Source organism: Ammospiza nelsoni, chromosome Z (genome assembly GCF_027579445.1).
Source record: "Ammospiza nelsoni isolate bAmmNel1 chromosome Z, bAmmNel1.pri, whole genome shotgun sequence".
NCBI lineage: Eukaryota > Metazoa > Chordata > Aves > Passeriformes > Passerellidae > Ammospiza > Ammospiza nelsoni.
Genome location: NC_080669.1, coordinates 66,987,593 through 67,131,771, shown reverse-complemented (window position 1 = coordinate 67,131,771; position 144,179 = coordinate 66,987,593). Strand labels below are relative to the sequence as shown.

The window sequence follows — 144,179 nt, the reverse complement described above, 5'->3', positions numbered from 1 at the left end:
GCCCAGCAGCAACAGTGATAACCTTTTTCTCACAGAAAAAATTGGCAGAATTTTTTTTGTTCATAGCAGTTGCTGTGATGCTACTGTGAAATTAGTTTTTGTTTTTGCAGGTCATATTAATCTCTGTTATAATACCAGGTCTCAACAAAAGAGTCTTTGGTTGTCTTTGACCCAAAGTGAATGGTCAATTTGATCAAAGTGGATGGTAGCTTGCAGAATACTTTCTCTGTTCTTTTATGTTATTTTGATTTAAATGGATTTTGAGTTTTTAAAAAAATTGAAGCAAAGTCTATAAAACTGTTGGCAGTATGTTTAAAAATATAAAAAATACAGCATTTTTATTTCTATTCTAGTAAAAGCTACCCTCATAGTCTGGATTTATTAAACTTCTTTTACTGTAGAGGGAATAGAGAGATACTTATTTTTTGTGGAATTGCATCATCAAGAGAAGTCTGGCTATTACTATAACTGATACACAGTGCAGTAGCTTTGGTATATGAATTTGGCAGTTACAGAGTTAATTTGCAGCAGTAATTCTGCAAAATAAGCTAACCAAATTCCAATCACAATGCCAAAAGAAAAACCAAAACAAAGAGTAGAAAAACCCACCACCAAAAACCAAAAAACCAAGACCACTGTGGAGTCATGTGTTTTAAAAGTATTTATATGATTTCAGATGTAAAGTTAGTTATCCCTTTTATAAGTTTAAGATATGGTTTGGTCCTCTGTTCCCCCCATGTACTCCCCTCACAATGGTTTCTCCCACAATGGTTTACCCCATTTTCCCACCAATGGCTTGTCCCTCAAGATGACTGATCCCTTGAGCCTCCCCTTTATGCCCTTATAACTTTCTTTCCTCCCTTCTGGTGCTACCCACTTCCCCTGTCTATCATTGTAACCACACCCTCCTTTATTTTGAGAACTTTCTGTGTCAATCATCCCGAACTCAATGTATGATTTGCTCCAGAGCCTCTTCCCTCCCCTTTATGATCCTCATTGGTCCAGCTGTGTCTCGCACTCCTCCCCTGCTCTTTGTTTATTGGTTACCTTATGTCTCCTCCTACCACGCTCACTCCCTTTATCAGTGCCTCTCCAAGCCCGCCCACCCTGACGCCCATCCCTGGCCCTGTCTGGGAAGTAAAGCTTCTTGGCGTCTACACGAGCGTCCGCTCTCTCCTTCCTTCGTCTTGGAAATTCGTAGCAGACGGCCCCACTACCCAGGGGTTTCCGAGGACAACCCAGGAGTAGCAGATCTTGTGGCCCCCTCCAGCCACACACCAGAGTCACTAGCCGGCATTTGTCCAGCTCCCGTGGCCGCAGAGCAGGCTACAGTCGGCACCCAGTGTGGGGTGTCAAATGCTGCGGTGCTCAGTTTCTTCAGCCCAACCAAGCTCCTGACACCGACAGCAAGACTGGGCTGCCCCCTGAAAGCTGTCCAATCCAACAGGAAAAACCCCTGTGACAGGATATTTCATAAGAGAGGTATTTCAAACATAAAAGTAGATTTTTATAAGAACTAAAACACAAAGTAAAACATCAGTGTATGCAATCAAAAGTCCTAAAAGTCCTTGTAGATCTCATACCATTTGTGCATAGGCAAAACAGGAAGATTCTTTTATTTCCTTTTCATAGTGATGCCTTTATCATCAATTTAACTAGAGTGTGCTCTTTGTACTTTTCCTTGACTATTTCCACAGCAGTGGGATTAAATGAGAAAGACAGGTCCAATGTAGCTTTGCTAAGGAACATCAGTGTTGGTCAAAATCTTAACATCAAAGATGTGAGACATCCCAACTTTGGCTTTTGCAATGGTTTTAAAGTTACTTCAATGCACAAATTTAAAGTTTACCATTTTTAAAACTGCATTTCTTAGCAACTCTGCTGCATGCTGACACCAACAGAGATTTAGATAGCCTCTAGAAGTTGTTCATCTGACCCAAATTCTCTGCAGGGAGCAGCTGCATTGGTGGCAATAATGTACTTCTCTAAAAAGGCTGCTGCCTCTGAAGTACCTCTAAGAGAAGCCTTTTTGGATAGAAAGTTACTTAGGAGGAATGGGTCTGCCATAATTCTTGCCACTTTTTTTTTTGTAGCTGGGTTATTTTAGGTGGTTTTCATGGCAGATAAGCATTACCGGTCTTCCAGGGACACTTCACTAAACTGCTGCTTAGAAATGGTATTGACTGGTGGGACTGAAAAGTTAGAGATCATGTTTGTGCAGCTGTCTTACATAATTCAAGAACACCTTAATGAGCTGTCATCACAGGGGTTTTTTAAATCTTCTTTTGATTTTGCTTTTTTTCAGAAGGAGATGCTTCATCTGACAAAATTTAGCTTCAAATTCTTTCCTTCACAAAATTGCATGCAAGAATTCACATGTTGTCTTAGGTTGGAAATGGGTATATTCTGTTTCTATCTGTTAAAGGTGGGGCAGTTACCCTCTGTTAATTGTGCAGTTTTCTTTATCTCTTCTGCAACCCATCCTCCCTCCAGGGAGATATCTTCTATTAATGGGCCATTGAGTCTTACTGCATGACTGATAAAATTACATCATCCCATTGTGAGAAGCTCAGCCTAGAGGGAGGAGCCAAGCATTCCTATCTGGATATAATATGAGATTTTAAGACCACAGGCAGCCTTTTCCCCCTGTATTCCCAAAGGAGCAGCTGTCTTCTCCTCTGGATTCTCAGAGGAAGACCAAGCCCATCTACACCACCACTGGACCTTCAGTGGAAATCTACACCCTCTACAGGATCACTGCTTCAATAGAACCACTTCTGTCACTCCAGAAGGACTGCAGCCACCATTTAATGGAAATGCTACCTACACCCTGACCAACAGGATGTCAGGTCATATTCTGACTCTGCCACTAGGGGTTTTTGTAGTTTGTACTATTACTTTTGTATTTTTACTTTTCATAGTAAAGAACTGTTATTCCTATTCCCGTATATTTGCCTGAGAGCCTTTTAACTTTAAAATTATAATAACTCAGAGGGAGGCAGTTTACATTTTGGAGTTCAAGGGAGGCTCCTGCCTTCCTTAGCAGATGCCTGTCTTTTCAAACCAAGACACATGTGCAATAAAATTTTTTACACTGGGGCCAAATTTCTAAGAAGCTGGAAAGGAGCTGCACTCACACTTACTGTAGTTTGTAACTTTCTGCCTTATATCACACATTTGTGGTACAAACTACGTCATCATGCAGACCTTCTGGTCTGAGTCCAACTCAGATCTGCAGGACTTTTTATAAGATTTATTGTGTTACTTGTAGTAATAAGGAATTCTAAATTGCAAGATATTAAAATGAAATCATACAAAGTCTGTTAGTTCAATAAAAAGATTAAGCACAGAGTGGCTTAGACAAAAAAGAAAAAAGTTTAGAAGACATTTTCAGGATCTGGATTACAGGGCAGCGGGAATACTCTCCAGGTTTCTGAGACTGTGCTGTTTGGCCTGTGACTTATGTATAAGTTCTGTTTCTGTTACAAAATTTCACACTTTTGTTTAAAACATGTTTGACAGAAAAATAATCTTCATAACCCTATATGGAGGGTTATGGAGATATCAAGCATCCATATTATCATTAAAGTCATGCAGAAACATTCCAAGTTTCAGAATTTGCTGCACCAGGCACAACGGAATTGTTACATAGGCCATAAAAATCTGAGTTTCGTGTCTGGGCAGGCTAGAGGTCTCTGGGTTTCAAATTCTTCTTTTTATTGGAACTAATATTTTAATAATTTCAAACATTTCTACTTTGAGAAAGAATATGAAAATATTGTGAACACAGGGCAAAAAACCTGTGTGGTTCAAAGCACTTTAAAAAACAAACATAAGATTAAAAATCTCTGGAGGTTATGGACTTGTAGAAAGAAAATCAGAAACTAGAAAATCTATTACAGCTGTATAATCATACCTATATCAAGAGCACATAAAATTAATAATTGTGTTCAGTTCCCATGTATGCCATACATTTTTCAGGAATAAATTCTTTTTCCAGAGGATGCATAACAAAAGTATTTCAAATACACTTTAAATTACAGACCTGTTATTCATGCATTGCTAGGCATTGAGGCTTAATTTCACTTTGCTTTTGTTTTTACTTGGGCTTTCTCTCCTGTTATTTTAAATCAAGACCAAAAGATCAAAAAATTTTTAAGTGGATATTCCACCCTGGAGTAAATGATGGTGTGTGGTGGAATAAGGCAATTTTTCATACATTTAAGGTGCCGATAGTGTTTAAAACCTTTATAGGTGTGCTGCAAAAGTACAGAGACAGCGGGTATAATTTTTTCCCTAATTCAACCTTGCTTAAATCAACAAATCTACACAGGGGAAAATTGGATGGTTGAAAGTTCTCTGAACAGAAGGAAAATTAGTGAACCTGCTTCTTATTGCCAGGGAAAAAGAAAACCCAGTGCATTTGAAGATTTTTATTGGTGCTAAGGAGAAACCAAACCCAAGCACGGTCCAGGCCGGTCCCCTCGGGGCTCTCCTGCCATCTAGTGATTCCCACCACTCAAGTGCTCAAAAAGTAGCTGACTCTATCAGTAACTGACAATCTTAGCATAGTTTTGCATCATATCCAGTTCCAACTACATACTTGGTATAGAAAGAACATGTAACATGGTGTATTCAAAGTACTTTTTTTTTTTTTTTTTCTTAAGAATAGGGATAATTATGAGTCAAATACTTGCTTCTTGTCAAATGAGAGGATTCAGGACCAGCTGGCATCAATACTTTTCTACCATGGTTTTGTTCTCTATGGTTTTTTTTTCCCTTCAGTGTGTTAACACAGAAAATTATCAGCTGGACCAAAATACTAATCTTCATGTCAGCTGTGTAATTCAACCTTTAATCAGTAACAAAGGAAGCCGCCCCTTGTTGCATAATGGAGAAGAATTTGTTAACTTCACAGACTAATATGGAATAATTAGCTTTAAAGTCTATTTTGAGATCTGAGGTATTGGTTCTGGATGCCCAGAGGTTTGGGGGTTTCTTTCTTCTTATAGCTCCACTGCTTTTCTCTTTAATCTCATCTTGTTGGAAGCTCTCACCCTGGCTCAACCTGGGACCTATGTCTTTTGACATAGGTCTCTGATCTGGTTAATGACCTTTCCTTTACCTTTGCTTATATCTACACCATTTCCAGATTTCCTGATTTTGCCTTTCTTCTCTAAGATTTGCAAAATTTTTCTGTCCTACACCATTAATGCAAGTTTTTGCAGGTGATAATGAGGTCTTCACACACACAAATTATTATTATCAAACAAATGTATGGATCAACATTCTGATCCCTCAAAAAAAAAACATTATAAGACAATCCAGACAGTGCTAACTATCTGCTAAGTAAGCAACATAATAAAGGCTGTATACAAGTTCTACTATAAAACATCATCAGTTCAGATCTCCATCTTCAAGGATCTCAAGCAGCATCTCAGTCTGAACACGGAGGCAAAGAGTATAGACTTGTTTCTACTAGGCACATTCAAAACAACAAGAAGGAGATATTGTAGAAACATTTACATTCATAATGTTTTAATCTGTAAATCTCTGTACTGCCTTCCTTCATCAACTTAAGTAATGCCCATTTTGTTTTCATCTTGGCTTCCTATGACTTTCTTTTGCTCCCCATTGGATCTCTACAGATTTTCAGAAGATTATGGGGATTCAGTCTTAAGAACAAATGTAAAATATGGAGACCTAGATATAGGTGAATAAGATTTTTTTTCATTAAGTTGAAACTGATAGAAACATCTGTACATTTTAATCAAAATAATGTATTGCATTTTGAATGACAACAGTCCTACCATTACTGTGCAAATTTCCTCATGTAAAACAGAAAAACTCTTAATTGTTCCATATAATCCAGGTATCCACATAATTCCTTATTTAAAACTAGGAAACCTTCTCTGTGCTCTTATTCTGCTACTAGTTTGAGCAGACTTTTGTTCCTTGATGAAATGGGAAAAAAAATTGTTGAAGGTCTATGCTGCTCTCATTAAATAAAAATCCTCCTTTGAAGCTGAGTTTTCTACATTTTAGATACTTGACCTTCAGTATTTATCTTATGACTGTAGCTATTCTAAGATTATTCATCTTTTGAAGACTAAACCTGAAAAGGTTTGTCCCATGAACGTTATCATTCTTAGGTAAGGATGTACTTTATACAGTAAGGATCCCATTGTGTTGATTAGTTCTGCTGTCATTCCTAACATCTTATCTGATTTTCACATACAATCTCTGTATCTTCTAGTGCCCAAGAGCACCTTTTGCTTCACTTTCCACTTATTATTTCTTGGTTTCTTCTTAAAAGAATCAGAAACCCAATTTCATTCCAATATAAATAATTGTTCTCCCACTGCAGGTTCCTCACTTTGTGGCTGGGCTGCCTTACTCCACAGCACACACTGCCAGACAGCTCTTCATTTACTCAGTAGCTCAAAGCAGCATTGCGCAAATCAAAACAAGTTAAATTACAGAATGATTGTGGTATTTTAATGAAATGTCTAGACACCAAGCAGCCTCACTCTTGTAAACTCCGACAATGAATTGGCTCTTTTATGAGCTACAGTATTGGAGCAGGCACAGGCAGAGATGCTGAAGCTGTGTTTTGCAAGATCTGTACCAAAGAGTCCTTCCTAAAGCAGAGGTACCTCCTCCAGCTCCTGCACCACAGGGTTGAGCTTCTGAGATGACGGCCACCCCACATGACCCAGTCACAGGCAGTCCTTGCTGTTTTTCACCTTTGTTATCACTATAAATTTATTGCTTTCTTAATTGCTTCACATTACACATATTTTCCCCTGGTGTTTATGGTACCTCCATAAACCCTTCATAAACCCTTCATTCAGAAAATGAACGTAAGAGACCTTATTAGGACATGTATCACACAAGAACTCTAGAAAGGGATGTCATCATCATCATAGTAAAAGACAGATGGTATCCTCCTATAATATTCTGCAGGTAAAAAAAGTTCTAACAAGGTTCAATTGTTCATTTCCATTAGTGGTCGGTACAGCATGGCTATGCATCCCTGCATTTTCTACGCTTGTTATGGATTCAAATATTGCAGATGCAAGCTATGAAATTGATAGAACCATGAGTCTATCCTCAAGTACCATGGTGATAAGCAATTAGAGCAAATAAAACTCCCACTGGAGATGATAGAACTGGCCCCAGTGACTTCAGCAGAGGAAGGAGCCTTGCTATTCCATTTACAAAGCAACTTAGAGGCACCATTCAGTGCCACAGTTTCACATTAAAGTAAAATAAAATAAAATTTCTAAAAAAAGTTTTAGTTTTGAGACATTTTAATGTCTCAAGGCTATAGTCAGAAATGCTTAATGCCATTAAGCCTGAGAATAAAGCAATGTAATTAGTTTTTGCTGTTAACCCAGTGATAAGCAGGATCCAGTCAAAAGACTCTACCGGAAGAACCTTCTCTCTTCACACCTCTCTGAAAAGACTTTGTGTCTCTGAGGAATATGTTGTACAACAAGTCTCAAAATCTCAGACAGCAATTTTTTGATACAATCATCTTACAATATTTCAGTGACATGGTACTCAACTCTCTGATACTAGAGAATAAAATGGTTGGCTACAGACTTTACCTGGTATTTTCTGCATATTATATATAGAAACATCAAATTGATCTACATCAGATGTGTGATATTGGGTAATATACTGTGTAATATAACATAGAAGATTAACATATACACCTGTCTGATAATATTGTGACTATGAAAGGACCTATTAAGTAAGGAGATCAAATTATATTATGCATTTTTTGGAAGAAACATGGATTTTTAATCCCCTGCTGGGCCCTAAGAAAAAGAATCAGAGTAAAAGTTTTGTTTTGACTAGAGTGTGCAAAGTTTCTTTGAGAAAAATTGTCAGTGTAACCCTTAAGAGGTATAAAATCCATACAGATGTCCTAAAATTTTTCAGCTGTTGTTCCTCTTACTTCTTGCAGAGCAGGCTGACTTGTACAGAACATCAGTCCGGTTATAAATAAGAAACCCAGCCCAGTTCCATAAACCACCCTCTAGGCTGACTGACAGAGTTTTCAACTAATAACAACTCTCCTAAAATGCAAGCATTTGAATGGTTCAAAATCTGGGAGGCATGGGGATTAGAACAATGACTGTTTAGAGCTGGGAGCTTTGAATTGCCTAAAAAGCAAGCCTCGAACAATAAAACAGGCTATTTGGCCAATGAAAAAACGGAGGTCTGTCGTGTGTTCTATCTCAGACACTCGAACATCATGTGTCACGTGATGCCCCTGGTGTCAGGATGAACAGTCCAAGGTAGCCCATCGGTAGAACAGAAAGAGACACAGGGCAGAGCTTGCAAAGCCTGTCCCTACAGTGAAAAGCTGAAAGAAAGAGGCAGGGAGAACCCGAATTTGCAGCAAAGGCTGCAAGAATCAAAGCTGCAGCAAAGGCTGTGTTATAGGTAATAAATGATAAAGCCAAATTAATAATAATAATAATGAAAGATTTTATTTTCACAACTGAAAATAGCCACAGTTAAAGAAACAACATCGAGCCCGGGATTGGTGCTGGGTGAACCACTGTCTGACCTCTATCTCATCAGACCTCCTCTGTTCACAAATGCCATCCCCATCGGGGCTGGTTTTATACAGTTTTTTCTGCCCAAGGCAGAGATGCCTCTATTCTTTTTGTTATTCTGCATATGCATGAAGTCTCTTTTTTCTCTACAGGGCTGGACAATGCTGTTTCTGGGATGTGGCAAGTGTTGACCGAGTTATGGGAACCCGGTATTCAGATGTATGTTCCTGATGATTCTGGTTATCTTCATAGAAGATACTTATCAAGTGTTCAATGCTCTTGGGTGTTCCCAGATGGTCGTGGGAAAGGCTCATCTCCACACCGGCAACATCCTTTCACTTGCTAATTAGGCTTTCTTTCCTTGCTGCCATCTGGAATTTTGCAACTTCTATGTAGCAATCTGTCTCTGGATTTTCCATGGTCTTAGGCTTTCGGATTTTTGCTACATGTACAATTTTATTTACAACTTTATTTTATATATATTTTATATAAGCACGTATTATCTCACGCTACATATTACAACCCCTCCCCTTCCATATAAACACATTAATTCATGCTTTCTACTACAATTTTTAATATTTTTCTACTATCCATAATTTTGCTAAAGCTACCTCTAATTTCTAAAACTTGTCTGTTCGTTGTTTCCTACAAGGAGAAAGGGACCCACTTACACCTCCTCAGATTCCTTATTTCTATCCCATTCCCCTTGCAGCACCCCTTGATATATTCTGTAAACAACCCCATAATGTTTTATTTGCTTTTCAAATTTAGGGAGGACTTCTGCTGCTCTGCTCTCTTGTTCTCCTCTCAAATTCATTATTTTGGATACTTTATTATTCTCTGAATCACGTTCAGGGTCTATAGGCATGGCTGCTATCTGCATGCCCTGCACCACATAGTATATCAGTCTGATGAAACATGGTATTAGGCAAGGTAGGAATATAACCCCAGCTACTGAACACATTATAAAGAACACCATCTTTTTCCACCAAGCTCCTTCAAATAATTGATCCCACCAGGATGTCTGTAGGGTAGAATTCCACTTCTGGACTGGGACATGAGCCACCTTCTTGATCTCTGCCACAAGACCCCTGATAGTTTCCCTGTAGTCGTCAATTTCTTTACAACATTCAGACTCATTAAACTTCCCACACACTCCCCCTTCCTTGGCTAACAGTCTAAAGCTATTCTGTTTTGGTACACAAAAGCACTCATTTGAGAATGTTGCCTGCTCAATAGTTCAAGAGCCTCTGAGGTGTCGCGGTGCAGGGAAACTCGGAACGCTCAATGTGAGAATCAGCAAGCTTCGTTTATTGAAGAGAGCATCAGACATTTATGCACAACAAGTAATAAGCTCATACATATTCTGTAAGCTAAGCAATCTATTGGTTATACTATAATTATCAGCTCTTCTCTTACTTCTTCATTCTGTCTAAAAGACATTTACTTTTTCTCATGTCTTTTTCTCAACTACAGCACTTTGTTATTGTAATACAGCTATGCTCAAGGCTACAGTGTCCTTGCAGGTGCAGGGACCCAGATTAGCTGGGTCCGGCACCCTCCCATTTCTTGGTCAGCTATCTAAAATTCCTCCACGCTGAGGCGTGATTTGATACTATTTCAAGTACTGCTTACAATCTTAGCAATCTGTTCAATAGATAAATTGGGTTCCTATATCCCCAGCTTCCATCCTGGGCCCATGTAGCAGGGCCATAATATTCTATTATTCTTTTGACAGGCCTCTCCTCTTCTCCCCATGTGTCTCTTTTTCCTATTTAGAGTTTCATACAGAGGAGCCCCCAATAAGCTACTCTTGGTTCTAGGGAGAGTGAAGAACACAGGTCAAATCATCCCTAATGTACAGGACCCTTTCAAATTTTGGGGTAGTTCGCTATATGCCTTCTTTCCACAAATCCATCATATCCCATTAGGGGCTTTCCACTTAATTCTTGTATTTTCTGGTTCCTTCCAGTAACTCCTTAGTTCTTCCAAGGATTGGTAAGGATTAGCTCTGGAGCTTTTAATCCAACAAAGTCCAGTTTTATAATTCCATTCACAATTGTTCCCCCCCTCCTGTCTCCAATATCCAGCAGTCTTCCGGGACTGGGTATACTGAGATTTCCGCCTCTCCTTGTACCTCCAGGATAACTTGCATGCATTGCCTGCACTCGTCAACAGGGCTTTGCCTTCCTGTGGAGAACACGATCTCAGGGTGCAGACTAGTTGTCCTGCACATGGCTAGGCTCAGGCCCATCAGGATTCCCCATAGGTGTACTCCTCCGCCTTTGCCTGCGCCCCCTGGGTTGCCACCAGCAGTGAGGAAGACCATCTTCTCAGCAGCAAGAGTATTCTTCTGGGATCCCATTCCTGGACCAAGCCACATACCACCTCTTAAAGGTGCCCCACCTCGATAGTTTGACTACATCCACACTGCAGGGTACCTTATTCAACTTTCAGCACTCAATTTCTATGATTTCAGCCTTAGAGTCCAATTTTCCCCTTATTCAGTTTTTAAACATGTAATACCATCTGGGGAGTCCAATTCTAGTATACCCAAATTAGAAGCAAGGACTAAGATACAGTTAGTCAGATTTAGTTTGTCCTCAAGACGCTTACTTGCTACACAAACCCTTAGGTCTATATTCCCTTCTACAATGCATAACCCAAACCTTGAGACAGTATTTGCATTTAAAATAAATGGATAGCATTCGCAACCAGGCACTATACAACTTACAGATCTCCGTCGATCATTTACTTGGTTGGCGCAATTTTATCCTTAGGTCCCCAGCGGAAGAGATGATCTTCCACTCAGGAGTCTCTTCCTGATATTCGACCTTTTTACTTGAGACCTGTGCATCCAGCCTTTCTCCACTGTTTGAATGACTGTGTCTGTAGTTAGGACAAGAAAAAGGCCTTCCCAATGAGGGGAAAGGGGGGACTTCCCTCCAAGCTTTTATAAGCACTTTATTTCCCAGTTGTATTTTGTGTATAGCAAAGCCTAGAGGAGTGCTCTGCATCACTATCCCCTGCTTTCACAGTTCTTGCAGATTTTTATTTATTGCTATTAAGTAGGGTTGTATCTGACTATCCTCTAACCTAGGGTGTCCCACTGGCATACCATGTTTGTAAGGTATTCCATATAGCATTTTGAAGGGTGACAGCCCTGTCTCAGAGTGCAGCATGGTCCTGATGTTTAGTAAGACTAGAGGGGGGCACGTTAGCCAGGACATCCTAGTTTCTAATATTAGTTTTGATAATTGGGCTTTTAATGTCTGGTTCATCCTTTCAACCGGTCCCAAGCTCTGGGGATGCCACAGGGTGTGGTATTCCCCTTGGATGCCTAAAGCATCTGCTAATTGCTTAATGATTTTTGAAGTAAAGTGCGTTCCCTGATCTGAATCTATGTAATTTACTACTCCATATCGGGGTACAATTTCTTCTAAAAGGACTTTTGACACCATCTGAGCTGTTGCCCTAGAGCTCGGGAAAGCCTCCACCCAATGGGTTAGTTTATCAACTATTACCAGTAGGAATTTATACCTCCCAGTTTTTGGTAATTCATTGAAATCCACTTGGATCCTCTCAGAAGGCTGATATGCTATAGGGTGGCTTCCCAATATTGCCTGTAGTGCCCTGGCCTGGTTACCTTTCTGGCAGATCATGCATCTTTGTACCTCCAGTTTAGCCAATTCATAATCCCCTTACACTCGACAAATCTCAAAAATTGCTCCACAAGAGCCTGGGCCTGCTGATGTAACCTCCTCAAGATTTCCTGGTATACTCTTTAGATAGTAGTTCCCTCCCATCAGGTAATTTCCACTTACCTTCTTCTAATTTTCCCCCAGTTTTCTCATATCCTTTGATTTCTTTCTGGGAAGGATATGGGGGATATTCTGGGACCTCACTTTCCTCGACCTCTGGGATACTTACTTTCAGAAGAGGTGCATTCTTAGCCTCCTTATCTGCTAAGTTGTTTCCTCGAATTCAAAACTGTATCCCTGCCTGATGTCCTTTCACATGTACAAATGAAATTTCTTCTGGCTCCCTGACATCTTCTAAGATCTGTTTTATTATTTCCCCATGTACCAGTCCCCGTCCTCGAGTATTGATAAGTCCTCTTTCTCCCAAAGTTTTCCAGATGTGTGAACAACCCCAAATGCATAGTTCGAATCCATAAAGATTGTCCCTTTTCTCCCTTTTAATCTCTTTAAGGCTTGTAATACTGCATATAGTTCACATGCTTGAGCTGACCACCCAGCATTCAGAGGTCCTGATTTTATCACTTCTCCTGACTTACATCCACAATCGCATATCCTGATTTTCTTTTTACCTCTATCACTCTTGCTTACCCATCCACAAACCTTTTTTCTCCCCCTTCTAATTCCTTCTCTTCTAAATCCAGTCTTGTTTTGGGCTGTAGTTCCACCACTTCTGCAGAATCATGAATGGGTTTTCCCGAGGCTTCCCCAAAAAGAAAATTGGGCTGTATTTTGTGTGGGAGTTGTCCATAATTGTAAATCATGTGAATGGATTAATATGGCTTCGTATTTCAATAGCCTAGCGTCTATAAGCCATTTGTCCACCTTTTGTTGTAGTATACTTCGTATGTTATGGGGAGTGTATAACTATCAACGGGGCCCCAAATGTTACTTTCTTGGCTTCTTCTAATAATGCCACTGCCACAATTGCTTGTAAACAAGTGGGCCACCCCCTGCTTACAGGGTCCAGAAGCTTCGATATGTACCCTCCTGGTTTCTTGGCCCCAGCCCAATCCTGTATTAACACTCCATGAGCAGTATGACTACTAACATCCACAAACAACTGAAAAGGCCTTTTTACATCGGGGAGGCTCAATACTGGTGCTGCCATAAGTGTTTGTTTTAAGTCCTTAAATCCTATCTCATCTTGTTCTGTCCATTTTAGCTTGTTGGTGGTGAGTTTTTCATACAGGAATTTTACCTTTTCACTTTTTCACTTGATCCTGCAATAATCTAGAAGTCCCAGGAGCTGTCTTACCTTTCTTTTTGTCCTTGGGGGAGGTAGAGCAATGATCCCTGCCACCCTTTCAGGATCCCTTTGTTAGCCAATGTCCTAGATATTTCACCTCAGGCTCCATAAACTGAAGTTTTGACTTTGAAACTTCTAGCCCTTTGTCCTCCAAGAAATTTAATAATGCTATGGTGCTCACTCTTACATCCTCCCCCCTCCGGACCAACAACGAGTAAGTCATCTACATATTGTCACAATTTTGTCCCTCCACAGGCACAAAGTGACTTAGCAGTTGCTCAAGTGCCTGGCCAAACAAGTTTGGTGAATCTACAAACCCCTGAGACAAAGATATCCATCTTGGTTGGTTGGTTGGTTTCTGGGTCTTCCCATTGGAAGGCAAAATAGTCCCTGCTGTCTTTAGATAGGGGGCAAGTACACAAAGCATCTTTCAGGACTATCACACTATACCAAGTGTCTTCAGGAGAGATGTTATTTAACAGAGTGTAAAGATTCAAGACCATAGGGAATAGCATTTTAGTCCTTCTGTTCACAGCTCTCAGATCTTGCACTAGCCTCTAACTACAATCTGTTTTCCGCACTGCCAAGATTGCAGTATTATGCCTGGACATACAAGGTTCCAGAATCCCCTTTCTTATCAGTTCTTTTATTACCCGTTTCAATCCCCTCCTCCCTTCCATAGGAATGGGGTACTGCTTAATCCTAATCAGATCCTCTGGTCTCTCGATTTTGATATGGATTGGCTCTATGTCTAGCCTTCCGGCCTCCCCTTGGGTGTAACAAACTTCTTGGGTCTGTTTTATCCTTGTCCTCTGTGGTTAGTTGGTATAGACTTACCCTGAGCTGGGATTTCTGTACAATCAGGCTTATCTCCAGTGCTACCATCAAATCTCTCCCCAGGTTATAGTCTGCTTCCTCAACTGTGACCATGGTCACAGGGATTTTCAGGATGAGAGAGAGCAAGAATGTTGACTCCATGATCAGAAGGCTTGATTTATTATTTTATTATATATATATTACATTATAACTATACTAAAAAGAATTAGAAAGAAAAGTTATCAGAAGGCTAAGCTAAGAATTGAAAAGAATGACAACAAAGATCTGTGTCTTGGCAGAGAGCAAGAGCCAGCTCCGCCATGAGTGGTCAGAGGAGACCAATCCACAGGAGACCAATCACGGATCCACCTGTTGCATTCCACAGCAGCAGATACCCATTGTTTACACTTTGTTGCTGAAACTTCTCAGCTTCAGCAAGAAAAATCCTAATGAAAGGATTTTAATGAAAAGATGTCTGCGACACTCAACTAGTAGCATATTCCCTAGGCAAAACTTAGTCTCAGATGCTATTTCTATGTTTTTAATAACTGGAACTTTAAAAGGTTCCCCTTTTGCTCTGATTACCATCACAGTGTCTTTGCTTATGTCATGGTTTGGGCCTGGCAGAGCCAGAGCCCCCATGAGTATACCTTCTCCCTGGTGTCTGCTGTGAGATGTGACCAGGAATAAGCAAAGCAGGCTCCAGCTTAAACATAAAGAAAACTTTATTACCTAAACTACAAGAAAAGAAAGAGGGAAGAAAAACTATAAGAGAAAAAAAATTGAAAACCTTACAAAAAACACTTTCCTCCCCCCCACCACCAAAATTTCCCAATCTGATACATTCCCCCCAAAATCACCAACTGCCCAGTCTGGCACCACCCTTTTGGATATTCAAACTTCAGTCCATGAAGAGGAGAGGAGTCTTTCTTGCACCATAGGCTTCCCCTGGAAACACGCTGAAACTCATGTGCTTCCCTGTCACTCAGCACCGCCTAGAAAGTCCTTTTGCCGCTTGTGACATCTTCCTTCCATGCTCAGTGCTCTCACCACTGGCATGGACCAGAGCTGCTTTTAGGGTTGTCTTTTAAGGATGCCTTGTCTCACTCCAAAAAGGCACAGTCTCTGCTTTGGGACACCTGTACCCCCCATTTTTTATCCAACCCCCTGGGGCCGAGGGGTCCCCACAATGAACCCTCCTGGTTCTGAGGCACTGCCTCCCCCTAAATGCAGTCTCTGTGTCACAGGAATAAAACTGGTTCAGTCTATGGCTACACAAGAAAAGTCCAGCCAAAAGGCCACTCCAATCATCTCTCTCTCCACTCAACAAGCCTTCTCCACGTCCTTCGGGCCAGGTCCTTGTCTCATCTCATCTCTTATCTCCCGTCTTATTCAGCTCCGAGGAGGGTCAGCATTTTTCCAAGCTCCCAATCATGAAAGAAAGGGGTTAAAAATTTCAGTCTCTGTCTGTCTCAGAACTCTGGCACTCCCACACTTGCTGCTGCTCCGGCTGGGCACCTCCTCCCTCGCTGCATTCCCCCCCTTTCTCCTTCTGGGCCGGCTGCTATCACATTCGTCTTCGCGGCTCTTCTCTCTCTCTCTCTCTCCTGGGGGGGGGATGGCTGCCCGATGGCTGTCTCTTGGGGCTCCTCCACCCTTCCATCCTCCAGGGCCTCCTCACCTCCCATCTCTGTCCAGGCCTAGGCCTACCACATGGCTGCCCCTCCCCCGCCCAGCAGCAGCGGCTGGACCGGGGAGGGAGATCCGACCTCCGTCCCTCAAAGTCCCAAGAGAGCCTCCCAGGGCCGAAGCTCTGCTTTTAACCCCTGTGTGTTCTCAGAGGTGTGTCCAAAAACCCACTGGCTACACCAGGTGCCAATATCAAAATCCAAGCACCCATTGGTTTGACCACAGCATCCCAGAATTCCCACTTCTTCCTGGTCAAACCACCACAGCTTATAGTGCATCCAGGTGGTTATAGCTGCACAATACTTCACTGAGCTCCAGAATCCACTAAGAATATTAATTCCTGTTTTGGGGTCCTACCTTCAGCTTTATCAAGGGCTCCTTGGATGTTCTGGACCCTAAATTGAAAAGTCCCAACACCTCTAATCTTCCTGAAAGATTTTTTCATCTTTCATTCTCTTCTCACATTCTCTCTTAAAGTGACCTCCTTGTTTACAGTAAAAGCACTTGGGGATATTTCTCTGGTTGTTTGAGTACTTACTTTGGAAGGGGTTCTGCTTCTTCTGAGGTGGACGGTTTTGTTCTGGCTTTACAGGGTCTCAGACCTGTTCCTGTTTTTGTAGTTCTGTCATCGCTGTTACCAGCACCTTCGCCTGTGTTTTCTGCTTTTCTTCATCGCCCCTCATGTAAAGCTTCTGCACCTCTCTGAGCAAATGCTGTAATTTCTTCTCCTGCCAACCTTCTATTTTCTCCAATTTTTTCCGTATGTCTTCCCATGATTTCACAACAAATTGTGTTTTTAGGGCTGGTTTTATACAGTTTTTCCGCCCGAGGCAGAGATCCCCTATTCTTTTTGTTATTCTGCATATGCATGAAGTCTCTTTTTTCTCTACAGGGCTGGACAATGCTGTTTCTGGGACGTGGCAAGTGTTGACCGAGTTATGGGAACCCGGTATTCAGATGTATGTTCCTGATGATTCTGGTTATCTTCATAGAAGATACTTATCAAGTGTTCAATGCTCTTGGGTGTTCCCAGATGGTCGTGGGAAAGGCTCATCTCCACACCGGCAACATCCTTTCACTTGCTAATTAGGCTTTCTTTCCTTGCTGCCATCTGGAGTTTTGCAATTTCTTTGTAGCAATCTGTCTCTGGGACTGTCCATGGTCTTAAGGCTTTCAGATTTTTCTTATATGAACAGTTTTATTTACAACTTTATTTTATATTTATTTTATATAAGCACAAATTATCTCACACCACATATTACAGCTGCAAGAATCATAACTGCAGCAATGGCTTCATGAGTCACAGCCAAAGGGCTTTGTGATAGAAGAAACTGGAGAAGCTGAAAAAAAGGGAGAAAAGCCCCATCGAAGATATGGAAAACTTTATTTCTGCACAGAACCACCCTGTACTAAAGGTATGGAAACTTGTTATTGAGGAAGGGGACATAGACAATGATGAAAAAGCATTATTAGCATTAATAATGTAGGCTAAGAGCCACAGATTAGACACAACTAAAGAACCCACTTCTGACTTTAATACCTGGACATGAACTGGTCAACTCATAATCCAAGCATCCTCAAAGAGCAAGAAAAATGCGATAAGAGTTATAAAGCCACATAGACTTATCTTGGATTTAATAAGACTGTTAAATACTGAAGCTTATGGTGAGGAATGGACACCAGATGAGTTATTGGGGTGGGGGGCACCTTTCCAAACCCACAGAACATGTGGACAGATTAAATGGCTGCCATGTGTAGCCATGCTGTTCCATATGGCTGAGCTTCCTGTGCAGCAATTCCCCTGCCCCTGCGCCAGCACTGCTCCCGAGAGAGCTGTCCCCCCCCCACCCCCCCACATGGGAGGACATGGCCATGCAGCGAGACAGGGAGAGGTGGGGTCCTAGCAACACTGGAGCATATGCTACTCCGTGCTTGCCCTTCGGGGCTCCTACAGTGACTTGAGCCACGTCTCCATTCCACAGCAGCCTGTGTTCATAACTCACCCCCATGTTGCTCACACAAGGGTTACAAATTTGCATAAAATTTACAATGTCCTAGAACTCATAGTACAATATTTATTATCATTAGTTGCATTTGCTTAAACAAAAATTGATAAGCCTCTGATAACTAATGTTATCACAGTTACTAAGAAAACATTATGTTTCTGTTTCATATTATGGGTTACTGTGTATTAAACATATCCTGGCATGTATGTTACTAAGTTTTCTCTTAGTACTTCTAGTATTTCTGCATGCATTGTTTCTAGATTGACCTGGAAAATTTGAAGAATGTACTTGTTTAACATTCTAGGTCCACTAAAGCATACACAGAACATTAATTTACTAATACCACAAGCAAATTTCAGCTGCAAAGTCTTTTAGCTGAAACTTTACCACCTGTCATAATTTTAAAAACCTAAAAGTCACCTGGAAAGTCAATAACAAATTTCTAACTTCGAACAAAGTGAAAAGAAGTACATTACTTACACTATTACCATAGTAACTAGAAAATGTAAATACCTATATTTCTTTAATTATTCGTTATTTATGTTAAAAGATTTTGACACAAGCTTTTAATGCAAGCTTGTTTTTAAAATAATAAATACAGAAAAGCTCTCCCAACCAAGTTCATGGCACTGATCAAGCCATGAACCTGGCTAGTAAAGAAAAACATATTAGTATACAACCTTTACAAAAGCAAAACCCTTTTCCTTTGAGATAAATGAGAAAGCCTTGTCCAGAAGATGTTCTTTGAAGTCCTCATAGTGAAAAAGGAATGCCTCAGCCACCCACTAGATAATAGTACCTTATTAATACTGTTCAAAGTCCATGTTTTGTTCCTATTTTTAGTTATTAATACAAAAAAAAGGGAGGGGGAGGGGAAGGTTGGGGTGAATGTACACACCCTCTCTAGGTCTTAGGTAATATTGTACTCTAATGTTTTTCAATCAATCATATAACAGTACAATAATCCTATGATAAACACATTCTATGGACTCTGGGACATGTTGGACACCTACTAAACGTATCCATCCTGCACTGCATCCTGCTTGGAACCACAGCATCAGCCAATGTCTGTTCAATAGCTGTGTAACCAGAACAATTAACAACTACCTCATAGAAATGTGAGACAATTATAATAAAAGTTCATATAAAGACTGTTTGTTTACAAATTGCTTTATCTCTTCCGCTTGTATTTCTCACAGTTCTAAAACTGAATGTTTCAAAGTTTTAATTTCAGTTTAGAGTTAAGATGTAATTTACAACTTTGTTTACAATTTCTTTTTCATGTTTACATACTGTTTGTCTGTTTACAATTTGTTTTTTCTAGTAGTTAGAATTTTATTTAATAGTTAAGAGTAAAGTGGTTTGTTGTTTTAAAAGATAAGCTTATATTTGTAACCTAAACATTAAGCTGTAACATGCTAACCTCAATTCTTGCCTAACAGACTCTGAACTTAAATGCTGCAGCTTCATTAATATATAATTCGTACAAATTAAAACCATGCTGTTTTCTGTCGTGCCGTTTGCAAGGGACCCTTGCAAATAGATGACAGAGAGAAAGTTACAATTTTAGTAAAGACAAAAGAGTGAGATGTTGCAGAACAAGCTGACTTGTACTGAACATCAGTTATAATATCAGTTACATAACATCAGTTATTCGGTTATAAATAAGAAACCCAGCCCAATTCCATAAACCAGCCTCTGAGGTGACTGACAGAGTTTTCAACTAATAATAACTCTCCTAAAATGCAAGCATTTGAATGGTTCAAAATCTGGGAGGGGTAGGGATTAGAGCAATGACTGTTTAGAGCAGGGAGCTTTGAATTGCCTATAAAAGCAAGCCCCGAACAATAAAACAGGCTGTTTGGCTGATGAAACAACGGAGGTCTGTTGTGTGTTCTGTCTCAGATGCATGACCATCATGTGTCACTTACTGAGGCATTTTAGTTCCTAATTGTGTTTCTTGTATGTTTCTGAAAATAATCTCTCAAGTAGCAACATTAGCATACTCATCACGGTTTAAAAGGGCAGCTGTCCACCTTCAAATATAACACCCTTCCTCATGACGAATGTCCTCACTGAAAAGTACAATGACCTGTCAAATTAGAAAGAGAAGTTCTATTCTTTCAGAAAGGTCTTCTTAGTATTCAGTCTATAGCTTTGGAAGACTGCAATAGTTGACTACAAAACAGAGACATTTAAATTAGTGACATTTAGTACAGAAATTTAAAAACTATTATGCAATGATCCTCTTTCAGTTTTTGGTAAGCACAGTTCCAATGAATACCCTTCAGAGGCAGTTATCTCAGAGGATGGTTATTAGCACAAAGGCAGGCTCTATGGGACTGTATGGAGCTCAACAGTTCCAATACTATTACCTCCATACTTACTAGTGAGTAATTTAATCTAGAAGTATCTGGACAGGTATTCTATGCACAATTTCACATCCTCATTTTCAAAATGCTTGTAGTGGTACTAGTCTTGGAGGTTTTATTTGGTCCACTCCAAGTTATGTTGTCAGTATAGAATAACTATGGAGTCTCCAATGCTGCTCTTTCACGTGCCCAGATGGGGTGGCAAAGCAAGACACTATAAAAATATAAATGCTAGACAATGGAACAGTACTTGGCACCTGTCACTTAAAACTCCTGATGACCCAGCCAGCTCAAGGACTGCCATCTTGTTGTGGTAACAGGAAAAAGTGTGCCACTAGGAGTGTAATCAAGCAATGTATTCTACTTCCATCTACATCATGAATTGTCATTTGCAACAGCTGCCCAGTACACACCGCACCCTTCAGACTATAACCTGGGTGTTTGATAAGGAGATCAGATCTTGAGATAATGAAGAAAAAAGAGTCAACTCTGAGAGGTAGGGTAATGACTCAGCCCTGATAGCTCACTCCAAGGAGGCAGAGTCACACCCATTTTGAGGGGGTCATCCCTGTTAATGCTCCATCAAAAACTCAGGGCTACAATGACCATCAAGGACTCAAAAAATATCCTATGACTCATAGGATTACATAATTATGTTGTGAAACTCCCTGCTCTGGGAGAGGTACCACCTGAATCTGATCACATATAATCTTGACATCTGAGGACTTGGGACGCCACCACCACTGAACATCCATAGGTGGACCCAAACTTCCACAGGAGGACCAGATCTTTCCACAAGACAACTGCTTTCAACCATTATCATCACTCCAATGGGACTGCAACCACTGCTTCAGTGGACTGTGACCATCACAGAGTGTAAGGCTGTATACTCTTTGTTGGTTTAAGCCAGTGTTCCTGTTGCATTTATTGTAAATGCATTTATTGCAATCATTCTCATAAATTGCAATTCCAACCTGAAATCTTTCTCAAGCTGATTGCATGGGAGTTAATTTCTCCTGCTGGTTTACCAGCACATACCTCTGAGATCTTCTAAACACATGTAATCCAAATTAGGGCACAAACCTTGCACTATATCTTGACCTAAAATTTTGGTCAGTAAAACTTGACGAGAAAGCAGCTGAGAGATGTACTGGAGCTCCTTATTCCAACCCTTTTCTATGACTTGGGAGAGTTAGATCCAGATAGTGTAGCTTAGTTAAAACTGGAGGATGTAGGTAAATCAAACCACATGTGCAGAGGCATTACAGCAATGTCTGCTGCACAGTCATTGACTGAATGAATACTAAATCAATGAAAAAGTATTTCTAAACACTAAGACAAAAATTTAAAAATCACGAGAGTGGTGAGAGATTATTTCTTTATGAAAATGTCTCTTAAATGCGTGCTAAGCAGTAATGTGAAACTAGAATTATTGCAAAATGCCACCAATTACTGTGCAAATTGTGCTTCTGTTGGCATGTAAGTGAGCTGACTTACATATAATATAGTTCGAAATGAAGCAATGTGATACACAAGACTTCAGAAACATCAGACAATCCTGTGATAAATTCTACTGGCACCAACAAATAAATACTGCCACTTATAGATCAAAGGCAGCACTGCAACTCTAAAACTCTAAAAATACTTGGTTTTCTTTTCAATGGGATTAGAACTGGGAACTCCAAGGTAGCAAGGCAATAACGTCTCATATAAACTAAAGGAACATATTTTTCAATCTATCATGGGAAGATGGAAATATTTTCAATTAGATTGACACGATTTTTTGGAAGAAGAAATTGTGATAGGCTAAAAGTCTTCAGGAACTAGATACTCTGAACACACAATATATACATCATCTCATAGTGTTATGTAAACAGCATTACAATAACAACAGCTTCATCTTGCACTGAAACACTGTGATGAATCACAAGGTTTTATACAGAAATATCCTGTTTGAAATATGCTGATATTTTTATACAAAGCACTGGCTATTCCAAATCATGCTTTAGGAAAGTATCCATGAATGCTGTAACATTGATGCTATGTCAAGGAGAAAAACACCTTAAATTTACCTCTTAAAATAAAAGAATAAATCCATGGTAGATGCATGTTATAAATTATCAAATCGTGAGCCAAAATTATCAAAAATTTAGCAAAGATTTATTAATTTGTTTGCAAGACCAAAATTCGGTCTTCAAAACCACCACAGCCAAAGAGACAGTGTCGAGCCCAGGATCAGCACTGGGTGAACCTGGATCTGACCTCCCAAGTGTCAGAGTCTCCCCCGTTCACACTTGCTGCCTCACGAGGCAAGGTTTTATACAGTTTATTCTGCCTGAGGCAAAGATGACCAAATTTCCTTTGTGTCTCTTCACATGCACCTCTGTTGCTTTCCATGTGCAGAAGTGGACAAAGGCCAAGTCCAGGTGTGCCATCCATGTCAATCGGCTTTGGAGGAGCTGTGTAATCAGATGTATCAGGTTGGCACCACTGACTGTCTTGATAGATGCAATCATCAAGGCGATAATCACTTTTGGGTGGCTCCTGACAATTCGGGAAACCTATGTCCTGGAAGCTTCTATTCTTATGTTAAGGCGTCAATCGTTATCTTAACTTGGGTCCGGAAACTGGTTGAATCTAAAAAAGACAGCTACTCCTGGCCAGGGTGGTCAAAAGACATGATTTGGATTTCACAATATTTTACACCATGCATTAATAGCATGAATTATCTCTACCATATATTACAATGCATAAGTTACTCTATGATTCCTAAGCTAATTTCAAAAATCATAAATGGCTTGGGTTGGAAGCAACCTTAAAATCATCTGTTTCCAAAACCCATTCCACTTGACCAAGTTGCTCAGAGCAACAAAGTGTTCCCAGGGACATAAACAAAACAGATTAAATGGGAGTGTGGTCCTGGATTCCATGGACACAGAAATTTGAGATGCAATGTGTTATTTTGGCACTGGATACTAGGTGATATTTGTTGGTTTATAATTGATAGCAAAGAAGTTTTAGTATTGGCCTACAGAAGTGAGACTACAGAGATCACTACTGCTGTTTCTAGCAGTAGTCAAGAAGGATTGAGAACTGTGAATACAAAATAAATTTAAAAGGTACTTTAAGATATTGCCAGTGTTTAATCTTCCTAAATTTCCAAAGTAAATGAGGAACTGCCTCAGCTGCTAAACATTCACAATCTCATATCAACAGGGACAAAAGCAGTAAGGATTGAGCAAGAAAAGTGCTTGTGGTCCTTTGAGAAAGTAAGACAAATTGGCAAGCATAACAACATCCTTATGACTGCCACTACTATTACTACTGGTGGTGAAAGAGCTAGTGTTTAGTCAGTGGTGTAAGGTACTGTCCAGGGGTGACTTTATGCTGAATTTCATTCATCTGTTTAGCCCAGAAATTAGTTTTGCACCTTTAAGACTGGTTCTGAGAGTGAAGGCGGGGGAGAGAAGAAGTGTGCAGTTTGTTTTCAGACACTGCACTCATTCCTCCATGTTCCTGCTCGTAGACTGTGTTGTCTGTGGACGGACAGACAGTGGGACAAAGCTCTCCTTTGCTTTTAGCTAGCTTTTAGCTAGCTGAGGCAGAGAAGTTCCCTGGACTGTGGTTTTTCTTTTTCTTGGAACTGTTTAAACCTGCTCTGGACTGAAAACCCAGAAGAGCACCGATGTTGGCGATGGAGAGAAATGGGGAAGACTGACTCGGTGATCAGAATCTGATTTTATTGTGGGATACAAACACTCATATACTATTTCAGAAAGACTAGTAATGTGTGCTACAATGATTAGGTTAAAATCACATACACAAACTTATGCATATAATAACATTTCTTGCTTGCAGAGTTTAATGGGATTTCCTTTTTCTGGTAAACCTGTTTTATTTAATCCTCTTGCAATTTAGGTCTAATTTTCAAAGGTCCGTTTGCTTTTGCCAAGGCATCCTCTTATCAAATCTCTTATGTTAACCAGGTCCAAAGTCCATTATCTGTCTTGTGTTCCCCAACATTCCAACACACCAGGAACTGCCACCAAGAGTTTCCACTCCGGACCGGGCCTGGGCCATGGCATTTCCAGCACAAGAGGGGCTGATAAGAGACTGACTGAGCTACAGCCCATGAAGGGGACTTTCTGAATTTGTCATCTCTTCAAAGCAGCCAGAGGTTTTATGGTTTAATATTGTTAATATTGTAAATTTTTGGACTGGTGAATGCTTTGCCTGCTAAATAAACATTTTTTTTCCACTTTTCTCCATGGAAATCTTTTCCTGAACCAGCTGGGGGAGGGGGCACTTGAATTTTTCTTTGTAGAGGAAACCCCTTTGGAGGTTTTCTTCCAAATTTGCCCTAAACCAAGACAGCTAGGAGTCAATCAAAAAATAAGGGAACACAGTCATTTTCAGCTGGAGGATTCTAACAGCACTTAAAGAAAATGTGCTTTTTCCTCAAGAATAAATTGAAATTAATTTTGAAGACTAAATTTTATTCCTTCTGGATTATCTGGAATACCACCTGCTTTGACAATGAGTCTCCCCAGTTCCATGTTTGGGGATAAATTTGAGTACAAAGATGACATGTACCATGGTTCTGTATTAAAGAATATTACTCCCCACAGTATCTCCTGAATTTTACTAATTTTTCATAATGCACATAACTGTACATGGAGGAAGGATGACGAGTAGCACTTCTGTCCTGTCTTCCAACACAGAAGGAGTAACCCCATGTTTTCATTTCATATAAACCCATTTTAATTTGGGTATAAAGATCAGTAGCTTCAATAAAAGCAGCCTCTAACACTATAAACACAATTTAGACAGTCTTACCATTGAAGAGGAAAATAACTTCTTTCCATTTATTGTTTTACAGATTTTGAAGGGTGTTTTGTTCATTTTCATTCAAGCAGCACCATAATAGAAATGTGACTCTATTTAAGAGTCACAGTATCAATACTCTGGACTCCAGCCATTCCAAATGACAGCAAGAGCATGGACTAGTGGGGGTGAAAGGACAGTGCAAGTTCAATTTTGAAAGAAAACAAGAAAAACAAAAAAAAAAAAAGGCAAAAATTTAAAAATTTATATGGAAGGGGAGTTGGTTGAAATCTGCTACGCTTTGTTGTCCAATGCATTTCAGATGCTGCAGGCTATCCTGACCCAGCAGGTGGAAATTGGTGGTAGGTGCTATGAAAGCTAGTTTCATTCTTTATGTCTCTGGATGGGACAGCAGGGTTTCTGAGATCTCAGAAACCCTGAGGTTTCAAGAGGGGGCACAGATAAAATCTGATCATTGAGAGCAAATCTGTAAGGAAACCTGTGTAGTTTGGGAAGTCTGGGAATAATTACTGCAGTCCGCGGTGTTGTAGAAATGCTCCTGGAAAAAGCTTCAGGCACAGCTAAACTGAGCTCATTGTATCTGAAAAATGTTTTTTGCATACCTAATTACCAGAACATTTATATCAGCAATTATAAAAAACACAGAATAATCATATGACAATACAAATTACACCTTTTTTTTTTTTAATTAGGTTTGTATCAGTTTTACAGAACTTAGATTCCACTAAATTGTGCTTTATTCATAGTATCAGTAAAACAAATTCTATAATAATTACACTGCAAAACACAGTTTTTAAAAATCCTTCATGTGATAGACACCTACATGCAAGACACTGACTAGATTTTTCACTTTTTTTCATGTGAAAATAGAATAAAAAGTGTGGAAAACATTAGAATTTGATTCAATGAGAAAACACATAGAGAAATTTTTTGAATATGTGTGAATAGGCTACAACACATTTGTTAATATAACTGTCACATAACCTGTTTCTACAGATTTTCAATAATGCACAACAATTGATATCTCCTCAGGTATTCAAAATCTGAAATTTCTGTGGCAAAACCATTTTGGAAAGTCAATTCCCTGTTTGAAAAAAATCTTATTTTACTGTTCTGTGAACTCACTAAACACTTGGCAGCAAGGGCAGAAGATAAAATACTTCAAAGGCCAGAGATTCATCCAACCATGGAGTCACATTTACATTGCAAAATCCAGATTTTCCAAAACAATAGAAGAACTTCGAAATACATGAAATTCCAGTGAAGGACAAACCCATTTGTATCCCAGTAACCTGTACCCTGCATCACAGATACCTTTCCACAGGGAAAAAAAAATCACTAAGTTTTGCTACATGTTATAACTTCTTGTCTTAGGTTGCAAATGCAGGATGTGGTCAGGGTGTGTATTCTATTACCATCTGTTAGAGGTGGGGCAGTTATTTGGGCTATCTGTTGAAACCAGGTGAGGCAGTTTTCTTCATCTCTTCCACAACCCATCCTCCCTCAGGGGAGGTATCCCCTGTTAATGGGCCATTGAGTCTCACTGCAGGACTGATAAAATTACATCATCCCCTTGGAAGGTGCTCTTACCCAGGGGGAGGAGCAAAGCATTCCTACCTGGATATAATCTGAAATTTAGAACACCACAGTCAGCCCTTTCTGCCTGAATTCCCAGAGGAGTATCTTTATTTTCCACTGCATTCCCAGAGGAAGGCCCATCTACACCACCACTGAATCTTCAAAAGAAAACTATACCCTTCTAGAGGATCACTGCTTCAACAGAACCACATCTGTCACTTCAGGAGGACTGCAGCCAACATTTAATCAGATTGATACCTACACCCTGACCAACAGAGTGTCAGGTTGCATTCTGACTCTGTCAATGTTTTTGGGGGTTTTTTTGTACTATTGCATTTGTATTTTAACATTCTTAGTAAAGAACTGTTACTCCTATTCCCATATCTTTACCTGAAAGCCACTTAATTTCAAAATTATAATAATTCAGAGGGAGGGGATTCACATTTTCCATTTCAAGGGACGCTCTTACCTTCCTTAGCAGACAGGTCTTTTCAAACCAAGACACTTATGCATCACTGAATGGTGGAAGGTGGTGTCACAGAGGGACAGATTGTGACACACCAAAGCCTGGCCTTTCAACAATACTGACTTTCCTGGTGTTCTCTTCTGCTGGCCCACCTCAAAAATTATGTCTGTGAGGGCAAAGCCTCTTGTGCTTTCCCCAGCCTCCAGCAGATAGGAATTCTATGAACTTCTCATTCTTCAGATTCTCAAATTCAAGAGAATAAGAGCTTCTCTAAAGGTCCAGACCAAATAACACATAAAGAGTTACTCCTATTACTTGGCAAAAAAGTACAGTTTTGAAAATATGGTCAATGAGTTTTTATAATCTTTACTCATTTTTTTTTGACACAAAAGCACCACACAGCACCTTATGTATTGGACACCCCTAGTCTGAGACTAAGAGGAATAATCAACAAACACACACAAATGAACTCTCATTCATCAGCAAACAAGACACATAGCTGCAAAAATGAGGATGCAAATGACTTTTCCTTCCTCTGAGCCTCATGCAGCCATTGTGTACCCTGGTCTGTATTAAACAAAGGATGCTCAGCAAGACAAGCAATGTGATTCTCCCCACCTACCTCAGCAAATTGTACATTTCTCCCTAAGGCACAGAGCAGAAATGGTGCAAGGCATTTCCATGGCTTTCCATTGCTTGCTTGAGGAATGCCTGATCAGTCTTTCCCTTTTCTCTCTAAGCATCCACCCCAGTGTTTTCTCACGAGCTCTTCCATCATTGTGGCTGCAGCAGCATTTCCTGGGGTAGGTGGCTCTGCCAATATGGCCCTAGGGATCCAGAAGTCTTTGGTGGACACTTGGGTGTAAGGGTAAAGGAAAATGTTTTCAGGAGAAGAGGAAGGAAAAAGCAACCTGAGGGTGCATTAAGGAAATAGCCATTTATTTTTTTTTCTTGAGTAAAGGCTTGCTGTGGCCTTTCTAGAGCTGATCATGGCGCTGCCTCTTGTTGGAATGGGAGGCATCTGGGGACCCAGGGGTCCTTCTCTTTCGGCAGCACTGGGATGTCACAGGTGGGGGGTCACTGCCCTGGCTGGGAGCAGAGGAACCTGCAGCCACTCTTGTTTCCCCCAGCTCTTCCTGGAGCTGCTCCTGCTCTGCAGGGATGGACACAGATGGGGAATGGCTGGGACGTCCATGAAGAGCAGTCTCCAATGTGCTGCCTTCCTCCTCCATGTTGAAATTTGCAATGCCACTGGGTGGGGCCTGGCTGAGGGCAGGAGCACCCTCCTGTGAGGCAGGGGGATCAGAGCTGGCAGCAGGGATCTCATCCTCCTCCCTGGTAGTGTGAGAGCGCCGCAGCCTCTGAACCTCCTCACTGCACTGGGTCTCAATGATATTGAGGATGCCATGGACCAATGATGCAGTGTATTGCTGGAGACGGGGCTGCAATCTCTGGACCAAGACTTCTCTGTCTGGACCATAGACACAGAGTGCAAGCACGATGCCACTTTCTGCACTCTTCACCTGATACCACTCACCCCCATATATCATCTCCAGCCCCTGGCGCAGCCATGGCCTCACAGGGTCCAGGAGGTTCCGTCGTCTTCGGAAAAGTTCTGCCCAAAGCTCAGGCAGGATGCCACCTACAGCCTCTGCTCCTGCAGCCTGCTGCTGAGCAGGGGCTGTTATTCCTTGTGGAGAGGAAGCAAGAGAATCTGCAGGGTCAAGGGATCTGTTTTCAGCCAGGTGTCTAGGAGCTTCTGCTGCCTGGCTGCTCATCTCTGACAACTCTCTGGGAGGTGTGATAACACAGTGTAGGTAGTCATCTCCACCATGGTCAGAAAACTTCACTGTCAAGATGGATCTTCTGCAGAGTGGGCAGGCAGGGTTTCTTTCTGCCCAACGCAGGATGCAGCCAAGGCAGAATCGGTGGCCACAGGGCATCGCGTAAGCGACATCATCTGGTGCATCGCAGCAGATGGGGCAGCTCCACTCCTTCCCCGTGGCCATATGTGCTTGTTCCCACAGGTTGACCCAGGCTCTGACAGCATCTGAATTTACAGAGCAACGGATGTGAGGTCACAGTCATTAATCTACCACCAGGATTATGATTATTCCTAGGATTATTATTAGGATTACTATTACCTCTACCACCCAATAATGTTACAATGTGATGTCTGCTCCTGTGACTCTTGGAAATAGACTGCTAGTTGGATGCTGCCCTCTGCAGGAGTCTCTGCTGAACCTTGGAAAGGAGGGCATCACCAAACAATGAGATCTGAGTTAATGGATCCATGGCTATGGAAAAACAGCAAGGTTAAAGTTTGATATATCAGAGATCATCAGAAATTCAACATGGGGGGTTCAGGAAACCAGGAAAAGTTTCAGATGGCACTAAGAGGAATGGCTGGATTTCACAATCCATGAAGGAGTGTTTCCCAAGAGATGGCCAAAATGCACAGATAACCTGGATAGGAGAACTAGACACATGTTGGGGAGGGGAGCCTTGCAAGAGAGAAGCATCAGTGCAGCTATATATGCAATATCATGTAAGTTTGACATTGACTAAAATAATGCTGTCCCAAATCCCAAGTCTGGCACCAGATCAATCCATGTTGGAAGCAATGGGGAAAAGGGTCATCGGGGTGGAGTTGTTTATGTCAGTAGAGGCACGACTGAAGAAAGTGAAGTGCAAGGGCATATGAGGAGGGGAAAAAAAGACAGAGCCTTTGGTGACTGGCATGAAATACCTATGGTGTGCAGAAGACATGGGTGAGAAGAAGAGAAGTAGAAAGTGGAACTGCAGTAGTCCCAGATATGTGCAGAAGTGCAATGGAACATTGGGACAGACATCCCTTGTGCATCACTGAACTGTGGAGGCTGGCATCACAGAGTGGCAGACTGTGACCCTCCAAAGCCTGGCATTCCAACAATATTGACCTGCCTGGTTTTCTCTGCTGCTCATGGCTCCTCTCCAAGTATCACCCCTGTGCTTTCTCATAAGTGCTTCGTGATCTGGAGCATTATGGCACTCCATCCTTGCCTTGTTTCTTGTGACAGATTGGAGAGAGCAGAGAATGAAGAGCTGCTACATCTCACTGGTGTCACACATTGCTGAAGGATCATGATCTTACTCATGGTCAGCACCTGGAAATGGAAAAAATTCAAGAAATGTCTAGACCCTCAGTAATGCTCCTCATTCCCCAAGCCTCAAACTCACCCCAAGGCCAGCCTCAGGGAAGCATTTCCTTGCACAGCTCACCTGCACTGTTACGAGCATTCAGTGGTACCTGGCTACCTGAACTAGGGAAACACGTTGATGGGGAAACAGAGACAATGGCTCCTGGATGGGCACTGGTAGCTGATGGCAACTTTCAATGCACCACCCAGCATCAGGAATATCATGGATCCGTCATCCAGACCCAATATGCACACTTGGCAGGAGTCCACAAGGCCTCTTGCAAGTCTGAGAACACTCACCTTCATTGTTGTTGGAGATTACAAATTAGGAGTTTTTCCTTAATACACTTCTGATATGACAGAAGACAGTTTCAAACTACACTGGAATTAAAGGAAACTTGTTCTCTAATCTGAAGTATTTGATGTTTAGGTTGTTCAGAGATCTTGTTTCAGAAGCAAAAGTTTGGTGGCTTTTCCCTCCTCATGTGTGAATTCAGACCCAAAAAAAACTTTTTCTTTTTTTTTTTTTTTTTGTATTATGAAGTAAAAAATATTTGTACTAGTGGTTTACTAGTGGTTTATATACATCCAGACTTTATTGTATAAAATATTAAAAGGACTGCAGCTCTTCAAATGCTAAGCATAGATCTAACCCCAGAGAAGCTATAGATGCACTTTTAATTAACTATTCTTCCAAATTTTTAGCAGTTCTGGACATAGTAGAAGGATATGATGGGGAAATGTCCTGCTATTTTATTTTTTTTTTTTACATTTATTAAGACTGCAGGACTTAATAAGGGAAATTAATTATTCTTAGCTTTTTTCTATAATGAAACCAGACTCTGCTATTACTCAAGTATATAAAGCTTTTGGTAAACATTGCATTTTAGAGTACTCATAACTCTTCTCCAAGTTTTTGTTGATCAATTAGTCTCCTATCTTATGGTTATATAAATGTATATTTAGTTACATACCACTAGAAACACAGAAAGGTCCTTAAATAATTACGGTATTCAACTAGATCGAATTAATATTGCTCTGACATTAGGATATACCTTTAGCACTTAAGACCAACTGAATGTTTTGTCTTGTTTAAAAAGCTGAGCTGCTGTGCTGTGACTACCCACTGTGTGCATTGCCATGTTATCTCAGATGGCTGTAGTTGCATTCTGATTACCTAAGCAGCTATATATATGCATTGCCATGTTATCTCAGATGGCTGTAGTTGCATTCTGATTACCTAAGCAGCTATATATATGCCAATAGCAACTTATAGAACTTAGCCACTGTCTTCATTTAAACATGCAGTAGTATTCACTTCATATTAATCTCTAAAGCACAGGTCTAATTGAAAAATCCATATATGTTAGTACACGTGGCAGGAGACCTGTGAATTTTTTGAAGAAGGTTAGGAGTAAGAATAGCTGCTTGCTAATACCATGTCCAGGCCTTTACTTCAGACGTTTTATTGCAACCATTGGCCACTGTTTCCATTCAGAAACTGAAAATCACACATGGATATTCCCTCACTGAAATGAACCTCAGTGCACAGAGCCATGTGAGATAATCTTAGAAAAACAGGGCATTTATTTAGCTTGAACAATCTGTTTGAATGCACAGGAATTAGCAAAACTTGAGGTAGATTTTGAAAATAAGGATTTATTTGTCTTCCTCAGGAAAAAAAAGGCTGTATATGGATAATTAGTATGCTTACATATTGCTGTGTTTGTATCAGAGTAAGGCGTATTGACAATATTCTATAGAATTTGTACATTCTATATGTCTTTATGTCCTTACTAGCTTGTGTTTATATATGATGGAATTGCCTTATATAAGGCTCAACATTTGAAATGTGTATATCTTTCCTCAACATACTACTGTCAAAATTGTATGGGGTGGGAGAGGTAGGATATATTGAGGAGATGATAAGGTAATGGCTGCATATTTTTCCAATATTTATTCCAGGGTCTTTTGTGGTACTCATTTCCATAGTAATATAATAGTTCATGCCCTCATTCTTCATTTTGCTGAAGGTAGACAAGCAGGAATTGAGATTCATAGCTGAAAAAACTAAAATATTTCAGAATGGGATTTCTCTGTCAAAGATGGCACTGAAATTTAGATCTCTGTAGTCCTAAACCATTGTTTTAATCGAAATTCAGCTAGACTTTTACTGCAGGTGAAAGTAATTAAATTAATTATTCACAAAATAAAATAATAATGGTTTTAATATTTTAGTGTTTTCCAAATCATCTCCACCTGACTGATGTACCTACACCAGGCAAAATTAAGAGAAAACATCTGTCATTTGAAATACTTAGAGAGAATTTTTCATAAAAGTTTTCTCAGTCTCAGATCAGGAATTCTGCCTCAGTATGAGGATGTAGAACATGAACTGGATAAACCTAGAAAATAACTGTCTATCTCTGGATTACATGGAATGTCCTTTTCTAGAATACCTCATTTAGAGGGAATCTGAATGTTATAAGACAACGCCCTGAAGTCATGGAAAACATGTGCAGTAAGTTCAGACCACATATCTTTTCTCACTATTACATTTTTGTTTGAATTAATCCCTGTGGGGAACACTCAGTGTCATGTTGCGCCAATACGTGTGAGAGGTTTCAGCATTGCTACCATTTCTTAAAGATGACACCTGTTTCTGAGGAAACTGTATTCTAGAACAAAGCACACAAGTGCAAAACATTCAGTGTGTTGCAGTATGACTTGAGTTTCTGTAGCACAGAAGCTCATTTAGTAGGGAAGACAACACAGAGTCACTGCCTGTGGAGGGACAGAATGTAAGGAAATAGTGCAGAAGGTAGTCTCACACCTGAGGGGTTGCAGCTGTACTAATCACCAAAGATTAGGAACAGGCCTGCCCTTAATAGGCCACAGCTGTGCCCAATAAGATGAGTGCTACAAAAGAGTGAGTTAGCTGGTTGAGGAGAGAGTTGGAATTTGTTGGCTGTGCTGTGAAGAGAGAGTTTGTTGGTTGTGCTGTAAAGAAGGAGGAGTCAGTGCTGTGAGGAAATGCCCATAAGAAATCACTGAGAAGGTATGGGAGCTTCACAATATGATGACAACAACTGCCAGGAGCTGGCAGCTGGACGGCAACTGCCTCTTCAGCCACTGCACTTGCTGTCTGCAGGTGCTGCAAACTCCTCCTCTCCTGGCCGGGGATGGACCACTCCTTGTGGTTTGGTAGGCTCCAGAGCTGGTCCTCTCTGTCTCTGCTATCACCAACATTTTTGTAGCAGACTTGATTCTTCCTCGGGGGCTCCCCTAGAGCTGCTGAATCCCCTCAGGCTCCCTTGCTCTGGAGCTGCCCTGCTGCAAAAGAAGCTCCTGAGATCTGCCTCTCTGCTGTGGGTCAGGCTGGTCGTGAGGTGTTCCATTCAAGGAAACAGGAGGAATGTCTGACTTAGTTAAAAAAACTTTTTGTTGTTGTTTTTTGGGGGGCTTTGGGGTTTTTTGGGGTGGGTTTTTTTTGGTTTTGTTTTGTTTTTTGTTTTTTGGGGTTTTTTTTAGCATCTAATTTCTGCCAGGTGACAGTTGTCTGGGCCACCCATATCCCTCAGAGATCTGCTCTCATGGTGTGCTTAAGCTGAGAGACCCTGCATCCAGGTGCTCAAGGAGGAGATAGTTCTAATTAATCTGCTTATTTTGTATTGGAAGTATGCTTATGTATTGGGTTTTTTGGTTTGTGGCCTGGTTTAAGTAGTGGCAATGGGGGAGGGAGGGAAAGAGTGTGGCGTGCTGCTAAAGGGATGGCTCTCACTTTGAAAGTACGTTTCAGGGACACTGGGTTCCAAAGAAATCTTTGCAAACATGCCACTTTGCAAACTGCACTTCGTGAATATGAACACAATCACATGAGTGACTCAGAAGTCCACGTTCTTTACTCCAGGGAGTTCTCAGTTTCTTAACCCATCCAGAAATCCAGTGATGACTTTTTAGCACCAGTATCAATAATTACATTATATTCTTACAAGATGACACACTGGGAGTGAAGTGTGTGGGAAAAATGCAGTTGTGAAGAAATTAAAAACAAATGTCAAGAATACCAGGATAAAGACAGTATGGGAGAAACAGAGAAGAAAAATAAGAAACAAGGGACAGAAGCAACAGAACTTTCTCTATGGATGACTGAAGACACATCAGTGAAAAATGGCAAAAATAACCACTCTTCTCCACAAAAACCGGCTTTGGCTCTTAGGCTTTAGGCAAATCTTGTGTTGACTCCAACAGATGTCTTGCATGGTCTCAAAAGAAATATTCAATTCTGATTGCTCCATAGGAATTCAGCCCTCCCTGCTGAATGAATTGAATGCTCCAAATTTAAGAACAAACAAACATCTCTACTTCATCATATTTCAGTTTTGCTAGTATGATTTGTGATTTGAGACTGTACGCTTAATGTATTTCTGAAGTTGTAAATTATCAAATGCAAATTATTAAAAATCCAGAGGTCATGACTTCCAAACTGTTGTTTCTCATCCTTTTTTGCTTATTTAAAGTCTGTGTTTCTGCTGAGGATTTTAAAGCTTATGTCCCTGAACTGCATATTCAATATAAAGAGTTATAGCTATATATGCATACTTTGTAATGCTTTGAATGACAAGGACACTTTAAGAATATAGAATAATGTGTCTTCAATGAAATAATCTCACTGATATCAGTGAGATCAAATAAAAGTAAAATACTTAGCAAAGCAAGAAAGGTAATCTGATTTTAATTAGCTTCTGTGCTAGGACAATTGATAGCCAAACACCACAAAATCAAGAAGTCCCTGTGATATAAGTATATTCAAAAAGTGAGAACTAAAACATAGCAATTAAAACTATGTTTTAAATTTAGTTCTACTCATAAATTCTCAGCAGCATGAAATATAGCAAATACTAAAATCATATGAGAATAAATCAATGTGTTTTCACCTCTAAAGCTTTTTATTCTCCCCAGTAGCATCAGCAAGGTTAACCCTTTCTTTGAATGTTTTAGGCTACTGAACATCTGCAGTTAGGCTTAATAATAATGATAGTAAAAGGTAATAAAAAGCAGGAAATCTATTATGTTAATTTATTTGTATTAATTATAACTTAGCTGAAGGGCTGTACTCTTGTGTTCACAATCCCCTTCCTCACATATTATTCTAAGAAGACACTACCAGCATCAAAGTTGAATGGTTTTATGAATGTTTATTTTCAACAGTAAACTATACAGACTAAGCCTCTGTGTTTCAGGTATCTTCCCCTTCTTAGATAATGTGTGTTCTGCCTATTGGTTCTTTTTTGGTCCTCTCTATAGCCTCCAAGAGATTCTGATTCCCTATATGCCCCAAACAGAAAAATAAAGAACACTTACAGCAGCCATGGCTGTCATAAAAAACATCAGGAGGAACACCTCTGTGGTATTTGTTGATACAAACAGGAAAATGTGTTCCACATTTCAGTGGTAGGTACTTATTTACACCTTCGGGCAATTTTTCTGAGAAATTGCTGAACATGCTGAAATACCTAGGCTACTGGAGAGCTTTTATTAGCTTATAAGTTGTTTTGCTTGGTTACCTTGCTACTTGCATAATTCTGAACAAATATCTCTGCATATAACATGTTTAAAACCAGCACAAAAGACAGACATCAAACATTTAAATTTGACTGAGTTGAGCAACTGATTTATAACTCATATAGCTCCACTTTCCAAAAAACTTTCAGTTCTTGTAATTATATTTCTGAACGTAGTAAAACATTTTATACTCACTCTGCACTTTATTAGTGCATTCTATGTCATTCTTTGTAAACCTTATTACTTGCACAAAAATCACATTGCAGTATTTCTTCCTTTAATTAACCTCTTTGGCTACAAGATAATATATCAAAATTGCCTTGTGGGTAAAGACGTTGTGAAAAGCATTACTGTGAAAAGAAACAATAGAGAACTAGAAACAGTAAATTCTTGGTTCTGTTCATAGCTTGCTCACAGAGCAAGCACACGAAGGTTTTTCTGAGTATTTTGTGATTACATTTCCAGATATTTTAAATCTACCTTTATCCACTTTCAGATTGAATTTTAGAATCACTAATAATTCATCATACCATTTAAAGTTAAGGAAGAACTACAATCAGTGAAGTCCGTAGTTGTTTGGTATCCTTAAACCCAAACACCTTTGAAGTACAGATTCTGAAAAGTGAAAGGTATAAAATAAATGGAATCATAAAAAAATGAAAGAAAAAAAAATCTGCTTTATTCTCTGCACAGCTCTTTTTAGAAATTTTCATTCCTATTCTTACATTTTACTCTTAGAGTGATGTTGTCAAATAACATATTTACAATAATACTCAGTAAACCAATTGTTATAATAATGTGCACTATTTAGGAGTCCCTAATTTGGGATGGAACTGTCACAATCAGATGCACAACAACGCCCTTTTGGTATTTTTCTACATATGGCTCTTGGAACTCAGATTTGGCCAGATTTGAAACTCTATATATGTTGGATGTGCTGATTACTGTAATTTAAGGCAAAGTATTGATGGATTCAGACTATATAGATAATTATTTCTTGTGTAGTTTAGGGAAAGGACCTTTGTCATGTCTGCTTGCAAGGAACCACTTTGTCACTAAAAACCAGGAAAGAAACTCTCTAATCAGTTTGTTATGTCTTGTTATGTTAGAAAGCTGGTATTTCTTCAATATGTTGGGTACATGGTGATAGCTTCACCTAATACACACATCCACTTTCAAAACTTCTCACTTTATATACACTGTAGCAAATAAAGAAATTAATGTTCATTTGCTGTAAGTTCCATATTTCTCTTCATTAATTAGTGTTCTATCTCCTGTTTGTTTTCTCACTTCTCATGCTAATTAGCCCAGTTCTTCAGTCTTTTATTATCTTTTTCCCAAACAGCACATCCAGTACAACTGCTGAACTGACTTGGTTATTTTCTTCCTTATCTTAAGTTTCTGCAAAATGTCCTTGTGGTTCATGAATTTTGCATTACTTGTGTCCACTTTCAAAAACAGATGTGTCTGCAAGGCTTTGTTAACATCCTTCTAGATCTGAGATAATTGAATTAGATCAGTGTTGATTACACTTGTTTCTGCGAAACTTAAAGTTTCAGTAATTTTCCCAAACCATGTTCCCACAATACAGGCTTATCACAACCTTGCTAAATGCTGGTTCTAATGGCATATGATAAAGTGTAAAGTTACATTGCCTCAAAATAATTAAAACAATTAATTAGAAGAGATAATTAAAATAATTAATTTTAAAAATTATTAGTAAAGTTATGTCATTTCCCACACTAGCTGGCACAAGGCTTATTAATCACAGATGTAGAGATAAAACAAAGCCACATTTATCCCTAGTGTTTGTAGTAAGCACTGCATGATACGAAACAAAGCATTAATCCTAAATAGGGATCAAACGCTATTGTGCTAAGGTTAAAAGAATTTTCCCCCACTGCTGCATAAACTCCTTTTAAAAGAACACAACTTGATGGGTAACACTTTTAACTACAAGGCCTGTGACTGTCCACAAAAGTATGTTCTACATCCTTTCCACATATACTTCAAACACAAATATTAGATACTACACAGTAATATCTAAAATTTCTGGCTGAAGCATGGAGGTTATGAAATGCTGCTTCCTTAAAAGCATAATTGGATTTTATATCTAGTGGTTATCTGGGGAAAGCAGGAGACTACTGAAGGAACTTAAGGGAGCAGAACCACAGAATATTCTGACTTGGCAGAGATCCACCACAATCATAAAGTTCAGTTCCTGGGCCTGCACACTCCAAAAATCACACCATGTGCCTGAGAGCATTGTCCAAACACTTCTTGAATCCGTCAGACTGGGTGATGTGACCACTTCCCTGGGGAGTTTGTTTCAGTGCTCGATTACCCTGTGGGTCAAAAACTTTTTCCTGATATCCAACCTAAACCTCCAATGACTTAACTTCATGGTATTTACTCAAGCCCTGTCACTGGTCATCACAGAGAAGAGATCAATATCTACCCCTCCTCTTCCCTACAAGGAAGTTGTAGGCTGCAATGATGAGGTCTCCCCTCAGTCTCTTCCAGGCTGAACATTTCAAGTGACCTCAGCTACTCCTCATATGGCTTCTGCTCCAGGCCCTCAGCATCCTGATTGCCTTCCTTTGCATGCTCTACAATAGCTTAATGTCTTACATTGCGGTGCCCAAAACTGTCCCCAGCACTCAACGTAAGGCTGCACAAGTGCAATGCAAATTTGCAAGTATATATGAATAAAACCGAAAGAGAAACACAAGAGGGCTGCTATTCTGCAAAAGTTTACGACATACTGCTTTGCCACAGCTCTTCCTTAAAACGGAAAAGTTTGGAAAAGGAAACGGAACTTCCCCTCTCCCAGGAGGGAGTGTCCTGGGCCCGCTCCGCCGCGCCTCACGCGCTAGGGCGGCTCCCGGCGTGCCGCGCGCGAATGCGGCCATGTTGCTGCGCAATGTTCCACAGCAGCACGCAGCGTCGGCACTGGACCTTCCATGGCGAGGGTGAACTGGCGCGGCGCCGCGCTGAGGGGAACCGCCGGGCCCGGGCCAGGGCAGCGGCCAGCGGGAAGGTGCGCGGGGACACAGGAGTTGCGGGCGGGGCGGCAGGGTGAGACTGCGGCGAACTCAGGTGCGGCTTTGCTTCTCCCAAGGTGCCGCCGGGCGACCCGCTGCTGCTGGAGCCGCACGAGGAGCTGGCGCTATGCAAGTACTACGAGAAGAGGCTGCTGGATTTCTGCGCCGCATTCAAGCCCGCGATGCCGCGGTCCGTTGTGGTAAGCGAGGCGAGGAGGAGCCGCCGCCTCGGCCCTCCTTATTCCATCGCCTGCTGCCTGCTTGGCTTATTCTTGAGGGCGCGGATATCTTTAAATCTCTTTATCTCTTTTCTCTTTTCTAGCACTACAGTATGTGGCCGCTTTTTGGGTTGTTTTGTTGGGTTTTTTTTATTTCGTTTTCTGACACGTGTAGCCATTTCAGAATCTGATGTTTTTCAACGTGATCTTTTGCTTGTGGCTCTTAAACTTGTTTGGGTGACTGAAACAATCTCCTAGTCGCTAAAGGAGACGATCCGAAATTTGGGTTCGCCTTCAGATGTTTCTCCAGCATTTGTGCTTCTCTGACCACAAAATAAGCTGGATTGTATACTGGCAAAATATTATCCTACAAAGGAAAAGCAGAATTACCTTGAACTTATATGTCTTGAATGCAAAAGAGCGTCTTTCAGAAGGGAGAAGTGGGGATGCAGAGCTGAAGAATGGAGTGAAATTGTCTCTCTCTCTCTCACTAAGACATTAAGGTGTATGATTTACATTGTCCCCTGTTAATCCTCCCATTTCCACGCAGGTGTGCTGAAGAGCACCATGCTTGAGGGTGCCTTTGAAAGATGGCAGTCACTGCCATGGTATGTTCTGTGAAGCCAGACTGATGTTTGAGAAGTAGCTCCTGCAGAGTCTCGTTTTGGAAAGCATCAGCTTTCATGCTGATAAACGTGCTGCAAAATTTACTGATGTAAAAGTCAAATGGTTTGAATTGCTTGTAGCTTGCTGGATAATTTTTTTCAGCCTTTGATTTTTAAATTTCATTAAAACACCCACTTCTTTTCATAAAGATACTGTTGGCTTTTTAAGCATGTCTAAAAAACGAAAATTAGTTTGTATTACAGTTGTAATGTAAGGTTCTTGCAGGCAAAAGTAAAGAGTTTGAAATACTTAATGACATTTAATGGCTGTATGTGTCTTAGTGGCTCAGTGTATCCTGTATGCCTGTAGTATATATCCAAACTTTCGTGGTTTGTGGGTGCTTTTTTTATTTTTATGTATTTATATTATTTTTTTTTAATCCATTTTTTTTTCCCTCCCCATTTTTTTCAATTTAGGGAACAGCTTGCATGTATTTCAAACGTTTTTACCTCAATAATTCAGTGATGGAGCATCATCCTCGGATAATAATGTGAGTTATCAACACTTCTTGAGTTACTCTATCAAATGAAATATTAAAGGTATGATCTTTATATTTTTAAAGTCCTGAAAAAAAAACAAGAAAGAAAATCTGAGATCTTAAATAGGAGTAAAGACAAAATATGGTCAGTTTCACTGTATTTTTGCTGTATTCAGAACAAATGGATGAATGGATGCTGCATATGTCAATTGTTTGCTTTTTTGGTTTTTTCCTTCCTCAAGGCTAACATGCACATTTTTGGCCTGCAAAGTAGATGAATTTAATGTATCCAGTGCACAGTTTGTTGGTAACCTTCGAGAAAGTCCTCTTGGACAGGAAAAAGCTCTTGAACAAATACTGGAATATGAGCTGCTACTTATTCAGCAACTGAACTTCCATCTCATCATCCACAATCCATACAGGCCATTTGAGGGATTTCTAATTGATATTAAGGTAATATTCTCTGATATGCTTATGCTCTGTGTAGTAAAGTAATACAAGTCTGTCATGCATTGTCTTGAAAAACTTTATTTCCTTTTGTGCCTGTGATTTAAAAGATCTAATTTCTATAGTGATAGATACCTGAAAGATAGTTGTTTTACTTGTGGTCTTTAAGTTATTTAGGATCTTTTTGGGATAAAGATATTGTCCGCTACTTTTCCACTTCATAAAATACTGTTGAATTGTGTGTTCTGAGCTTATGAACAGGAATGACAAACAGCTGCCTTTTTTTCTAAATCATTACTTTTTAGACTCGCTATCCAGTGCTGGAAAATCCTGAAGTTTTAAGGAAAACAGCTGATGACTTCCTTAACCGAGTGGCTCTGACAGATGCATACCTGCTCTTTACTCCCTCACAGATTGCTCTCACTGCGATATTATCTAGTGGCTCAAGAGCAGGAATTAATATGGAAAGGTAGTATTTTTTTTCTTATATGCGTGATTTAAACAATCTGTTTGCTTCTTGTGTAAAATTGTTCTGCTCTAGACATTCTTAACTACTAGAATTGTGTATTTACTGATTGCTAGCACTTGTCTGTTCTTTATGTTTTAGAATGGCAGTGGTACTGTTCATTTTCACAGATAGGTGATGAAAGCAGTCAGTTGCTGTCTGGTTTTTATATTCCTTTGGCAGAAGTTAAAAAAAAACTGATGACTTTGCCTTAATTAGAATAGCATAGGATTTTCAGACTCAGTTTGAGGGTTACACAGGGAAGAAAGTGGAAATATGGTAGAAACTGAGAGTCAACTGAAATTACACTGAACTGGCAGCTAATGGGCATGCTGTATCATGCTGTGTTTGGCTGCTGCAACTGTTCAGTTTCCTCGGATATGCACCAGGGGTAATGTGTTGCTTTAAATCAATCTTTTCTTTCCCTTTTGTGTCCTTGACACTGGTGTCTGCAGAGGTACCGTCAAACACTTTGATCCTTTTGCTGAAATGTGTAGTTTGGTTTAGTTTTCTTATAGTTTTCAGATGAGCTGAAGTAGTTGCTGTAATGAGATGTACCTGGCATGTTTTAATATCATGCCACTACCTGTGAGCATTTTGCATCTGGAGTGTAACACCTGTTCTAAATCCAAAATGTTCTTTTAAAATAAAATCTTCCATCTGTTCTAAATGTATCTCAAATCTCTCTAGTTCTAAAATAAGGAGTGTTGGGAGTATTCCTTCCAGGATTCACTGTCTTCTGAGAATTGTGTAAAAACATTCAGGTGCTTACTTTAACTTGAAAGTTGATCTCATTCTTAGATCTGTGTTCTGTACTGCTCATGCCAAAATTCAGAAAACTGTGCTTGCAAAAAGGACGAAAATAATTTGTAGATAATGTGTGATTCAAGGTGTCTGAACTTTGTTGGCACATTCAGGAAGAATTCAAGTCTTTGTTATCTGTTTTCACCATACAGTTGTTATAAGCTTGTCATTTACTGTTTGATGTGAGTTTTTGCTGCGAGACGTGAGAGAAGCTGATGGTCTGTGGTCAGGTGCAGCTCTAGAGGTGGTACAGAATACGTGGGAATTGGAATACCTGTTGCTCTTATGGGGGAAGGGATAGAACTCCTTGGTTGTTGTGGGTGTTGGTGAGGACGATTGCTCATGTCCATTTTATCCAGGCAGTCTGCATTAGTATTCTTACTAAACAGAAGTTTGATCTCATTGGAAAGAGGAAGGGACCCATAGGCTCATGCAAGACAGCATTTAGTAACAGCTTTCAGCTGCCAAAAGAAGCAGGCCTGTCTTGCATGCTCTGCTGTTGCTCAGTCTGAAAACCACTGTAGTAATTGCTTGTCCTGTGGGCATTTTGTACAATAGCATGATGTTGTCATAAAGTCATAAACTTAATTTGACTTAGCTCTCTGAGGCTTAGAAATACTTAATTTGGCAGTATTATTTCTTCATGACTGGTGGAATATTTTTGTTACCTTCTTAGTGACAGATTAGCTTTTTTATCACTTTATAGCACTTCAGTAAACAAAGCGTTCTTACTTATCTACTTATAAAGCTCTGGGAGATGTTAATTAAAAATAATACACTTTTTACTAACTTACAAATGATTGCCATAAATTATTATGACACTTTAAAAATTTATTCTTCAATGTCTCTTTGCAGCTATTTATCAGAAAGTCTTATGCTGAAAGAGGACAGATCAACCTTATCCAGATTACTAGATGAAATGAAATGTAAGTAAACATTGGAAAATTATGTTAAAGAATATCTCAAAATGAGGAAAAAACCATCTTTTTCCAAATTACAAAAGCTTTAGATAGAAGGGTCTGCTTCAAATGGTTCTCTTCACCTTAAGGCATGCATAAGTAAGCTGCAGACAGTAGAATGAGCTACCCAGGATGTGGATAGAAGAGGAAAAATGACAAAATGAACAAATAAATTAAACAAATTAATATGAACAAAATAAAAAAATTAACAGGCAGAGGACCTGCCGGATGCTTTCAAACATAAGTGCTAGAGTCAGTTAAGTGCTAGCAACTGATTCGAAAGTGAGAAATTTATTTTGAGAACTAGATAATAGTATCTGTAGGACAGAATGAAATTGCTTTTTAAGTCACTGTATCTTAAACATTGCAGTTTCAGGCAAAGCCTGCATGTAATAACTACTACTACCAGATAAAGGACTAATGTGATGTGCCAGTATTTATACTGCACATCTGGTTTGCAGCTATAAGATGTTTCAGAAGATGCTCAGTTTCACTAGTGTGAGAAATATCTTTGTGTGTGTGCGTATATTTTACAAATATTAAGAATGCTACCATGGTAAAAGGAAGTGTAGTACACTGATTATTACCTTTTTGTATTTAAATGAAAAGGCTGTTATATGAAATTCCCAGTAGGTAATCAGTTACTGAATGCATTAAGCTAATGCATGCACTTCAAGTGGGAGTGGTGGCAGTGAAACTAGGCTGGCTGACATGAGCAGTGAATGCACCATACAAGTAACCAGGGTCTACAAATTCAATTTACCTTTAATTTATAAAATTTAAGATGTCCTTTACTTTCTGGTCTTCTAACAAATCAGGTCTTTAAACTTCCATTGCTGAGATGGAAGGGAATGCTGGGATCACTTACTCTTCAGTTTTTGTGGATGGTAGCTTTAGCCCAAAGGTAGCTCTTCCGTAAACATAAGATGATTGGAAGGAAATTTTTCAAACATTTGTAAATTACTTCTACAGAGTACTGGTGGTAGAGAAAAAAAAACTTGTAAATTTAATTTGCACTATTAGAAAGACTGGAACTGGCATTTTTTTAGGACAGCAGGTACAGTGTTGATTACAAAAAATACCTATATATTTTGAAGCTTGTTAGCAGAATAATGTGAACTCTGCCTAAGGAAATCCAGTGTGGGTGATGCTGGATACTTGTTTCAGTGTAGTTACAATGAGGAAAGGAAGGATGACCTCTTGGCTCAAGCCTGGCTATGACATAAGCAATACTCAGCCACACTGGAGATTGGACAGGGTTGTGTGATTCACAAGTGTGGTGGGTTGACCCCAGCTTGATGCCATGTGACCACCAAAGTTGCCAAGTGACCACCAAAGACCCTATCACTGACCTCCCTAGCTGGGCAGGGGAGAGAAAAAAAATAGCAAGTTCATGATAAGAGCAGGGAGAGAGGTCACTTACAGTTACTGTCATGGGCAAAACAGACACAACTGGGGGAAATTAATTAATCACCAATCAAATCAGAGTAGGGTAATGAGAAGTGAAAACCAAATCTTAAAAAGACCTTTTCCCCGCCCCTCCCTTCTTCCTGGGTTCAATTTCACTCATGAATTCTCTTCCTCCAGTGCAGGGGGACTAGTCAGCGTATCATGTTTATCATGTTTCTGTTGCTCCTTCCTCCTCACATTCTTCCCCCACTGCAGTGTGGAGTCCCTCCCACAGAGACAGTTATCTACAAATTTTTACAACATGAGTCCTTCTCACATGCTATAGTTCTTCATTAACTGCACTAATGTGGGTACATTACACGGGATAGAGCCCTTCAGAAATAGGCTGCTTCAGTGCCATTCTCCCATGGGGTCACAAGTCTTGCCAGCAAACATTCTGTAGTGTAGGTTTCTCTTCCCTACATGGTATGGTACATAGCATGGTATTCCCAAGGGGTCACAGCCTCCTTCAGGCACATCTACCTGCTCCAAAGTCGCCTCCTGTACAGGCTGTAGGTGCAGCTGCATACTCCACACTCCTGCTGACCTCCATGCAGGGAAACAGCTGCTTCACCATGGTCTGCACCAGGAGAATCGGTTTCTGTGCCTGGAGCACTTCCTTCCTCATGTTTCTCCCTGACCCTGGTAGATGTGGGGTGTAGATGTTCTCATATATTCTCATTCCTCTTTCCAGCACCCATTAGTGTTGCATCAGTTTTTGGATTTTGCCCTTAACATGTGTTATCACAGATGTACATCCACTATCACTTAATAGGCTTGGCCTTGGCCAGTGCTGGATACATCTTGGAACCATCTAGCATTGCCTCTGTTGTGCATGGGGGGAGCCTCTACCAGCGTCTCATAGAAGCCACTCCTATAGGCCCCCCACTACCAACATCTTGCCATGCAGACCCAACACAACAAGGCAGAGCAGAAATTATCTGTGTGCTTACAGCTGTGTTGTTGCCATTTTAGGCATGAAAAATCTCATTAAAAAATATGAACTGCCGAGGCCTGAAGAGGTTGCTGCTCTAAAAAAGAAGTTAGAGAAGTGTCACAGCTTGGACCTCTCATTTAATACAAACCCGTAAGTATATCTTGGATGTGTTAAACTTTGGCCTTTTTTATTGGCATATGAACATTAATATTTTCTTACCTGAGTGATGGAAAATGAAAACCCTTAAATGTGCACACAGTGTTTGCCTGCTTGCTGTATCTACTGGAAGCTGAGGTCAAAGACTCAAAGTAGTGTTTTCACTAATACATGAACAGGTTCTTATGTGCAGATCTGCATGGCAGGCTGATTATTTTGTAAAACAAAACTGGAATACTGGGTGGCTTCTAAGGTGTGACCACTTGATGTTGTATGTGATGAGAACTAAGGGCTTTAAAATCAAGTGATTAAAACAAGAATGCTGTAAAGGCTTAATGTTTTCTTAAGAATTATTTGGATGGAAAGGACTACACCCTGAACTTCCAGCAAAATGCATGCTGAGGCATTGGTATTCATTTGTTATGAAACAGGTATGTCCATATTGTAATCCTGGTGTCAAATGATGACAGTCTTAACTTATAAAAATACCTAAGCATTTCACTTTTCTTCTGGGTTAGGAAGAAGAGGAAAGGTTATGAAGATGATGAATATGTCACAAAGAAAAGTAAAATGGCTGAGGTTAGTAAACTTATTGTACAAGTTTTTCCTGGTTTTTTTCACCCTTAATTCCAAGACAAAAGTGACACAGCTACTGAGATAAATTTATGCATCTGTATTACAATTTTATTTGTTGTGCAGACTGAACCTTTTTCAACTTTTCTTCCAGAGCTTTTGTTTGGACAATGGTTAGGAGAGAGTCCATGCTGGCAGTGGAGTAGAACCCTTTTTAATTGGACTCATTTTGATACTAAAGATGCTGGATACTGATAGTGTAAGACACACTAAGGATGGAATTTAGAAAAACTTGCTAACATCTAAAGAGGGTCACCTACCAAATTGTGAAGACAAAAGACAAGATTTGTGTCTTGCTATTAGAGATTATCATAGTAGGTTGATGCTATAGTGTAAAATTAGACTCTAAAACATTATTAAAGACAAGATTATAATAAAATTGGCATTGAAGGTATATGCTAACAAGATGCGGGACCTTGAACTTATTTTATAATTTTATCGCTGCAAAAATTTTTAGTAAGTTTTCATTCCAAATGCCAGTCTTGAAAAGTATACTAAAACTGGCAACTCCATAAAACAGGCACTTGGAAAACTGTTCACTTTATGACAGAATGACTTAGAACTAATAGCTCTGTATGAGCTTTGGAGGTTTCACTTGTTTCCTGCCCCAGTTTAATTTGTATTAGTTACTCTGCTATGGTCTGAGGCAATTTTGATTTTGGATCTTCTTTTTAATTTATATCTGTAATTGTTTCCTAAAGGAGTATCCTGATAGGATATTCACATAGCCTACAGCACTTTGTGATCAACTTTTTTACAGTTCCAAAGGTCCTGAAACTCATGGTTTTTCATTAGTGATGTATCTGAACTGGGTTTCTACTTGTGTATATTTTGCTGAGTAATAGCCACATGAAAGAGCAGATCTCCGCTGGCCAGGACATTAAGGAGAAAGTGTGCTTAACTTTTTTAAAACTTACAGTGTGTGCAGACTGCTCATATCTTAACAATGGCTTCATTAATCCTGTAGTTAGCTGATATTAGACTGTAATCTACAAAGCCGTAAAAAGCAGAGGACATCAGCAGAAGGTGCAATATTTTGGAAATCTCTACATAGTTATCCAACATGAAGCTCATGCTTCTTTATCTCAGGTGTTGAAAAGAGTGTCTAACATGACTCTGTGTCCATGACTCTAAGCATAGGTATGGATAGCTAGTTTTAAGGTTAAAGGCCTGAACTGCCCCAAGTTAAAATATTTTTTAGTCTTCTGTTCATGGAATTTCTCAGTAAGGTCTTAAATCCAGCCCATAAGCACCACACCACCACACACAAATGTTGCTCAAGGTGCTGTGTTTTTTCCTTCTATTAGGAAGAGTGGATTGATGATGATCTTGCGGATTCAGCATTACTTTGAAGGAAGATGGACTCCTACCACCCTCTGGTGTCAGGTGTGACTGCCTGCCACAGGTTCCTTATTATGTGTCATAAGATCTTTGTGCTGTTAGTTCTTACCTTTTAATTTTAGTAAAGCCTTTTAATTTCCTAAAAGAAAAAGTTGTGGTTCAATTAAACCATTACATTATTATCCATTACAGGTCCAACACTAGTAAGATTAGCTTCAAGAAATATGGCCCTTGTTTTTGATTCAGAAACAGTTTGATGTGGCTGCAGTGTAGTGTTATGAGCATCAGGTGATTTATTTCCTTTTCATATACCCAGTTAGAGTTCTACAATACAAACACGTACATGCAGCTTTGGGTGTTTCCCAGTTTGATTGTCTTTGCTGCATTTTGTGTGTAACAGGTAAATTAGGTAGGCAGCTCTGTCTTCCAGTTTGTATTTTTACCATGTTATATTGCCTGTACCAAAGCAACCAAATCTACAAAAGAATCCCTGTTAATACACTCTGTTAAAGTTTTAAGTAGGACACACTGAAAGGTAAATTACTTACTTGTCTGAGATGCAGTTTAACATAGACTTGACATGGTTATGGAACAATCTAAGAAAAAGACTTCTCTAGTAACCAGGTGTTGCAAACACATGTATTTTCACTATGGAAGAACATCACATGTGTCTGCCCAGTGCCATACATATGATATCTGGGAGCTGTCACCTTCAAGCAGCTGTTCCAGCTGGAGACCAGGGCAACACAGCAAGAGCCACTTTAGTATTCCAGCAAAGGTGCAAAAGCAAAGTCTCTGATTTTATGTGACAGTGATTTGGCAGTTCTGATAGACAGGAAAAACATGCTAGGTGTTGTAAAGATTTGCAACAGTGTTTGTATGTTAAAATTATTTATGTGGTTATCTCATTGGTCTTGTCAGTGAATCTTTTTATTCCCTATTATTATATCACTGCCTAGAACATAACACACAGTGATGATGAAATACCCTTTAAATCAAAAGCACATTTTACTTCTTAATTTTTTTTTAACAGTTTATGGCACTGTGGTGGGCAGGAACACTGGACAAGGTTGCTCCAAGCCTTGTCCAATGTCACCTTCAACACTTCTGTGGACTGGGGCATCCCTGGCTTCTCTGGCACTCTGCCAGTGCCTCAGCCCACTCACAGGAAAGAATTTCTTTTTATTAAATCTCAACCTATGCAGGGAGTTTTAACATATATTTTCTCACCCAAAAATGTACAGATTAAGGCATTAGGACAGGGTAATGCTGTCTGAGGACTCATGCTCAAAAAGTGACACATTGTAAACACTGCAAAGTATACCACCAGTGCTGACACTAAAAAATTTCCACAGTAGCCATGAAGCCAGTTTTCATAGAGTTAGAAACAGGCAGCTTGATTTATTTTAAAAACTTACTTTTCACTTATAAAAATATTTATGCTAGACTTACAGTACAAAAAAGACCAAACGATACCTATTTTATAAAATGGTTTAATGAATGCATGCATGTCTGATATAATGATCAATAAATTTACTGAATTCAAATTATTTACTGTTGTAAACATTTTACAAAAGCATTGTGATTTATCTGGATATACAGTTCTTGATGGTAAAACTATTCAGATGAATCAGTGGCACATCAAAAAAATAAAGCTGACAAGACCCATTCTGCATATTCTCTTTCAACATCATTCCAGCAAGAGAAACAGTATGGTATAAAACATGTACAGTAAAGGTGGTTCCTACCATAACATCAAATTCTGGAAACTGTAAATACAACTTAAAAGTGGTTGAAACAGTCAGAAGTCATAATTATTGTAACCAGTCAGAAATTACAGTAAGAAATGTTATCCAGTTAGTTATAGGTGGTTGTCAGAACAACATCTTTCTTCTCATGTCAGTTGATAATTCTTTTCCAATCAGACGGCAAAAACTTTGGCAATCAGAGGATGCTGAAAATTTCAAAGTCCTAGACACAGTCACAGCATTTTCTCTGCGGAAGGTTAACTGTACACCAAGGCTCAGAGGTTGTGAAATTTCATTGTTTCCAAGTGGAAAAAAAAAAAGTGCAAATGTCCTGCACAGATAGCTTAAAAAAAAGCTGCTGGTACAATCATTCACCAACAGGATCTTTGTTTTCTTTTTGCATAGTTCACACATCACTGGGAATGTGACAGGGTGTGCTGTTTTTGGCAAGAGCAAGAAGGAAGTGACACTGGTGAGAGTTGCCATGTTGGGCGTGCTGGATCCATGCAGAATTCAGGTCAAGAGCTGCTACCTGATGTTGTTAGACACCGAATACTGATTTTGTTTTTGTTGTAGCAGTTCAGTAATGGCCAAAAGCTTCTTAAGAACATGCTGTAAAAAAGAGTGAGTCAGTAAAACTACATGTTAGCTACTGAAGACAGAAAAGGCCTGCCTGAGCAGCATTTTCAGCATCAGTCTATCAGACCTGCGACTTGAAGTTTAAATATATTACTAAAAAGAGAAAATTCCCTAGCCAATAAGGGTAGTCTTTAAATGATGTTAGGGACTTTGCCTATCCTCCCATGGATGTTCTTGCTTCTTTGTAGTTAACAGGAAGGCAGAGGAAGTGTACAGCTAATACAATACACTATTAAAATCTGCCAGCAGTTTTCCAAGCATACAAGTGTACTGGCAAACTAGTAAGCAGAAATGAGGTATTAATAGAAAGCTAAAGAAAGTGAATTTGGTTCTCAACTGAAAAAAAAAATCCAGATCTGAAAACTTAAGACCGAGAGAGTCTGTCAGGAGACAGTAATTTTGTGGATTTAAGACTTCCTCCAGAAACTTAAATAAAATAAAACACCCAAAGCTAGTTGGTTTTGTTGCATGGAAGAACAAAACTATGGATTAAGTATTTCCTTCACAGCTAATAACCCCATGGTGAAATATAACATCATACTGCTAACAGAAATACCACAAAAGAATCCGTCAGTATGGAGGAGTAATTCAGGACTCAGCACCCACGACCTACGATTTCTGTTAACTCACCTGCATCACCCCTCGTTCATTGCTGAGTGTCCGTAGCTCATCTGAGTGTGCCACACAGATCTCATGCAAAGCTGCCAGGTCACGGGAGAGGTCAGTTCGGGAGTGCTCTGCAGTGTCTGGAAGCTCAGGAACATTCTTCAACAAAGTAGAAGACAGCAGATTTAGGGTGCCAAGTCCAACTTTGGTCTTTCCAGATAAACCTCCAGTCCACCCTTCTATTATTTATTATCTGTTTATTTTCTTCTCTTCACAGGCATGTGTTTTGTGAGGATACTGCAATTTGTAGTGCTAGGAGAATTCTTACTACAAGATCTGGTGTTGCTCTACCTTTGAGCTCACCAGAAACCTACAGCATTTTGATACTCAAACCCTCTAAATGAAGGGAAAATCCATCCATTTAGGGCTTTTTAAAATCTAAATGAGAGAAAAGCAACAAAATTCAGCAAAATCTGCTGTTATCTGTCAAGTAATTCATTAAACTGATGATAAACCAATAATGCTGCAATTAAAACAGCCGAATAATCCAACAGGTATTTTCAAACCAACAGTTATCAGAGACCTCATGTAAAATCTGTCATTTAAAAAAACTGATGTATCATAATATGCAGAAGTTGTGATTTAATCACAAAAGGATGACGTCTGAAACCTACCCACATGCCACCCTTTTTTTTTAAGTGTTCTGAGATATCTTCTAGGACACTTCTTAAAATTATTAATTCAGGATGCTTAGCATATTTTTTTCATCTCACTTTTTAAAATTAATTACTACATTTAAAATACTTACATATAAAACATGACCTAACTCCTGTTACAGCAGTCACATGCACAAAATAGTCACATTTCATAAGAACAGAGTGACAGCATTTCACTTTCAAACTACAATATGTAGAATGCATGGAGTGAAGCTTTTGCCAGTTCTAACTGAAATTCAACCTATTTTTTAAAGAAAAATTACTTTCAGTCTCTGATTAAAACCATGTTATATATAAAAATTTCTGGTTTAAAAACCAGAAATTTCAGCTTCTCACATTTACAGAGGCACTAAATTAATAAAATCTTGCGTAGATAATTGATGGTTTTAATTCCATATGACAGACCAGCAATTTTAAAATAAATATTAAAAAAACAGATAAAAGCATTCAAAACTATGTGGCAGCTGATGCATTACTGAGCTAGTTAATAAGAGGTGTAAAAAATTTTAATTTACAATTCTGCTATGTAACTTCAGCAAATATTTTTTTAACCACTTACCCCAAGCTCATCCAAGAACATGATCATGCGATGTTTGTTGCTCTTGATGAATGGATTTACCCCTTCCATATATGGCTCCTAATAATTTTTAAAAGTATTCATTAACAAATCATTGCTAAGATAATTGTCACATCTGAGACGAACACAGTGCAGTCAGGCAAATGACACTGCAAAACGAATATGTAAATAAAAATAATAATATCTTTTTTCTAGTGTATTTCTAATGTCTAGTGTGCTGGCAGTCAAAAGACTACAGAATTTGGTTTTCTTGTATTCAGAAGATAGACAACCTGTGATTCAGAATTCTTCTTATACATGCATACAGACAGAAATTTGTATCAAGGTGATTGTCTCTAAATACCTGCTTGCAGTGAATAGATGCTCTGTGTTCAGAGGCATCATCAGGAACAAGTGCTTTCTTTCATGTTTTGTCATTAACTCTTACATTCCAAGTTCTGTGTGTCAGAGAAGCAGCCTTCTCACACCAGCCTGAAGTCATGTTAATTATGCTTAAATCAACAGATGTACTTTTAGCAATGTTTCAGCCTGGAAATTGAGACCAGTCACTGCTGGCATTCTCTTAGTGTCTTAATAGAAACTTCATTGAAAGCTTGGGCTTATTAGTGCAATAAATACACTTGACTTACAGTTTTCATTATGTCTAGCAGTATCATAGTATAAACAGGACAGCTTTGAAGTGCTCTACCACAGAAAACACCAATCTAACAAGTGATAAATGCACGGTCAAAGTAGAGGAAGTCATAGGTTCTGCATGAAAAAATAGCAACAGATTTTTTGCATGCGTTGAACAGGAACATATGAAAGGTATACTGGAAGCACAGTTCTCTGTAGGATGTTCTCTGTATGTAAAATTATATTCACCTTTGCTCCAAATTCAACCAGATTTGCTAAATTCTGCACAGACTTGGCGACCAGCGTCAGTGTTCTTGCAGCAGTGGGGGAAGGAGAATCTGTCAGGAATGCACAGTAGATAATCACTGGCCATTCAATTTAAAATTAACAGCAGTAACATGCAAATAAATTCTTTTCCCATTCATATTTTTATTGATTTTTAAAATATAAAACAACTGCATCTGAAAGATATCACTTGGTAAAGTAAAATACATTGCTTTTGTAATGTCTAAAAGCCATGTTAATCTGATAATCTTATTTTCTGTAACAGTAGCACAGACCAAGAAGGCAAAATAAATGTTACTAAGAGTTAGGTGAAATGAAAACCATTTGCTCAAAACTTGAGTTTTGCTGAAACTTGTTAAAATATTTACCTTTGAAATTTAAAAAAAATAAGTTTACATTTTTCTTATCTGCTTAAACCCACATCCCACATAAGTGGGCACTGACAAGTTACTGACAGCAGGAAAACAAAGTCAATGTTACATGTGATCATAGCCTGTATTTCTATGAAACTCTAGTCTGTAATGACTGTGACTGTAAACACTTCACATTAAACACTGAAGTCAGAATTTTTCCAACAAGTGATGTTACCAAGGAAATTACTTTTCTCTCCAATTAAGGTAAATGGCCTGGCTGAAAACATTCCACTGACAGGGTTTTAGGATTATATGGTCTGTAAGTTTCCCTTAACAGTAGTCGAGAATACTAGCTGGAGGTAACTCAGCACGATTGTAATGGACAAGCTCAAAAGGCATTACTCAAAAATTTTAAGTAGTTCTTTACACTTGCAGTCACATGGCAACCCAAGTTAGGAGGGTACCTAACTTGCAAACCACACAAAGATAATAGAATGCCGAAGAAATATCACTTGTTCCAGGCCATATTTCTCAAATGCTTTCTCCAAAGCGTATACAGGAATGATTGCTCTGTGAGAGAAAGGAACTTTGTCTGACACAATCCTTCTTATTTAATAGTTTAAAGACTGATGATAAGAAAACAAGCCACATTGTCTTAAAAACTGTCTTTGAATAACAAAAAAAGCTCTTCTGAACCGGATTTTTTTATTTTCTCCTAGATTTCCTATTTTTCAGCCTTTTTGAAGGCCATCCCTTTCTCATCTTAAAGATTCTATATCTAAGATCTACTGTATTTAATGGCTGGAAGCCATCTAAGCAGGACATTCAAATTATTCAAGAAAAATTTTCTAGGTGCACCAATGTATTCCGAGCTCTGTAGACACAAACCAACTTTATAAATCTTGTACATTTCAGAAATACCACTGCATTCAGCTATTAACTCTGGCACTGCACTGTATTCAAAGTGATGTCTGAAGTTCCCATAGTTACATTTTTCACAGTGCTAAAATACATTAAACATTGCTAGACTTGACTCAAAATTTTATTATTAAATATCACAGTAGATGTCTTTTTTTTACTTTAAATTATACTGCGGGTATCTGCAATCAAGCCTTCGAGGGTGAAAAGCCTATACCCTAAGAAGAAGTTAGCCAAATGATGTGGATAACTTGACTTGAAACACAGCATTCAAAAAAACTTCCTATTTTGCTACATCAGATGCTACAGTGATTTCATGTCTCCTGCAGCATAAAGTATAGATTTGATCTGAAGCACATAGTCACCTGAGATGATATTAAACATCCTTGGATTCAGGATAGCAGGACAAATCAGTCGAAGAAAAACAAAGCCACTGAAATGAAATAAAATTGTGTTTTGTTCAAAACCATTAGAAAATACAAGTAAAATTCTGTAGTCTTTCAGTAATAAAGACAATGTGGCATCTTGTTGAGACAATCACCAAGAAACTAGCCTGTGCTATGTAAAAATATAAATCAAGATCATCATGCTACGATTCTAGGAACTGCAATGAAATCTCAAAGAGAGGCACACTGATTTCCCAGTAAAGGTGAATGAACTGTTTAATCATGTAGGAGGAAATTAATTGCCAAGTAATTATGAAGCCAATCCCTGACCATGCTTGTCTCAAAAAGGACCCACCCTTGGTCTCTGACCTCCCAAAAACGTCTCCACTGTCTGCTACTGCCCCAGGCCACTGTAAGCTGGAGAACAGGAGTGGATGAGCAAAAAGATCTCTCTTGTCAGAACACACCTTTAGGTCAGCTTCAGCTGATCCATTATCCTGACGATCTACACTTCAATAGCAAAATGAGGGATCTGCTGCTTGCCACTACGAAAGAATTGCTGCCATTTTAAAAGCTGGAAAAAGAATGCTCTGTTCTAACTGCAGAACTAGGAATTCTTACAGCAGGAACCCAGAATAGGTTTCAGCAGCATGAGGAAAATCTATTTTCCTGTTAATACCAGAAGTAAAAATCACCACTCACATTAACCTCAACTCCAGCTAATTGTTGTATAATGAAGTGACATACAGACCAATTAAGTCAATCTAAAATATCTGTAATTTTATCCTTGGACACCACCAGCAGGCTGGATTTCACCACAGCAATACCAGAGCCTGACTTGTAATGAAAGGAGGAAGAGAACTTTGCCTGTTGTTAAGTACACAGTTAGTCCACGTTTCTTTAAAGAGACAAATATAGTGATGTTGATGCACCTTCTGTAAGTCCAAGATACCTAGTATGTTCCGCCATACATCTGTCTTTAAGAAATACCAGTTATGGGCTGGTAAGAAAACAGTTCTCGGCAAGAGGTTAAGCTAAAATAATTTTTGTGGTGAGAATTTAAAGCCGCAAGTCAGTAATTAATTTTGAAGTCTTGGCACATACACCAGTCACTCTTTTTAAAAAGTGCCCAAAATTGAAGGCCAACAAGGTACACATCTAGCAGAGACCCTGCTGATAGGGAAGATCTGATATTCCTTACCTTTGTCAACCTGCCTAAATTAGGAATGAGCAAATATCTATAATGGAGTTTTAAACCAGACAGAAATGGTAGCACATTATGACTGATACAATAGAGAAGAGATACCCAGATATCAAAAACTGTCCATCTGGCTCTGAATATTGAATCATTCTTAAACCAAAAATAGCACAATGGAAGGTAATAAACATCACTGAAGGCGGTGAAACTGCACTCCAAAGAAAAATCTCTAGTATCCACTTGTGAAAATGGAACACCACAAAAGCAAGTGACAAAATATTTTAGCATCCAGTGGAGACTACTGGGAAAACAAAGTGAGCTGCGTGTTCACTAAGGAAAGCCACATGGTCCTCTCTGGAGCTGGGGAGGAACAGCCAGAGATTGGACCTGGGGAGGAACAACCAGAGAAAGGGAATTCACTACTGACCTTTACAGCCCTCCAGCAGCTTAGCCCTTCAGAGTAAAAGAAGCTCTCAAGTAGGAGCAGTCTCCATTTAAAGGCAATGCCACTTCACAGAATGAAACACATAAGGCTTCTGGTGTCAAAACGATAAATACAAGACGAAGACAAATACTCTGAAAGATCCCTCCATGGGAGATTAACCTCAACTAACCATACAACTGCTTGACACCAGGAAAAGAAAAGCTGAGGCTCCTATACCCTTAAAAGCCCTGCCACGTTTAGAAAAAAGTGTCAAGACCACAGCTTTGTCAAAGGTTTTTGTTTGACCTGCCCTGGCAATGAACAGTTAGAGTTAGTTTTGTATTCTGCTGGTTTAATAATGTAGACTGGAGTTTTGGTGGCTGGTGTGAGTTCAGAAGAGCCAGGTTCTGTAACCTCCAGCAGCATTTTCAGAGGAGCTCCAGAATATTTCAATATTTCAATGATTGGGCCTGTAGTACTGTAAATTCAAACTGAAAACCATTAAGTAAAGCTATACTGACCTCTATACTATATCATTTTATTTTGGCAAGGCTCTAAGAACAAGACCAAGAATCCAGCAAGCTCAACCTTTAACTGGGACATTGTGCTTCATTATCATAAATATCTTAAGCACTGCAGTAATCTGTGTAAGTTCATACAGTTTTGTCACTGAAAGAAACATAGATAAGCATACTGAAGTACGTCTCCAACAAGGCTTCAAAGAAAAATTTCCAGAATAAGGTTGACAAGTAACTTACCTAACAACCCTGGTTCTCATGGTAGTGTTAGCTGGCCATTTGTTTTGAACAGACTTCTGCAGGCACCCATAAATATACCTCAATGTCCTGCAGAAATAGTAGCCAATTACTCCTTCCATTAAACTTACAGAATCAAAAAAGCAGGTCGGAAAGGACTTAGACCAACCTTCTACTTGATGCAGAACTATTATCAACTTTATATTAATAACTTAGACAAATCTTTAAATTATAAATTACCTCTTAGTTAAAGTTAACAAATTTATAAGAATTGTATTTTAAAAGTTGTTTTCAAAAGGAAAAACTATTCTGTGATGATTCAGATGTGAATTAAATGTTTTGTAACTGTTTGCTTAAGTAGTATTCCCTTTTTGAAAAAAGACCGCTTTGATGGTTGAATTTTCTTTTTGTTTCTCTCTTAACTAAACAAAAGCTTTTCTTTCCATACATGACATACAGTGAAAAAAGAAAGTTAAGCACCACAGCAATAGTTCTCTCCCATGAAAACAAAAAAAAAGGACATTTGTGGTGTATTTCAGAAAATGCTGATCACTGCATCATATACTTAAAACGACTGCAATTTTCAATGTTAACCTTGCCAGCACTAACACAAAAGAAAATTCCGTGCTACTGCAATGACTCAAAACTGAGGGTTTCATATACTTTAAAAGCTAATGACACTATGAAAGGAAACTCTGTATTATCCACTTTATATTAGAGGATTCAAATCTGAGGTGTGAAAATAAGTTAGTTTATCAATTAAAAGAAGCAGGGGAGAAATAGCCTCTGCATTTCCCTAGCAGACAAAAAGAGGCATAGAATGGTATCATTAATATGCTGTTAATAATTCCATCTCTGTCTCAGAGGAGGAAGACTAACAAATAGACATCACTGTCTGCTAACTACGACCGTCTTCTACTTTTCTGTAAAAATAAGAAATTAACTATTTTATTACTATTTTGTCCCTGATCTCAAGTCTTGTAGTTTCTCCTTTAAAAGAAAACCAAATGTGCCAGCCAGAGGCTTTTGTAAAACACTATTAATTGCCAGAAGTGTTACTTTCCCCCATCAATTTTTCTCTGTTTCTATACAGCAACATTAGGATAAATCAGTAAGAACATAATTTTAATGTACAATGTTATTCATGGAAACACAAGTTTTCAAATATAAATCTGAACAGAAAAGTGCAAACTTACGGGGGCAGTATCTCTGCAGCCATGAATATCTTCTCTACCAATTCTGAAAGTATACTGAGCAGATGTGCCAAATTAGTGTTTACATCTTCATTTTTTTCTAACTTCGAGGGATTTAACTAAAACAGAAAAAGAATATGTTTATTCTTGTATCTAGAACTACATATATTTTTTTTTTCTGAATATTACACACTGAGTAGTGTTTCAAAGCAAATGATATATTGTGCAGTCGTACAAGTCTCTTACAGAAATCAATAATGTTTCAATAAGTTGTCGGGGAATGTGAAGCAACAGTTTTAAGTTCTAATATATATATGTGGCTTTTATCAGCTTGGATATTCGCCATTTTTTCATCTTTTTGTCTCTCTCAATGCAAATTTCTGATGACTCCTATCTTTTCCACACTGAAGTTAAAGTGAAACACAGGAGTTAGGAGGGTAATTTTTAAAAGAGTTTCAGGATCAGTAACAAGCATTTAATATGGAATTTTACAATTAAAACAGATGTTCAGATCCCGATTTCTACAATATCTTGAGTGCAACAAGAGTTACCTAGATTAGGACATTCAGTAACAGCTGCAGAATCCCTGCTAAATGATTAAAAGAAATTTTGATTATAAAACTTAGTAAGTTTTACTATGAATAATGTTTGAAGCCAAAATCCAGGAAAATGTATAAAAACATCTCTTAATTAATTCAGTTTCTGTATTTCTGATGTAAAAATGTCTAGTTCTAAAAAAAGTATTAAATGTCTCTCCAACTAATATTTAATGTAAACACAATAGTTAATAACCAGTGGATTATTGGGTCAACAAACCAAAGTGTTTAAAAACAGTTTAAGGTATCACCTCACAGGACTGCTTGCTCTCCATGATCTTTAATATGGAGTCTTTCAGCGCATGATGAACGAAACTTGTTGCTGTGGCTTTCATATACTGTTCCATAAGTGTGCTTGCTAAAGTGGTGGCACGGAACAAGGTAGTAGCTTCATCTGAAAAAAAAAATTGGAAAGAGAAAAACTGAAAAAAGGAGACACGAAAAAGAGAGGAAGAACATGATTACTCTTTGACATAAGCTGCAACTAAAGGAGGAGAAAAAAAAGATAGCACCCAAACCCTTTCCTCCCCACCTGTCCAGAATTCCAGTAAATTTTTGTGGGATTTAGTGCAGTACCTTCCATGCTTATCTCTCTGTCATTTAGTGTTCGTAACAACAAGGACTCAAGCTTTTCATGAAGAAAAATCTTCAGTAAAATGCCAGCCAACAGTGTTCTATCCTGTCCACAAACATGTGATAAGGCATAGACTACATGAAGTTCTTTCTGGAGTATAAGCTGAAAGAAAAACAAATTTAAAATATTTAGAAATTTCTCCTTAGATGTAACAGTTTTGGAAAAATACTACATATCTATATATATATATATATATATATACATAGCTGTCACTTAAAAATATTATTTGATTTACAGTGACCGGTGTTACTGAGATCCCTCTCAACTACTGAAAAATATTACTTTTGACAGATAAACCAGATAAATGGATGGTTAAACTTAAGTTCATACCTCTTTAAACTCATTGTATTCTTCTTCTGGCATGATCTTCTCCATGGAATATCGCGCTCGAACACGCAAAGATCCTGGCTCAATACCCTTTAATGGTACATAGGAACTGAGTTGAAACCACTCATCTGTTGCATGTCCTTTTTGTAATCGGCTTAATTGGCAACGCATGAACACTTTAAGGAAAAAAAAAGCATTGTTCAGGTAGGTTATCTCCACCAAAATAAATGCTACTATTAAATAAAAAATGGTTTTATTTTTAACATATCATCTTATTTCAGGAAAAAAATACCAGAAAGAGTAAACAAAAAGTTTTTTATCAATATATGAATGGATTCATTCTCTCTTCAATGGCTTAACAGTGTCCTGTAAGCTGAAGAAAAAATACATGGCAATCTGTAAAAAAATGCCACATGAATACTGACATGGCTTTCCTTGTAACATCCAAGTAGGATGCAAATCCAGATAGCAGCAACTAAAATACAGGTTAAATCTTTAGAGTTCACTACTCCCTTTCCAGCCTTGCACTGACACCATGATCAGGATCTGCTCCTGTTTACGATTAAGAGTGCTCCTATAGTATTCCCAAACACTGACATATGTTTTATAGTAACTCTAGTCTAAGTAATAGTTTATGCATATTACGTTAAAAAAAGTGTTCCCAAGTACTTGCTGACTAGATAATGAAAGTCAGCTCAAGAATAGCCAAATCATTAACTGGTGATGATGCTACGCTAAAATTGCCAAGCAATGACCTGTACTGCAGCTGAAGTCTGGTGCAGCAGCTGGCTAGCCAGCTACAGCAGCTGGGGGGGAAGACAGGCCCATCAAGAGCAGGAATGTGCTCCCTAGTGGAGGGGTGTTCCCCACAAAGAAAGGGCCAGGCACTTGCAGAGGCAACAATGTGCCTCTGAAACACTCACCATGCTCCAAGACGAGTCCACAAGTAGTTTTACATTTAGCCTACCAGTCTGCCCCTCTCAAACACCTTCTCTTTCCATGAGAAAGGTTATTTGCTTTTACTTTCCGCACATGAAAAAAACAAGTCCATAAAACCAAGAGCTTATTTTTTTTACATTTCTGCAAAGCCAGTACACACTGTCCACAGTTCCAGCAGATTGTCCCAGTGTTGCAATACATAGCAGGATAATATTTAATACTGGAACAGAAGTAGATTATATTTATAATGCCTCATTCAGGACAATCCTGCTGCCTATTTCATAGTCTTTGGAGCTGATGAACTAATAAAAGTTCATGCATTTATATCAGTCAGCATGAAAAACAACCCATCACCACCTGCTATTTATCACCAGTGCAGATGGAATGTGATAAGCCTACATAATAAATTTACTTTCTTATCATACTTCTCCCTGGCATCAAAACTCAGTATCCACAACTAAGCAATGTGCTCTTCTTCTTATTTGCTTGCACATATAAAGCACATGTACCACAGTGAGACAAATGGTGAATGAACTACTAGAATAAACTGATGATTTAGTTTTTCCCTGTGGTTATTGTAGCACTTCATAGCTATAATATAAATAATATGACTTGACTTTGATTTAAAAAAAATCATACCAAATATCTGTACAAGTACTGCAGAATAGTTATCAAAATTTATATTAAATTACTTTGAAGTAGGAAGACTTTTTTCCTGTTTATAATGTTACATTGAATTGGTAGGCTCCTTTCAGTAAGAGATTTCTATCAATATGAATTAACTTGAAATTAACCACCGCAGTGCAAAACCAAACCAGAATCTCCAGGTCAACACCTTATAGTATTGTCCTTTGAAACCTACAAATTCAACTGTCAATAGTAACAGACGAAAGTCTACTAGTAAATTCTAAGACTTTGGATTTTTCAAGCCATATTATATATTTTTTTGAGTAAGTCCTTAAGTAATTTACAGTTAGAGAAACAGAAAAAAAAAGTTAATGTAATTGATGCAATTGTTGCTGAACTGTTTAGTATAATTTCTGACTATGTGGAATGCTTAAAAAAATCCAAAGTAACTACAGAACATTCATAATAGACAAACTTCAATGTAATGACCTGAAAACTCAAGAAATATTGTAAAATACTGAAAAAGATAGTCTTCATTCATGTGTTACTTTGGTATTTAGGTTTTGTGTGTTACAATGAAGGAACAAAGCAGTGAATCCAACAATTACATTTTGGACCTTTAATCTGCATTAGATGGAAGGAAAAGCAAGCAGAAAAGGTGAGTTAACCCAATTAATAACTGGCAAGATGAATAGCATCAGCTGTACAGGACTGCCACTTCATAGCATTCCACAAGTAACATCTGTGGCTGAAAAGGAAAGGAAAGATGGTTGGTTAAGGAAAGGAACCAGTTATCTTGCTTTTGAAGAGTTACAGGTTTATTCTGGCAGTGCAACACAGTGTATGTCAGAGAAAATGTGGTTTAACTCATTTTACCCCAATGAACTTCACATACTTCAAAGGGCTCAGGATGTAAGCAGAGGTGTATGTTCATTCAAGTTGACTTAGTGTAATCTTTATATCAAAATGAAAGAGTTATGCTGGATTATGCTTATGCTGTAAGAATGTAGATAACTGCAGTAAAGAAATTCAGCCAATCCTGCCCCTGAACTAGAACACGAAGCCTTCCATCACCTGAATACACAAAACTAACAGCATCTCCTTAATCAGGACAGAAAGGAGGAAACTACAAAAATACTTTCAAAGAAACTACTGAAGTATCCCTCTCAAGAACTACCCTTTTAAGGTTCTTTTCCTAGCCAAGGCTTAGACAGGTAATCAGTTTTCCAGCTCAAATTAATTCAAGACCAAGTTCACAACTGCATTTATAGCTCCTTAGTCTGTCAGAGAGAATGTACCTTTATTCCTCCTGCTATGCAGAAACTTTTCTAGTGAGAGAAGGAGAAAGAGATCTGAAATTGAATCAGGTTCTGCAAGACCATGCAAAATGAGTTGTAAATACCTACTTTGGCTAAGGTTTCCCTACAGATCTTAATAAACCCCAGAAAACCAAAAATCAGTAAATTAGCTCTGGTGTAAGTTACAGACCAGTAACACAATATATGCAAAGTGAAAACAATTGCACTAGATTATATATACTCTGACTGACTTGGAACAGACAGCTTGGAACATAATAGAAAAAAATCCTGGAACAAATGTCAAGAGGACCTGGAGAGCCATCCTGCCCTGCAAGGAGCAAACAGGGGGCACAGGGCTGAATCTGCCCCAGAACAAGCATATTGGGAAAGAAGATACAGTGAAAGGGGGAGGGGGGGGGGAAACTACAAAAAGAGAAAAAGAAACCTAAAATTATTGTGTAGGAAGACATCTGACCTAGAAAAAAATTCTACCTAACAGCTTCAAATTCACACTCTTCAAACTCTTCTTTTTTTACTGGAACAGAAAGCCACATTAAAGAAGCACTGATCTGGCTAATACAAGGAGAAGAAAATACAGATCCTTTTCCATTCAAAGTGATACTAAGATAACCTCAGATTTAAGCCAAAGTGTGGTAATAAGGGAAGAAAACAGATGGGGTAAAATGGAAAGAGAAAAAGGAAAGGTTTCTTCAGAAGCTGCCAAGATTATATTTTTAATAAAGAATTGCATCTTTCCCTGTCTCATAGGAAGCAATCAAAAACCTGAAAAGAAATTCCATGTAGTCAGATTCCATGGAAGTTAACATTTTATGGAGCAGACTAATAAAGAAAATTTCTCTTTGCTCTTGCTTTTTGATAAGCACATTCATTTTCTAGCAGTAGTTACCATAGCAGCAAAACTATGTCAGCCATACAGGACTAGAGCATAGAGCATTTTATGACTAAAATCAGTGAAAGTTCTCATTATAAAAACATTAATGGAAAACCAGTACCAGACATCAAAAACATACACAGGCAGTATGGTGAACATAAAAGCCTACTTAATTCTCTTGTGACAACCCTTAACAAAAGCAATGATAACCACACAAAGTATCCATTGTTGTAATGTATAAGCATCTTTTACCAAAAAATACTTACATATATCTGGATCTTTACTTTTCTTTGTTTTGTTACTAAGACTTATCTCAAATCTATTAATATCAGATGAAAGATCACTAGGAGAAAAGAGAGAGAGCCTCAATTAATACTATACATGGCTGGCATTTAAGCTTTTCCTAATTTCATTTCAATCCCCAGTTATCATTATCAGTGACTTAAATAAGCAAACATAGGTACCTACAGAAAATTCTGCCCATGCAGAATTTGTCTGAAATTGCTGCTGTATAAGCACATATACAGTATTTTTTAAAATACTGTAAAATTATAAACAAGTGTTAAGAATCTTAAATCCAACACAAACTGAAAGTGAAATTCACTAATTCAAGATAATTAAAACTTACTCAAAGACAAATTCTTCAGACCACACAGGGTTCTGTCCTTCCCTGATGTGTGTTTTTGCTACTTGGACACTGTTCAGGTAGATGTTACAATATGGATTTGTAAAATGCTTTACTGGGAGTGTATGAGCTTCTTCTACATGCAAAATGAGACTGCTGACCTGAAAAAAACAAAAATTTATTTTTTTGTTGCTGAAATACAAAGCACATTAATGAATTATTTTAATCCTCTATGCAGAGGCTAATGTGAATACGGAATACCAAACTCCTTATAAGAGCAGTACAGACCAAATGTACTGGAACATTTTAAGAAGCACAAGGAACAAAGTAAGAGTAACTCAAATAACTAACGAAAACAAATATTCCGACCCATGTTTTTAAGGCATCTTGGAGTTACTGAAATGGAAGACTGGCACTTTGAGTAAGAACCATGAACAATTCCAAATACCGTGGATTATTGTTTGGTGCTTTCCCAACAGAAATTCTCTTGTGCAACACATTATATTGTATTCTTCTATGCAGATAAACACTGTCTTTGCTTCTTGAAGAAAAGAATTCCCTTTTTGTTTGGCTTTTGCACCCTGAAGCTCCCAACTGCACCTGTCACTTTATCTGTAAATTCACCTAATTTAGTTCACTTATTTAGAAGTATCCAAATTTCTTTAATGTTCACAACCAAACAGTTGTGGTTTATTACTTTTTACTCACCGTTTTATTCCATTCTCTACTGCCTGTAACAAGCAATGACATTCAATGTTCCTCAGATTAAATAATATCAGAAATTCTTAAAGTATTTCCCTGTTAGGCTCCAATCATTACAGACATAGCTATTTAAGACTGATTGCCCTCTCTCTCTGAAGAAATTCTGGCATTTATTTTCAAGACACCAACAGAAATTAAGACACAAGCTTGGCTCAGCATGTATTTGTTACATAAAATGAGTATCATTAGTTAAATAACATGTATTTACATGTAACTAAAATGTAAATAATGGGTATTTTATGTATGTGTAATATAATTTTTTTTCACATTTTTTGTTGACATGTTGTATGAATTTTTTTTAATTTCCCATGTGAGGCATATTCAAAAAGCTGCTGACTTCTTTAGACTTTTATTTAGGATTTGCTACTGTTGAATGGAGAAATCCTGAGACTTATTAATATCATTTTGCACAGAGGAGGCAAAATACTCCTCCACATGCACCTCCAACCCCACAATATCAGCTTCACCTGACGCAGACGTTTATTTGATGTTCCTGGACTGGATTTTCTTAAACTGCAAAACACCTGCAGAGCTTTCATCCAGTCCTAAGAGAGAAGGATGCAGAAGAATGTAATGAAAACCAAGTCAGATACAACTTCTTGCAGTGGAACAGACATATCTGTATAAAGTATCTGAATTTTCCCTTTACCTTGGCATAACCTACGTTTTCTGTAATTCCACAGTACGAAAGACTGAATATTAAAGCAAATTTATTATCATTACTAAGCAAAACCTCATAAAGAATTTGCAAATCTGAACCATCTTCTCTTTCAGTATTATCAAGCATTACTAATGGATATACAGCGTGACCTTTGCCAATTTCCCAGTGCAGTGATACTACAAGAAGTTACAAATTGTATATAAAATTAAGAAAAAGTTGTTTACTTCTGAGAAAATTGCATTCAACAAGCCAAACAGGTCTGATTATTCTCTCCAGTAGTCCCATATGGCAGTCATAACACTGTATACTTCAAACAAAGACTGAACAATTAACAGAGAAATACAGAGCATATATTCAACATTCTCCAGTTTGTCTTCGGAAGGTGGAAGACGTATTATAGCCTCATTCACTAGTTACTGTCTTCCCAACCATTAAATCCTGTACATTTCTTGCAAAGCACAAAATTTAGGTTTTGACCAACAGTCTTCTCTTCAGTCAGTATCTCAAAGATATGCTATCTACTCTCAAAGTACTGTTTAACAATGTCATTAAAACCCCCACAATACTGCTTCACTCATTCTTCACAGCATCTTCCGCATCTTAAAAATACAGAAATATGTACTGCATCTATTCTCAGTTTTGTGAGTTAGGCTTCAGTTTTCAAATCCTTCCAAGGAAAAGCTTTCAGCTACACCCCACCAAGTTTCTATTTTTCTGTGAAATTATAGAAGTAAAGAAAGCTGAGTTTTCTCAGCTTTGTTATCTCTTTGTAAAGTTTTCTGGGCCAAAACCATATTATAAAGAAATCTGAAACAACTGTTTTCTGTATAAACACAGTGAACAGCTTGTTAAGCAGTTTCAAAATCAAATTAAACCAAATGTTCAGGAAACAAAACAGGACATTCTATCTTCTACACATTCTTAATTACTTTACTTTTTTGAAAACAAAAGATTTTACAGATATGACAAAAATTAAGAAGCGTGGAATTTAATTTATATATTCTCAATTATGATACAGCATACTGTCTCTCAAAGTCAATACACTGACAATTGCATGATGAATTCCACTACATAATTCTTATGTCATCTCTCCAAATTTAACAATCTGCATTAACAATTTTTAATAATTGGCATTAATTTAAAAAGAAAATCTGTGTTTTCCTTTATACACAGAACATAAAAAATAATATATAGACTTCATGCTCTGGTGAATACAGTCTGTTATGAGTGCTCTAAAAAGCTTTCATGTCATTCAAATAACATCAAATGCAAACCTTGACTTCTAATGCAATGCATACATCAGAGCTGTGAACTTGCAGAGCTTAAAACTTAAAGAAGAACACTCTATCATTTTAGATACAATCTACTGGTAAAATCATTTCTCTGAAGTAAGCTTCTATCCCACAATTCCTAATCAGTGAACATAACTGTTAAGAGAGCTAGTAACTAAAGACACCACATAAACCCAGAAAATCTTACTCTGTGCACCATCAGGGCCAAAGACTATGCACGACTACCAGTTTATATACATGGCAAATGACTGGAAAAGACAGTTCTATGCACTTTGGCCACACATACATGCATTAGCATTTTATTTATTTCACTCTGAAGTAAAACTCTAACTTACTGTGCTGTGTTTTATAGCATGGAAAAGACCTGGAGAGTAAATTTTTTCTTCTGAATTGAACTATGTCAAAAACCATGTATGTTCTCCAGAAAGAGGTAACAGAAAGTAATGGAAGTTCTGCACATGGGGCCTGACTGGAATTTGTCAAAACCAAAACCCTGAAGAACAGGTAATACAGGTGCTGGATTTTCAGCACCAACCTTCCCCCTCAGAGATCTGCTACCAGTTAATTTTAACACCTGCTGTGTAACGACTAAATATTTGAGATATATTTGCTTCCTGCTTCAGAAGGGAACATCACTGAACAACACAAGATTTAAAGTTACTTTTTTTAAAACGTAGCAAATAAAAGCTCTCACCTGTGCTTGCTCTGGAGTTTCGCCTGCAAAGTAAAAGATGTAATGCTCTTCACTAAAGTGCTGAACTACTATCTGAAAACAGTTTGGCCTTAAAAATAAAAAAAAAGGAAAACAAAAATTAAGTTTAATTAATCTTCACATATTAACAGACACCTTCACTTAATCTGTGCCAAAACAAAGTTTACACTGAAGTAACAGATTTCTCCTGTTTGTCTGTAAGACGCATTGAATAACTGCATCAATGTTTGTTCATCTACACGTTACCATCACAAATGGAAAGGGAAAGACTTCCAACAAGATTTATCAGATCTTCAAAAACTGCATTTTGGTTCTGAATGTATTGTGTCATTTTAAGAAAACTACAGTACATGCAACCTGCTTCAGAACACTGACACATTTTTAGAATGGTGTGTACTGAACAACCATGTATGCTGGCTTACAGTTAAGGCAAAAAAACCAGCCATCTCAAACCACTTGTGAACTCTCTATTCCTAGCGAGTTTAAAAGCAGTGGAAGTTCAGCACTTTTTCACAACCAGTTAATCATACATAAAGGATTTTTCTTTCAAGAAACAGTATTAACCTAAGGAATCCCCTATATGAATGTGTCCCACAGCTCTTATGACCAGCAAGATGTGTACTAGATCATACTCAAAACACTTGAGTGTGTAAGTAACTCTGAGTATAGTAACTGTGCAAAAACAATCTTTGAGGATGTTTACTTATATGAACTAGTATAATACAAACAAAGTACTTGTTTTTAAACAGAAAAGAACCCACAGACTTCTAACAAAGTTAGCTTTCAAATACCTACCAAAATAATGTAGAACTTTTCGAATTAACAAAAATTCTTTATCTCATTAACTCTTGGTGCAATAGGATTAAAAAAACCCCAATGTCCTACCTGCCAAATAAACTGTCATGTACTCCATAGACAGAACACACACTAAGATCTATTAGTCCTTTGGGTTTTGTGGCTCGTTTTTCACTTTCAAAATAAATAAGCTGGGCATCATTTCCCTCTAATATAAAGTACAAGTTTTTCCATCTCTTTCCTTTACCTGCACAAGAATCAAGCAAATAGTTATAATACTGTCTAAAACAACATGTAAATTTTGTAAATTAAGAAAACAGAAGAGGGCAGTAAAGCTTCTGTCAAATTCCAAAGAGAAGAACAATGTACAGATAATCACACTTGAGTTATAACATCAGTATACGCATTCCGTTTTATACAACATGTAACTAAAACCAGATCCTCTTCACAGATGCAGGTAGAGTTGCAAAAGATTCTTCAAACATCCTCAGTGCTTTCAACAATATTATGAAAGCGCATATGAGTTGCCCCAACAATGAGCTCCTCTCAGCGTTATGCCTGTATCTATACAGATTGCAAATAGCGACAATGTGGACCCCATTCATTAGATTTTTTTTTTTAAGAAATGGACTCAACATTAGAAAGCTGCTCCTAAACTCTGACCATTGATTGCATTACAATACCTTACAACATACAGCTGAAGAACAGAAATGGAAATATTTTATATGCAAACTTAAATCAGACTCAACCTGCAAGCACAACCATATGTAAGAATTTGGCAGGTTCCACTTGCTGCAGAGAAAGGTTCTTTGAATTACAGTGGATTAGGAGCATTCTGTAACAAATTAATGCTTAAATCAGAGCACCATTTAGAAAAAACTTTCAGCCTTTATTTCACATTTCAATCATCATAAATCCACTGGGGTCTCAATAAACTAGTAGCAAAATTGTTTTCAAAATACAAATTTAACACTCATTTATTATACTATGACTCCTAGGTGGAAGAGTGATTTTATTGCATTTAGTTCATTAACACTATGTGCATCCTTCTACAAGACTGTATTCTAATTTGCCTCTTTTAGCCTAATTTTTCCAAGCCATTCCCATTTCATTCCTTATTCCATTGCATCTCTCTACACCTCTCAGAATAAACCTTCTCAATAAATGAGATGCTTCCCTTTTTCTGTTCAGACGGTATAGTTTGGAGTGGTTTGGGGTTTTTTAATGTCTCTTGTATTAGGCTATAGGTAAACTCATACCTTCTTTCTTGCATTTGGTCACTATCCAGATTACCACCTGTAAATTATCCTTCTTGTCATTTGCAGAAATCTTGTTATTGATACCGTTTTTCTGCATCCATTATTGCTGATTTTTCCAAAAAGTAGAAATATAACACTCGGCAAGGGACCAGCTTCCTCAAAACTTCAAAGACTTGTTCAATGGAAACTCTTCAAGGTAATACTGAACGTTACACTGAAATAAGTCAAGCTGTCAGCTTTTAATGTGCTTATTGCATGCTATGCTGTGTTAGCATTAGAACCCTAAAAAGTCACTATAACCTTTGTATGGCAGACTGTGCATATTAAATTTAAGATTGAAAACATACAACCTGACTTGGAATAACAAAATTAAACCAACTGTTTTCTGCAGTGAATGTACAGATTTACACTATTCTAGCTCTCTCAAACCTTTATCAGCTAGAACTTAGTGACTTCAACATTAAATACAAGCACTTTACGAAAATATATTTCATTTCATGATTTTGAATGCTACCTTTGACAAGGATGCCTAGTTTCTATGCTGTGCTGATTTTTTCTGAACTGTCAACCTAAATTTTCATACTGCATGTAATTTCATGTATCACATTGTCCTACTCATCTACTACTTAAGGAAAGAGATCCTTCACACTCCTTACACACTTTCTAGAACCTTTTGCCCGCTTCAATTTCTCCCTTTCTAGTACTGCTAAATTCATTAAACTCAGCTAGAAGGTGTTGATCTCTGCCCTCTAGTGACCAACACTTGGGCACAAGGAAATGGAACAAAGTTGATGCAGGGAAATTTCAGATTAGACCTTAGGAAAAAGTTCTTCACTGAGAAGATGGCTATTGTTGGGATTTTTAAAATTAGAGAGTTTTGAGAAAGTGGTTAAAAAAGCAGGCCTCAGACAGCAGACTTCTGAACACTGCTAATACAGGGAAAAATTTTCTAAGCAGTAGAGCACAAGTGAGTAGAACAATAAGCTCCTGGGATCTGTCTTTATAGGTTGCAACAAGGTTATTTAATGTATATCTTCAGAAGGTTAGTATGAATGAGTTTCTGTGCTTTGTCTCTCCTCAACGAGCTATTGTGTTAGAAAACAAGTCCCTATTGTGTTAACTACCCTTACGTGTGTTTCATATGATTGAATTATTGTCAATATGTTTTGCTCTATGTGTGATTAGCTGAAACCTAAGGTGAGATGGCTTTATGCTACCATGTAACATGATGTTTCTTTAGCATTCTATTTGAATCACAGAGCTGCGAACGTACTGTCTCCATTGTCCTAACAATGTACTGAGACTGATGTGTGAAATAAACAGCTCACGATTGTCCCGTCTCCGTTCGTGCTTGTAAATAGTTTGCTGACAGCAAAAGCTGGTCCTTAGAAAAGGGTATGCAGGAAATGCTCACAGCCTGTCAGGGTTTAAGGAGTGTCCAGATAATACTCTTAGTCATGTGGTTTAGTTTCCAGCAGACCTGCGCATGATCTTTATGACTCCCGGCCAGTTTAAGATACTGCATGATTATATGATCCTTATTTGCTTTTTGTTTTCCTTTAAAGGAATAATAGAGGCAAACATAACTCACTTTTTTTCAGAAGATAACCTTTTTTGACAATATTTTTATAAAAAGCATCCTTTGTTTTCCGACGAATTGTATTGTAGATTTCTTTTCCGTCCACTGTATCATTAAGCACTTGTTCTTGGTGCTAGAAAACATGTCAGAAAAACATACTTTAAGCTCAGAAATTGCCAACTATGAAGTTGCAATCAGGATCATCTTACTGAATGCTACCTAACTCATTACTATTGTTCTCTCATGCATTTAACTAAAGCATTCATTTTTCATACAATACACATGCTAGAAATGTATTATAACTCTCCATATTTTCCAAACTCAAAGAAAATAGGGGTTTTCAATACAGACAATCTTCTACAAAGTAAGTCTTCTCCATGTAAAAATAAAAAACATGATGTTTCACCGTGATTTCACTGTGTTAAAATTTATGCTAGTCTTTGAAGATTTATCTAGCTTGTAACTGTCTTCTACCAAAGCTCAGAGGCCTGACATATCATGGATAAACTCTGTAGCAACAAAAATGGTGCAGATCATAATTAAAACAGACTCAAAGTGGCACAGTCCCCCATTAATCTCTTTAGAACTCACATGTTGTAACTGAGCAGAATTCAGGACAAGAGAAGAAAGGAAGAAACAGGAAATAGAAAAACTGATAAATTCACACAATAAAGGGTAGTATCTAGAAATGCAAGTAATAAATATGACCGAGCCAGGTCTGACTTTACTAAGTAAGCTGATGAACAAAAGTTCTTTAGCCATAAAAAAACCCAAGAAAAGCAAGACTATAAAGTAGTAAGGACATCGCTGAGATGAAAAGACATATGCACTGGTTCTTACATAATATTCTACATTTCTTCCTGTGCATATATCTGTAAGAATTATGATTTTGATCAAAACAACAGCAAGATGAAAAATAATTTGGTAATACTAATAGGAATTACAGGACCTACAAAGGAAGCTATATCCATATGTTATGAGATGATAACATAACATAACATAACATGATTATCTATCAAGATAATGTTTTTAACGTAAGTGCACAAGGAGTAGTGCACAAAAGAAGACATCTAGTGGCAAATACTTTTAAGTAAACAGCATATCAGACACAGGAATTCCACCAGATTGACTTTGAAATGATGCAAAACTCTTGAATTTTTTTCTCCCCCTCAAAAACACAGAGCGTGGTGTTACATGGAAGGGAGGTGAAGCTGAACATTAACTGCACCACTGAGCACTACATTTTCAAATAAAGTCACAAGTGCATCTGGCTAGGTTAAAAGAATCTGAAGTACTCTCACATGGAAAATGAGTCAATAAAGAGTTGATTAATATAGAAACTAAGTTTCACGTATGTGAAAAGCTAAAATGAAGACTTATTGCCATTATTAAGAGAAAAAATGAAAAAAGTTAGTAATTAAATTTTCCAAGGAGCAGTCTCAGAATTCTTACTTGCTTTCTGACCCAAGCACATTACTGAGCACAAGTTAACAGCAGGAAAGAATGGGGAAGCACCAAGGACACAACACAATTAGCAGAATAGGAAAGATTGCAATAACAAGGAATGTATCTCTTAGTGAAACACACCAGTTACACCTGTTGATACTTACAGAAAATGAGATGTGAACAGCTGAGTCATTCATTGGAGGACTGGGCTGTGAACAGTTGGCTATGCTAACATACTTGTCCCACACGGATGGACTTAACTTCTGCCATGGCAGTGCCTAAGGTGCTGTGTTTTGGTTTTGTGACTGTAATGGTATTGGTAACATAGCATAGTGTTCTGGCTTTTGTTGATCAGTACCTGTATAGCCTCAATACTTTCTCCATTTCCCTCTCTGCCCCCTTCCTCAGTAAGATGGCTTGCTAGACAATATGCTGGGAACAGAGATAGCCAGGACAGACAATGCCAATTTATTAGAGATACTCCCTGTCATGTAACATCATGATCAGCAATAAGCATGGGGGCACACGGAGGTCTCAGAGAACATCTGGGCATTAGTCTACTTGTGAGAGGTGCTGAGTGTTGCCTTTGTATCACCCTTTCCTTTGTTTATAAAACAGTATTTATCTTAACCCAGGAGTCTTTTTGCTTTTGCCCCATTCCACAAGAATAGAGAATGAGCAAACAAAGGTACAGGTGCTTAGCAGCTCACTAGGGTCAACCCACTACAGCAAATTACATGTATATTCGTTAAGTTCTTTCCAGAGGGAAAGGGAATTATGCATAACACAGTACTACTCTAAATTGTTCTGGTACATGTTCAAGAAAGCTGAGTTCACACCAAAATTGGTAGCAGCAAGACAACTATGAAAACATTACAAAGAGACAGGATCAGCTTCTGCGTACTTAGCTTGGTGAACAGAAGAAATGCTCTCAGATTAATAAAAAAAGATGCCACAAAGGGGTATAAATTGCCTGCAACTCTCTTTAGGGAGGACAGGAAGAGCAAATTTCTGATTTCCACTGAAACAGGAAAGCTCGGGAACAGAAAAAGAAAAGAACAGGTACGTAAATTTTACAACTAGTTAAAAGCTCATGAAAAGGTAATGATGTAGTATGCTTATCACTGGTGATCTCTTAGAATCAATTTCTGCTATGGGGCAAGTGTGCTGCAGAACAAGTGCTGCAGTCCCAGCCCCGCAATCACTCCTGAAGCTTTTTGGTGTGTATAGGTTTCCTGTGACAGGGGAAAAAACCCAGACCCTGAAGAGAGGGCAGACTGGCTCCCCTTAATATGGGACTAAATCAAAGCATGAGCCCAGGAACTAGGGGTGCAGAGTAGAGGTCGAACACCACACAACATAAACAGAACTTACCATACTTTCTGTTTACTATAACCCAGTCTTCAGTAAGTGTATGTATTTGAGGATAAAATAAAAGAAACAGATGAGCTGAAAACATTGAAGCTGTCGATGATTTACTACTGGAGATTATGCTGTTTAACTACCACTGGTATCTCTGCTGTAATTTAGTTCATAAATTGATTTGATAGTGATTCAGTGTGTGACTTCAACATCAAAGGCTCAGAGATTAAATCCTACCTGCATTGGAACAGGATCTTTTAAGTAATATCCTTCAACAATCTGTTCTTTTCTGTAGTGCTCAATGATGTCAGCAATACTGTTCCAATAAGAAAAAGAATACTGAAATGTTAAACACATTAGTTTTTCCACCATTTGAGAATCTGCTTTTCCATAAAACCACAAAAAATGTTCCCTCAAAGTTTTAATAAAATCAAGTGTTAATCATCATAATCTTATTTGACAGGAATATACTGAAGTCAAGAAAGTTCATAAAACTGTATTCAGAATGTATTAACCTAAACTCTGCAAAATATTTTAATGACTTGCTTAAAATGTCACATTAGGACACTGCACTTTCCACATTCAGGTAGTACATGTGCATTACCTGCTTTCCAACCAAGTTGAAAAATTACTATTTCATTGGCAATAATTTTCCAAGTCCTAGAATAATTAGATAAGTGGAATGGGACATATTCTGAGCGAAGTGCAATCCCCTTCTAGAAGAACAGGAATAGAAAACAGAAAAGGTTGGTAGTAGAGCTTATACAGATTACGACTGGACATCACTGAGCTATTCTTTCAAATACTCATGTCAGTAGCACTCCTTTACAGGGATGCACTGATTCTAGTCATCAGATTGAGACTGCAATCGCGTTTGGAAGGCTCAGGAGAGACGTAGTGACAGATACAAGCTGAAATTCAAGGCATTTAAGTTGCTCTAATTTATTTTCACACTACTGAAATTCACATTGTAATAAAGAATAGCAACAGGGACATCAACAGAAATTAATCATTTACATGCAAATATCCATCTAAAAAAACAGCTAAGTAATTAAATAGATAAAAATATACTCAGTGTGACTTCTCAGTTCATGAATACTCAGCTGTGTGTGCAAAGATACAAATAAGGCATGTGTGCAATGCAGGAACAATAGCTTATACTGTAAAAAATCTCAAAAACTTTTAAATAAAGCTATATCAAGGTATCTTGGTTGGCTTTCCTATTTTATTCGGAAGCTATGAACTAGGCAAACTTGATAAAATAACCTTCCCACAAGCACTTTTATTTTTCAGATATGTAAAATGAGGTTAATGTTTCTTTCCGTTTTAATGAAATCAACTAGTTAATTTCAATTTTTACTGAGATACTGTCTGTATATGCTGTTTTCTACATAAGAATTGCAACTGTGTCACACTAAAAAACACAATGACTCAGTCATTACATTTGACAGGTTGAATAGCTACCAGCAACATTTGCTAATCGATCAAACAGCATTACATGAACTTTCTGACTCATCAAATTAGGAATACCTTGACCTTCAATGCAGCATCTACTTCCTTGATTTAAAATGCCATTAGGAGTAATGTAAGGAGCAGGTGCCTGCAAAATTTCTGCAATTTTGTAATACAGGCCAAAGAATAAAGTCAGTTGTATTTAAAAACTCTTTCTGGAGTTAGAGTAACGTTTAGACTAGGAATTCCAAGCCTTGATGAAGCACCCAAGGGCTGTGTTTTTCATTATATGTTTGAACTTCCAGCAAATTTATCAACCTTATACACACAGAAATTTGAACTGAATTATCACCTTAAGAGTATAGTGGTAATTCTCCCAAACATACAACAAAAACAAAGATTTTACTTTGACATTAAGGACAATCTCTAGAAAACTACATATCAAAATACTAAAAGAAATTCTTAAAGCAGTTTGTCATAATTTATTGCTGCTTAACTTTAAAATCTTGTTTTCTGTTCGGCTGCATAGAATCTCTTTCAGACAAATATAATCTACACACCAAGTGAATCCAGCACTGCATTATAAAGTCATCTGAAGCAATAACAAGGTAGTATTTTTCTGAAAGTGTATTATTTATTGCTACAAACCCATTTGAGACTAATAAGAGTTCCATTAACTTGATGATTAATTTGGCATCACCAAGGATGGGGGCCTCGGGGCCTATCATCCTCATCCTAAGTCATGCAACTACAAATTGGCATTTACTTCCATGAAAGGCTGACCCTGCAGCTAGCTTAGTTTTCAGTAAGGATGGCTGAAGACCAGACTGATTAATGAAGAAGGTATTCCAGCAGCCTGGGTGTGAAATGAGCATAGGTTCCTAAGGATCCAATTATTTAGCCTCACAGCATCATGTGAGTGAAGTCATATAAAAAAGTCCACTGAACTTCATGAGGAGACCTTGATATCTTCTCACACACAGCTGCTAAAAACCTCTACCCAATCAGAAGTGACAGAAATTCTCTATTGGGGTAAGAATGCCCTTGTTCTACGTGAGCAGGTCAGGAAAAATGCTGATTTTTTTAAGGCAGACAATGACCTCTTTTTAAGGAGGAAGGTGAGTTCTCACTACTGAAAATACTTCCAGATACAGCAACTCTAAAAAAATACTATGAAAGACCAAGGTGTATTGATAGTTTCTCCCATAAAAGGGGAAAGACTTCATTATTTCTCTTTCTGTTTTGTACAAATTACTATTTTTTTGCCTCAATGGCAAAAGAAATACATCTTAAGTTTGTTCACTCTAAATTAACTGATCAATATTTCTGCTCCAAGTACCAAGCACATACTTCAATGTAATTTAGTAATTTTTTCAACAACAAAGGCATTTATCGCCTTTCTTGTAAATACCCATTTCTATTATTTGAAAACTCTATTGATTGTCTCAGATAAAATTAGCATTTTTATTTTCCCCTTTTCAAATAGACAAGAACTCATGTAGAAGCTTCCAAGCTGCTTCAAACAGAGTAATCTCTTAATTAAAGATACACAATTTATGGATCCACATGATCCATTCAAACTACAATTTACAGAGTGAAGCAACTGTTTGGCAGAACAAGCACAAATACTTCAAGAGAAACAAGTTACACTTAGGTTATTTAAGCTGTAAGAATCTGCTCAGTTAGTAGTAACTACTACGGAAATTAGAGAAAATATTAAGTATAAAGGAAACTACAGTCTTAAAATCATAGTAGTAAATAATTACCAGGAGCAAATTATGCAAGCACAAAATATGCACAATTCCTTTTGCCACAAAAACTCACCTATTGTAGTATCGGCCTCCCATCATAAATTGATTGTTTGATGTTGGACATATTTTAAAACGCTGAATATTTTCACTGGTCCGGAAATAAAGTGAATAATCACCAGGAGTATTATCTGAAGGCCTCACAAGAAAACTGCACACCTGACCAACTGGAAAAACATCATAACGGTGTTATTCTTCTTAGTGATATATGTAAACCCTTAGAAAATCTATTGCTACATAAATTAGAAAGAACTGCACACCTGAAGAGATACAAACCCTATAAAGGTAAATTACAGTAGTGATCTCAAACTAGAAGAACTAGAACTAAACCACCAGAATTAATGAAAAACGGTTCCACTGTAGGCTGCAACCTAGCCATATCTTTGCCATCTCTTTAAAACATCATACAAAAAAAAGCTCGACAACATTTTCAAATCTCTGTGCCAATATTTAAAGTAGGGTATTAAACAATATGAGTCAGAAGTACTGTTTTCAACTAAAAAAATACTTGCTTTATGAAAGTGAAATAATTGATTCCACACAAAACAATTTTAAAAATTAATTAAATAAAAAAAATTTAGATTAACTTTACTTGAGAACATACTCAGTACTGACAGCCATGAAAGTTTTCATCCAATGTAGTATTCTACTGAGGTAGCACCCAGAGGGATTGGAGAATCTAAAACACTCATTTATGCTTAGATATAGAAAGAAGTTTTGCCACAGTTTAATATTAACAGGATTGCTTTGTGTCATTTCACTATCACTGTATTTCACATCAGAAATACACATACCTGTCATCAGCAAATTGTAAGCTTCTTGTTTGGAGATCTTCCCATGGAACCATCTTAACAAAGATGAAGAGAAAAATTAGAAAGCAAGACTACCAGCTCTCTTTTTTGGTTATGCTGACATCCAAGACTCTGGCACCTATGAATTAATCTTTATTTTAAAAGACCCAATATATATGGCTGAGACAATCAATGTCCATGCTACTTAATGATTCTCTCCTCCCAACAACATGAAAGACTAACACTAATAGGTATATAAATAAATTACTTCAATAAAACACTTGGAGCTGATGTTCAAATACAAGTGAGTTTAGAGATTGATATGAATTGTCCAAAAAGTAGGTAATTTCATAGGCATTATTTGAAGTCATACAGCAATGTACTAGCATCATGAAATCTGAAGCTCAAACAAGAAGTTATACACAGAAAACCTCAAACTCAAATTTGCGAGAGCTGTGGAAACAAAACCTAGGTTTGTTAGATTAATGAATATAAACTGCTTTGATCTCACACCTTGCACCTTCCCAGAGTCTTGTGTCAGAGTAGTAGCCCACAAAAGTTCACAGCCTCTGCCTAGTTTTGGCATGATACTTACCACTATTTAGAAAAGCCTGACACACTACAACTTAATAAACTGTATTTAAAGGAAAGCTAAAGATACGGTGCTTTTATAAGAAAAGACTCGAATTTCTGGCTTTCTTTCTATACTATCTTCAGATATTAATATAGATTCCGATGAAAGGTAAACAAGAGCTGAAAGACAGAACCAAAGCTCCACATATCCCCTACAAGCTACTTTCCAAATACGAAATTTTCACATTTGAAGACATCCATACTGCCAAATTGACTAGCAGAACTCAATAAACCAAATAGACCACTGAAATGTCTCCTTCTGCCACCAGCCTCTTGGAAAGTGAGAAACAGCAAAAAAACAGCAAGCACAAATATGACAAACAAATGAGGTCATCAGATCAGTCATCAAGGCACTAGACATTTTTCACAACTATCTGCCACTCATCTTCACTTGTGAAAGTAATCTATTAAAAGACATATCAACACACTACTGATTTTAAGTTTAATTTTTAAATTTTTTTTAAGTATTTAAGTAAATAGAAGGAAGAACAGTCACAGTCCTGTGATTTTTTCTTCAAACTTCAAGCATTATAAGAATCACAGAACTGTACAGAACACAGAATCCTTTGCATTGGAAAATACCGTTGATCATCACATCCAATCCTTAACATAGGACTGCCAAGGCCATCACCAAACCAATGTCACCAAGTGCCACACCTACACACCTTCTAAATCTATCCAGAGATGGTAATTCTACCAAAAGTCCATTACAGGACTTTTTCACATTAGTTATCCCTGCAACTGCAGCAGCTAGTATATAAAGAAGTCTTGAGATTGAAAAAAAAAATCTCTTTGGTCACTTTCTCAAAAACTTAGAAATCTCACAGTGGAACTTGACAAACAGTTATGATTGCTTTCAAACGACAAAAAAAAAAATCCTTACATTTTGCCTTCATGGGGATCTTCTTCTCTTCCCTATGAGAAAATTAACATATCAAGTGAATGACAACAGTACAACTCAATTTAAAAAAAAAAAGTTGTAAGTTAAGATATCTGAGGCATTTTTTACCTAAAAGACTTGCTGCAGCTCTATGAAAAGCTTCCCTCTTCATTCATTAGGTAAAAATTCAGCAAAAATGTTATTTCTGATGATTACTTCATTCATGATTCAAGTCCTTTAGAGGTGGTAACTTTTTACAAAGTTTCAACCTTCTCAGCCTTCCTAGCATTAAATTACCACTGACCTATCAGTCTACAGATCAAACATCTAGTATTGTCACTTCAGTTTAGCTATTCACATCTGGACACAGGCATCAATGAGAAGCATCTCAAGTAACATTGCTATTGGCAAAACACACATGCTGTGTAAGAAGATATTATAAAAAAATCTTTTTTTTTTCTTTTTTTTCTTCTCACCAATAAATTTTTAACCCAAATTTCATCCTAGAATAAAGAGAAAGATCTACCACAATGCAAAATTACATTCTGCTGAGTTAGCGAACTTTTCATGGCAATTGTAAAAATAAACGCAATTGAATGATTCTTTACCAGGACAGTAGATTTTAGGGAAATGCCCAGTAAATTTACAGTACTATTCATTTGCACATATCTTTGGACAATATGAATAAACATTTTCTGATAATAAACTATGTTTAAAAGTTTTAGTTTTTTAGAACTACTAGATGAATTTACTAGATTCAGAAAACTACACAATTAGAAAACAGGCAATTAAATGTCACTAGTTTTTGTTCAGTATTATTTTATAAGAAAATCCCATTCATTTAAGAAATCTGAATACAAAAATTACTTACCACTTCTTCTACCAGGTCTTCCACAATAAGACCTTGTTCATCTGTCCGTAGGTTTGTAACCCACATCCAGCCATCTTCCAATTCATTATGGACAATAAACATGTCTCCTTTAAGGAAACTGAAGAAGTTACAGCAAGATTTAAATCAGAGATACAATCATAATTTAAAGTTTAAAGAACACAATGAATTTCCATAAAATATTTGGGAAAACCTATTCGTAAAAAATGCAGGAACTGATAATACAAGCACATGTGTAATTTTCCTCACAGTTAAGTAGCCACATATACAAGTTTTCATACTTTTGATTTATGTTTAGTATCTAACATATATTTCAGTGCTCTCAACTTCAAAATGTGCTAATGGATAAAACAAAAATAGGTAAAACACAGTAATATTGTTTTTTTATCGAGAGATCAAATATGCAACACAAGTAAAATAACCCTTAGTAGTCTATAAGAAAGTAATGTTCCTTTCATTGAAAAATTACCTTGCATAATGCAAGTTGTAAAATACCTATTCATTATGTTCTCACATATGAAGACAAGTGATGCAAAGAGAATACAGAGCAGTTACCAGAGATGCCATGCAATTAGCTACAAGCATAAGAAGCATTAACATTCAGAATCAGAGAATCACAGAATCAAATGGGTTGGAAATTACCTCTGATATTACTGAGTCCAACCTACTACCAAATACCACATGTCAACCAGATAATGGCACTAAGTGCAACATCCATAATCTTCCGAGACAGTGGTTCCACCACCTCCATGAGCAGCATTTCAATGTCTCATCACCCTTTCTGTGAAAAATTTTCCCCTAATGACCAACCTAAAGCAACCCTGTAAACTAAAGGGGAATTTAAGATTATGTTCTCTTATCCTGCCACTGGTTGCCTGGCAGAAGAGACTGAACCCTATCTGGCTACATGCTTCTTTTAGGGAGTTGTAGAGAGCAATGAGATCTCCCTTGAGACTCCTTTTCTCCAGACTGAGGCCCTGCAGCTGCTCCTAATAGGACTTGTACTCCAGATATTTTACCAGATATTTATTACCCTTCTCTGGACACACTTCAGGACCTCAATGTCTTTCCTTGCATGGCCCAAAACTGGACATGGTTCTCAAGGTGTGGCCTCACCAGTGTTGAGCACAGGGAAAGAATGACCTTCTTAGTCCTACTAGCTACAGCACTGCTGATCCAAGTCAGGATGCCCTTGACTCTCTTGGCCACCGGGGCATAGCTGGCTCATCCTCAACGAGCTGCTGAACAACACCCACAGGTCCATTTCCACTGGGCAGCTGTCTAGGCCTGCAGAGAGTTTATTGTGGCCAAAGTGCAGGACCCAGCACCTGGTCTAAGGGAGTTTTTATTTCTGGAGACTTGTGTAAGTTACTCCTTAAATATTAAGAACACAAACTCAGGTCACATGAAAACCTTTCACTGCAGCACAGAATTTTTAACCATGTTTCATTATGCATCAAGGTACAGGAAAACCAATAAAGAGTGAAGCTCATTAACTACCATTGCAATTAAAAATTTCATAGCAAATGTCTGTGGCACGGCTCTCATATGAAGTAGGCTAACAGAAAAAACAAACCACTATTGAAAACAAAGAATAAATTCAACTATTCAGCTTTAACAGGTAACAAACAACAAAAGCACCCTCCATTACTGCATAGTTACTGCATGGAAGACATGTTGAAATTAACTCAGTAATACTTCAAACTTAAGAAATATTTATTATGATATTAAAATTCTAAGTCAAAATTCTCTGAAATACATAATTACTTCAAGAGCATATTAATTCAATCTAGAACAAACTTGAGAACTCGGGTCTCAGCTATGCCATGAACTGAACTATTTTAGCCATTTAGACATCAAAACACCAACTCTGCATTTCAGCTCTGTCCTAAAAGAGGAAGAAAAGGTTTAATTGCCTATAATTTTTGTTATGAAGCTGACAGGTACAATAAGACACGTAAAAGATTATTTTTTGTTGCTCTCCCACAGAGTAGGAAGCCTTAGTTGCAATGTGCCATTAGAGAGCCCGTTCCCATCTATGACCTTAGTAAAACACATAATTACAAAAACAAATATCCTCATATCATCCTTTAAAGGATCAGACTGGACTGTGAGTCCTGGACTAAATTTCCATCCAAATGAGGATATAAAGCTCTCATACGATAATAATCTTAAACCTAAGAAAATTCCCAATTCAACTGGTGTACTACATCAGTTTACGAAATCTGTTGCATTAGAGAGATCAGAAACCACCACAAATCATTTTCAAATCCTCCTATTTTTTCAGCAGGAAAAAAATTATCTCAAAAAAGCAGTATCAATCCCAAGTAAGCAGAAAATGGTCTTCTATTGAAATACTCACTTCTTCCATTCTTAAATTTGTAAGTAGCCAAGGCCCACTTTCTCTTTCTAGTGATCTGAATTGTTTCCCTCAGCTACACATCTAATAGTTCTGTGTCAGTTTAGAAAAAAACCTAGCTCATTTCTTTCACACACTCAGATAAGGCATTTCCATACAGAATTCTTTGACACATAAATTTGTCCTTTTGGTAAAAATCTAGGGCTTTATAAACATATTTCAAAATTATAAGATTTTAATTCTATATACCTTTACGTACCTTCCATTCAATTAATGCAAACAAATATACCAAGAACAAAATTTCTTACTCTTATTTCAAACCAAAGAACAGAGAGATATAATCTGTTAATCTAACCACATCAAGTTTAAGATGCAACTGGAAAATACTTGCATACAAACACCTACGTAAATTATAACTATTTATGAATACTCTTGAGAATTTCACAGCTACTGCTGTTACTCAAACATACCTTATTTCATCAGTTTCTGGCACTTTGGTGTAAGGTAGAATTGCTCGAACTCGCCTTCTGTCTTCCACAGGCTACAGTTTAAAAAAGAGCAATGTTTTTTTCTCTTTACTCTGTACTGTATATTCTATACTGTAGAATCTTTTTCCCCAGCCTTATGCTATTCTGAGGCAAAGAACAGAACTTATATCCACCTTGCCAGTTTTTTATTTCCAAAGCTCAAAACCACTGTCAACTACAAACATATAATTTGTTGAACTAAGAGCACTTACTTAAAATTTTTTTTCACTTAGAGCGGAAATAACATCCCAAATTTTAAAATTCAGAAACATCTTTATTCAGGTTTCGGGTTTTGTTACAGGGGATATTTTGCAGTGGTTTTTTTTTCATTTTAATTACTTTTGTTGTTTTAAGGATGGGCATGTGAAAGAAACCTTGGTTATCTACAGGATGCATTTTGAAACTACTGCTAGATATCCAAAATGTGACAGAATAGTGATAGTTACACAGTAACAGTGCTCTTTATTACAAGAACTGAACTTTATTACAAGATAACAAGTATTGTCTTGTTTTCTCTGTCTACTTAAAATGATGTTACTACATTGTGCAATAACTGCAATACCTATATCTTCCTCATTATGTATTTTTATTAAATAGCAATTTTTTTCATCATTACTTTGTATCAGTAAAAATGCATTTTTATACTCCCTATAGTCCCACGTATGCCTATGCCAAACAACAGGAAACTTTCTAAAATTTTTTTCCCAAAGAAAATTTTGAATTGTGATTAAAGTTACAAACGTTTTAGTAAGTTGGTCTTCAGGAATTTTTTTTACTTGCCTCTGGAGGTGCTACTGGAAATAAGAGCTTTTCCCCTTTCAGCAAGCAGGACACATGACTGTAATAACCGATCAGGTCAGAGAGTGAAGCAAAGCGACGTCCACCAATGTAGTAGTCTCCACACATGGCAATAATCCTGTTAATAAAAAGAACAGAAGATTGACATTAGAAAAAATTTTGCTACCAATTTTTTTTTTAAGAAAAGGAGATTAGCATCATGTTTAATTCTTAAAACAGCACCTACATTCAGCAAAATACAGTATTACAGACCCTTTGTAAACATGTAAAAAAACCTAATGAATACATATATTTTATAAGCCACCAGTTTTTTATCTAAAGAAAGTGCTGATTCACAGAAAAAGACAGCACATTTGTCAGAACTAAATGAAATAAAATAAAAAAAAGTAAGCGTGAACATCCTGGAAAACTAAAATAATGCACTACTACACAACAGCATTATTATTTGTATCATGCACGACAAACACCTTTTATAATAGGCACAAAATGAACAAAGTAGCAAAGTACTTTAATAAAAAATTACTACACCTCAAAACTACACAATGCAGAAAACAAACACCATCAAAAATTAGTCATTTTGTTACAGTTAGTTTAGCATCCATATTAAATGTTAAAAAATTATTTTGGAATAATCAAAGTATCTCCTGAAACTCAATTAAAAAAATTTATATCTAATGGGAAAAAGCTCACACAACCATTTCAGTAGTTAATGCATAATCTGAATTAAGCTGTTTCTTCCAAGAAGCAATGTAAAATGCATACAAAGATGAATCTTCAGATATTAAGTCCAAGCTCATAAGCATATAACACTGCAACAGAAGTCAGAAAACAATGCTCAGGACATATGCTGAAAGCTGTTTCCAGCAAACCTTTCAATTACTAAACATATAATCTATTCGTGGCTTTTGCTTTGGGCTTTTTTTTGCTTGTTTGGGGTTTTTTTGTTTGTTTTGGGAAGTGTTTGTTTGTTTGGGGTGTGTTTTTTCCCCTCAAAATTAAGGAAGCAACCAGGCGTGCTAACACTTTAACTATGATAACTACAATGATTACTATGGAACGGACACAAAACAATCTCCTTCACTGACTAATGAAACCTGCAGGGTGCTTTAAGTCTACTCAAACCACTTTAGGCAAGCTTCTCTATCCAGATATTTTTGGTTTCCTCACACTTCGGTTCTTCACCCTACAAAGTAATTTTAAAGTAGCATGATTTAAAACAATCAAACACAAGTAAAAAGCTGTACAATTAAAGCTTTAAGAGCCAAAAATACTGCATTGTAATGCAATCATTGTTCACTTTATTGTGTTCTGAAACAAAAAGTAGATAGATCAAAATAAAACACTTAATTCTCACCTAAAATGATTGACATTTGTTTTACTAAGGAATGAAAGCACAAATGAACCTGGTCTCCGATCACTCTCTCGAATAAGGTAACTTCCAGGTTTTCCTGCTTGTCGAAGACGTTCTTCTGCAATTGTTCTGTCAAGTTTTCCATGATACCATCTGAAAAAGAGTAACAATGGGCATCCTTAGAACTTAAGGGTTTTGCTTACTTTCAGAAAATAGACCTGAGAAAGGAACAAAATCTTTCAGTCAAAACCCATATAACTCCAAAACTTTGTGAATCACGTTGTTACAAGTTCAACCTCCTAGATGACTCATTTCCAAAAACAGTATTTTTAACATAGCAGAGTTTTCCAGATAACCTACTTTTCCCAAGGAACAACCCTAAGAGGCAGAGACTCTACACATATCATAGTTTTTATCTCCTCCCTAATTTGTTTACTTTAAAAAAACAGAAACTGAGGTGACTGACCTGGCTTGGAATTACTGTATTTTAAGCCTACGAAGATGTCAGTTCAGGCTCAGTATCCCAAAAGCACAAACGCAGAAGTGAATTCTATCAGACTGTTCCTCAGCTGACAGTGATGCTGATGCAGCAAAGCCAGTAAAGAATTGGACAGCAGTCACCAGGCTACCATCCAGCCCCAAAATCAACTTTTCTAATCACAATGTGCACTCTCTCAATCAAAAGTGAGTGCTGATACATGGCAATCACAGACTGCAAAATATGACAAAGGAAATCTTTAATCTACTGCTGCCATTCAAGCATTCAATCACCTTTCTCAGGTTATTTATACAGCCTGTGTCAGAACACTTGTTCTACTTCAAATGATCAAGATTAACTTGTTCTTCTTTCAAGAAAGTAGTGATATAGAGCAGTTTTCAAAGACAGCCATTCTTCTCATTACCTTCACCAAGCCACAGCATGGTCAGAGCTATATATTGCAATAATTCATTAGCTCCTCCACCTAATTTTGCTTGATCAAACCTTTTATTTTTACACTCAGAAACTGTCAGCTTCAAAACAGCCAGTGTTTTAGACAATTAAAATCCTTCACCACTTCAGATCACATACCATTTAGCTCTAACACTTCAGACTGTTTTGTAAGATTCACAAACATGCAATTTAGAAGATATGTAAATGATCTCTTGAATCAATATATGCAAAAATATCAAATATTTCACAGCATACAGCTTCAAAATTTTAAAAAATTAAAAGTTGAGCTGTTGATAAAATCTGAACAAAAGCAATTTTTTTCTACGAAATGGAAAAAAAAGCTTTGAGAGCTTTCATCAGAACAAAACCTTGATAAACCAAACCAAAAAACACCATTTCACCAGTAGGAGCAGCACAAGTATAAATACTGTTTAACCTGACAAACCTGGGTGCTTGCTAGTATTGCTCCCCCCTGCTTCTCTTCCTCATCCTGATCAAAACAAGCTAGACCAGTAGAAGCACCGTTGTGTCTGTACAACATTTAAAACTTGCAACTGCTGCAGACCTAGTTAAATCAGCAAGAGCCTGTGTCATTCCATTCCAGAGCAAAGCAGCTTCATTCATGAGCAGAAATCTGTCATTCAGAGACAGACACAAAGAAGTGGTCATGCCTTCTCGACAAGGAGAGTCTTTTAGGAAATGAAGCAAAACAAAGACAGCTGATTATCAAGTAAGATTAAGATTAAATATTCTGTGTGTCAGTGTGCCCAGCGCAGCTGAAACCTGAGTGAGTTTGCTCCCAGCACGTTGCAACTGGCATTGCTTTCCTGGACAGACTGACTTTCATGAAGTATATAACTCCTCAACATTCCATTTCTATTCTAGACTAATAACAGATTGAGTTTTTATTTGCTCCTATTTATCACACACTTGAGGAAAATAATCTTAATTCTATTGAGAGACCCATTGCATTAAAATGCCAAATTTAAAGAAAGGCACAATTTCAAAATGAAGAAGTGAGAGTCTCAATAAGAATGCAAATTACACAAAAAATTTTACAGAATAAATAGAAAGGCAGGAGCAGATAGAAGAATTTTTCTGTAAAGGACCAGGATTTCTAACAACAACAGCACAAATTTAGGTGCCCCAATTCTCAGTTCAGGAGCGTCAAACAAAAAAGACACCCTCGTTGCTGGTGATGGCAATATATATATATTGTTATATGCCACATCCTTTAACACTGAACAGGCTATACTTTGTCCCATTCAACACTTTTATATCAAGTGTACCAGGAGACATTTATTACCTGGTAAAACATTTAAGGAAAAGTTTGGTTTTGGAAATAAAAATATTAAGTTAACTTCTGAGTGAAAATACATTCAGTGTCACTGAACTCACATATAAAATATTAACTTCTGATGCAAAAAAACACTGTATTTACAGCTCACACTGCATTAGTGTAATGTACCAAATTACAGTATAGTACTAGTTGCAGAAATAAGCATTAACACTAAATTTAATACAAATGACAGTAAAGCAGTCAATATTGAGCAATGACATGAGAAAATAGCTCAAGTGATATACTCAGGAAACCTTGTAGATTTTATATATCTTTAAAAAAATAGGATACACATTTAAGTGCAAACTTGTATAATACCTTTAGAGTATGCAAAACGGTTGTCAAGAAATAACTACATTTTTTCAAAGAGCAGTTTCATCAATACATAAAAACAGTTTATTCACATAATACATAATCCAGGAGCACTGAAAGACATCACTGTCGGAATCAATGTCATATAACCCATCCTGCTATCACCAGTTTTCAGTATTATAGAAAGATACATTCTGCAACTTCCCATCATAATCTTCAAGGACTTTGATAGCAAACAGTAAACACTGTTTTACAAAACTGCAGTACTCAATCTCATTTAAGGGTATTGACTAATCTAATGAGCACTAATGAAAGATTTTAACATCTCTTACGCTGCACTACAAAGAAAGATCCATCCAATAGTCAGTTTTATCCAAAGAAAGTAGAACAGAAATGAGTAAACTACAGAGCTAGCCATACTCCTAACTAAGAGAATAGAACACAGAACACTCTGATGGAAATAAACAGGCTACCATCATTTCTGAAATGAAATAAAGTGACTCCCAGATCCTTTCGTTTTAAGCTCCAATCAGGTAGTTGAGTGAAGCCTGAGTATTTCAGCAAAAATACATCACAGGAAACCACCTCTCCCTCTGAGTTTTCTACCTCAAGATTTACAACTTCAATATTTTGCAATCAAAACAATTTCAAATTTATTGTTTTCAGTCCAAAGCAAAGCCAACCATAGAGATTCTTACTGGATGCAAAAGGAATTGCTATGTATGGTCTACTATAAGTCTCATGAAAGGAATTAATGTTTGGATGTGAAAGTATCACATTAAAAACCTGCCTAGCTTATCATAAATAAGTTGCCAAATGACTGTGACTTACAAGTTCTTACACTCAAAATTCTAACGCACTACTACTTAGATGTACATCCTCCATCATTGCCAAGGACAAGATCCCTATAATGTCTCATCAGTCATCTCTGCTTGTTTGCCTGACCCTACCTAGGAACACTTCTGTATTTCTAAAATTACCTTTGCATTTTTTTTAAATGCTGACAATCCACTCCTTTCACTGTGTTTTGAGCAAACATAATTCAATGACATTCTGAATCACAGCTAGTACTCTAACAATGCAGTTACTGTTACAACATGCATTGAAAGAGAGTAAGTATAAGTAGCCTTGCAAGCATATGTTATAAAATTATTCAACTATAAAATGTCCTATCAATTATAGATTGCAATTAAGGTGTTTTTTTCTGTGACTACCTGTTTAACTTGCCTGCTTTAAGAAACCTGTGTAATTGTTCTTTATTTTGCTTCTAAGAGAATACCAGTAAAAGGCTTCCATGTTTCAGAAAATTGTCAAAACTGTGCATGAAAATGCTCCCATCTGCCAGTTTATTTCAAAAACAACATGTTCAGAACTCCAACTCTATCTATCACAATTCAATTACAACATGCAGACAAAGACACAATATCACAAAGAGCCTCTATATCCACACATGCAACATACAGGTGCACAGAAGAATGGTGCCTATACCACCGCCACACTGAGTGGCTGACAACCATACGTCAAGTCATGAACGTCATGGAATGATCTGCACTGCAGTCAGAGCTGCGACCTCAGGTCCACACGCAATCAAGAGATCCCTATATTTTCCCAAGCTACATGGAAGATGTTGGGTAGTCACACCAGCCCAATTAGGCCCAGCCAGCCATTTCTAGATGCATTTAGCAAGTTCGCAGTATAGCTATATGGCTTCTGGCCCCCACCACCACAAGACCCGTGCAAGGAACAAGCCATTCACAAAAAAGCAGTAGATGGTGAATTTACTATATGGAAGGAGGCAGCTGGTATTACATGTAGAAGCATGTCACACTGTACAACCAATCTTTATTTACATATTTCCTTTTTACATGTGGGAAAAGCACGTGTGAAGTTTTGCCACACAGGCACACTGCTGGCTTAGTTCACATCCTCATGCCCACATGCTTCTCTGCAGAGCTGCTTTCCAGCTGTTTAGCCCCACCACGTGCTTAGTGTTACTACTCCCTAGTGCCAGAGCTCTGTGTTTCCTTTGTCCAACTACACAAGCTCTCTAGCAGCCCAATTCTCCAGCCTGTCCACATCACCCTGGATGTCAGCACAGCTACCTGATGTTTCAGCTTCTCCTCTTTCAATTTTGCATTATCTGTGAACTTGCTAAGGGTGCATGCACTCTAAGCAGGTCACAGTACTGGCCCATGAAGGCACCCAAGGGAATACTCCCAGTAATTTGCTTCTATCTGGACTTCGAGCTGCTGATCACCATGCTCTGTTCCTAGTCATTCAACCAGTTTTCAATGCACCTCATGTCGTTTAACCTAAGTAATACTCCATCAGTCTGCCTGCAAGAAGACTACAGAAGACAGTGTCAAAAGCCTTAGTAAGTTATGGAAAACTCTCTCCCTTTCTCCCCCAAGTCAATGACTACATCACAGAAAGCTCTTAGGTTGATTAAGCACAATTTTCCTATTATAAATCCATGCTGATTACTTCTCACCACCTTCAGCACAAAATATGATTAAAAGATAATAGCATTTAAATATATTATATATTAAATATATTAAAATTTAATAACAGAAACCTTTTTCTGTTGCATCACTAACAAGACTGATAGAGAAAACATTTTATATAAAAATAAAAACTATTCAAGACCACCTTCAGTCTTTAAATAGTGCATAAAAGTAAATAAAGCAGGTCAAGTGTATAAACTCTGTCAAGCTCTGAACATTTTACTAGTACTGACCATACACTGGAGGGACACTGAGGAACCAACCCTGCAATACTTATGCACAGTACAAAGACTATGTTAAAACAAGACGTCTTCTCCTCTCTTCCACTATGCCTACCAGCAAGACATATTACAAGATGCTTATTTTTCTGGGGAGAAAGATATGAAAGAAACTGAAAAACTACTATGGGAATTTTGCAAATTTATGCTTGAACCAAAATATGGAGTCCTATTCTGAAGAGACCTAAGCCCTCACTAGAAAATCTGTGTTCACCTTTCCTTCACAACCACAGAACATACAGACAAAAAAACTTGAAAAAACACAGTACAGTATTACACTTCTCAATGAGGTAGGCTAGTAAAAGAACTGCCAAAGTCCCACACTGGTATTATGGGACTCAATCAATGACACAAAATAAAAACTAAATAAAGAGCATGTAAAACATTCTAGTTACTGTTTAAACAAAATTATATTCTCTAATTTTAACTAGAAATACTGACTAAACTACTGAAAAATCATCCTCAAACTTCTGGCTTCAAATGCTGTCCTACTTCTGGTTTTATTTATCTAAAGTTTTCATTTACTTATGAACTAACACACTCAGTTTACTTACTGTTTCACTTCCTGCAGTAGGTTAGGTACAATATTGTTTCACTGTGTTTAACCACTCATTTAAGACTACTTCTAACACCACACATCTCACTGGAAGCAGCCCAGAATACACTACCCACCGACTTTTGAAAAACAAGGTGTTGTCTTCCATGCACAACAGGAACTACTGAAGAAAATCATTATCTAATAAAGACAATATTCTATGCTAACTACATTAACTGCTAAACAAAGAAACCTCACACGCTAAAATCTATTGACATCACATTTCATTTTCTTTATACAGGTACCTAACTAAACACACCAACATTATTTCCTGATAATTTACAGTGCAACAGATTCCTTCATTAGTCTGGAAAAAGGCCTTCTGCAAATTATTCAGAAAAATTTTTTTCTTGAGTTACTGAAACAAATGCAGAACTTTCAGCTTGCCACCTCGAATACTCATGTGAAGATACTAGAACTTCACTGTATGATGAGGAAAATGGTCTACTTTAATGAAATCCATTCTTATTCATATTTCTCGGTCTTCATCTTCAGTTTTTTCTCATTATGCTGCCTGAATAAACTCCAAGAGTGACTGTAAGAATATATCTGCTTTGGGCAAGATTTGTTTTAACCAAAGAGTATTTTGACAGTCTATTTCATTTTGCGTGGTTGATCACTTTCAGATTTCAACTGATTTCCATTTCAAACTGATAAGCACTGCTCAAAAAACACTATATGAAAATGCAAGTTTTGCAGCAATACTGGAATGGCTCCTGCCACATTAATGCAATGCTAGGACAGAAAATAATTTTAAATCAAATACATAAAAAAATCAGCATTCATTCATTCATTAAATCCCAAGGCATTTCCTTATGCTATTTGAGCCTGTCTCTGAGGTCTGCAAATGGGGGAGAAAGCAAGGGGAAAGATGACCTAAACAAACTCAGCATTACCTTTATTCCCTAGTATCCTGTGCATCCCACCTGGTATTAAGCTGCAACAGAAACACACCACTGCTGTGCTCTATAAAAATGAAAGCGCACACACCCACACACATACTGAATAGACAAGCCTCAAATTAGCTTCACTCCAGATCAAAGATTAAAAAAAATCAACCCTACTGTGAGATTCTGAGTTTGTGAATAAAGAGAAGGTCTTATATGCTAGTATCCTGCCACTGCTTGAATATTAAAAAATACACAATAAAATTAGATATATTCCCCAGATCTCCCTGAGCAAACCATATTTACAGCATCCTCATGGGAAGTGCAGAACCTGCAGGTGCTTCATTTCCCATCTCTCTGTACTAGTTACTACAAAAGCAAGAATGCCAAATCTACACTATTTCAAAGCATACTCATGTTTAAAAAAGCATTTGTAACATCTTTATAGCCTAAAAATTGGAAGACTAAGAACTCATATTGTGTCTGGTTTGTGTTTGAGCTTTTTTGTTTGCTTTGTGCTTGTTTTTTTAATCTGCAAAACAAGCTCAGAGAAGCTTGTTATAAAGGCTATTATAATTTTATGTCCTACTTAAAATGCAAATGGCTCCTGAAATCGTAAGAGTATGTAACATAATGCCAAAGTTAACTCTGCTAGTCAAGTTATGACAGAATATAAAGAAGAAATCCAAAATTTCACACAGATTATTAGTTAACTTTCTACCTATCTAAATATGTCTCTTAAAATACAACTGTATGTTATTCCCTAAATTATCCACTATACGCAAGAACTACAAAAACAACACATTTATAGAAATTATACTAATGAAAAAATGCAAGCCTCTGAAACCATTTCAGTTTGGGGAGAATATGATAAGGATATGGAAGAAAATGCTTATTTTCTATTCTAACACACACCTTGGAAGTGCTTTGAGTAAACCTGCAGATTTTCTATAGTGAAATCCAAAGGTTGTATTAAGAGTATTTACTAATTACATGGACTCTACATAACATTATCTGATCTTATATTTCACACAACTTAAACAAAGAACTAGTCTGCCTCTAGTGGAAGATTCTTTCTAGTACCAGCACTAAAGGAATCCAAATTAAACTGATGTACGGATAAATACAGTAAAATTTAATTATAAGTTTATAATTTATTCCAAATGTCTTCTCTCTCCAAACATAACCTTTATGAAAACAACTTTAAATTGGCTGAGCAGCAAGGCAGTTAAAACATTTATAAAAATATCTCTCTGTTAACACTTTTAAAATTGGAAATTATTTTAATTCCTTTTAAGTCCAGGACTCAAGACTGCCTGAATTTTTAAAAAGATCCAACAAGTGGGCATTACTTTGGCTGTTTCTATATGAAATGGAAAATATAAGTTATCTTCTTTTTTGTTTTTTTAAACGGAAAACAATGCAACACAAAATGAAGACATAGTAAATTAGGTCTTTTATACCATGGATGGGTTTTTTTTACTCTATTTACAGAAATTAAGTTTATTACTCTACCGTGAAGGGGCTACCAGTGACTGGAAACGTCTCCCCAACAGGTAGTTTAAACGATAACCAGAATAACTCACTCTTCCTGGCAGCCTCTGCAGTACTGCTATGAAAACTTGCTAAAAACTAATTCAGCCGCCTTTTTCCCGTGAGCTGATGCCACTCACTACCGGAGGACCAGCTCCCCGTGAAGGGGAAGGAGTCCGACCTCCCTGTTGCCGCCGTTCACTCTCCTGACTTGAGGGTGGGCTGCGCTCCATAGACCACGGGCAGTGTCCCCGTGAAGCAAACTTCCTGCTGGAACGGAACAGCAGGAGGGAGGGAAAGTGAAGAGGTGGGACGCAAAACTTCTGCGAGACTGCCAGCCGAGTTTGACACACTGTCTCCCCGGCCAGCGGTGGGGGCCCGGGGGCGCTGTACCCACTCCCCACAAGGATTGAGGCGGGGGCGGCGGGTACTCACTGATTGGTGGGGGGCGCGTTGAGCGGAATGGCCACCTCCTCTTCCTCGTACTCCGGCCCGTCCAGTGAGTCTCCCTCGTCCACCCCCAGCCCCCCGGCCAACGCTGGGGGGGGCGGCAGCGGGGGGAAGCCGGGATCAGCAGCCGCAGCGGCCGCTGGAAGGGCTGGCCCCACGCCCAGCTCCAGTAGCTCCAGAACTGAGCACAAATCCGGCCCGCCTGGGGGGCCGCCGCCGACCAGGAAGGGGCCTTGCGGCTCCGGCGCCCGACCGCGGCACAAGGCGGGGCAGTGCCCCAGCTCACCGGCCGCGGCGGCTCCCGCCGTCCCGGCCACAGCGCCCGAGCCGCCCTCCTCACCCGTGGCCTCGGCCGCCATCATGTTGAGCCTCACCGGCAGCTTTACACCGGGGAGGAGGCGACAAAGGGGCTCCGGGCTCCGGGCTCCGGGCCCCTGCCCCCACCACGCCCCCCCCCCCCCCCCCCCCCCCGACCCGGCAGGCAGTGGACTGGGACGCGGCTGAAACTTCCCGGCAGAGACGGCCGGGAACAATGCCCGACTGGGCGGGGGCTGGACCGCTCCACAGGACCCTACGCGGCTGCCTCGGCCCGCAGCCACCCCAGGGAAGCGCCGCCCGCCCGGGGAGCTCCGCGCTTGCGCGGCACCTCTGCGCTTGCGCGGGCTGCGCGGCCCAGCCGGGCCAGGGGGACAGGTTTCGTTCCGCGGCCGAGGGGTGGGAGCGTGCGGTAGTAGGGTGATTCACTAGTTTAACACAACGTGCGCACAACACAACACAGCTCTGAACCCGTACGATCCAGGGGCAGAGCCATGCCTTTTGAACACCTACAGGGATGATGACTTCATTACCTCCGTAGGCAACGCGTTCCAATGCTTGACCACCCTAACAGTGAAGAAACGCTATTGAGTGTCTTCCAATCAGCTTATTCTGTAATCTGAGTCTCCTTTCACTGAAAGGGTCGTCAAGCACTGGAACAGAGTCCTGGGGCAACAGTGGATTTGCCATCTTTGAAAGTATTCAAAAACCATGTGGATATGGTGCATGAGGACATGGTTTCATGGTGGACTTGTCAGTGTTAGGTTGATGGTTAGACTCGATGATCTTGGTGATATTTTCCAGACTTAATGATTCAGATTCAATTCTAACAGTATTTAAAAATACATCCTGGTGGTACTGTTTACCTTGTAAGAACTGTGACTCCTTGTCTACTTTACTCTGTACTTCCCTGAAACTGTCTTTTGTCATGTTACTGAAGCTTGCAAGCTCTCAATCCCACTTTATGCAAACCTATACCTACCTTCACCATCAACCATTTTTCTCCCTAAAGTGGATTATTTGGTACATCAGCTTCAGTTCACAACTAAATACCTCTGGGATCAAGAAGACGTCATGTGATTGCCATTACCAGTCAGTGCAGTATGTAGATATCTTTAGATTTTGTATTTTTCTCCCAGTGTTAAAAGAGCTTACAAATAGCAGCACGTTTACACTTGCATGTTTCTCCACAGTTCTCAAAAGGCATCTAAACATTCAGGTTTTCAAAGCTTTGCATTACCCAAAAGTATTAAGTGAATTTTTCCTGAGGCAACTAAAACAAACTATTGCTCCCACTTTCACAGCTCTCAAGCTCTGTTTATCTGCTGAAATTGTTTCATATCTTTCCTTCTAAGGGCGAACTCTGCTTCCAACTTACACTACTATGACATGGGGAATTATGCTGGTTTTGTGCCCAGGGTCACAGTGAAAAGAGAAGCTGGCTTTAGCCCTCAGTCTATATCATTGTAATACACCCATTTACTGCTGGTTTTCTGCTTTAAGAAATTGTAGTTTCAAGGAATATTGTAGGCACACACATGCTGCTGCTCTCTCTGTGGCTTTCCTTTTACTGCTTCTTGCTTTTTTTCACAGATTTCTAAACAAAATAATTTTAACCTTGTCACTGTAGCAGTAGCAATAAGCCAAAATATAGAAATACAGTGTAAATACTTTAAAGATTCCCTTTATGAGAAAAGATTTTCTAAGTGCCATCAAGGGCAGCAGCATGTGCGTGGGGGTTGGAAGGACAGCTGGGCTAAGATTTTCACTCAGGAGGGGGTAATTGTCTACAACACACTTTCAGGAGGTTTATTTTGGTGAGAACAGTTTTAAATTTTAAAAGGATTCTGCGGAGAAAGAGCTGCTAGTAATGTCAGCTGAGCTATTACCTCTCTGTGAACCCGACACACCTCTTCTGTTCACTTCGCAGGCAAAGCTGCCATCCTGAGTTAGTTGGTGCTCAAGGTACTACACATCAACTTGACTGCCTCTTTAGAATCATGAAATATCTCAGATTGGAAGTGTTCTATAAGGATTGAGTCCAACTCCCTGTTCCTCTCAGGACTACTCAAAACTACAGCTACAAGCCTTCGTGGAACTTTTTTATAAATGGATGTTTTTGGATGGCAGGGCAAGTGTAATAATATTTTTCTTGATATTTCTTGAGCTTCTGCAAATATGTCTATTCTGAAATCCCTGGTATAATTTACACTAGGATAGTCAGTCCTTCATCCCTGCTGTGTCAGAATGGTGTCAGGCTAGATTCCGTGAAAAGCACATTTGCATGTTCCCTAGTTTGAGCTAATGTAATAGTACATATTTTGAGAACAGTGGCAGGGGGGAGGTGTTCCAGGCAGATGTATGCCTTATTAGGAGCTCAGGTGTTCAGGCTGGAGTCACTGAGTTGTATGGCATTGGGCAAGTAATTTGAGCAAGGTTATTCTTTCTCCATCAGTAAAGTAAGAAGCTATTTCACATATATGTCAGAGAATCAATTAGGGTTTTTTACAAAATTTGAAAGCTGGTAAACACCCTAATTATTAGGGTGAAAAGCCACATAAAGTGGCTATCAGTTATTAAAAGGGAAGGTATTACTTTTATAGTAGATATAAATACCACAAACATTCCCTTTCACTCCTTATTTCCTGCCTCTCTCTATTTGCTTGAGCACAGTTTCTGCCTTTCTAAAGTTTTATCCCATTTCAGAAATTAATAGCAGCAGGAAAATTTTCAGTCTTTCTGTCATAGGACAGAGTCATAAGAAAGCAGCTTTCCTGTAATGAAGAACCTGGAATGCTCCAACTATTCCAGTTCTTCCCCTTGTACTGCCACAAGTATAAAATGAACCGTTACAGAGAGTGTTGCTTCTCCCTACCTGCATAGCTGTCATGCTACATATATTGCTTTTCCGCTTTTCATACACTTGCCATGCTAGCAAGGAAGTTGTGGGTGCGTGGGGGCTGGGAGGAGACACAACCAGGACAGGTGACCCCAACTGTCTAGAAGTGTGTTCCAGACCATATGACATCGTGCTCAATATATAAAGTTGAGATAAGAAAGAGGACGAATGAAAACATTTGGAGTGATAACATTTTTTTTTCCCAAGTCACCATTACAGGTGATGGGGCCCTCTCTCCTGGAGATGTCTGAACACCTGCATTCCCTTGGGAAGCAGTGGATTGATTCCTTGTTTTGCCTGTGAGCATGGGTTTTGCTTTCCCTCTTAAACTGTCTGTATCTCAGCCCATGAGTTTTCTGGCTTTTACCATTTCAATCCTCTTCCCAGTCCTACTGGTGGGGCAGTAAGCAAGCAGCTGCCTGGGGCTTGGCCTCTGGCAGGGTTTTTAAACCATGACACCTCTTTAACTGTAGTAGTATACAAAAAAGTGGTACATGATTGCTCTATCAGTCTTGCTTAGTCACTGTGATCCTCTTATTAAAATTGCATATTATTGTCTGTGTTTAAATGCAAGAGAAACTTTACTATTTATACTTACCTGTATTTATAATTTATGCCTTCATAGAAAGCATGTTTGCATTCTCCCATGAGCCTGTGTATACTGACTCCAAATACAGATACACTGAACAATTATGTTATGTTTTAAGAAACACTAAAATTATCTTCATCTTTGGAAGCTGATTTGTTAGTTATTGAGTTTTTTCCATAGGAAGAAATGAAAAACTGAGTTGCAAAGGATAGCTTTTTTTTTTCCATTTTAAACATAACAATATTTGCATGTAATAATTTCTGGGCTCAGTTAATTGCATCTAACTTCCATAAAGGTTCTCAGTAATGATGGAGCTTAGGTTTCTACAGTATATCTCTGGCTGTTGATGAACAGAAGTTACACGTTGACAGACATCTTAGTATTTCTGCAGCTGCTTAGGTATCCTTGGGGTAGTGATTATACAGCAGTTAGGGGAAGGAAAAAAGGTGATAAGCATGAACAAACAGGAAAATATAACTATACTCTTAATACCTACAGAACTTCCTCTGAGAACAGTGATGTAACCTGCACAGGATAAACCCAGCTGTTGCATGGAGGACTGTCTTTCATTACAAATTTGGCTAATTTTTGTGCTGTTTACTTGAAACTTTTTAAATAAACGGTTAATAACACCATTGAGGAATGCATCATTCTCACTCATTTCAATAAAAAAATTTTTCAGTTTGTGGTTATTAGTTCCAATGGCTTAATATAAAACACCTACCTATATTTTGTATTTAAATAAAGGATATTTCTGTCAGGTATAGCTATATGTATAATGTATAAAAATCAATAAAATTCTTTAATGCATGTATTAATCATATTCTGCCTTGATGATAGAAATTTATGTCTTGCTTAATAGAACAATTAAAGAATAAAACTCTAGATGCAGCTGTAATATAATGTAGTGTAATATATAAGCTATAGATTGGTCTTCTCAAGGAATGTTTATATAATGAAGCTTATAAAATAATAATAGTGGAACTTATTTTGAATTTAAAATTTTCATGTAAGTTACCAGGAAAAAATCATTTTAAATTACATTTTTAAATTAATGTTTCCATGAATTGTGTCATTGAAAACTGAAAAGTAAGGAGAAAAAATGCTGATTCATGCAACAGATGTTTCTTTTTCTAAGGTGTAGCCAGATCTAATTTCCTGGACATCAGATCTATATGAAGCCAATTAAATTTTAAAATGTCTGCTCATGTGGTGCCATCAAATCTTCTGTATGCACTTACTAACTGTACAGAAACTGTTATTTGCATGTGAGACTTATAAAATGTATTTGCAAAATTAGTGACTTTCTAAGGTCATATTTACACATCTAAACCATCCATTCTGTATGTGAAGATTCCTATTTCCTTCTGTATATACTCACGTGGAAAAAATTCCCTCATATGTTACACTGGGATAGTTTAGGTGTCCTATTGTTCTACTTACAGTTTGATTTCTGTATGTCTTCCATCATGGGGTGAATTTTTCCATTAAGATATGTTTCTCAATTTGATTTTTAAAATCCCATATGGTAACTCCAATTCTTAGCTATTTTTTTAGAATTCCATGGCTTAGGACACTAATCTAACTGCAAGATTTAATAGGTAAAATGCTGTGATTTATATTATGTAACTGCCCAGACACCTAAACTTCTTGACCTTATAATGTGTTAATCTAAACATTTACTTCTCACATAGTCTACTTATCACCTTTTCCATTACTATTGTGTTTATTGCTTGTGATAGAATTTACTTGTATGAAACAATTTGTTTAAGCTGGTTGTATTTCTGTTGTTGACTTTTAAATCAGTTCCAGAGCATGAAACTACTAGGAGTAGGAACATACGTCATCTATAGTTTTAAGGAGTAACTCATTCTAGAATAACCTAAACATACTCTCACAGTGATTATTCAATTTTAACTTACTGTGGATTGAATTCTAAAAGGTATTAAACAATTAAACTACTTGTCATTTCACTGTTATATTTAAATCAGAGGTACCTAAAGATTTAATGGTGATAATACTTTGAAAGGTATAGAGGTCTTATGTATATGCTTCGATATGACATTCATGATGATTAGGAAAAAGGGGAAGTTCAAACATTGCATGTGTGGCACCTGCTATATGGGGGCAATTATTGTAGCAGTACTTAGCTACAAATAATAGTAGTTTAATTTGACATTGAAATGGTAACTCATTAACACTGATGAAATTTAATCTAAGGTTTTCCAAGATATGCTGGTATATAATTGTTCATTTGCTGCTTTTTTGGTGCCCATGAATAGCTTTGCAACCTTCACTGATATTGCACAATTTGTAGCGATATCCATTTCCTCATAATGAGCAATGACACTTTGATTTTTCTAACTTTATTTCTGTAAAACAGTGAAAGATGAGCTGTTTGGAGAAGCATATCAATCACAGAATATATAATCTGAATATATGAGGCTTTGGCTGTATTTTGGAAATTGTACTGTGTAAACAGCAGTATATGTGCTTATAAAAGTAGCAGGGTTGTCTTGGTTTGGAAAGAGTCTGCTAAGGAAGGCAGGAGCCTCCCCTGAAATGGAGAATGCAAACCCTCCCTACCCCTCCGAATTGCTATACATTGTAAATTAAGGGGCTCTCAGGCAAAAAAATAGGGGAGCAGGAAATAACAATTCTTTAATAGGGAAGAAAATTAAAAGGATAAAATAAACAATGCAGTACACTGGAACAACACTGACAGAGTCAGAACCCAACCTGACACCCTGTGGGTGACAGTGTTGGTAGCAGTCCAAGTGAAAATGCAGCTGCAGTCCTCCTGAAATGTCAGGGGTGGTTCTGTTGGAGCAGGGGGTCCTGTAGAGAAGGATGTATTCTTCCTCCAAAGATCCAGTGGAAGAAGAAGCAGCTGCTGTTCCTCTGGGAAATCCAGCGGAGAAAGCCGTGCTGGTGTCTCAAAACCTCTGGATTATATCTGGGTAGTAATGCTTGGCTCCTCCCTCTGAGTGGAGCATCTCACAATGGGATGTTATAGTTCTTATCAGTCATGCAGTGACATTCAATAGCCTGTTATCAACAGATTTCCCCTCCTGATGGAGGAGTGATTGTGGTCACTCAAAGAGAGAGATAAGGCAAACTGCCCACTTGACAAAAGATAATCTCCCATACAGATGGTAATGGCATATGTTGAAGTGAGGGGAGAACGACCATCCTATAATGCATCAAACTCAAGTTTATTGATCGATCAGCCAGTTTAAATAATAGTGTTAACGAACTTCATGCATATTCCAAAATCCAGGTTCATGATAGGCTAACAGAGAAAACTCTAGCCACTCCTTTTGTTTTACAATACCGTTGACTGTTTACACAAAATAAAACCAGTGTTCCCACTGTGATATGAAAGGTTCCCAAAACTTCCATATCTGTTCCCAGGGTGCCATCTTTTCCCAGAGAGGGTGTTTCGCTTGTTATGGGAAGACTGCCTGAGAGCCTTATTGTTTATAAAGTGATGCCTGAGAGAGTCTAATTGTTTATAGAAATCAGGCTGGGAACTGCTTTTGGAACTGCTTCGCAACTACCTTTTACTTTCCTCTCAATTGCATGGCTTCATGGCCTTTTTCTTTAAGCCATGCTTGAACTAAACTCTCCACACTTCCTTCGCTTTTTTCTTTGAGCAAAAGGAGGTTAGTTTGCCAGGTTTTCTCTATCATCCTACTAACCATCTGTTGGATACAGCTACAAAAACAAGGTAATATAAGTAAAAGCAATAAGAGTACACCTAATATCCCTATAGCATATATTACAAGGTTTCTTAGCCATGGTCCCAATCCTAAACTTTTAAGCCACTCATCAATTCCCAATCCTTCTTCTTCCTTAAGGCTGTTAAGCCCTAGCCGTAGCTCTTTTAACTTAGCATGAATAGATACAGAATGATCAGATAAGTTCATGCAACACATCCCTTCAAACTCTTCACACCCATGGCCTTGTGCTAATAGTAAGAAATCTATGGCAGCTCTATTTTGCAAAACAGCATGATTAACACTCTGTACATCTGCAGTTAACATATCTAATATCTGTGATGTCTTATTCAATTCACCCTTAGCCCAGCACCCTATTTGTTTTGCTAAAGTCATTGCTTTGCTTGCAGCACCCCATGGTAGGAGAGCTGAAACCATTATATGTTTAAATTTACTCCATAACAATGGATCTCCTACTTGACTACAGTCTAAATTATGTAAGCTGCGCTTTTGCCTGTTTGACTTATGACTTAATTGCATTAACACAGATATATTAGGGTGGAATAGTGATAACTTGCCTAAATAACAAGGTCCACCCTGAGGCTGGGCAGGTATTCCATTCCAGGCTCTATCTCCGCAAATTAGAAATATCCCTGTGGGTAATTTCTTAGGTGTTATGATACTAGAGCCTTTACATTGGTTATAAAGTTGTTTAGACACTATGTCTGGTCTTAGAGATGAATCCAGAGTTGCCCATGTCTGTTTATGCTGATTCATCTTTTGAAGATTAGAGTAAACAAAGCTGAACGACCCACCATTGGAAGTGCTGGTCATGCTAGCACTTGCACTTCCGAAAAGCTCCAACTCCTCAGGTGGAGAATGCAAAGGAGTATTAAGTGATTGAATTAGCAGGCATTGACGGTGGCCGTCACTCTGACTGGCAGTATACCCTTTTTGTGCAGGCAATTTAATATTGACCATACTGCACATACATAAGGCACGGTTATTAATAAGACTGCAGAATTCTTGAGGAGACCATACTGGAAGCCCTACCAAACATGTTCGAAATGGGTTAGTAACTCCTCCAATGCTGAGACAAAGCGACGACTGATTAATCTGCCTAGCAAGTGTTATCCATACATTATCTCTAGGTTGACTAAAATGTGTTACCCTTAATTCTTCAGCTACCACTACACCAAGCAATATAACAAAAGTAAACCTAATTTTTCTGGTTTTATTTTGACCTTCTTTTTCTTATCAGTTTTTAACCTTACTGTTCCCGATACCTGAAGACCACACCTTTGTAACCTTCTAATGCAGTTATCTAATGCCTGATTGGGATCTCCTTTTATAGGCCCTACAACAGAATGTTGTGTTAAAGGCACCAGTTTTCTACAGCCTCTACAGAGGCTATATATGATGCACTTTGAGCTTTAACCCTTTTCAAAACACACTGTACCTCCCACTGATAATAAGCCAAGATTTTCTGCTAATGTGATTCATAAAGATCTAAAGCTGAGGCAGTGTTTAGCCCTGTTTCATTCCGTAGTGCCCACTCCCAATTATGTTCCCAGGTATGTCTATAATTGCAGGTGTTACACCATAAATGAAAAAGTGACAACTGATCCACCCAAAAGGTCTTGTCACAACCCCCGCAACACAGTGCAACCCAAGCAGCACAATTTGGGCTGTGACATTCAAGACAGTTCTCTTTTGCCAGTCCTTTTATATGGAAAGATGATAATGATTCAATAATGTCAATCAGTTCCCTGGTCGTCCGGCAACGGCGTGTTATGGCCCTGTCGATCGCCTTCGAGTGTCCCTTCAGTTGAAGCAGTAGTGGTCTCAGGATCAGGAGCAGCTTTTTCTCCAGACGGTCCTTGTCCTCTTCCGTGAGTTGATCCACCAGCTGCTGCATCAAGAACAGGTTTAGTCCACTTGGCAGGTACCCACAATGCTCCTGTAGGGATGGAAATACAAAGATATCCCCTTCCCCAGAACAGGACCTTAGCAGGATCCTTCCATAGCCCTGTCTTGGGATCTCGGTATTTTACCCATACTTCTTTTTCCTGTTCACTAATTTCATGTGGCTTATAGTGTAGTTCTGCTGGGGGCTGCCCTACATCTCCAAACACACACAAATGATTGATCACAAATAGGCTTTTTAATAATCTGGCGTGGGGGTCAGTTACTTCCTCATGCTTGGCTAAATATTTCTTTAAGGTACCATGTGCCCTTTCAATGATGGCCTGCCCTGTTGGGGAATTTGGAATACCTGTAACATGTTCAATCCCCCAATTTCTTAAGAATTTCCCTATTCTATGACTGGTATAGGCAGAACCATTATCTGTTTTAATTCTCTTTGGTGTACCCATCACTGCAAAGCAACTGTACAGATGTCTTTCTACATGTATAGCTTTTTCTCCTGACTGAGCTGTTGCCCATATATATTTGCTATAAGTATCAATGGATACATGTACATACTTTAGGTTGCCAAAACTAGGGACAGGTGTAACATCCATTTGCCATAATTCATTTGTTTGCAGGCCTTGTGGATTTACTCCTAGGCCTAAACCACTTCCCCCATTATGATGACTACAAGTCGGGCAAGCCCTCACAATAGCTTTTGCTTCTGAGAGTGTTATCTTAAATTCTCTGCTTAAGCCTTTTGCATTCTGGTGAAACATTGAGTGAGCCTCTCGAGCCAACTGGTGACTTGACAGAGGTGTACTTTGGGTAATGGTAACCAATCTATCTGCCCTATCATTCCCTTCACCTAAACCAACCTTCCATTTATGACTTCTAATATGAATTACAGCATAAGCATGTTCCCTGGATCTTGTAGCTCTCTTTAGCTGCAATAGTAGTTCATATAGTCTTTGATTTTGCACCTCTTTTATGGAAGCATCTTCAATTCTTGCTACAACTCCTGCTACATACAGAGAGTCTGTAACAACATTCAAAGGTTCCTTAAATTGTACCATTGCCCATACCACTGCTAACAGTTCCATGGTTTGTAGGCTGTCCACTGCTTTCGCTTGCAGAATATGATGCTTCCATACTCCCTTTTCTTGCCAGGTTATTGCGGCAGTTCTTGATTTCCTGCCAGCGTCTGTAAATGCAGTAATGGCATCTGAGATAGGAGATTTCTCTCGCTTTGGACGAGTTATCCAGTCCCAGTCCCCTATCCACTGAATGAACGCTGGTCGAAGCTGGTGTGTTTCAATAGGGCAACATGCACCCAAAAGGGCTTCCTGCATTTCCTCTGAATTAGTCAAATACCAGTCCAAGGTATCCTTTTTCATTGGTATCTTGATGGCAGCTGGTTCTAACCCAGCTACCTGCAACATCCTTTCTCTGCCCTTCTTTATCAAATCCACTAACATTTCAATTTTTTGAAGAAGAGTCTTGCTTTGCTGTAGTGGGGGGGAGATCCATTCTAATATCCGTGTTTCCCCTGTTTCTTTTTTGCATTGTGTAAGTGCTCCCAAAAGATATTGTGGGCCCTTCCAGATGGTAAGATCTATGGGTACATCTGGATCCCTTCGATAAACATGTCCATGCATAACACAGTCCATAATTTGTTGAATGGCCCGCTGTTGCTTGTCAGTAATACACACCAGATGAATTGGGTCAGTTCCTTTTAACAGTGGACGCAACTCCTCAAGCAGTTCATTAGGTATTCCCACCATCGGTTTTAACCACTGTAAATCACCCAAGAATCTCTGAGCATCATTTAAGGTAGTTATTTTTGTTTTTAATTGCAGCTTTTGAGGTTTAACAATTTGTTCTGTCATAGACCATCCCAGGTATTTCCAGGGAGCAGTTGTTTGAATTTTCTCAGGAGCTACTAATAGAGAGTATTGTGCCAGTGTTGTTCTTATTTCCTGGACTTGTTGTTGTGTGAAAGGCATCGGCTGAGCAAACAATACATCATCCATGTAATGATATATCACTGTATTAGGCCATTGCTTCCTAAGAGGTTGCAAAGCTGCACTGACATAAAGCTGACACAAGGTGGGGCTGTTCCGCATGCCCTGCTGTAATACCGTTCATTCAAACCTCTGATCGCGTGCTTCTTTGTTAATCGCAGATAATGTGAAGGCAAATCGTCGCATATCCTGCGGGTGAAGGGCGATAGTAAAAAAGCAGTCCTTAAGATCAATAATCAGCAAAGGCCAATCCATCGGGATCATGGCTGGGTTAGGTAATCCAGGTTGTAATGAGCCCATAGGTTCCATCTGCTCATTAACAGCATGCAAATCATGGAGCAGTCTGTATTTTCCTGACTTCTTCTTAATTACAAAACTTGGAGTATTCCAGGGGCTGGTAGACAAACGCAAATGTCCCTGTTGAAACTGTTCTGAAACGAGCTGATGTGCGTGTTGCAAACTTTCCCCTTTCAAAGGCCATTGCTTAACCCATACCGGGGTGTCATCAACCCAGGTGATGGGAATTGGGAAAGTCCAAGCAATGGCTTTTACTCCAAAGGGTGTTCATTTGTTAAAACAACCCCCAGCTGAGCCATAATGTCCCTACCTATAAGGCATTGAACAGTAGGTGGTAACTGTACCACTGAAAAAGTTGCCGTCAGCTGCTTCCCGTCGATATGAACTTGGAGGGGGAGTGAGCGGCTAGCCAGGGTAAATCCTCCTACCCCGGATACTGCAGTGGCTGCCGGCTGCAAGGGCCAGTGATGAGGCCAGCAGTTAGGACTAATAATGCTGGAATCTGCTCCAGTATCCAGCAGACCTGAAAACGACCTTTTCTGTCGGTTAAATTCTATCTCTACTTTTTTCTTGGGTCTCTCGGCAAGATTTAAAGTTAACAAAGTAAGTCCTCCTGTAGAACCAAAAGCACTGTCTCTCCTCTCTTGGGTTTTTATGGGTTGTATTCCTTTCATCATTTGCTCAAGCGGTACCAGCTGAGCAATCCTTTGTCCTTTGTTTATTTGAAGAGGAGGAAAAGGGGTGTAAGCCATTACCATAATCTCTCCCGTGTAATCCGCGTCAATAACGCCAGGTAAAACAAACAGTCCCAACATAGATGCAGATCTCCCAAATAGTAGCGCACCCACCACTTTGTTCTGTATAATAATAGGTCCTTGGACTCCCGTAGGGATTTTTTGCAGGTGCGGAGTCATCAGCGTTACGTCTACTGCGGCTGCCAGGTCCATGCCGAGGCTCCCTGCTGTGGCGGGCTGGAGACTCCCGGCTGCGGCTGGTTGGAGACTGCCTGCTGTGGAGGGCTGGAGGCTCCCTGCTGCGGAGGGTTGAAGGCACGGGGTGGTGTTGTTTCTGCAGCGGCAACTTGTGTCTGGGCGTGGCTGCTGCGGGAATACGCGCTCCTGGAGAAGTTTCCCGACCTCCATTTACAAGCGCTTGTATGATGATTATCCATACGGCATTTCTGGCACCAGATTCCGATAGCCTGGCATTCCTGGCGCGTATGGCCAATGCCTCCACAGCGAAAATATTTCACGCGGCCCCTTTTATTTGATGCTGCAAATGCGGCTGACGCTTGGAGAGGTGCAACACCTGACTCTGAGAAGACTTTGTCTGTTCTTGCAAGCCTACTCCTAGCTGTTTAATTGCATCTACCACTAAAGCCTGCTGCCCGGTTGGTATGAGAGCCATCCTCTCTAATGCCTCCTCTATAGTCCAATTCGCACCTAAGGTATTAAGTATGTTCCTAGTAGCAGAATTACAATTTTGGATGGCACACTGTTTGAGAAGGGCCCCGTGCATATATTCTGCTACTCCTGCTCTCTCAATTGCAGCCGCAGCTCTATCAATAAAAGCGCCAAATGATTCCTCTCTGCCTTGCTTAATTCCCATATATACTGGTATCCCTCCTGGTTCCTTTACCCTTTCTATTGCAAGTCTGACTAACCTCATTGCATCCCGGCACTTCTCCTGACCTATTAAAGCTTGTGCCTCAGTGCGAAGGAAAGGTCCCAGACCCATAAGCTCATTAACAGTGACGCCATGGAGGGGGTCACCCTGCTGCATTTGTACTGCCACGCACTCGTTAATGAGCGCTTGCCAATGAGCATTAAACAGCAATTGTTGATGTTGGGTAAAGATTAATTTAACTATGCCACGACAATCATTAATAAGAAGAATGCTTGTGTCAAAAATATAATCGAGCATTTGCTTGGCTGGTTCGCTTTTAAAACCAAACTGGCTAACAGTGGCTCGCAACTGAGATAACATCTTCCAGTCTAAAGCACTGATTGTAGCCTGTATGCCTCCTCCGGCCTGAGGGGTGAAAATAACCGGACAAGCCAGTTCGCTCGCCAAGCTTATCAACTCATGGTCTCCCTTTTCCACGGCATCTTTGGCCAGAGCTGCCCACGCATCTCGTCTTTCTCTTGCAATCATCGCTGCTCGACCGTTTTCCAACCCAGGGCTCTGATTGCTTTTCGGGAATGGAGCATACGTTTTTGGCCCCGGCTGCTGCGATGCAGGAGATACGGGAGACTCAGAAGTGCTATGCATAGCCTGCGGCAAAGCGGGCAATAAAGCACCCTGCGGAGCACCCTGCGGAGCCTGGCTCCTTAGGGGGGGCTGGCTTGTTAAAGGAGGCGGCGAAGCGGATAGTAGAGCGCTCTGTGGAGCTTGGCTCGCAGCTTGGCTCGCAGCCTGGCTCGCAGCCTGGCTCATAGCCTGTCTCGCCGAGGGAGGTGGTGAGGCTGGTAATAAAACCGTCCTCATTGCGGGGCCGAGAGGGGTCCCTGACTCTTTATCAAGCTCCCTGTCTTGATCGTTTTCTTTGTTACGATCATGAGCGGCAGTAGCCTGGTGAGCAGCCCTTTTTTCAGCCTGAAACTGCAACAGCTCGGTGTTAAATTATGACCCGCCATAATTTACCCATCTTCCTAGCAGTTTTATCATCATCTAACGTAGCCTGACATAATAAATCACCAAATTTACGCCATTCCGACAACTCGTGAACTGTGTGGGGATTCACAAAGACTCCCCGTTCCAGACCATAAGCCAAAAGACCTTGCAATTCCTTCTGCAAGTCTATTCCCTTAATTTGCCTTTTTTGCAAAAACGTAATAAAAAGTTCATATGCGGCTTGCCTTTCCATACCTCTTTTTAAGTGCGCACTTTGCAGCTTTTCCAGGCTTCGGCCGCACATATCGGCTGGACCCGTCTATACGGACGCCAGGGCACGGCGCGTATCGGCGGCTTTTTCCTCCGCTTTGTTTTTGCGCTTATTTGCCGCTCCGGCTGCTTCGGAGCCCGAACCAGTCCTCACTTCCCGTGGTGTTCGCAATCCCCGTGGTGTTCGCGATCGTCGTGGTGTCTGCTATCACGTCCAGGTGTCACCATTTGTTGAAGTGAGGGGAGAACGACCATCCTATAATGCATCAAACTCAAGTTTATTGATCGATCAGCCAGTTTAAATAATAGTGTTAACGAACTTCATGCATATTCCAAAATCCAGGTTCATGATAGGCTAACAGAGAAAACTCTAGCCACTCCTTTTGTTTTACAATACCGTTGACTGTTTACACAAAATAAAACCAGTGTTCCCACTGTGATATGAAAGGTTCCCAAAACTTCCATATCTGTTCCCAGGGTGCCATCTTTTCCCAGAGAGGGTGTTTCGCTTGTTATGGGAAGACTGCCTGAGAGCCTTATTGTTTATAAAGTGATGCCTGAGAGAGTCTAATTGTTTATAGAAATCAGGCTGGGAACTGCTTTTGGAACTGCTTCGCAACTACCTTTTACTTTCCTCTCAATTGCATGGCTTCATGGCCTTTTTCTTTAAGCCATGCTTGAACTAAACTCTCCACAGGCATACATCTTGCATTGCAATCCGGAACAAGGGTTTAGCACAGTGAATAGAAAATTAGGAAAGGCTAAATACTAGTATTCTTCTAACTAATGAGAAATTGCAGTGTACATGGTAAAAATGAAACAAGGAGCTGCCTTGGCATACACAAGGAATAGGCACATTTAGTCCCTGCAAGAGGTGGGCATAGGGGCACCATGAGGGGAATAAAGGGTTCTGGCTTCTGCTGAAATTCATGCCAGATGGTGGTCAGCAATTCCCAGAGGAACAAATTCAGACTGGCAGGTTTCAGACAAGGTTACAGTCCCTTTCTAATGGATTTATAGCTGGCAGTGGTCTTCACTGGTCTTCACTATGTACGTATTTGAGCCTACTGCTCCATGTTTTAAATCTGGTTTTCACTGTACGGAGAGATCTCTCTATAGCAGCAGATTAGCTCATGTTACATCTGCACAAGAGAAGACAGTGCCCCATCTCACTCAGAAAGGATGCTTCTTAGTATTGGTTCTTCTGAGGTTTTGTGTATTAGCAGGGGAGTGGAGGACTGACAGATCACCTCCTATGGTACTACTCTTAATTGGGCTTGCCTTTGAAAGCCTGGCTGTTTCATGCCTCAGTTAAAGCAGATAATAATTGAAGGAGTTATGGGCTTGTGTATGTGATTTACAGCAGTGCACATGATACTATTCCAGTCTACAACTGAACTCACATATCTGTAACTCAGATAATGTATTCTTGTGGGAATGAAAATTTGCATTGACATAAATTTGTTTAGTTACATCTGCCAAACTATCTATTAATTCTGCATTTTCCTTCCTCCTTTGCTTTCTCACCCTTCCACTCTACTGTCCTAACAGGCCAGTCCACCTATTGGCATCACCTCTGTTTCCCAGGGAATAGAGTACCTGAACAACAGGAATGCTTGACATTACCTCCTTGTGTGAATACCAGCATTTGGCCATATTCTGCCTTTTTCTATCCCTCTGTTTGGATGCCAGCATAGCAAAAATATACACTATTTTTGTTAGAGCTTTACCAGACCTTATCACCTAACTTAAGATCATGGATATCAGACTCTAGGAAGAAATTAAAGTAAATCCTACCTGTCAGGTACAGAAAATATGGCATATTTGAGAGTAGTAGGATGTCTGTGGAGAAGTAAGGTCTCAGATTAATTGCTATGCAGTGCTACAATGAGAGTACTGTACCAACAATTCCATAAGCAGCAGTATGAAAACTTTATTATTAGTGTCACATCAAGAGTTTTGCACATTGCCAGCTGCTTAAGATCTCAGATTGCTGAGACTCATTGAAAAACAGCAATCCTGTTATCATAGGCTTTAATCCAGCCACAGGGTACAAAATACCATGTTTCAGATGTAAAAATTACTATATTAAAGCAGTAGGAACTGCCTGTCTCCATCTTGCTTTCTCAAATACCTTCCAGGGTGATAGCAATTGGTATGAAGGGCCAAGACACACCCATGCCTAGAAGGAAAGTTACTTAGATGTGTCATGAAACCCATTATCACACTTTCTTCCAATGGAAGGGGAAGAAGGGAGATGGGAAACATTGTTCTCTTAGGGGTTTTTTTGTACCTTTGCTTGTATACTTTGTACCTTCAGTTGTATTTTTTGTCATGTCTTCCTCTGCCTTCATGAAGAGTTACATTTTCCTTTGCTGTTTTGTTGCACAGATTAGCAAAATATCTTTCGATATTAAGAATCATGTATAATGATGAATTAAACAGGCCTCAAAAGGAAACTTTCTCTTAAATCAATACCATGCTGTGATTATTTTTTAATTGGAAGATAGCACCAAGAGACCTATGCCATCTTTATGTACCTTTATTTTAAAGGAAGAACAGCTCACCTATAATCATGTGTATCCAATATGGCACATAGGCTGTACTCTGCTAATGGAGGTGTCTCTGAGATGGATTGTTCCACAGCATGTTTTAAAGAAGACAGAAAGAGAGGTAGAAAGGGATATACTTCAAATATTTAAATATATATATATATACCTCAAATAACTAACCACAAATTGCATTCTGGGAAAACAGAAATTGTACTAACATTCTCCAGAGTTTTTAGTGTTACAGAAATTTGATATTGCAGACTCTTCTCCAAATCCAGAAAGTCACTGATGTTAACTGCTTTCATTGCTTTATTTTGTTAAAAAAAAAAAAAAAGGCTAACAGAAATTCTGAAAATTGTCAAGATCATGGAAAGTTAACTCAGCAGTTCATGGAATCATAGAGCAACAAAATGGTTTGGGTTAAAAGGGAACTCAAAGATCTAATTCCACCCCTTTGCCATGGGCAAGGACATAGTCCAGTATCCCAGGTTGCTCCAAGGCCTATTCAACCTGGCCTTTAACAATGCCAAGAATGGTGCAACCACAGCTTCCCTGGATATCCTGTGCCAGGGTCTCACCACCCTTGCACTGAAGAATATTTTCCTAATATTTAATCTAACCCTGCCTTCTGACAATTTAAAGCCATTCCTCCTCATCCTGTCACTCCATGCCCTTGCCAACAGTTCCTCTCTAGTTCTTGTGAGCCCCTTTAGGTGCTGGAAGGGGCTCTAAGGTTTCCCCAGAGCCACTTTTCCAGGCTAAACACCCTCAACTCTCTCAGCCTGTTTCCATAGCAGAGGAGCTATGGCTCTCTGACCCACAATGTGGCCTCCTCTGGACTTGCTCCAACAAATCTAGATCCTTTTTATGATCAGGACCCTAGTGCTGAACACAGCACTACAGGCAGGGTCTCAGCAAAGCAAAGCAGAGGGGACAGATAATTTTTTTTTACCTATTCTAAATAATCTTATTTTTCAGGAACGGATTCCCTCTGCTCATAGAAATGGAGAATGAAGGGTGAAAGAAACCTAAGAAATCCAGATGGAATGTGTCATTCCTTAAAACCTGTTTAGGTAAGATAAGGAGCAGAGCCTGCTAACAGTATGACTGTATAGACCTGCTCAGTTTAGAAGAGTCATTTCAATGGAACATCAGAGTAATGCAAAGAAGTCAATACTGAACTATTTTAAAAGCTTGTGGGAGCATCATATTTTCAAGATCTGGAACAATGAAGGAATGTCAACTCACCATTGTTTTGATTGCTTAAGATTCTCTTGCTTTGGAAAATAAATGTTTATGTTAATTTGAAATAGTTTAGTTCTGTTCTGATTTTCATGTTGCATATAAGTATAATATGTTGTCATAATTAAAAAGGTGAATTCAGTCCCTTGAATTTTCTTTTTCAGATATTTTGAGAACTTAACACAGAGCAAAGCCAAATACCAAAGCCTCTATGTGTTTAAGAAACATTTCAACCTTTTCAGATTTCCACTCAATAAAATGGCATTATAGTCTCACCCTGATATAAGCTGCTTTCACAACTTTGTTTTCAAATAGGATCTGATTTACTACAGGCTTTCTGTAGTGAAAACCACATGCAATTTGACTAATAGTTAGAGAGGACGTGTTGCAGAATTGCTAATGCCCTCTGAATGTATAATTATGCTTTTTGGTTTTGGTTGGGGTTTTTTTTTCAGTGAAGATCAGTGTGTCTCTTATTCGGAGTATGAAAACTGCGTGGTAGTATGCCATGAATATGTCTCCCCACATGTCATATCTACTGGCATTTACATAGAAACAATAGAAGAGATAGTTATAAAAGCAGAGATTGAAATAATCCTAAATACTGCCTAGAAGAAAAATTTTACAAATTTTCCATCTGAACTACCATATTGCAGTCTTTCCTTTAAAAGAACTGAATTATTTCAGTCCAAGTACCTATTTAAAAAAACAAGCAAACAAACAAAAACCCCAACTAATTTATGTGAAAACATTCAAATCCTGTGCAGTGAAACATGGCACTAAATCTATTGAAATGTTCCTCTAAGAGCAGGCTAGATTCTCTAAAACCAGTATGTAAAACAGTGGTTATTTGAATAGCTGTGAGATGAATATAAAAAGGAGGTAACTGAGGAAGATGAAGAAGAGACTGGATAAAGTGCTTTAAATCTATGTCCTCCTATTAGAAGTACAACAACAGCAAAATTATATATCTTGAATTATTAATAGCAAGTTAATTTTCTTCTCTTGGCAGTTAATACTTGATTCTCGTTGCATAAATCTCGGGTCGGCTGTCTGTCTCTGCCCCGAGATGTGTGGGATGGTTCTGAGGCAGCCCGCGCTTTTGAAAAATGAGTCTGAACTCTTCGCTTTTTCGGTCTTCAGGTTGTTTATTATTTCTTATCTACAAAATTTTCTTTTTGCCCAGCCGAGATCTGCTCAGCAAGGCAGCCACAGGCACTCTGACCGCCCCTGAGGCGCTGTCGTCTTTTTATACTACGAACTACGTATATCATATTTACTTTTAATTCCCACTACCCATCACTTATGTTAAACAGTGCACTCCAATCCCCAAGTGCCAACATCACAGCAGAAAATGGAGAACAAGAAGAAGAAAGAAGAAAGACTAGACACACCCTGATTCCTCCATCTTGTCCCAATAATCCCCACACCAAAAAATCTTAAAACCTGCATTTTCACCCTGTGAACACCTTGTTTTTACTCCATTCAAACCTGTGTGGCTTTCACATCCTCATGCCAAGCTGGCAATTCGTTGGAAGGATCAAAATCAAGCCACCAGGTGTTCCAGGCAGAATTGCCAGGATCTCCGAGTCCCCCCGATGGGGTCCTCGGCAAGTCTGGACATCCGGAGGAATATGCTGAGTTACCACACGTAAGAGGAGCAATACTTCATGTTTAATCATTGAAAGGTGGGAATAAATTTTTTAATTAAAAAGTGTTATTGCAATTTCTTAAAATAGATGACAACAGATACACGGAATTGTATTTTAAGCATTCTGACTCAGACAAAATCACATTACACCAAAGAAAGATTGTATCTGTTCTCTTTAGCTCTTGGCTATACATACTTCATGTTTATACATGTCTATACATTGTATGTCTATACATATATACACATTTCATATATCTACTTACACTTGGTTATACCTCAATGTAACTACTCCACTGAAGTTAAAATGGGGAAGTATGTGAAGTTTTCTTGTGTAGAAAGTGAGTGGACTGAAAACTAGACTGATATAAAAGTGTTTAAGACTTTTTTCTGCTGCCCCTCTGGCATTTGTCTGATAGAACCATATCCCACACTGTCTACTGGTAGAGGAAACCATCAGTAAAGTTAATGTATTAGCTCATTCCCTTATTTGGGAGTACTCTTAAATCAGCTTTGTAATTTCCACTAAAAACACAAAGTATTCTTGATGTTCTACATAACTGTCATTTGTCAGCTATTATGCCATTGAACAAAGGCACTATTTTTCACTGAAAACCTCAGTAACTTTTTTTTGTTATGCTTATCTTCCAGAAAAATGCCACTGTGTCTCACTGATGAGAGAATTAGTGGGTTTTGTATTCAGTTTTCTCTCCCATTTAGTTCTAAAGGCAACTGTAAAGGTTTAATATTTGCCCATGAAAGACCACAGCTTTATGTGTTTGTCTATATTTTACATTTACTATAATACTGGATTATCACTTAAGCATTTCTTTGTTCAATAAAATCTAGTACTATAGAAAAGGGAGAGACTTGTTCACACATATACTTCGGAATATAACTGATTGCTAATCTAACAATATAGGAATTTTTCTTTCCATTTTTTGTCTTTCATGGGTTTGGTTTGATCTATCTCATTACTTTTTAAAGAAAAAGCAAAAAGAAGTAGAAAAGCAGGTCCTCTCTCCTGTCTTGAAGTTTTTATGAGGATAACATGTACTTTCCTAAGTACATATTTCAACCTTGAGTTTTGTTTTACAATTTTGAAATATCAGTTCCTACAAATAGTAAATCTAGTCATTCTCAGTGAAATATATTCAGCTTTTAATAAATGCAAGGGAAAACCTAATGCTTCTAATGAAATACACAGAGGACCCAGTTGTCTGACTGTTTTGGGAGATTAACCTAAAAAGGAAAGAGCTGTCAAGGGAATAAAAAATGCCTAAGTACTGTAGCATTAAAGGAGGTTGTATTTATTCTGTTTGTAAGACTAATCCTATAGTTTCTTGTATTTAGAGATATGTGTTTATAAGTCATTATAAATACTTTCATATAAATACATTATAAACATTAAAGCTTTTCTTTATTTCAAATGTTACCAGCAGATTTACAAATCTGAACAAAATGCCGCAATGTATTTTTCATGTATAAAATTCCAGAAGGGATAGGGAAGAAACTCTGTAATGTATTTAATAATACCAATCTCATATCATATACACACACATGCACACACCCTGCCCCCCAAAAGAAATTTAAAAGTTTGGACCATTGTAGCCATGATATTTTCTGAAAAATCCTTTCCTTAGGATTTTTTCTCCTGAGAAGGTGAAAGGCCTCAGAGAAGGTGAAAGGCCTCAGGAGCAAAATGTAAACAATGGTTATCTGCTACTGTGGAATGCAACAGGTGGTAATTGGTCTCACAGGGCTGTTTCTAATTAATGGCCAATCACAGTCAGCTGGCTTGGACTCTCTGTCCGAGACACAAGCTTTTGTTATTCATTCCTTCTTTTTCTATTCTTAGCTAGCCTTCCGATGAAATCCTTTCTTCTATTCTTTTAGTATAGTTTTAATATAATATGTATCATAAAATAATAAATCAAGCCTTCTGAAACATGGAGTCAGATCCTCGTGTCGTCCCTCTTCCTTGGACCCTTGTGAACACTGTCACAGACTATTACTCCAAATTCTGCCATTTTACCATTTTATTACTCTTGGGTGCTTACTTTAGCAACCTTACTGAAGATTACCATCTAATCCAACGGGACTTCTAGCAGAGCTGCTTTCCAGCTGGGTGGTCCCAGTATACGCTGATGCCTGGGCTTGTTGTTCCCAGCTTCAGGAGTTTGTATTTCTTGAACTAGGTAATCTTTATGTCAACCCATTTCTCCATCCCTCTGGATGACAGCACAAACCTCTGGCATATCACCCACTCCTCCTAATATCTGCCTAATATCTGCCATTGTAATATCAGCAGAAAATTGAGGGTGCTGATAAAATTCTATCACCAACCTGTTTGCAGATATTTAATCTCATGTCATGTGATTTGATGGTAGGAAAGCACTGAATTAATGAGTTACTACCTGTTCTTATAAGAAGTCAGGCATAAAAATAGAGTCATATAAGAATAATAACAAATGGTTGGTTTAACAAGATGTTTGTATGTAAAATTATTGATGTACAAACTTTACAAAGAGCAAAATATTTTACAAATGTCTGATGTATAAAATTGTATAATAATATTACCGTACTATGGTCTTCCTTCACAGTCCGATGATAGAGAGTGAAAGCCTGACTTTTCTTCTCCAAGTCTGTGTGCAAAAGAGAACTCAGCAAGTCCTCTATCTAATTTGAAACTGGAAGCTTAAACATCTGAAACCCATCAGGCTGGAGATTCAACAAGGTAAACACTGCCCCATTGATGTATCCATTGATCCTGGTTTTCTCTTAAGCAAATGGTTAGGGGGAAGAATTATCTCTCATCAGAAGAGTTTGGCACTTCTTTTCTAAAGCCAGTACTTTCTGACTTTGAGGGCCAGTGCCAAACAAACAAGGGAAGATATAATGTCTCTGTTGCAGGAGAACTAAGATTAGATTAAATTTAAAGGGTTTTTCTCCCACTCCTGTAATGGCAGTATTGAGAAGTGTGTTAAGTACTTTGTGCTTATATTTAGGCAGCCATAGGTGATTCATTAGAGCCCTGAGTACAAGTACAGTGAAGTATCATCGCAGAATCACAGTGCAACAGTTGATATCTTTTCTCCCAGTACAGAATTAACCAGTCCCTTTTTAAAAGTAATTCAGAATATCTGAGTCATTAAGGGTCTGTCTCAGAGTGCTATTTCCACCCCGTTGCTGTTTTTGTAGTTTGCCTAACATATGAGTTATCTACTCTTTCTTCAGTTTTATATTCATGTCCTTATCATCTCTAGAGGAAAAAAAGTAGCTAATATTTTGAAACAAAATACCATAAAATCACAGAATAGTTAGGGTTGGAAGGGATCTCTGCAGATCCAACCCTTCTCCCATGCCAAGGCAATGGTGGGTTTTGAATATCTCCAGAGACTCTACATCTTTATTGGGCAACCTGTTCCAGTGCTCTGCCACCTGCATGGTAAAGAAGTTCTTCCTTATGTTGAGATGAGACTTCTTGGGTTTTATTTTATGGCCATTATTCCTCATCCTGTTGCTGGGCATCACTGAAAAGGGTCTGGCTCCTTCCTCTTGGCACATGACCTCAGGATGTTTATGTTCATTAACAAGATTCCCTCTCGGTTTTCTCTTCTTTAGACTAAACAAGCTCAGGTCCTACAATCTCTCCCCATGAGACATGCTTCAGACCCCTCATCACCTTTGCGTTGGCCCATCTGGACCCTCTCCAGTAATTACTTGTCTTTCTTGTACTCTGGAGATCAGAAGTGAACATAATATTCAGGATGTGACCAAACTCAATATAACATATTATGAATTATTCTCTTCCCCTGTTCCTCCACTCTCCAGTATTGTTATCTGGCTTTCTCACCAATGATTTGTGAGGATGAGGCTGTTCTCTACGACAAGAGTAAAGGTAATCTTAAATAATCCAAGAAACCTACTGAGCAAATCAGCTAGCATAATTTCATGTTAAATAGATTTAATTAGCACTACCAGTTAAACTTCTTTACTATTGACAACATAATCATCATCACTATCATCATCATCATCTCATCATCATCATTATTAAAAACTATAGAATAGATTATTAAATAATAATAATAATAATAATAATAATAATAATAATAATAATAATAATAGTAGTAATAATAGTAGTAGTAGAAACAAAATATTACATGTGCCTTAGTAGTACCAGTAACCTTTCTCTTCCTTCTCCTATCATGTATTCAGTGTCTTCACTGTCTTTTTTATATCAAAGGCCCAAAACAATTAAACAAACAAGTAGTGCAGCCTTTGAATTCTCTCTATTACTTCCTGCCCTCCCTTTCATTTAGGTATATAACTACTTCTTCTAGGAAAGTGTTTTGCACTTTCTCACCTAACTCAGCTGCTTAATATCCGATCCTTATCTTGTGTTTTACTTAAATATTTGCCCATCTACCAGTTAACAGGTGTTAAAGTTATTTCAGTTTGTATATTATATTGTATATTGTATAATTATATTGCCATATTTTCTGTGCAAGATAACATTGCAAGAGAATATTTTTGAATGCATAACTCCCCAATAGTTATAGTATTACCTTAAATTTTTTAGCCTTAAGTTATAAGAAGTGTAAGTATACACCCTCTGCCATTGAGGCACATATCCCATGACCATGCACTCATTTTAAGACAGATTTGGGACAGGTAAAAACTGTAGCTAAACCTAGAAACTTAGAATCAAGATCTGGAAATGTAATAGACTTCTGAAGGCAGCAGAAGGTGGTGCAGTGCATCAAAGAGTGAAAGAGTAATTCCACTGTGAAACAAACATGTTCGATCTCCATAAGCGAATGATTCTCCATAGTATTTTATGCCTTAACACAAGTAGCTAAACTTAGGCACAGTACCTCTGCTGAAAATCTGTGGAAGCAATTTCCAGAGGTATATGTTCCTCAAAACAAATTCCTGGAACAATCTCAAAGAATTAAATACAGCAGCTCATTTGTTTGTGAAGCACAATGGAACTCATTGCACTCTGTTTACTTCATTAATGTTTTTACTCGCAATCCTCAAATGTAGGAACAGTACACCAAAAGAACAAAGAGTTGATACAGCTGCTGTACCATGAAAACATATTTCAAACTCTATTAATGGCATTCAGAGAGAAGAAAAAAACCCAGCTTACATAGCATTTGATTATATTGAGTAAAGATAATCTTAGTGATAACTTCCTGAACTTAATAGAATGCTTTTCTCTTTTTTTCTTATTTTTCTCTTTTTTTCCAATTTTTTCTTTTTTTTTCTTCTTTTCCCCCCCTTTTTTGGGGGGGGGGGGAGAGGCTGAAGGAATATTTTATATGTTTTATATTTTATATAAATATAAAAATAATTTTTCTATTTTACTAAATACCAAATCTCTGTGTGTGGTACACTGTAAAGTCTGGGATTCTTTTGTAAATGTAAGTTATGGCACTCATATTTAGGCTTTCCTATGAAATTTCTTTAATAATGGGACCAAATATAACACACAAATTAAAAAATTAATTTAATTGTTCCCCTTCTTGCCACTGTCAGGTCAAGATCTCTAAGACTAACATGTACCTGGTCCTATTTATATATTTTTTTAATCATCTATTATCTGAGGTTTTTTTGTTACAGTTAATGAGTTAGAGTTTGAAGCCTGAATAATTTGTTCTCAGTGTATTTAGGGTTTCTGAAATAGAAAAGATAAGGAAGAACAAAGAAATCATTTCTTCCTGCCACTTGTGCTGAAATGAAGTTAGTTTACCCTTTCTCCTTGTATGAAATATTCTTGAAGTACTGGGGTTTTTTTTGTATTTTGTTATTCCAGGACTGTGTGTGGCACCCCTCCCCACTTTTTCTCTCATATACTTCAGTGATGGTATTTTTTTCTTTGTTCCAGGTGAAATAAAGTTTTGCTGCTTTTCAAATCCTAGAGAGCTGGACAGCTGCCACAGTTTCCATCAGATACCTTAAGCTCTAATTACTCTCAGCTCATATGGAGTTTCAGTTCACCTATGTCATAGGAAACAAGTATTTTACTAACAAGCCTTTAAGCTTTTATAAATACATGACAGCAGTAATCATTAGCATGTCCTGGCTACTGTTTTTGTGTTTTGAGTGCATAGTTAAAAACATTCAAGCCTTTAGATATATCCAGAGGCTGTGTAAAAAAAGTACAATAACTGGTGTTTTGATTTGTCCATTTTACAGACATAGTATTTTGCATCAGTGCTGTATTGAGTTATACTGGAAGTGTTCAAGACCAGTTGGATGAGGTTTGGAGCAACCTGGTCTACTGGAAGATGTACATGCCCTGTCACCAATAGCTACAACTAAATAAAATGAGTCCCACTCCGTGTGTGTGTGTATTCATACAAGTATATGTCCATCTTTCATCATGTATCTTTGAGCACCACCATATCTAACAGACCTTGAAGGGAAGTCCTTTTGTTTGAATCTTGGAAACTGTGTTAGCATCTTTCGGTAGTGCAGTTCTTTATCTGATTCATGTCAGAACTCCTATTTTAGTGTTTTGTGTGCATGAAATCATGGACTAATTTGGGTTGGAAGGGTTCTTACAGATTATCCAGCTCACCCTCTCCCACGGGATAACTTCCACTAGACCATGTTGCTCTAAGCCCTGTCCAGCCTGGTCCTCAACAGTTCAAAGGATGGGGCAGACACAGCTTTTCTTGGCAACCTGTGGCAGGGTCTTAACACCCTCAGAGGGAAGAACTTTGTCCTAATGTTTGATGCAAACCTACACCCTGTCAGTTTAATACAAACTTCAAGCTAGCATCCCATTCAGCTTCTGATTTCCCATACAGCAGCCATTTCAGACAGTTGTAACTGAAGGATGATCTCTGTCCTCCCCTGCCTTCTAGGACATTTCTGGGAGACCACATATGCTGGCAGTCTCCTTTTATTTATGCCTTTTTGGGTTTTGCAAAAAGATGCATTAATTTCTTTTTATTGCTTTTTCCTATTCATAAGGGCATTAGCACTCAGAGAGGTTGCCTGTGAACAACAGAGCTTGTTGTCATCCACACATCTATCACTTATGAATTAAGAAGAAGAAGAAATAAGAAGAAAATCAGGTGGTATTAGAGCAATGCAATAATATATTAATCGATTCTTTTGGTTAAAAAATACCTGAAGATTGAAGCACTATGTGCATGATGTCACCTCTCTTTATTATGAGAATGAACCAACTGCTCTAGACCATTCATGATTTCTTTAAAAACTGAAATAATGCTCTTTTAGTCTCCAGCTTGTGGAAAGGTGTCAGATGCAGTAGTGCTATGTGACTTTCACTTTTAAGCCACTATTTAATTAATTACTTTGTAATTACTCTTGCCTATTTGTATTTGTTCAAAGCAACTGATTTCATTTATAGTAAAAAAAGCTATGCCCTTCATATACCTAATTTTTATGCAACAGAGTTCTCGTGGTTGATGTTTCTCTGGTGGCTTTCATTCAGCTGTTTCTATTTACATATTTTAAATCATCAATATTCAAATGCACAGTGTATGTTAGAAGACTTAAAAGTATATCATTAATTTAAAACTTGCAAGATAACCTGCAGAACTACTTGCATCAGAGTGGCCAGAGTAAGATTCCCATAAACTAGTTGTGAGCAGTGTCCAGGTTTTGTTCATCCCATGTGCTACACCAGAATATGCAACTTTCACATATATATGACTTTTGAATCCTTATGTTCTCTGACGGAAAGATCACAGATTGTAATCACACATGTATTTAAAACATAAGTATACAGATGATATTGTAATTAAATGACAGAAAAGATAAGACTGTTATCCTGTCCATTGCAGTTGGGGAAATTCTTTATAAAATCAATAGAGGTTCATAAGGACCTCCAGTGTGTCATGAGATAGATGTTAAAGAGGGGGTGAATCATCCTTTGGAGATTATTTAGTGACAATACAGGGCACCACTGTAATGTAAACTAAGTCAACTTCTAGATTGCTCTAATATGAACTTCATTTGTTTTCATTCAGAAGCACTAAACCACTTATTGCCAAGATGTGTTGATGATAGGAAAAGATAAAAGGCAACTTTTTTAAAAAAAAGTATTAATTAGGATTTTATAACCCCAACAAAATGCAGAAAAAGGAAATATGTACATTGACTTCAGCAGGCTTTGAATCTTGTCTTCAGATTTTATCAAGGGAGTTCACCATATGCATAGATGTATTGACACTGTCAAGTACTAGCACTCATACACAAGATTTGTGAATGCTTCTTCTCATCAGATCATCTGTCTCTGAGACTTTATGTTTTAGGCTTTGTGAGACTGGTTGAACAGAGGAATGTCATATTCCAGCAAAAGAGTAAATGTTCCTCTGGGTGAAGCTAAATAAAATCATGTCTGTTAGTCACTGAGGAACTGTCTGTGTACAGTACAGTAATAAATGTAAAGCAAGTAATCCTTCCTTTGCTTGTTTTGTAAAGACATAGAAATACTTATATTTTAAAAAGAACCAAAGCCAAGACGCAGACACTAACATCTCTTAGGTATGCAGCCTGGTTTCTTAAGATCTGTTCCATCTTCTTCTAAAATGAAAGTGTTTTTCTTTGCTCCAAGCCTGACATGCAGCCTTGCATACCTTTTAGTAATGCTGTTAGATTCAGCCTCTCATACTCAGTGTCTTTCACAATGTAGAATTATTCTATGAAATCTGACCTTTTTTCCTTGCACATTTGCATCATATATGCATAACTCATTTACCCCTTTGCTCCTTCAGCCTGGGTGACTCTTCAGAGCCATAACTATCTGCTAGTCCTGTAGCCCTTGTGTATTTTTTTTTCTGTAGAAGAATCAATAATATTTCTAGACTAGCTCTAATATAAGACAGTAAAAAAAAAAACTGAACGAACAACCAAAAGACTTCTTTCTTCTCTGTGATGCTATTATTATTGTAAATTTGGTTTATCAATACTTTACCACTCAACCAAATTCTGAGTTATATAAGAGATTTATTTGGATAAGGACTTTGGGATAGTTGTGGTTTTGGATTCTTTTTTGGTTTTGTTTTTATTTTTAGGACGGCAAGTAAACCCCATTGGGCTTACTATAGCAGTGCTTCTGGGACTGGCTGCGAGATGTTTCGGCTGTCATTGCTCCTTACAATTCTGAGTTTTGGGTTCTGCTTTCAAAACAAGATATGAAGCCTTAAGTTGGAATGTAGCAGACATTCATGTGACTATATATTCACATTGATATTGATTTACAATACTGTTTATTTTACAAGACTGGCAGGAAGCAACACCTTGGCATTTAAATACCCTGCCTGCATGCAGCTCTGACAAAACAAGTAACAGATTCATTCGACCTTTTTTTCCCCACTCCCCTTTCAAATGCAAGTATCTCTGGAATCATCTTCTGTAATCAAGTAGAGAAAAAATTCTACAAGCTCATTGGATGGTGCTTGACCTTTCGGGCATTTTCTTCACTCTGAAGTGTTATTTAGCAGTTATTGAGATTAAGTTCTCTTTCTTCAGGCACCCCTTGCTTTCCTAATATTTCAGTAATCATTTCTTCTCAGGCTTTGGCTTCCACTATTTATTTATTAACCTCAAAAAAATCTGCCTCTTGTAGTGATTTTGCTGATTCAACATTTGTCCTCTATGGATCCCTATCAAGGTATTCCTGAAGCTATCAAAGTCATCAACTAAAAGTGAATTCTTGTGGTTAACTTGATCTTATTCTTCTAAAGGGCATTACTTTCCACATCTTAACATTTTTTAATATTAAAGCTCTGCCTGTCTTTATCTTCCTCCCTTTATTTATTTAGTATAGTCTGGATCATATTTAGCAAAACAAATTAGTGAAATAATTGGTAGACCCAAATGTCTACCCTCTGCTTTTCTACAAAATGTTTATTTGAAGGGGATCAGTAGGGCTAAGTGATTAGGATCAGTCATGTTTTCAGACATGGAACCATCTCAGAAAGCATTCTCTCTTGCCTGAGCTAAAGCATTTTTAATGCTGTCATGATGTCATATAGTAGGGAGGTATCACTTTGGTCACATTGGGTCAGCTGTGCTGGCAGTGTCCCATCCCAGCTTGTTTGTTGTGGTGCAGGGGGGTAAACAGAGAAAACATGAGTGCACTGTGAGCACTGTTGACACTGATCTGCTGTCAAAGCTTCTTTAGCCTGAAATCCAAAGCACATGACTTTATGGGTTGCTGTGGAGATAATGATCTCCATCCCAGCCAGATCCAGTCCAATCAGTAATAATGAAAAATCACTTACTATAGGAGAGAAGAGGAAACTTTATGTAAAGCCCTACAATTTCTTTTTTAGTGATGTGCCATTTAATTGTTTTTAAATAATGAAAAATATTCCATCCACTTTGTGTGGGGCAGCTGAAAGTACTATCTTTTTGTGGAAGATTTCAGCAAATCTTTATTTCTTCTGAAAAAAAGTAATTTTCTTAATCGTGAGGAGGAATAAATTGCAAAGCAAGTTCATTACTTTTGCAAGAGGATGCTTGTCAAATTAATTATCTTTATTAGTTACTCCAAGGTGAGATAAAAGCAATGTATTATTTTAAAGAAAAAACACACACAAAATCCCTCAAAACTCTAAATAAAAATGCATACCAAGAAGTATATAAATAGCACAGAGGGAAAATGTTTAGGATAAGGTGTAATTTATTCGGTGTAAAGTTAAATCATAGCTTTATATTGTAATCCAATTTAAATTTTGTGCAAGATCCACAGGTGCTGATATCAGAGTTGAAGGATATTTCAAAAACATCCTGATTGCTAACCTAGGGACAATTGATAACTTAAAATTTTAAACTTTCATGAAAATTCATCTGATTCAGCTTTATGAGACTTTATATATGCTTAAGTGTTTTTTATACTTTAAGTTTTTCCAACTAGCAGTATTATGGCTTCTCAATGAAAGATAAGTGTCTTTCAGTGCTGAATGTCAGAAATTTGAAGAACAGAGTCGAAGGCAATGGAAAATTAGGAAAAATCTAATTCTAAGACCTGAAAGCCACTTCAAAACCCCAATGTAAAGTGTACATTTTATAAACTAGCACTGTCATAAAAAATTACAAAATTATCTGTTGTCTAAAATGGGAAAAATCCAAATGAATACAAATGTTGATGTTGAATTTATTTTCAAGTCACAAAAAGGAAATACTGTGGAAATAAGCTGAATAAATTATCACAGAATATTTCTATTCAAACAGCAGATGCTTTTAATTACTATTCATTCAACCAGTAAATTTGCAATGCTCAACCTAGAGTTTTCCTTGTTTGAAGGACCTAGATGTTTAAAATTTGTAGTATTTTTCATCTTTTTTTAATTCTATCTGGAATCCAGTCAGAACCTCAGGGAAAAAAAATTAGAAATATTTTTCTATCCTTTTTTATTGTTCCATTCATTACTGACCCTGAGAAGGAAGTCATTGTGGTCTTTAAGTGAAGAAAAGTTATAACTGCTTTTTATTTACCTGAGAGCTGATAAATCTATCATCTATGAAAGATTTTATATGTATGTTTGTTATCCCAATACAGCAGTTTGCTGTACACAGCAGTTTGCTTTATTAGTAAATTGCAAATGAAGTGAAATTTTCAAGTTAGATACATTCACATGTACACGTATATATTCACAACCTCAGTTCCTGATGCTACAAGTTGCAATAATTGAGAAATATTTCTTGGTTTATTGTGTTTCATATGCGGAGAGGAAAATCTCATTTTTCCCAATTTACAAAGCTGCTTTTAAGAGCGAGAAGGAATTGAAGTCTGGATTCAGTATAGACAACTCTTGAGTCCTTTGGAAACATTTGAATTCCCTCACAAGACACAAAAAATGTTTTAAAAAAATAAGAGGAGTTCTTTCTGTTTAGGTATTTATGTAAGAAGGGGAAATAATGTGGTTTCTGATGATATGTTGGATATTCCAGTTGAACTGTGCAGCAGGACTTGTTTTGAGAGTTATGTGAACATAGCAATGCTAGTGTAAGTATTAAATCCACCCACATGATAAGAGCTGAGTTACCAAAGTAAACCGCAAAGAATACATGAATATCTGCTTCATTTTGTGGGAAATGGATTTATGGAGAATTTTTAAAGTTTGATAGAAGGCTTATATAGTATGTATTTGTATATAAACTTTGAGATAAATGTTAATTTAGAAATGTTATGGAATAAGATATTATTGAAAGATAAATGGAACTAGAAACAAGTTTTAAAGAATGGTTTTATAAATAAGACTAAATACTTTAGAAAAATAAAACTGTGAAAGATACATTGTAGTAAGACTTATGAGGGATAATTTTAACTTACTGGCTTTAAGACATTTACAGTATAATGTAGTAAAAGCTGATAAGTTAAGAAACACTTATAATGTATTGTAATAAGAAAATAGTTAGCTTCTAATTGTAGTAGCGTGAATTATAACACTTGTATTGTCTCACTCATCATAGGAGATTGAAAATATAAGTTTTTAAAACACCTCTCAGTTATCCCATCTCTAAGTCAAAAAAGGGCATAATCCAACAAATTTCAAAAAACTCAGGACATGAGTATTTTATCTTCTGCACACATTTCTGAAATGCATTCCTGTGTTTTCCCTTGTCCTGTTCTGAAACCTCAACCAGTTGATAGGTAGGATGAGCTTTCACTGTTAAAAGTTACTGCTCAAAAAATTTGTGCTGAGTATTTGCAGCCTCTGCATGTCCATACACTGAACAGAATCCCATGGGGTAACAACTCTAGAGCCATAAAAGGTAACAGTTTACATATATTTAATTTTCAAAGATATGAATCTCAGTTGATAGAACATCTGTGGTGTTCTATCAACCCCCTAAATGCCCAGGCTTGTAATCAAAGGATGATATCAGTGTCACTAACGGGACTGTCTTGCCTTCAGACACCTTGCCTTTGCTGTGCTGCTTGGTGCATGTGAGCTAAGCCATGATGTGTCAAAAGGTTGGAGAAGGAGGTAAGACTGAAGAGTCTCCATCACTAGAGGTTTTTCAGATGTAGACAGGGTGCTAGACAATCTCATCCTTTTCCATGAAAGGTTAGACGAAGTGATCTCTTGAGGTCCCCTCCAGACGGATCTGTTCTGTAATCCTCATTAACATCCTGAGTGGAGCAGTGTTAAAGCCAGCTTATCGCCATCTTCTTTATTCCCAGTGACATTCCTTATTATCTGTGATCTTATTAAAGGTGGAAATAATTACAGAGAAGACTCTTGTATATCCTTGATAGAAAAAGTCAGTGTTGTCCTCTGTTTAATTATATTAAATAACACATAATCTCTTGTGTGGTTATGCAATATTTTTGGCTCTGTTGGTTTTGTCTCAGAACATATTGGTGGAAGTTGCCTTGGGAATTTCTGTGTTCACACTGGTCATATTTAGAAGAATACAAATCTGATACGCCTGGCTTGGTGCATTCTATCACTAACTGCTATGTACCTGCTACACACATGCTATTCAATGAGAAGGACAGCAGGTGACAATTACAATTTGTAATCTTTTAATTGAGAAGGCAAGTGTCTGGGACTTGCATAACGAGTTAGCACAACTGCCCTGGTTCCAAAAATATTGCAGTTTTGTGGTTTTAGTTCACAGCTAACCATTTTGTAAAAAGAATATAATTTGTTAGGATGCTTGGGGTGAAACCTTGATATACCTTTAATTGTTTATTTATAGACTGTAGTTGTTGGAAATGTGCCTGGAATAACAATTTCTTTATTTTTTCTCCCCAAAGAACAAGTATTTAAATATTCAAATGAGCATCCATGAAGGCAATAGAATGTCGCAGAATGATGAATTATACCATTTAAATTAGAAATAGCTCGTAAGTTTGAATGGACAGCAATTTTATGTCGTTGCTGTTATTAAATTGAAAGGTTACACACATTACCAATCAAAATTTTATATCCCTTCTTCAAGTAATATACTTATTTAGAAAAAAAGGTGGTCTTAAAATTCCTGAATGGGAAATTGTTTTCAAGCCTTTGAAGATGTCTTCTCAAAGAGTATGCTGATAATTACACTGACTAATGGTCTCAGGCTCTATCTAAACCACTCAGAAGCAAAAGCTCTCTGTTTCACATGTACTGATATTTGAATTCCCTTTCCTTTAAATATTCTCTATAGAAATAATGGTAGCAGACTGCCCTTTTTTTACTAGGATTTAACTCCCTGTTTGGGTTTTGATTTGTCATTTCACAGGTGTTCAGACTTTACATTAGCACACAGATTTCTACAGCTCCCAAAGGCCAGGTTTTAGTGCCCCAAGGAGCGTTTATTCCACCCATTTTTTAATGGTCCTTTCATAGGACTTGAGTGTACCCTTTTTAGGGTAACCAGATAATTTTCATTTTGTTTGTGTGTCTGGACTGAAAACTCTACAACCATCATAGGCTGCCTTCAAAATAAACATTATTGCTATGGTTTTTGCCTGAAAAGGAATGCCATTTGTGGTCCTCAATTATGTTTCTAGCATGAAGAGGAAATTCATTGATATAAAAGGAACAGTAAAGATACTGAAGACATTTATGCTTAGTATTCTATGTTCTGGTGTTTTGTTTGGATGTGATGAAAATACAAAGGGCTTTTTGGCGAAGTAATGACTGGAACAATGTCTCTTGCAAATAACACAAAGATTGATGGGTTTTATTTCTATGTGGGTGATCTATTTAAATATTATCTTTATGCTGAAATTTCTACAAGTCCTAATTGAACATAATAAAATAATAATAAAATAAATCAAAATTATACTGCAGAAAAATAAACAATCCACAATTATATAAAATTATGGGTATTTTACATATACATAACAAACATCCGCATGTCATTCTCCAGTGCACAGTCAATAAATCCCCAGCAAGAGTAACCTGTAGATGCACACAGCTCTTGTTTTCATCTTCTCTGCTTAAATGGGTTCCTGCATGGCAGCCAAAGCAACTGGTTAACCACACCCATGGAAGACTTTCTATTTGGGTTTGAGAATACTTTTATATAAGCTTGTTGTGTTTGCTTCAATAGCTACTGTTAATATTTTGCTCTGCTAATACTTTACCTTCTTTTCAACTGGAAAAAATTCTTTTAAGTTAGCAGTCTTACCAGAATCAAAAATTATGCATTAGGTTTGATAGAATTTTCATTCACCAGGCAGTAATATAGGCAATTATTTGATATTCTTCAAGCTACTGGTCTGATATTGCTACACAAAATGCAGTAAAAGTCCTCCGTGTTTCCTGCTGAAGTTTATTTCTAGGGGAAAGGTTCTGTGTTTCTGCACTGTGGAAGTGTGCATTGTATTATGTCATTACCTTTCCTAGCATATAGTCTCCAAGGGCTTTCACTACTGATTTTTTTTTATTTATTTGACAAAAGTAACCTACTGTCAGCCTAATAAATTGGAAAAATTATACTGTCATGTACCAGCAAGGTATACTTACTTGTCTTTTCAGCTCAGCCGAGCTGTGGCTCGTCAATAAAGCTGTATTTTTTTTTTTTTTTCATTACTGGTCTTTCAATGCTCTCTACAGTTTGTTGGTTCAGGCTGATGGAAAATATTCACATATTTGGATTAAATTTACCAAACATCTTTGTTCACAGTGCACATTTCTATTGTTCAAAATTGCTCCAAACCTCAGGCCACAGAAAGATTCAATACTAGTCATAAGATGAATGAGCAGTTCTGAGACTGAAGGACACTGAGATCAATGGGTCTCACTCAAATAGGTGAGAAGTGCCACCTGTATGATGAGATGGATCTTTTGTTGAAGCCCTACTCCACAGTCCCACATTTACTGTGAACAATGTCTCTATGCTGGGATTGCCCCAAAAGAAACATGTATTAATAAGCAATCAAATTACTTAAGGATTCTCTTAATAGCAGTTGGGGAAAGTTTTAAAATATCCTCCCACTGGCTGATACTTACTTCAGTGTCTGAATCAGAATCAGGTCTGATTCTGATTCTGCCAGTTTCATTTATTTGGAAGATACCATCATGGCATCACAGAGACCAGTGTTAGAGAATGGAAAATTCTACTGTGAGACAGAGTCTCCAGTGATGCAAACATTGACTGTGGTTAGGTCTGACCTAAAGATATCAAATAGCCAGGTCTTCCACCACTGGAATTGACACTGGAACCCTTCTTCTTGCAAACATTTGGAGTTCCACTCTAATAGCAGAATATTTTTTGTTTCTTAGCAAAGTCTGCTCACATAGGCTAATACACAGAATTTACAATGCCACCATTACCTAGACTGTAAAGTGAGTAGTCAAGGTAGCACACCAAGTGTTTTTCAGGAACCTGCTGTGACTGGATGCAAGCTATCCAGCTTTTACGTTAACTTTTCCACTATTTTACATACAAAATATGTTCAGACAAACTGTAAAGATTCCAATCTAAAATTTAAAAGTTGTTTCTTCATTCTCTTTATACATATTTAAAGTCAATTTCTCTCTCTTTGAACATAATTTAAAGCAATATGCTATTGGTTCCCTACAGCAGTTCAACCTGACCCATAACCACCAGAGAATATTAGGCAGATTGGTAACTCCATTTCTGAGATGATCATCCCATTTTGTCTCCATTATTTCCTATGCATGCTAGAGGTGTAGGCAACAAGTTGGAGCAATCCAACAATTCTCAATTGTTTATTCTAAAAATATCCTGTAAAAAACAGTCTGCAGGCATTGTGTTTAGCTACAAACTGTGGAGAAAGTAAGGAAGGATGTGTTCAGAATAGCAGCCAAACCCTGATCTAGAAATCAGCAAAATACATCATTGCTTTGCATCCAGGACATCTGTCTAGAGAAGGATATAAAACAATTATCATTAAGTTAATTCACACCTTTGTTCACAACACACTAATTTCTGCAGACAGGCAAGCTGTGAAGATTAGTCATTAGTAAAAGGTATGGTCTTATTCAATCACTTCATTAGGTTTCCAGAAAGGGGAACAAACAACACATTAAGGAAATGTGCTTATTTTTTACTAAGCCAGGAAGATTTTTAAAAAGAGGAATACTACAAAAGGACCTCAAAGGAACATAAACCTCAAATTATATACTGGTTGATTCAACTAAAAAAATTATACCTGCTTTATTTTAGGATGAATTTGAAACATGAGCGTGAGGAACCTAAGAGGAAGTGAAGCTGCAAAACATGACTTCAGGTAACAGGCACTACGTGAGAAAATATTTTCCAAGACTGAATTATTTATTTCCAATCATATTTCCTAGTACTTATAACCAAAATCACTTTTCATGTCACACACATTAAATAGAAGGCTTTAAAAAATGGGATTCAGCATTGCTGCAATGCAGGCATAATTTACTGCAGAAGGAAGAGGCCCAAGTAATTTTTAATATATTCACATAGATGCAAGCTATAGGTTTGGCAAAACAATTGTGTCATTAAGAACATCCAATAAACTATTATGGTCATTTAAGCCACAAAATAAAGCAAAGAGAGTGCCATACAAGATCACTTTTTGAGCCACCTTCTTGTCTGGAACACTCTGCTCAATGTTGATTACTAGAATATTAGAAATAAACAATAAAAATGAGGGATTTACTTCTTCCAGAAAAAAATCCAAAGTGCCATTATAAGGAAAAGATTATGTGCTAAGAGAAAGGGTTAAGCTAAAAAAGTTGGCAAACTGCTGAGAAATGCAGCTATGTACAACAACGAAAAAATAGGGATGGAATCCATTTAAATTGAGAACTTAGTCTTTTGCACAGATGAATATCTAAGGTTAACGTCTGAAATGTGAAAATAAAGCCCGAATGGCAAGATTTCTTTTTTCTGCTGAGAAGGGAAGTGATATAAATTCCAGTTTAAGCTCTGAAGACTAGTTTGAAAAACATTTCTACCCCGATTCTCCAGTTAACAGACCTGTCCTGAGATACAGTAGGTGTACTAATAGCAAATTAGTAAATTAGTTTGTAAATTACAAACTTAATGTCTGTAAACAGTCTTACAATTCGTGACTAATTATATAGTGTGTCTAACATATATGATCTATCATTCCCATTTGTGTTTTCATCTCATGTGACTCTTTTCAGCTCAGCTAAAATATCTTTAGTCCAGCCTTAAAGATCTGAGTCCACTTTTTCTGAAGACTTCTGCTTTGTGTTCCCAACAAAAAAATCTAAGAGATTTTCTTTGGGTTACTTTTCTCAAATAGCTTTTACTAGTGTGCAAGAAAACACTGCAAGAAAGTGGTGTGTACATTTTGAAAGGGTCAGGCATGGGTAAGACATGCAAAAGCGAACTAAGATTTTTCTAGATGATCGGGCAAAGCATTATTTTCTCAACATCCTGATAAAAAAAAACTTTAACAGGGATAAGTTGATGACTTCTTTACATCCTCCTAGAAGACTTCTTCATAGCCTTCTAGCAGAGACTAAAAGATAGGAAAAAAGCACAGAAAAACGTCATGTGGGAAGAAAATGAAGATGAAGAGCCAACAGATTCAACAGACCTCTGCTTAGAAATAATGTAAAACAAATCCCTTTATTCCACATCTGACATCAACATTAAACGTGTGGCAGCTAGTGGCTTTATATTTACAGTGAAAGTACCTAGTAAGAGTAGGAGATTCCAGGAAATTAATTTATATCTGTAGTTTTCCTTTTAGAAACTAGCCACCCCCAGTTTCTAAACATAGAACAGCTGCAGGAACAAGCTGAGATCGGCCATATCTCATCCATCTGAATGTCAGCTCTTGTTCTAGCTGGGTCTGGCCTTTCAGTTACTTTTCATTTTTTAATTTTCTTTAATGGTTTCTGATGTTTCTGGTGTAGGCAATGTTGCAATGGTTAATAAGTGCTACACATACCTTATTCTTCTACTTGGAAATGTAAATTTATCATTATGAAAGGATTTCATGTCAGAAAGTATATTCAAAACTCATTGATGCAACTGAGTCTGCAAAGAAGTCCACTGAGGAAGAAGAAAAGCAGAGCCAAATGTTACAAATAAAAAAAGACTTTAAGATAATTAAATCAACCTCATCATTAGGGAAGTATTGTATGCTGTATTGAAGAATTGCTTTCCTCTGTGTCCTGGCTGGTTCTGGCTCAGTTTGTAAAATTCTCTCACTCTTAAAGTCCTATTTTAGTTTCATGTTAATTCTACAACCTATTTCTTTCTGAGATTGAAACACCCAATATATCCTACCAAATTCCCCTTTAGCTTGAGTGACTAATTCTCAATCTTAGTCTGCATTGCAACCCTTTAAAATATTTCTGTTGTTAACTGTACTGGGGGGTACTAGAAAACAACTGAACTGGAAAAGTGTAAATGCCAGCACCAGCAGCTACAGCAGCAGAAAGAAAAAGCCTTCTGGAAATAATTCTCTCACACTGTTTAATCCCTATAATTTCCCCTAATAGCCCGATGTTTCATAAACAAGAATTTAAGCATCTCATAAATAAATACTATACCTCATGTTTAGGTACCTTTTGTGTCAGGTTAGCAGGAACATTCATTCTTAATTTATGTCTTTTTGGTCAGGTGTTAAAGTATAGTTGGTTAATGAGATTATTAGCTCTTGCAATTAAGGGATGACTATTGTGTGAATATTAAGAAAGGCTTTAGTGGTGTATAGTTATGTTACTATAGTTTAGATGTCCTCTGTTCTTCCCATAGTTCCCATTTCCTGCTCTGTATTGTTGCCATTAGACAGCCTGGGTTGTCCAAGACAGGTAAAAAATAAGGCATGCAACTTGTGTCCCTTACCTGGGGCAGTTGGGAATGGAAAAGCTGGTTGCTTAGGGGGTGCAGCATGGCAACACCTGACCTCCAACCAAGTTACAATAAAGCAGTCTCCACCAATAAATAGCAAAGAAAGCTGACTGACAGACTTTGGGAGGGGCCAGAGTTAGTTGATGCAACACCCCCCCCCCCCCCCGCCCCAGGGGTATAAAAGACAGAACATTCATCCTGAAGGTGAACTGGTCACATGGTATTCATGAGAGCAGTTCTCAACGCTGCAACCTTTTCCTTATGTAGTCCTTTTGTTCTATTTTTGTCAAGGTTTAATAAATCTTTTTAAATTTGCAAAGTGAGCAGTTGTTTCCCACAGCATTAACAACAAACAGAACCAGGAACCCAGTCCCAGCCTTTTCAGCTGCATCACTTTCCCCTTTGGTGCAATTACAGTCACAGCCAGCAGGGGTGCTGGCAGACTCCTGGTGGGCAGGGCAGGTGCGGTGATCCCCACGTGGATGCAGGGGGCGCTCTAGCACGGGCTAAGGGAGGAAGTGGTGATGGCGGCTCAGCCATGCCGGGAAGGGATGGAAGAGAGGCTTTGCTTCAAAAAATCCTGAGACAGCTAATCCCAGTGCCCCTAGAGATTCTCTCAGAAGAAGGAGCCTGGAACGGCAGGGATGAGCAGAAATTCCGGGGAGGAGAATGTAGTAAAACTCCACAGCAATAGCTGGAATCTGCAGGGTATCCTGGTAGGGCAGGGGGATGTTGGGCTCAGCAGCAGACGAAAAGGTCCCCACTGGGTTATGGTGGTGGCAGCTCACTCCTTTTGAAGCAATACATGGAATAAATAGACTCCACAACCTGATGTAGTTATGAGGTGGGTATGTATTGTCAGCGCTGGGCACAAGTGAGATATCTCTCATAAAACTTGAGCTCCAAGCCCTGGTCTGAGCCACATCTTTATTCACAAAGGTGTTCCAAATGCACAACCTTTTCATGCATATTCAACCCCTGCCCAGGCCCTTCTCACCCCGCCCCCCCCCCACCCTCCCCCGGGCTTCCTCATGGTTGAACTTTTGAACTTTTCTTCTTTGTCCCTTAGTGCTTATCTGAGTAAGTCTGTCGATTTTGATCAGCTTGGAGACCAGAGAAGCCCCTTTATCCGGGTTTCTTGCATTCCTTTGTCTCCTGATATTGTTTTTTAATGCAAGTTTCAGAAAGTTGCATTTTCCTATGCACTTTGTGCCATGGCAGAGGTTTCTTTAGTAAAAGGTTAAAATTCAACACACAATTCTGCAAGCTGAAATTTAAATGCATAATTTATATTGCTAACTTAAGCAAACGCCCCATGTCCCTAAACCTCCATTTCACTTTCCTTAAGCCACAAGTCCAACCATCTTCCTACAAAGCCCAGCAGCAAGAGAACAGCTGTCCCCAGCCCCATATCTTTTTACCCGCTCCCGTTGTCACAGTATCTTTGCCCCACTCCCACTTGTCCCCCCACCCCCGACAGAAACTCCCAAAAACCAAAGGAGGTCCCCCTGACTGCCTCTCTCAAGCACCCAGCCATCAGTGCTTCTCAGCAACTCAATGAGAAGAAATTCCACAAGTAATAAGGAAAGAACAGAAAAACACCCAAGAGGGAACACACATTACAACTAAGGTCTTGTATAACACAACTCTGAGAAAAAGGGCAACAACCCTGTAAGAAAATCAATCATCATAATAATAAGGGATGATGAAACCAACACAATGAATGCTAATGGTCAGTGATGTTCTACCAGATAGAAACACACAAGTCTATAGGACCTGGTGGAATCAGGTAGTGAAGGAGATGGCAGAAGTCCTCTATGAGGACCTTTTCATCATTTACTATCTGGAGCTACCCATGGAAGTCCCAGTTGACCAAAGGTTGGTAAATGTGATGCCTATCTACAAGAGGGCTGGAAGCAGAATGTGGGGAACTACAGGCCTGTCAGCCTGACCTCAGTGCAGTGTAAGGTTATGGAGCTGTTATGTTTTCCCAATTATCCCATCATAAAAAAACCAAACAATATTAAAGTAGTAACAATTTTAATTTAATAGTTTAGAAAATGTATAAATAAGGGATAATTTGGTTCAAGTAATAGCGCATAAGCAAAAGCAACCGCGGGGTATGGAGGGCAGAGTTCAATGACCCTTGCCACTTCACGTACAAGCTTGCCAAGTGAAAATCACCCCTTATATGCCATATGTCAATACCATCTCCTCCCATTTTTGGTTCATCATTTTTCTGTCTCCGCCCTCCTCACCACCTTTACCACGCATGCGCCACCACTCGGTTTGGTGGTCGCACAAGTCTTTGGGGATCGTCACTGATGAAGGCCCTGTAGTCTTCTTTGTTGTCCTTTAATTCACCTTTGGGTTACACATATGCACCAAGCCAGTACAATGTAAGCCAAGACTAAAGTATCACTGCATCTACATATCAAGGCAATAAATCCCTTATAATTAGCATTCTCTGGGACCGAACCAGGTTCTTGGTCATTTTTAGCAACTATATCTTCAGCTTCTTTCCTGTGGTCCTTGAAGAACATCTGCTGGGAAAGTGGGGGTGGAGCCCCTCCTCCCCCTCTCCTCCTTGGCATTACAACTTTTAACTATTAACTATTTTATTATTCTCAAATATTAATTAGTGTATCAATATTAATTACTGATTCAATTTTTATCAGCACGAATCATACCTATCTATCACAGAGTGTGATCACAAGGCACCTACAGGACTACCAGTTCCAGGCAGCAAGGGTTTAGAAAAGGCAGGTCGTGATTTTCTATGACAAGGTAACCTGCCTATTGGATAAGGGAAATGTAAATGTGAATGTTTCTACCTGGAGTTTAATCAAGATTTTGACAGTTTCCCACAGCATTCTCCTGGACAGACTGGCTGCTCATGGCAGGTAACTGCACTCTTCCCTGATTAAAACACTGCCTCTGGATGGTTGATCCCAGAGACTAGTGGTGAATGGAGGCGACATCTAGTTGGTGGCCAGTCACTAGTGGTGTTCCCCAGCACTCAGTAGGTGGGCCAGTCCTGTTTTTTATATCTTTATCAGCAACCTGGATGAGAGGATTGCATGCACCCTCAGTAAATTAGCAGATGCCATCAAGGGTGGGAGTGTTGATCTGCTGGAGGGTTTGAAAGGTCTCTAGAGGGATCTGGATTGATGGGCCGAGGTCAGTCATATGAGGTTCAATTAAGATGAAGTGCAGGACCTCCCTTTGGGTCACAACACAAGTTTTGGATTTGTGACCAAACCAGTGTCACTAGCACAACACTGTTTGAGCTATAGCTGAACAATGAGCACACAGTGTCAAGGCCTTATTTGCTCCCACATCTGACTTTCAGAACTGTTCCTGTACCTTTTAGCCATAATGATTTATTTTTATGGCAACAACAAATCCTTGGCTCAGAGATGACTGCAAAAAGGTAGTCCATTCTGGGGTAGACGTTCTGGGGTATTCTCAGACCATATGATCCAACTTGGGCAGACTTCCAACAATTGCTTGAATCAATGCTTGCTCTGGATATGTATATGAATCCAGGAACATAATCAAAGGTTAACTGCAGATGGGCTATGCAATCAAGGAGCATAGACAAAGATGGCCATCCTAAAATGGGATCATAGTACAGAAGCAGAGAGGAACACCTTGAGACAATGTAGAGATGAAGCTTTAAAATTCCTGGAGTGAGCAGAATGAAAAATAATGAATTGGAGTAAAGTAGGGAAATTCAGTAAGGGTTGACAAAGCACCTGATTTTTAAGTTGTTTAGCTAAATAAATGAGGATGTATGGAACTTCAAAATCAGCCACTAGAATTGAGCTAGAATGATTCACACAGAGACCACAGACAAAAAGAGTAAGGAGTAAATTCCCATTGAGTCACAAGGGATCTTCTTGCTCATGGTGGATGCTCTTGCTTTTTAAACTCCTTAAGGAACCTTGGTGCAGTTAGGTGCAATCAGTCTCAGATTTGGACAATGACTTATGCCTGATGAAATTATCCATACAAAGTTTATTATAGTTTTGAGTAGCTAAATGGATTAGTAATTTTTCATAGTAGTTATCCAACATGCATCCAACATGCTATCAGTCACTTATTGAGGATTTGTCAAGGGTAAAGAATCTTTCTGCCTTGGATAAGGAACAATCTCTCCATCTCAGGTAAAGTGTTTCTAAACTTAAGAGGCATTCCAGCTCAAGGGGAGAGTGGCATGCAGTCCAGATGCGGTTTGGGGACAGCTCAGACTGGGCTTGTCCTGATGGTGATATTTTTAGAATTAAGTAGTTGGCTGCTAATCACTAGTACAGGCAAGGCCGATTTCATTTTAGTACTATTGTCTTGTCCTTTACTTTGGTTATCTTGTATTTTTGGGTTTCAAAATCACTTTTCAAATTAATTTTCAAGGCACCTTCACTCTCTTGAATGTGAGATGGGGTTTTCCAGTTCACAGGTACACCATAAGGACATGATGTTTGTTGCTCTTTAATGAGCCCAAAGTGAAGTATGGCAAGAAGTGAAGTGCAGCTGTTCCCTCACTTTCTCCATCAGTTCCTCTGCCAAGTGTTATATCAATCACCAGCATGACTAAGTTCTGTTTAGTACCTGATCAATGTTTCATCCACCAGTGACCTAAACACCAGGACGAGCTCCCTTGTATGCACTATGAGGAACTGTGCCACATGTAACATCACAAGTACCCTCACAACTGAGGTTCCTGTACCTGCCCTGTCAGCTACTGAGACACCCATTATGTTCTAAGCATGCTGAAGACCAGAATCCATTTAATATCCTGTCAGCATTCCCATCACCAGTAACATAAAGACCTGAACAAGCGTGGTTCCCCTGCCTGCCCTATCAGATGCTCAGCCACAACTCCTAGCAGCCCTAGGCAATGCTCCAGTTGTGGAAAACATGTCAGGAAGGCTGCCCAGTGGAAAAGGACCTGGCGGTGCTGGTCAACAGCCAGCAGAAAATGAGCCAGCATGTGCCCAGGTGGCCAGAAAGGCCAATGGCCTCCAGGCCTGTATCAGAATAGTGCGAACATCAACACCAAGGAAGTGATTGCCCCCTGTAGGGGGCACTTGGTGAGGCTGCAGCTCAAATCCTGGCTTCTTTTGGGCTCCTCACAACAGGAAAGACATTGTCCTTGTATGGATTGTGCTGTCTCTGCCTATCACCTGCTTGGTGCCCCTAAATCCCTGCTGTGGGCACTCCTTCCAAGTGCAGCTGAACACTCAAGGAAAGCCTACCTGCATAGTATCATTCCTTCTCTCCACAAACCTGCTGTGTCCCTGCATGAGGGAGCAGCTGCTGGAGGACATACTGTCCTTCCTCCACCACTCTGAGCTGGAGCTTAGGAAAGAACAGGATCCCAGTCTCCCAGGCACCTTCTGTATCAGCCCTTACCTTGTCATGGTAAGGGCTTGGCACATTTTGAATCTATTGAGACCCTGCCATCTAACAGGGTGCCCTCCAGGTGATCCCACAAGCTCTGGTTCACAGCCACTTAACATAGAGCCCTTCTTATGGAGGTGACACTTGGGTTGCAGCAAGGTGACTCAAGCACCTTCCTGAGCCTCGAGAATGCAGAAGCCAGTGCTTCCAGCAGTGCTTACCCTGGGACCTGATGCCACTGAAGAGGCCATTTGCAAGAAGCCTCGCTAGAGACAATCCTCCACCCTGCTAGGATGTGCAAGAAGTCAGGCACCAATCTAATATATTTCATAAATCAAAGAGCGTTCGCACTGTTTTTCCAAACTGGTTGGTATGGAAAAGCCAGGAGCCGTACTGCATCCCATGCTCGATGCTGGTGTTTGCAGCCACACTGAGGATGCACAGCCACCCAGTGCTGCTATGGGACAAGGAATCAGCTGGCTCTGGCTTCACTCAGCATCTGCCTGGGCTCAACAGGGCCTACCATCTCAGTGACCATCTGGTATAAGGAAATAACTGGAAATTTAAAGTTCCAGTTAAATTTCCATTTTTTAAGGAAAAAACTGGAATTGGTGGCTTACCCAGTTAACATTCTTTCCTCCCCAGTTTTAACAGCCGAATATCATTTTGGATACTTAAGAGAACAAAAAAAAAAAACAAGGAAAAGAAAAATATATGGACATGCAATCTCTTCCTTCTCAGTTACATATGGTAGAGATCAATTTTTTTCTATGAACATATCAATCACCATACCTGGAGGTGTTTATGAAATGATTGGATGTGGCACTTAGTGCTATGATTTAACTGAGATTGTGTTGTTTGGTCAAAGACTGGACTTTATGATCTTGGTGGTCTTTTCCAACCTTAACGATTCTATCATTCTTTGATTCTAAATGAGGAATTTCCAAACACTAGGAAAAGGTTTTCTCATGGCAAGGAGCATTTTTCAGAAGGAATTATTGTAAGATAATAAAACAATTGAAATCTTTGTGCTTGCAATAACTTTACAGTCTCCTGGCAGTACATCCTAACAGTACTTGATATGGGGAGGTACTGCATGCATTGGTCTATCCTGGAGCAGCCTGTCAGGGAAGGTAAGTGAAGGAGGAGAGCCATGAGGATAAGATTGTAAAGAAAGGGTACATTGTACCATTTCTACAATTCATAGTATGCAACATTATTTCAGGTTGTTTTCAGATGCAAGCCAACATGGGATATATATAAAAACATGATGGGCAAACAAATACATTAAGTAATCATTCAGGAAAAGCTCTTTGGGTTTCACCCCAGTCCTCCTGCACTGGCACATTTGTCTCATTCCTAAGAATTAGGAGGAGTTTTTGGCATGCACAGTTGTAGTGATGTATCAGGTACAGCTCTTAACTGCAGAACTATTGTCCAATTAAGCTCACAAATAAACCTTGTTTAATATGTGAAACTATTTATTCAACTGTGCATTTTTCTTGACCACTACAAGGCCAAATTTCAGTATTTAGTGGGACTAGGGGCAACACCCAATCCCATCATATTATGTGGAGCAGTGCAGGTGAGGGCTACAGAATCCTGCAGCTATGCTGAAAATTGCACATTATATATTAAAGAAAGAATGAGCTAACTTTAAAAAAAAGTGCAATACAGTAGAAGATCCAAAATAAAGCAAGGTCTTGTTCTTGCCCATAGATCACCCCAGATAAATAATTGCATATTATAAATCATTATTTTGTCTAATATTATAAATAATTGTTATTGCCCATTATAAACATTGGTTATGTCTAATCAGAATGTGTTCTTCCTCATATTTTTCCATTCTGTTCAAAAATGCAGCACCCTGAACCTAATTATTAGTGTTGATATCTTAAAACTGTGAAATGAACAATAAGAGACAAAAGACAGGTTGGACAGGTGTTCTGGGAGGAAGGTAAGAGAGGACAGTGTTAACAGTGTCTGACAAGATGTTAAAAGTCTGTGGAGCATGACACTGTGATGCAGCCAGCATCTTCTTGCCAGAACACACCAGGACTCTCCTTCAGGCAAGTGAGTGCTTTCCCAGGGTTGTTTTATTATACTTCTTTAAGAATGACTCCTCTGTATTTAGAGAATGGCTCCTCTTGTAGTTTGACTTCTAAAACAACTGGCTTGTTAGAATAGGATTTAAAAACAGTAGAAGTTCAAACTATTTAATTCCTTTTAAATAAAAAAAGGATTAAATGTAATAGACACGTCTAAGAATTTTTAATGATATAATTTGCGGACAAAATAATCAATGTAACACACAGCAAGGCATAAGAATATATTCCAAACTTCATTTCTTAGTATTCAGCACTCTGTCTCTCTCTTTTTTTTTTTTTTTTTCCTCCTAGTACATGGCACCATACAATCCTACCTGAGGCAGAGTGGTGAGGTAAAGTTCCTGGCACAGAGTATATCTTCCTTTGAACATGCCTATTTCTTCCAAATGAGTGTTATGCTGTTGCAAGCATTGCTTCAATTTATACCATTTGTCACAAGGAAATGTTATTTCCAATAAGCAATGTTTTTCTTCAACTCTGGGACATTTTGACTTCTTACATTTAAGAAAGCATTTTCAACTCCTGTAATCAAAATTAAATCAAAAGGCAGTGTTTAACTGGAAGATTCAGTCTTCTGTGGTACACTAGATAAATTAAATAAGAATTACTGAACTAAGTAATTGATTACTAGAATTTCTACTGAAGTGAAGCAATGATTTCTCATGCAGATAGTTACTTGTAAGAAACAGAGTTTAGTGTGACTGTCCTGGTTGCCCCTTTAGCTCTTGCTGCTCAACTCCTGTCTCATGTGTGCTGCCTCAGACATGTGTTCCTCTCTTGGGACTAAAGCTGGCTGATAGTAAGAGATCTACCCAGATTTTTTTTCTGAAAAAGCCATAGCACCAAAGGTCAGATAATTTTATAGAAAATGAGATATAGTCAGAGTAGAGCACAGAATCAGACCTGCCACCCAAAAGCAACCATCCACAACTGACTGGATACCTCACATACTAAGTGCACAAACAGAAATCCCATGTTTTCTACCTGGGATTTGCCTTATGGATCAGTTTCACCCCAAAGAGAGGGGAAATTACTGTTATTCCTATTTCACAGCTAAAGAGAACTAATGATTTTGTCTAAATAATTGACTGAATAAAACATTTGGACTTGTAGCCTTCCTGAATAAAAGAAAAAACAAACCTTTGTGACTGTTTTGGTTTCTGATCAATATTTTAAGCTTGGTTTTAAAACCCATTTTCATTCTTTCGAATTTTGTATTTTTACCAACAAACTCATTACAGATTGCTCTTCTGTGTTCAATGTGCTTGCAAGCAGCTTTAGTGAGAGTCAAGAAGAGGTGGGAGAACACCTCCAGTGTTAATCAAGCCTTGCTCTCACTAATACCAGCACAGGCCTCAAAGTTAATGAGGCTGCTCAGTGCTTTGTTCAATTTCAAATATTGTTGAGGATGAAGTCTCTATGGCATCCCTAGTCTTACTTGGCTATCTCTCACTCACTCTAATGTGGTGGAAACTGTAATCATATTTCCATTTGTCAGCTTTCCTGCCCATTCTGCTTCATCAAAAGTCTGTGAATTGCCAGAGGTATGGATAAGGTATTAAAAATTCTGTTTCAAAATTAAAATGTGTGGTAGGTGGTACAGTAGTACAGTAATTGGAACTCCCCTCACAGTTGTATTTCCTTTGACACCATGTTTTGGCTAACAAAAAGGGCCCATTTTTCCCCTTTTTTTTTTTTTTTTTTTTAAATCATGCTCTTGTCTCTTAACAAGGAAAGACATTAACTGATGAATAGGTTTTGTATAAAGGTACCAGTTGTGTACTATTTAGTTTACAGTAAAATTAAATTAAACATGAAAAAATTATTTGGGTTTTTTTTCTGGCCAGAAAGTTAGATTTTCATTAGAGTTATATTTTGTTTTTAAAATAGGACCTCATTATACATATAAACCTCAAAATTTTCACCTTTGCAGTATTTTTGGTATAAGCTGACAAATTCACTGAGAAGGAAATGAAATTTTCCAATATATGAAGAAGATACTGCATTAAATCTACATATGCAATTATATACAGAAACAAAAAATTATATTTTAAAAAATACTGTATTCTATTAGGTATGCAAACTTTTGTGATTACTAAGTTTGCAACAAGACAACAGTATGTGCAACTGGAACAACAGTTCCAGAGAGTAGTGATTCCTATATTGCCTATGTTAAAAGCAATCCCTAATATTTTTTACCTTTAATCATAACAACAGTCAACTGAAAATGTCTTTTCACTATGCCCAACCCTGCCGTTTTCTTGGTTTGGAAGATCATTGACCTTCTAAATACAATACTTTTGGGCAGTCACACCTCTCCTGATAAAGCATTTTGTTGATAAACATCAGAGCAGCTTGATCACTGTACCCAAAAGGATGGACAAGAGAATCAGAAGGACAAAAAGTACAAAAACCTGTGGCTTAAGGTAAGTAATAATTGGGGGAAAAAACCCAAGACAACACCAAACACAAGATGAAGCAGTGATGCACAAAAAACAATTGCACACCACTAAGTAACTGATGCCCAGCCACTTCTCAAGTTTTGACAAAATCTCCATC

At 38.3% G+C, this 144,179-nt stretch overlaps 2 protein-coding genes across 3 annotated transcripts; one reads left to right on the top strand and one right to left on the bottom strand.

The window, feature by feature from the left end:
• The first annotated feature begins 38,908 nt into the window (after positions 1-38,908).
• CCNH (cyclin H) lies at positions 38,909-47,884 on the top strand. The gene is made up of 9 exons (XM_059491727.1): positions 38,909-39,136; positions 39,218-39,340; positions 40,441-40,514; positions 40,745-40,955; positions 41,255-41,418; positions 43,114-43,184; positions 45,642-45,753; positions 46,278-46,338; positions 47,700-47,884. The coding sequence occupies exons 1-9, from the start codon at positions 38,999-39,001 to the stop codon at positions 47,742-47,744; spliced, it is 999 nt and encodes a 332-aa protein (XP_059347710.1). The 5' UTR covers positions 38,909-38,998; the 3' UTR covers positions 47,745-47,884.
• A 1,326-nt stretch (positions 47,885-49,210) lies between these two features.
• On the bottom strand, positions 49,211-94,631 carry RASA1 (RAS p21 protein activator 1). 2 transcript variants are annotated; one of them, XM_059491725.1, is made up of 25 exons: positions 94,255-94,631; positions 85,444-85,593; positions 84,072-84,207; positions 83,235-83,305; positions 80,388-80,505; positions 79,520-79,551; positions 78,007-78,059; positions 77,229-77,379; positions 74,190-74,268; positions 71,157-71,277; positions 68,397-68,553; positions 67,494-67,581; positions 65,314-65,391; positions 64,088-64,245; positions 63,726-63,802; positions 59,707-59,879; positions 59,319-59,478; positions 58,994-59,136; positions 58,150-58,265; positions 56,957-57,043; positions 54,556-54,623; positions 52,884-52,972; positions 52,002-52,079; positions 50,751-50,885; positions 49,211-50,093 (listed from the first exon to the last, which is right to left on the bottom strand). In XM_059491725.1, the coding sequence occupies exons 1-25, from the start codon at positions 94,629-94,631 to the stop codon at positions 50,010-50,012; spliced, it is 2,979 nt and encodes a 992-aa protein (XP_059347708.1). In that variant the 3' UTR covers positions 49,211-50,009. The 2 variants fall into 2 exon arrangements, with proteins under 2 accessions (XP_059347708.1, XP_059347709.1); XM_059491726.1 differs by lacking the exon at positions 94,255-94,631 and having other exon boundaries at positions 85,493-85,593.
• Positions 94,632-144,179: the final 49,548 nt, after the last annotated feature.

Bases quoted from the DNA above. Each gene is read 5' to 3' on its own strand.
- CCNH (XM_059491727.1), top strand. From the start codon at position 38,999: ATGCGGCCATGTTGCTGCGCAATGTTCCACAGCAGCACGCAGCGTCGG. The intron at 39,341-40,440 runs GTAAGCGAGGCG...TTTTCAATTTAG, and splicing joins CGATGCCGCGGTCCGTTGTG to GGAACAGCTTGCATGTATTT. The intron at 41,419-43,113 runs GTAGTATTTTTT...GTCTCTTTGCAG, and splicing joins GCAGGAATTAATATGGAAAG to CTATTTATCAGAAAGTCTTA.
- RASA1 (XM_059491725.1), bottom strand. From the start codon at position 94,631: ATGATGGCGGCCGAGGCCACGGGTGAGGAGGGCGGCTCGGGCGCTGTG. The intron at 74,269-77,228 runs GTGAGTTTTTGT...TTATTGGAACAG, and splicing joins GGAGGCCGATACTACAATAG to TATTGCTGACATCATTGAGC. The intron at 59,479-59,706 runs GTATGAACTTAA...TTTTTCTTTCAG, and splicing joins AATACAATGAGTTTAAAGAG to CTTATACTCCAGAAAGAACT.